Source organism: Balaenoptera acutorostrata, chromosome 13 (assembly GCF_949987535.1).
Source record: "Balaenoptera acutorostrata chromosome 13, mBalAcu1.1, whole genome shotgun sequence".
In the NCBI taxonomy this organism is placed as follows: Eukaryota; Metazoa; Chordata; class Mammalia; order Artiodactyla; family Balaenopteridae; genus Balaenoptera; species Balaenoptera acutorostrata.
Window position 1 is genome coordinate 78,430,090 of NC_080076.1, and position 140,598 is coordinate 78,570,687.

Sequence of the window (140,598 nt, forward strand, 5' to 3'; positions counted from 1 at the left end):
TAAAAGATGAGGATGCAGACTTGGAGAAGGGAAGTGACGTGCCTGAAATCTCAAGTCTTGGGCCCTTCAGAACTAGGACGGGGCCCCAGGTCTGCAGACTCTCCCATGGGACACAGCTCTCCCTCCCCATCTCCTTGTGATGGCGCAGGGCCCAGCAGAACAAAGGTCACCACCCCCCACCACTGTGCGCCGGCCACTGGATCTTCCCAACCACTCTTGAGGCTGAGGCTTTTATGAGACCCATTTGGCAGATGAGCAATCAGAGGCTCAGGCTGGTGGAACTCAAACAGGGCCACTCTGTAGGAAGGGGCAACTCTTGTCTCTTCCCTAGAATGATTCTGGTCCCTCGTTCTGCTTTTCAGGAGTTAAGGGTAGGTGTGAAGCTAAGGTGACTGAACAGAGAATGGGGGGGGGGTCATGCAGATGGTCCCCCACTGGAGCTTCGGCTGATCCAGTAAAGGCAGGACCCACCTTTGCAGGGGCAGCCTGAAAGGCAGTCTCCCTCAGCATCTTTGCACTGGGAGTTTCCCACAATCCTCAGCTTCAAGATGGCAGCCGCAGGCTCATCTGTGACTTCTGCCCTCCCCTGCAGGACCAGGGTCTGGCCAGCTGGTCGGCCCTGGCCCACAGCGGGTCCTCCTTTAGTGGGCAGAGATGTCTGCCTCCCTTCTTTTGGGGTTTTGTGCCTGATTCAGGCAGGACAGTGGAAGCTGGAGACTCCTGTTCTGGGCAGGTTTCCCTGAACTGAATGCTGTTTTAGGCCCTGTCCCACTGGGAACAATTCTGGGGCCAAGGGGCTGATGATTTCCCATCCCTTTCCTGCTGTCCTCTCTCCTGGGTTTTTAAAGTACGTGCTGTCCCTCCTGCCTGGAAATCAGCACGTAGGCCTGTCGCTGGGATGGGTTTTCCCTGAATTTCACAGCACCTGCTCTTGGTCAAGGTGGGTGGGGGACTGCAGTCCCACGTGGATCTGTGTGGTATCCCGAAGGGTTAGGTTGGTTCTCAAACTTCACTTTGAACTTGGGGATCCACTAGTGTCCCAGGGGCTGCTATAGGTAATGCAGGGATGTTCTTGAGTGGCTACGGGGGGCTCCCTTCAGGACCTCCAGGCAGCCCCGGCAGTTCCTCTTCTGTCTGGTTTATCGGCTGGCTTCAGTAATGTGCTGTCCTTGGAAGAGAGGGTTTGTGTTTGAGAGGGTTTGCTTGATGTTGACCAGAGATGGGTGTCCAGTGTCAGTTTACACACCCCCACGAATGGGGGGCTCACTACTCCGCTCCCAGTGGTTCTGTGATAAAAATCATTCTGTTATCAGGAAGGACTTCCGATCAGAATGAGGTTGGACTCTTCGGCCTCCCCTGGAGGCCCGCATCCCATCCCAAACCCCTCGTGTTCAGCACAGCTCCCCCTCGCCTTCTCCCTGCCATGCAGGGATGCCCCCTCCCGGCACACAAGCCCAGCAGGAGTTGGGATCCTGGCCTCCAAGTGGGAGCCCAGGGTTCCCAGGGGTGGGGGTGGGGTGGAGGATGGAACGGTGCTCAGTGCTGAGAGCTGGGGGCGACAGCAGGCACGGTGGGGTGGAAGGGAGGGAGGGAGGAAGACAGCCATGATGGAGAAACTCGAAGGAGCTTCATTTCAATAAATAATGCTTTTCTTCTTCAATGAAAGTTTGCACATTAGAAAAGTGAGTAAGGATGGACTTTGGGCTTTCTGCGAGGAGAGACAAGATGGTTCTTCCACCCTGGGCTGTGGCCCTGTCCACCTTCCCAGGGAGAAAGCCTGGGTCGGGGACATCTCATCTTGAGGAGGCCCCGCTGCTGTCCCTCCTGCCCACCCTGCTCTGGGTACCAGGTCTATTCCATGTGGGCGGTTGCCACCCTAGCAGGGGTGGATAAGAGCGGGGGGCGGGGAGGGACCACAGAGCAGTCACACAGATACCAAAGAGTTCAGTTCACAGCCTTGCCGGCTGCTTCCCTTCCGGGCCCTCCACACAGTGTTCGCGTGAGAATGAGGTTACCGGCTGGCCCGGGCCACAGGCTCCCAACAGACACAAGAATAATATTTAACAACAAGTCACTGGATGAAACTCCAGCCCTTCCAGGGGTCTCCCGGGTAGGGGGAGGCGTCCTCACTGGGGCAGCCCGCTCTTCATGCCCAGCTGTTTCTTGAGCGCCGGCAGCTGGGCCAGGCTGATGTTGCTGCCCCCACAAACGATGACCACGAGGGAGGACAGTGGGGTGCAGAGCTTCCCCTCTCCTTGCAGCTTCTGAACCACGTTGCTGTAGATGGCAGCCAGGGCTGCCCCACAGGCGGGCTCCACCAGGATCTTCTCGTCATCTGCCGGGGGGGGGTGGGATGGTGAGGGTAGAGCCAGAGTTCCGCAGGGTGCAAGGGAACAGTTGGGCCACTGGTAAAGCATGAGCCAATCAGCTCTCAGCCCTGGGCACAGACTCTGGTCCTGGACCAACCCCACCCCGCCATCATTACCCTACATTGAACTTCCAAGGTCTGAGCCAGGGCTGAGTTTCATTGTCAGTGCTAACACTGATAAAATGATTGTAATTTCCTGAGCACCGTGTGGAGGATTCTGAGGAATCATCTGAGCAAGAGTGCCAGGGTTGATTAGCCAAACTAACTGTGAGTGTAGGAGAATTAAGTGGCAGCTTAAGTGTGTGTGTGTGTTTGTTATCCCTGTCCCAGGATGAACCCAGTAAGAGTCCAACTTAGTTACAGACCCACCTCTGAATCCAACACTGAGGCCCATAATTTCCTTTTCTTACACTGGCTACCAGGAAACTCAGAGCCAACATTTTAGATACTCCGTTATTTTTCCTTGCTGTTATGTTATCAGACTTACTTCTTCATTTGTCCCTTTGGTCTTTCTATTTTTACCACCACATTGCATTAACTTCCATTAATGGGAAATTCCAGGGAGGGACGGGAGACAGAACTGTGAATGGGATCCCTTGGCATGCCAAGTGGACAGCCACTTAGGTCCTGAATCAGCAGGTTGGGTCTTGAAAGGACTTGGCACATACCCACAAACTTCTCAACAGCGGCCACAGCCTCCTGGTCCGAGACAACTTCAGAGAAAATGGGGTGTTCCTGAAACACCTTCATAGCCTGTGCTGTCACAGTGGTCACACCCAGGGCTTTGGCAACACTGGAGAGGCAAGGATGGAGAAGGGGGGGAAGAGATAGGAGAGAGGAGGGAGGCAGACCACGTGACTACCTTCTGGCCAATGAGAGGTAAATGGAAATATCGTGTCTTTAAAGGGAGGGGGCATAGCTTCTGCCCTGACTTCTTCCTGCTAGATGGAGTATGGGTGTGATAGCTGGCACTTAAGCAGCTATTTTGGGCCATAAGTCTACATGATAAGGATTATGGAGAACAAACTCAAGGATCCTGGGCCCCTGGCTTCGTGGAGTTGCCCCTGGACTGCCTACCTCCAGATTTTTTTTTATATATGAGAGGAAATAAAGTTCAATTTTGTTTAAGCCATTGTTATTTTGGGCTCCTGTATAATGTGGCCAAACCTAATCCTAATCAAACACCATCTGTCAAAGGTTTGGGGCTGGGATAAGAACTCCTTGGGAGCAGGAGCTGTGTTTATTCACCACTGTCTCCCCAGGATCAGCCAGTGTCTTGCACATATTAGGGGCTCAGTAAATGGTTGGTAAATTAGTGAGGTGTTTAAAACCCTGCCACAGAGGACACCAATTAATGATTAATATTAGACTTTTCATGCAAGGAAGTGTGATGTTCATGGTACAGAGTCACACAGACTTGGGTTTGGTCCCAGCCATACCACTCACTGGCTGTGTGACTCTGGGCAAGTGACCAAAGCCTCAGTTTCTTCACCTATAAAATGGGACTGGCATCGGGATCTGCCTCACAGCCAGCACCGAGGGGGGAGCTCCCCAACGCTCACGGAACATAGTGGCAGCACCCCTGCCTACTTACCTGGTAATCTGGGGCAGGGTGACAAGCTTGCCGGCCTTGGTGGAAGCGTGGAAGCTGTTGGCTCCGATGGTCTCCATGGTGATGATGGGCACGTCCCCCCAGCCCACCTCCACCAGCCCCTGGGCCACTCCGCACAGCAGGCCTCCACCCCCCACCGCCAGCACGATGGCCCCCGGCTTTGTGCTCATCGTCTCCTTCAGCTCCTTCACGATAGAAGAGTGGCCTTCCCTGGAGGAGGTGGGGAGGTGGGGCAGGTCAGGGCTGGGCTTCCTGGAGACCCCAGGCAGTCCTGAAGATGCCACTTACCCTCTGTATTTGCCCTCATCCCAGGAGGCTGATAGGCCTCGGGGCTAGTCCCCTCGTCCCCGACTCCACACTGATTTCCAGCTGCCAGCATCTGCATCTCTACCTGAGGGCTTTCTCTGGCCACTGGAGCACTATGACTGTGGCAGCTGGCGGTGCCAGGAGATGAAACGCCCTGGGAGCAGCCCCCAACCAACTATGGGGATTAACAATTACGGGAGCTGATGCACAGACGCCCCAGCATCAGCTTCTGCAGGTGCGGTAACTCTGGTTCATGTTCCACGCTGGCTTCCAGGGGCCCCCGAGGGATTAAGCTCCAGCTGCCCACAGTGGTCACTGGCCCATCAGTGCTCTTTATTGGCTTCCCTCCTCACTCCTCTAATGAGTCACCTCCCAAGTCAACTGCTTTCCCTGAAATCTTTGTCTCGGGGTCTGATTCCGGGGGACCCAATCACACACACCTGTGTATCTGAGCCCATGTGTTCGATCATGGTCAAGGAGAATGGGCATTGGTGCACGTGTGTGTGGGCACCAGCTGCCATGCCTGTGTGTGTGCTTCTATATGATGATGTGCACACACGTGTACACCGCTGTGTGTGATGGTGTGCTTCATGGCAGGTGTCTACTCAGTGGCGTAGCGGGGTGGTCACTACCCACCCCGGGTGACCCTGGGCTCCACGTACCAGATGAGGGGGTCGTCAAAGGGAGGGACGTAGATCCAGCCTGAGTTGTTTTTTGGCAGGGCCTTGGCCACCCTGACAGCCTCATCCAATGTCTGCAAGATCACAGAGGAGGCGGGAGGGGTGAGGGGCTGGGGGACCTGGCCCTGCTACCAGGTGCCCTCCGTGGCCCCTGCCCCAGGTTGGCACTCACCTCACCCACCACCTTGACCATGGCGCCCTCATTCTTGAGCCGCTGGATGGTGAGGGCAGGCGTGGTGCTGGGCACGACGATCGTGGCGGGGATGCCCAGCTTCCTGGCCGCATAGGCAGCTGCCATGCCTGCGTTGCCTGCTGCCAGGGGTCGGGGGCGGATAGTGTTAGTGGGACTCCCTGACCTCCAGGCTCTGAACCCTCCCTGGGTGACCGCTGGCCTCCAGCTGGAATTCTAAATTGGGACTTCTGCAGATGTTTGCAACGGCTCATTGCTGGGGAAACCAGGGCCCAGAGAGGTGGAGCCCCTGGCCCCAGGACACACAGCGGAGGACAGGAGGAGGCATGCAGGCCACTTACCCGAGGAACAGACAAAATGTTCACAGCCTCGCTCAGCCCACTGTAGAGACAAAGAGGGAGGGGATCAGGCCGTACATCTTCCCTCCCCAAAGAGACTGGCTCAGGGAAGGGTGAAGGAGAGGCAGGCCACTGATGGCTCTGGGATCAGTCCACAAGGGGACCCTCTGGACTGGCACCCTTTAACCAGAGGAGGCGTTAACGGTGGGTGCTCAGGCATTGCGGGGAGGTTGCAGGGCCTAGCCTGTAGCTCCTAGGATCTCACACCGCACTGGGCCTGGCCTGTCCAGAAGGAGGACCTGCCGCGCTCTCCCGGATGATGCAGAGCCCGTGCTGTACCGTCTTGCAGAGGTGTCCGATGCCCCGGATCTTGAAGGAGCCGGAGGGCTGGGCACTGTCCATCTTGAGATAGACGGTGGTGCCAGCCACTTTGGACAGGGTCATGCTGTCACGGACGGGGGTCTTCACGTGCAGGGGTTCGCCTGACATCATTGCTGGGAGAAAGGAAGGAAACCCAGAGGGTCAGGGGAGCTGGCCCTGGTGGCAGCTGCTGCCATTCAGTAGGCAGTGTGGCTGGGAGGGACCCTGTCCCTAACTTCCCAGGAGGCCAAGGACAAGGCCCAGATTATAGCAACCTGGAGACCTGAGTTCAAATCTCAACTCGGCCACCTACTTGACATGGGACAAGGAATCTCCCTTCAGCCTCAGCTGTCTCATCTGTAAAATGGGCATAAGGGTCATCTGCCCCCCACCACCTTGCTCACCCCAAGACACACATACGCTATGCTGGGAAGCTACGAACATCAGAAATAACATCCAGGGAATTCCCTGGCGGTCCAGGGGTTAGTACTCCTCGCTCTCACTGTCGAGGGCCTGAGTTCGATCCCTGGTCGGGGAACTAAGATCCCACAAGCTGCATGGTGCGGCGAAAAAAAAAAAAAAAAAAAAAAGAAATAATATCCAGACTTTGTAGCTTTTGAAGAGCACGAGGTGGAAATAGATTTGCAGGTGCTGATTCAGAATGAGCCACAAGATGGCTAAGTGGCTGAAACAGGGGCGGGATATCAGGTCTAGTCTGTGCAAAAAATGCAGGGACACACGCACACACACACAATCCACATGCTCCCGTGTGCACAGAACATCTCAGGAAACACACAAGAAACCAGTCAGGGTGGGGGCCTCTGAGGAGAACTGGCACTCAGCATCCCCTTATGTACAATTTGAATGTTTTGCCATGTGCGTATATATTACTTATTTAAATATGCATTTAAAAAAATTTTTATTTTAAAAATTATTTATTTATTTATCTTTGGCTGCATTGGGTCTTCGTTGCTGCATGCGGGCTTTCTCTAGTTGCGGCGAGCCAGGGCTACTCTTCATTGTGGTGCGCGGGGCTTCTTATTATGGTGGCTTCTCTTGTTGCGGAGCACGGGCTCTAGGGCACGTGGGCTTCAGTAGTTGTGGCACGTGGGCTCAGTAGTTGTGGCTCACGGGCTCTAGAGCGCATGTTCAGTAGTTGTGGCGCACGGGCTTAGTTGCTCCGCGGCACGTGGGATCTTCACAGACCAGGGATCGAACCTATGTCCCCTGCATTGGCAGGTGGATTCTTAACCACTGCGCCACCAGGGAAGTCCAAAATATGCATTTTATAAAAACTAACCTTCGGAAAGCCCTGTACCCAGTTAGGGGAAGCTTTTTATTATTGTTATTTTTTATAATAATTACTATATTATTTAATAATCACTTCTAAAGTGATTACCATGTGCCAGGCACTGTCATCAGTTTTACAGATATTATCTCACTTAACCCTTTTAACAGTCCTAGGAGGTGTCATTATTCTCCAGTTCTCCTGGTGAGGAAACGGACTCTGTTTTTCAGGTTGACCACGTGTACCTCTTATGATGCGACATTGACGCTTTTCTAGATGGGAGGCGGGGTAGGGTCTATGCTTCCTCCTCTTGAACTGGGTCGGGGGCGGGAGGGGCGCTGTGGCTGTAGTGGAAGTGACACTATGTGACCTCCAAGCAGTGATGTGCTGGTGAATATTTAACTATGGCCCCTCCAAAGGAAAAGAAAGTCCTGATTTCTAGTGTGTGGCTCTAGCCCAGCGTGGCTCTCAAGGCTGGTCCATGTAAGGTGACCCAGCTTCCACCTGGCTGGTAAGCTCCCTGTCCTAACCCAGACGCCATGATGGGCGCAAGCCCAGGCCGCACGCGGAGGCCACAGGTAGGTGCCCTGCCCGACAGTTCCAGCTGAGATTCCAGCTGATGGCCAGACATGGGGTCTGACTTAGGGATGACTCTAGCCCAGCTACCGTCATCACACTGCAGCCCCCAAGTGAGACCCAAGTGGGAAGTACCTGGCTGAGTCCAATCAAGCCCCAGAGTCATGACAGGTAAAGAATGTCTACTGTTGTTTTCAGTCACTCACCTTGGGGCAGTTTGTCACACAGCGATAGAGACTGGAGTATTGACTTGCCCAAGGTCACACAACTAAGGAGTAGGGGAGGCAGGATTTTTATTTTTTATTTTTGGCCGTGCCGCGTGGCTCGTGGGATCTTAGTTCCCCAACCAGGGAATGAACCTGTGCCTACGGCTGTGAAAGCGTGGAATCCTAACCACTGGACTGCCAGAGAATTCCCAAGTCGGGGAGACAGGATTTGAACCAGGCAGTCTAGGCCCAGGGCCAGGCTCTCTCCAGGACACATGGGTGTGGCTCAGGCTCCCCTGTCTGCACGGATTCTGGGTGACTGAGAAACTAAGGTGGCCCAGAGTCTGACCACACCCCCGCATACACATGCAGGCTTTCCATCCTGCCTCTCCTGCTGAGTCACAGGGGAAACTGATTCTCCCCAACTTGATCGGAGCCAGAATTGATCAGCGGGTGGTTGAACAGCCTATCTGCTCCTCCCCTCCCCCCCCCCCCACCCCAGAAGGCCAGGCAAGGGTGGCTACCCTCGCCCATCCCCCCACTACATTTCCAGTGACTCTACTGGTCCAGCCCCTGGACCTGGCTACTCCTGGCCCAGGCATCCCCCCTCCCGGAATGGTCCAGATATGCCTGGCTTGGAAGAAAAGTGGGAGATGGCGTTCCTGACCGCCCCAGCAGCCTTAGCACCCCCCAAATATGGGCCTCCCATGTCTGTCTGAATTAACTGACATTCAGGGCCTGGGTTGGGGGGGTCCAAACACACACCACCTCTCCCCTAGATCTGCTGAATAAAAGTCAGAGACAGGAGGCACTCCAAAACAGGGGCATCCCCACATCTGCTTGAATTAACTTTTAGCTCCTGGAGGTTATTCCTCAAACAATGGCACTCCTGTTCTGGCTGACTGGACCTTAAGGTCTTATGCAGGTCTTATGCAGGGAGCCAAGTCCTGGCCTCAGGGAGCCCTCCTGGTTGGGGCGGGGGGAGGCACCCACCCCTTTCAGGTGGATTTGGAACACCCCCCCCAACCCGTCTCCCATTGTGCCATCGGATGCCCTCAGGTGAGGGGGCAGGGTCCCTCCAGCACAGTGCCCTGTGGAAAGGGGGCATCTGTAAACTGCACTGCGCAGCCATTCCCACCTGCTAAGGAAGGTAAGACTTCAAAAAAGGAGGCTGAGCCAGGCGTGGAGGAGGGAGAGAGCGCGGGAAGCTGCAGTCTGCCTACCTGTCACCCGGCAGTCAGAAGTTACAGTCTCACGTGACTCACAGTAAGAGCTCAATAAAAATGAACTATTATTATACACGGACTGAACACTTTAAGTGCACTATCTCATTTCACCCTCACAACAACCTTAAGAGGAAGGTTCTGTTATTATTACCCCCACTTTACAGATGAGGAAACTGAGGCCCAGAGCTGGCAGTGAACCCAGACAGTCTGGTTTCAAAGCATGGGGTTTTATGCTCAACTGACTCTACCTCCCCCTCTTCCCCTGGGAAAACCCAGGCTGGCCGCAGGCACTCCAGTCGCAGGGATGGAGCTGAGGATGGATGGGGCCGCTTACCGGGCAAAGGCGATGAGCTGGCGGCTGGACAAAGCGTGCGAGCAAGGGAGGGATAGATTGGAGATGGTCTTGATGGGTAGACGGCCCACGGACAGATGAACTGCCGAACAGGTAGAGAGTGTCTTCAGAATTGTCCCGGCGCTAACGGGTCCGGGCTTTATCCCCCCGGGCGCCTCCGGGCAGCCAATGGGGCCCCAGGACAGGCCACACCCCCGCCAGGCCCCGCCCCCTGGCCCAAGGCCGGGGGCTTCCAGGAGGGGAACCGGCAGCTAGCTGCGCCTCTCTGGCAGCTGCTTCTGTCATTTTTCCAGTCCCGCTAGCCACCTCCCCTTCCCCACCCACAACCTCACTTGCAAATGAGGACAAACACCTACTTCCCTAGGGCTTTTAGGAGGCTGCTGGAGGAGGGTGTGCGATAACGCACTTAAAGTCACTAGCGCGTGCTTGGCACTTAGTAGGCACCCAAGAAACAAACAGTGGAGGAAGTGGATACTATAATTATCCCCATCTTGCAGAAAGGGAAACTGAGGCACACAGTAAGAGGGATGAGCTGGCACTTGAACGCAGCAGTCTGACTCCCAAAACTGCAATCTAAACACAGTTTTTAAAATTGCCGTCCCCTGTCATCCTTTACGACTCCTTTGTCCTAAAGGGGCAGACAGCTTTATGGGTAAGACCCAGGAGGGTCAGGGTTCAAATCCTGGCTCTGCCCTTTACTAGCTGCGTGGCCCTAGGCAAGTCACTTTGCCTCCTGGGGGCTCTGTTTGCTCATCTGTAAAATGGGGATGATAATGGTACCTCCCTCCTAGGATTAGATGACATGATAACGTATGTATGTATGGAACTGAGTGTGAGTGTTCAGTAAGTGCTGGCAGCCATCACCATCATCCTCACCATCATCTTCATCATCACAGAAGTGGAAGGTCTTGCCTCCCTGCCCCATGCCAAGCTTCGGATCTGTCGCTGGCTGTCTGCAGGGGTCTGTATCCCCCACAGAGGTGGTGCGCATGCGCGTGCGCGCGCGCGCGCGCGCGCGCACACACACACACACACCCAGTCGGCTTTCTCCCTGGCCCCTTCAACAAAGGTTTCTTGTCCAACTGGCCAGGACGAGAATATCGATGAGACAGAGGGCAGAGAGGGCACAAACAGCCCACACAACCATCCCCCTCCATGCGACAAGCTGTCCCCTCTTGCTGGCCCCCTCTGACTTTCCAGAGGCCATCCCGAGCCCCCCTTCCTAGTGGGACATCCACAGGTGTGTGTTGGGGATCCAGGGTGGCAGAGCTGAAGGGATGTGGGCATCGGGAAGCTCACGCATAGCCGCAGCCTCCCGGTGTGCATCTGAGTGTATACAGCTGGCGCTCACTTTGCCCGAGTATCTGCTTGTGCCTGATTCCATGTCAAGTGTTTCCTATGTGGGTTTTCACTTAACCCTCAGATAACTAGGTGAGTGGGCATTTTGAATCTCACGTCACCAGTAAGGGAACAGGCTCAGAGATGAAGTAAAACTGCCCAAGGTCACCCAGGAGGCAGGGATGAAATGAGTCGACTGAAATAAAACCTCACAAGGTGAGAGCTGTGAGTTTCAGTTTTATTTGGGAACTTACTGAGGACAGTAGCCCTGGGGGAGGGGGGGAGACGTCCTCCCAGATCGCTCTAAGGAGCTGCTCCAAAGAGGTGGGGAGTGGGGAGGTCAGTACATATAAGATTTGGTGAAGGGGGTACATGCAATCCAGCAAACATCTCGGTACAACGTTGCTGCTAGTCGCCAGGAGCAGACATCTCCGTTAATGATTTTAGTGCTTTTCTAGGTATGAGAAGATACAAGAAATTGGGTTCCTAAAAATTTTTCCTGAAAATATCCAACTGTCTGAAGGCCTGTTCTGCCAGTTTTCCCAGAGCACAGAGTGCCTCGTTCCTGATCGCAGCCCTGAACCCCTTTTGGGCAGGGTGTGTTGAAGGTCAGAGATTGCAGCGGCTAGCGACTTCATTCTTGTAGAACCAGGTGACGAGTGACATTTTTTAGTCGTCAAATGCAAAGTCAGGAATTCTGAGTCCTTCGTGGATACAAGGCTGATGGAGGGGCTGGAGGTGGGGGTCAGGGAGGGCATCTGGCCCAGCCTGGTCACAGTCAGAAGTCCCAGATTTAGGCTTTTGATGCTACCTCCACATGAGGAAGGCAGCTATTTTAAGTGCTAGATTAAGCTCCATTCCAGTGGAGCAGCACCCTGACTTGGTGGTGGGAAGCTGCAAGTGGTGGAAACAAGACGATTAATTCTTTCTTTTGACCTCTATGTATTCCATTTATTTTGACAAGAATGGATCACGGCTGTGATTTGAAAAACACCAGATTAAGAAAATCAATCATATAAGAACCAACAAGAGAGAAAAAGACAAAATATATATCGTTTTTGATATCCTGTCTGGGCATTTAAAAAAAAAAGTAACTTTACTGGGACTTCCCATGCTTCCAATGCAGGGGGCATGAGTTCCATCCCTGGTCGGGGAACTAAGATTCCGCATACCATACTGCACAGTGCAGCCAAAAATAAAAATAAAAATAAAAAGTAACTTTATTGAGATATAATTCACAAGGCGTACAATTCACCCATTTACAGAGTATCAGGTTTAGAACATTTTCATCATCGCACAAAGAAACCCCCTACCCAATAACAATCACTGCTCCTTTTCCCCCCTCCCTCCAGCCCCTGGCAACCACCAATCTACTTTCTGTCTTTATGGATTCTTCTATTCTGGACATTTCATATAAATGGATCATATACTATGTGGCCTTTTGTGTCTGGCTTCTTTCACTGAGTATTCTGTCTTCAGGGTTCAACCACATTGTAGCATGTGTCAGTGCTTCGTTCCTTTTTATTGTTATTTATTATTTATTTATTTATTTTAATTTTTTTTTTTAAAAATTCAAGACCCATTTATTCTCTAGTTCTGCCCACGTAGAGACACCCTCCTTGAAAAGGCGTTGAATCCTTCCGTTCACTTTAACACCTTGTGCTGAAAACACGTGTTCCGAGGTTTCAACTATGAGATCCACATTCTTAAAGCACTAATTCTTAAACCTCATCTAGATTTCTCCCCTTGGATGGGGGGAGATGACCCAAACACAGCGAAGAACAGCTCAGGACTGTGGGCTCTGCTCGCCCAGAAGACCTTGTAGCTTCCCTGACCACCCGGCTGGAGCCAGGATTAGGGCCCTGAGACGAGGGGCGCCTGCTGGGCTGCCGCCATCGCCCCCAACTCCTGTCCTCTTCACTAGGCTGGCTGTCACCTCTAGTTTCCCTGGAGTTCGGGGATTCCAGACGGTCTCCGCTCACACTTCTGTGTCACGCCTGCTGCCTCAGCACTGCTGAGACACACCAAGGGGGAACAGCACACAGAACTGCTTTTCAACACACCAGCGTTCCACGCCAAAGTTAAGCCTGCAGGTTCTTTTTCATCAGAGGACATTCGCAAGGCCATGACTTTCCCCGGTTCCCCACTGTCCTTGCCAGCAGACTGGACATGCGTGGCCGCCCGCCGTGCTGAGTCGGGCACAGACCCCTGGCTCCCCTCCGGCGCGCTCTCCTGGAGAACTGCGGGCGGTGCCCTGGGCGCATCAGCAGGATGTGTCCTGAGTCCTAGAATGACAAGAGCCACACCTGCAGGTCTGTTCCACTGACTAGCCGCACAGGACCGAGCTGGGCCCATGGACCTTGGTCTGGACTGTGTCGGCTGGTCATTCTTGCCTAGGTTCACAGGCCAACAGCCCGTGTCCTTCCTTTCCTGTTCATCACCGCACCAGCGGCTCTCTCCTACCTGCTGCCGTCACACGCCTGGCAACCTCGTGTTCCGCGGCCAGCCAAGAACTGAGACCCCAGCAGGCCCCTAGTTCCCAGCAGGCAAACTCCCCATTAAACTACCGCTGCCTAGCGGTGTTCTCGAGGCTTCAGAGCCGGGAGAGTGCGGAGAGCAGAGCAAGCCGCGGCGCCCCCAGCCCCACACTCGCGATCCTCCGCGGAGGCACCGGAACCTCGCCGCACCCCCCACCCCCAACACAAGCGACCTCTGCGCCCGGCTGTCCCGCGGACCCGGGCGCACCTCCGACCACCGTGACCCAGGACGGAGGCGCGGGGCGCGGGGCGCGGGGCTCGGCCGGCGGCGGGCGCTGGCGTGGGCGTGGACCTGGGTTCCCGCCCCGCCGCCCGGAAAGCTTCGTTCCTTTTTATGTCTTTATAATATTCCATTGTATGGATAGACGACATTTTTGTTATCCATTCAACAGTTGATGGACATTTGCAGTCTGGGCATATCTTCATTTTTAAAAAATGTAAAAAAATATGTACATGTGTGGGTATATGTGTGGTTCTGTGTCCCATCACATGGATGGAAACCCGAGACCCTAACAGGGCAGGGGGCTCACCCATGGTCACCCTGGAGAGCAAATGGAGCAGAACCAGGTAGAGTGGCGGTGTGATGGGGACATTGTGACCAGTCAGCTGCTGGAGGGTCTTAGAGGGAGGCCGGCCGCTGTCATTGTACAGACCTCAGCCAGATCAGTTCATGCCCATGACTCTAGCATCCAAGGCGTGTCCGTTTCCAGATAGCAAGTGAGTCAGTTTCCTGACAGGACCAAGTTCAAATCCAACTTTTGCCATGAACTTGCTTTAACTGATAGTAGTATCCACCCCTTAGATTTGTTGTGAGGATTTAATGACTAAATTGATGTAAAGTTGTAAGGACAGTGCCCAGCATATAGCGGGCTCTTAATAGGTGATGGCTATTTTCTTTTTCTGGTACTCAAGGGGGCATTTTCATCCCTAGCTCTATGTAATAGGGAACCAGGGCTTTCCTTTCCCATCTAATCCTCCCTTGAAAGGTCTTGAGAAACAGGGGAGGAAACTGAAAGTCCCCTTCCCCCATTTCACAGATGGGCAAACTGAGGCCTGGATCTGTCCAAGGTAGGGAGATGAGGGCAGAGCCGGTAGTCCCAGGAGGAGGGTGGGAGTCTGGCTGTGGAATCTTGGGCAAGTTGCCTCTCTCACCTCTGCCTGCTGGCTCTGTTGCATCACACCCAGATCAGTGTTTCCTTGGTTGTGGGAAGTGGGGATGATGACGACTGTCTTCACGACCCCGAGGAGGAACAGACAGCTCTCAGTTCTGTTTGCCCTCCCTGGTAGGTGCAGCCAAGCCCCAGAGTCTCCTGATTAGTTCAGGTCTCTGGCTCCTGAGTCCATCAGACTTGGGCTGAAACCGACATCCATCTGTGTGACCTTGGGGTGGTCACCTAACTTCCCTAAGCCTCAGTTTCCTGCCCCAAGAAATGGAAATGATGGTACCTCCTGGGTATTGCAAGACAGAGATAGTGGCAGCCCAGTGTCAGGCACGGGGTAAGGGCTGAAAGAACAGTAGCTGCTATTATGATTATCTTTGGTAGTGTTATTATTGTCCAGGACTTTCCCACCCCTCTGGTCCCCTTTTCCTGAGTCCTCCCTCCAAGCCTGGCTCCTCATTCATGTTTATTCCCCATCAAGTCTGGGTTGGAGCCTCTTTGAGGTTCTGCAGCCTGGCAGCCCCTGGAGACTCGCCCCAGGGGACCATGAGCAGCCTGAGGGCAGGTCTGTACTAACTTGTTCCCCGCTGGACTTCCCACTCTCCCCTCCATTCACTCAACATCCTATACTGCACGGGACTGCACCCTCCACTCCCCAACAAAGAATCATCTGGCCCCAAATGTCAGGAGTGCTGAGGTTGAAAAATTCTGTTTAAGAGTAATATGGAATGAGACTCTATCCTCCCTTGTTCTATCTTCTCTACTGCTATTAATATGACCAAGTGAATTAATTAACCTCATGTGGGTGAAATGTGCTTTATCTTAAAAACTGTTGTTCTGGGACTTCCCTGGCAGTCCAGTGGTTAGGACTCTGTGCTTCCATGGCCGGGGGCCCGGGTTCGATCCCTGGTCCGGGAACAAAACTGTGGTTCTATGTCCAAATGCTACTCAATCAACCCCCAGAGAAGTTAAAAGATTTTTTTTCTTGGTGCGATTAATACAATCCAATCACGCCTCCCTTGTTTTGGATTTAATGCATTTAACCTCTGTGGCCCTGGCTGTACTACTGGACAGCTAGCCCTCTTTATTTTCCTTCACCTGGCTTCAACCCATCATTCAGTTTGGCCAAGACCTTTCGGAACCCTCCTCGGGCCATTTGACGGTGCTGTCTGTGGTGGTGCTGCCCGGCTTTGCGTCATCCCCAAACATGGCAAACAGCCTGTTGGTGGGCCCTGTGGCTAAAACTGGCCACAGCGGGGCTTTCCCCTTGGGATTATCATCACCCGTCAATCAACGTGTGAGGAAGTTGACTGGGTCCAAATGGCCTAATGAGGGATTTTGTCCAAAGTTGACCAGAAAACCAAGATATTCGCAGCGGGTTTCAGTCTTAGAACACAAACCCCATGTGCAACAAATGAAGACTTTTAAATTTTCCTCTAACTCGGCTTAATTTTTGTTTCAAGCAGATAAATAATTGGAGGCAATGAGGGGTTTTCCCTTCCCCCCTCCCCACCAGGGGTGGCAGTGACATTCCAGGGCTGAGTCAACACAAGGTGGGGTGGGGATGCTGTCTGGTCCTCACTTGTCTGACCCCCGCCCCAGCTTGCTGGGGGGCCCTTCCTCATTCCCAGCCACGTGAATCCTTGTCCCATAGTCTGGGGGCCACGGGCAACCATTCCAGAGAAAGGTTGGAGACTCAAGGTATCTTCACTCCCCTCCCTGTTTTGGCCACTGCCTTAAACTTTCTCTTATCTCCATTCCCTGAGGCAAAGTGCATGCCCCCTCTTCCAGCAGTGGAGTGTGGAGTAGACGCCTATCAACTGTAAATCTGCAGGAAAGTTTGAGTAAGTTGTTAAACTTTGGTAGCTTGAAACTATCCGCTGGGGGACTATTGATACCATGAAAATCAACAAATGTTACAAATGAGGACTCCTTCCTTCTTTCCTTCCTTCCTTCTTTCTTTTTCTCTCTCTCTGTCTCTCTCTGATCTGTCTCTTTGTCTCTCAATGTCTCTCTTTCTTTGCCTCTGTCTCTCTGTGTCTGTCTCTGTCTCTCTGTTACTCTCTGTCTCTCACTGTCTGTCTCCTCCCCAGGGGAGGGAAGTGAGGGGGAGGGAGTGATAAGTTAATATTCTCAAAATATTAGTCCTCCATCATACATGACTCTGCTATGCATTTCCCCTGATAATGCAGAAACATAACTATGGCAAAAGGGAAAAAATTGTTATTGCTGATCCCAGACTGGCTCCTGTTCATTGCCCCCTCTTTATTTATTTATTTTTTTAAATTTTTATTTAAAAAATTTTTTTTAAAAAATTTATTTATTTATTTATGGCTGTGTTGGGTCTTCGTTTCTGTGCGAGGGCTTTCTCTAGTTGCGGCAAGTGGGGGCCACTCTTCATCGCGGTGCGCGGGCCTCTCACTGTCGCAGCCTCTCTTGTTGCGGAGCACAGGCTCCAGACGCGCAGGCTCAGTAGTTGTGGCTCACAGGGCCTAGTTGCTCCGCGGCATGTGGGATCCTCCCAGACCAGGGCTGGAACCCGTGTCCCCTGCATTGGCAGGCAGACCCTCAACCACTGTGCCACCAGGGAAGCCCCTGCCCCCTCTTTATTTAATGGTTGTAGTCAATTTCTTTTCCAGCTTTTTCTCTGTCATCGGCTAGCTTCTCAACATCTGCATCCAAGCAGTGGGCCTGTTTCTCCCTCCATTTTAAAACATAGGACTTTAGTCAGTTAAGCTCGCTTAATGAGAATGAATGAGAATGAAAAAAAAAAAAAAAAGCACCTCTTTATTTAAGCACCCTCTGAGGAGAACCTTTCTGCAAAGCAAAGAATCCTCTTGTAAGAAATATTGTTATTTTCCGCTACTTTTGCAGGTTTGGGTATAGGGACTTAAAAAAAAAACTTTTTATTTTAGAATAGTTTTAGATTTACAGAAATGGAAATCTAAAACTGCGTAGATAGTATAGAGTGTTCCTATATACCCCACACCCAGTTTCCCCTATTATTATTATTATTTTTTTAAACATCTTTATTGAAGTATAATTGCCTTACAATGGTGTGTTAGCTTCTGCTTTATAACAAAGTGAATCAGTTATACATATACAATATGTTCCCATTTCTCTTCCCTCTTGCATCTCCCTCCCTCTCACCCTCCCCATCCCACCCCTCTAGGTGGTCACAAAGCACCGAGCTGATCTCCCTGTGCTATGCGGCTGCTTCCCACTAGTTATCTATTTTACATTTGGTAGTGTATATATGTCCATGACACTCTCTTACCCTGTCACATCTCACCCCACCCCCTCCCCATATCCTCAAGTCCATTCTCTAGTAGGTCTGTGTCTTTATTCCCGTCTTGCCACTAGGTTCTTCATGGCCTTTTTTTTTTTTCCCTTAGATTCCGTATATATGTGTTAGCATACTGTATTTGTTTTTCTCTTTCTGACTTACTTCACTCTGTATGACAGACTCTAGGTCCATCCACCTCACTACAAATAACTCAATTTCGTTTCTTTTTATGGCTGAGTAATATTCCATTGTATATATGTGCCACATCTTCTTTATCCATTCATCTGTCGATGGACATTTAGGTTGCTTCCATGTCCTGGCTATTGTAAATAGAGCTGCAATGAACATTTTGGTACATGACTCTTTTTGACCTATGGTTTTCTCAGGGTATATGCCCAGTAGTGGGATTGCTGGGTCGTATGGTAGTTCTATTTGTAGTTTTTTAAGGAACCTCCATACTGTTCTCCATAGTGGCTGTATCAATTTACATTCCCACCAACAGTGCAAGAGTGTTCCCTTTCCTCCACACCCTCTCCAGCATTTATTGTTTCTAGATTTTCCCCCTATTATTAATTTACATTAACACGGTACATTTGTCACAATTATTGAACCACTATCGATACATTATTATTCACTGAAATCCATACTTTACTGAGTTCCTTAGTTTCTCCCTGACGTCATTTTTCGGTTCCAGGATCCCATCCAGGACGGCACGTTACATTGACCCATCCCGTCTCCTTAATTTCTTCTTGGCTGTGACAGTTTCTCAGACTTGCCTTGTTTTTGATGACCTTGACAGATTTGAACAGAACTGTCGTGGATTTTATGTTTTTTCTCATGAGTGGAAGGACGGGGGTTATAGGATTTGGGGAGGAAGACCATGGAGGCGATGTCTCATCCCATCCCATTAAGACCAGGCCAACTACCAACATGACTCATCACTGTGGGATGCTGACCTTGATCACCTGGCCCAGGTGCTGGTTGTCAGGTGTCCCCACTGTAACGTTCCTCTTTCTTCCAGGTGTGGAGTTTTGTTGAGTTGCGTCCGTCTGTATGGCGCACAGATCCCATATTTACTAGGGGGACTTCCTGTCCTTGTTTTGTGATTGCCCTTCCGTCTGCATGTCACTTGGATCTGTCTGTCTCAGTGGGGGAATCATTACACAAAGCCGAAGGACAGACTAACACGCTTCCCCCTCCCCTGGTGACAATACGCCTCTCATGTTGGGTCCACACTGCCTCCTAGACAGATTCTCTAGCTCATGCTGCCCAGTATGGTAGCCCCTGGCCACCTCTGGTTACTTACATTAAAGTAAAATTTTTATTGAAGTATAGTTGATTTACAATATTGTGTTAATTTCTGCTGTACAGCAAAGTGATTCAGTTATACATATATATACATTCTTTTTCATATTCTTTTCCATTATGGTTTATCACAGGATATTGAATATAGTTCCCTGTGCTATACAGTAGGACCTTGTTGTTTATCCATCCTAAGGTTATTTACATTTAGATTAATCAAAAATTAAACAAAAGTTACAATTCAGTTCCTCAGTTGCACAATCACGATTCAAGAGCTCGGTAGGCATGGGTGGTGAGTGGCTACCATATTGCACAGCGAAGATTACGGACCATTTTCATTGTCATGTTTCCATGATGGCCCCCGCCTCCTTGCCCCACTCTGCCCTCATCCCCACCTCTCCCATTTCCCCAGGACAAATGATGTTATCAGTATTGTTTTCCATGAACCTACAGGTATTGATGTAATCATAGACTGGTGTATCAGGAACTTTTGGTTATTGTTGTCTTTTTAAAAGCAACATTGTTTGTTTAAAAAAAAAGTCATTACACCCTTGTTTGTTGAAAGCATCCTAAGAAGTTGTTTGGAAGATCTGGGATTTTTGAAGAATGCACTAATCATTCCATCTCTAGACTGCTGTTCTAATCTACAGATCCTGGACTTGAGCTGCAGCATCTAGATTTCCGGTCTCCAGCCACCCTGCTCACTTCAGACTGGCCCCCACTGCCAATCCTAATTGGCAAGAGCCAATTCCTTAATATCTACCCTGCTGCTACTGTCTGTCTTGAATTCAGTGCGTTTTATATACTGACCGACTCCTCGGTCTCAGGTCTGAAGTCACAGGGAGCTTCTATCAGTAACCGAGGACCACTCAGTTCAGTCCTGGGTTTTTCCTCCAATCACATGGCTTGTCCCTTTACTTGTGCTATTAAATGTATAAAAGTATATCGAGTTGTACCACCTCCTAGATTCCCTAATTGTTTAATATATTGTGCAATATTTAATACACTGCACCCTTAAAGCTGTCTATCCATTTATCTTTATTTCAAAAATCTGAACATAGGGCCAGAACTGTTCCCCTTTTTCCTCTGGGCCCCATTTTCCCCATCCACAGTAAGGATGGCTTAGATGGCCCTGACAGATTCTTTCAGCTCCGATATCATGGCTGTGAATTTGTAAGTCTCTTGGGACAAGAACATCCATGTTGGATGTGGGATCCCTCAGTGATTGGTCCCTTGGGCTACTTGCTGGGCACGTCACTTAACCTTTCTGTGCCTCAGCTTCTCCCTTAATAACTGACTCCTTTCCTTTTCAGGGCAAGAGGAGAGAGGGGGAGTCCCTCTGCACAGGGTTTCAAACTCAAAGAACTCCAGGAGCCAGGCAGGAGCCTTCTGGGTGTTAGGGATGCAATAGAGAAAGATGGGGACAGTGGCAAATAGAACTATCCCCCACGGGATAGTTCTACAGAGGACAGAGTGAATCAGCTCCAGCCAGCAAAAACGTGGCCCCCTAGTTTGAGACCCTCTCTGCTCTAGAATGATTTATCATCTTGGCAAGGGTCTGAGACATTAGCTAAGATGTATGGGGTGTTAGAAGATCCAGGGCAAATCCCAGCTGGGTTACTCACTAGCTAGACTGGCTGCTTGACTGCATGAACTCCAGTTCTTTTACCTGTTAATGGAACTGAACCTCTGTGGCTTGGAAAGTGTATGACGCAGAGTCCAGGGTTAAACCTGCAAATTCAGAGGGCCAATTACCTGTGTCCAAGACTCCATCCCTCCTCTTTACGCAGTTCCCTTGCCCTGGGAACAAGAAGGCCAGCTTGGGGTGAGGATGGTGAAATGAAGCTTAATGAATAATCCGGGAGACTGGCCAGGGTGTTTGGCAGCCTGAGGTGTCAGGGACACGGGCTGGCTAACAAATGTGGATCTGGGAGGGAATGGGTCAGTGACTTGGACCCCTCTCCAGCCTCATCTGCTCTCTGATGCGGTCACTCTGGCTTCCCCACTCCATCCTCTTCCAGGTCAGGAGCTCTGGGTCTAAGCCCTGGCTCTTCCCCTGCTGTGTGACCTCAGGAAAATGACTTGGCCTTTCTGAACCAAATCTGATTCCACAATGTGGAGTTCATTACAATACTTACCTCCCCCAGGGTGTTGTAAGCGTCCTGTGATAGAACTATGTCATGTTCCCAAACTTCAGACATTCATGTGCTGCCTTTGCAATTTTTGCCACACTGTTGTGTCACATCTTTTATAATACTGATAAAGCAACACTAGCAGCGACAGCAGCAAACACAGAGTACTTCCTACTGTTCTAAATAGTTTACATCTGTTAACTTTTTTTTGTTTTTTTGTTTTTTGGCCGCACTGTGCAACATGGGGGATGGTTCTCTGACCAGGGATCGAACCCGCGCCCCATGCATTGGGAGCGCAGAGTCTTAACCACTGGACCGCCAGGGAAGTCCCCATCTGTTAACTCTTTTGATCCTCACTTCAACTCCACTAGGGAAGCAGTATTTTTTTTTTTCTACCCGCCAAATGGAAATTCAGTATTATAATCAAAACTTCAAAGTCTTCCTCCCATACTGCTTTAATGTAAGGAAAAATAGCTTTTAATTTAATTTAATTTTTGGACAGGAAAGTAGTATTTATTGGTGGGCATGAGTAAGGAGAGGACAGCGCCGAGGCTCTCATGAATGCAGGACCTGCCATTTGTCCAGGGGGCCACGATTAGGGATGTATTCGACCCCACAGCCATCCGGGATGAACCACTTTTCTGCCATCATGTTTTCAAATTCATCTGCTTAAACTTAGTAAATCCCCACTTCTTGGAGATGTGAATCTTCTGGAGGCCAGGGAACTTGAACTCAGCCCGTGTAGGGCCTCAATCACATGCTCCTTGTTCTGCAGCTCGGTGCGGATGAACATTACGACTTGGCCAATGTGGACGCTGGCCACTGTGCCCCGGGCCTTTCTAAAGGCACCGCACATACCTGTCTGGAGCCTAGATTGGGGACTGCATGCCAGACATGAATGTCCACCGGAAAGGGCTGTCTCCAAGGCCCCTTAGGGCAACCCATACAGGCAATAGGCTGCATACACTACTGGGGAAATAGTATTTTATCCCCATATTACACTTGAGGAACCAAGGCACAGAGAGGTTAAATAACTTACCCAAGCCACAGCCAGTAAGTGCAAAGCTGGTATTTGTACTAGAGCCTGGCTTCAGGGTCTATGTTCTAATTGTTACTGCCTCTTCATGCCAGAAACTTACTGCTACTATTTAATATTGAAAAAAGAAAAAAAACTCCATTTTTAAACTTTAATACCTGCCTTAGCTTCTTCCTAAGCAATAACATCCATAAAATTATGTATATTATTTTATATGCACACACAGACGATATAAATACCCAACTGTTAAAAAACCTTTGGGAATCTCTCATCAACACAAAAGGGCTGGCATACAGTAGGCATGCAATAAATGCAGCCGTCATGCTTCTTGTCCAAATCTGAACTGTATGCTAAGGCCCCACTCCTCCAGGAAGCCCTCCTTGATCACACCCCACCCTCAGCTGCCCTATGGGGACCTTCTGCTCTCTGTTCTCCTAGGGGGTGTTAGCGTTGTCACTGAATTAGTGACTTCCTCTCCCCTCCAGGCTGGGGGCCACCTCAGGGCATGAACTGGGTTTTATCACCTCTGTGTCCCCAATGCCCAGACCAGGACAGGACACCTGACAAGGATGGTGTTTGTTTAATGTGAGGATGGGGATGAAACTGCTAAAGTCCTCATCAAGGATCATGACCAAGCAGTTCCACTTGACCCCAAGTGGCCAGGAGTTAATCATCAAACCCGGGGAGGTCACACGCAGGTCAAGAAGGGCACAGACCATCTGGGCTGCCAGGTGCTTCCTGGACCTCACTTCCCATTTGATATATAGGGAAACTGAGGCCCCCCAAATGGATGTGACCAGCTCAGATTCACCCAGTGAGATGCTGATAGAGACAAGACATGAATGTGATCACGTCATTCCCCTGCCTAGAGCCTTCCATGGCTGCCTAGTGCCCCTGGGTGAGGTCCAGACTCTGGACTGGCACCGGCATCCTGTGGACTCTGGTCCTTGCCCACCTCCCCAGCCCCAAACCCACCTGCTGTCCCATCCTTGCCTTTTCTGTTCGAGTCCTCTTGCACATGTCTCTGTTCCTGGAACACCCCATGTTTTTCAGTTTCAGACCTTTGCTTTCCCTGTTCCCGATTCCTGGCTCCTCTCAGTCTCCTCCTCCAGGAAGTCTTCCCAGCCCTCAAGGGTCAGGTGAGGTACCTGCTCTGGGCACCTGCAGCCCTGCCCCACATCTTTCTCCCAACATCTGACAGCATTGATCAGAGCTGCTCTTCAGTGGTATCTTGGGGCTTCTTGAGGGCAGGGGACATGCTGTCTTGTTTGAGGCTAAAGGTCCCAGGACTTGACACATAGTTGGTGTCCAATAAATATTCTTTGAATGAATGAATCGGTTGTCAGAGTCATTCATTTGAACAATAAATAATTGTTTGGGTCCCAATGTTGGGTATAAAATATCAGAGATGAGGAGGAGCTTCAGAAGAAAACATGCCTTTCTCATGTGACAGATAATAATTGTTTCTGTATCCTTGTTTTCTTGTCTCAGACCTAAGTTGACCTTGACAGTGGTCCAGGGGAAGTGACTTGGCATTCGGGACAAGCACTGGACTTGGAGGTGTCTGTGTCACAACAAAGGTGGTCCAGGGTGAGAGTTAAAGGGTGCCCCTCGCTGGCTGGGTGGCCTTGGCCGAGTGAGTCCCCCTCTCTGGGCCTCAGTTTCTTCATCTGTGAAATGGGACCAGGTAATCACATGTCTCGGACAGCAAACCGGGAGGCAGTGAAGGTTGATCTTGTCCCCTTTCTCCTCCAGTGGGGAGCTGTCCCTTTAACACAGGAGGAGGGGTCAAGGCCACAGGAAGCTGCAGGAAGCTGGCAGAGCCAGTGCCCAGGCAGGCTGGTGGGCAGCGGGCTGGGGCTGAGCTGGTCTGGGGACTGTTGAGAAGGAAGGTAAGGGGTTCTGGGGCCCAAATAGAGCCCTGGGGCTCTGTGTACATTTGTGAATGTGAGTAGAGGCTAGTCTGGAAAGTTCTGGGGCCAAGTCCCAGCTGAGTGGACAGAAAGTGGGAGGGTGAGACGGTCCGAAGTCCTCCCAGGAACATGGGTTCAGCTCAGGGTGCTTGTGGCCCGTCTGCCTTGGAGTAGAAGGCTAGGGGTCTGGGACCCTGAGGATCGGGGAGCACATCCTGATCCCAGGGGGGTGGGGCTGACATTCTGCCAACCAAAGGGTGGCTGAGGGTTCCCAGCCCTGGCACCAGAGATTTGACTGTTGAGCGTCACCCAGGTGGCCTCTGGGGAAAAGCGTGAGAGACAAGGGAGGTGGAAAAGGTAGTCAGTTGGTCTTTACCCCAATTCATAGATGTAGCAGGTGTCCTCCTGGGCATCTGGGCTTGATAAGGCTGTTGGCAACTTGGGGTTCATTCATTTGACTGATGCCTGCTGTCCTCTTCTGGGCAGTCGGTATAACCAAGAGGGCTGGGGGAGCCTGGGGACTGAGGCAGGAGCATTTAGCTCCTAAGGACAACTGGCAGTTAAGTGCTAAATGCTCACACCTTTAATGATAATAATGCTAATATAAAAGAGAAAGTAAAGCATGGTGGGTAAGAACACAGATGCCAAAGTGCACTGTCTGAGTTTGAATCCTGGCCATGCCATTTCTAGCTGTGTGACCTTGGACAAGTTAATTAACCTCTCTGGGCCTCAGTTTCATTGTCTATAAAGTGCAGTTAATAATTGAACCTATCTCAGGGTCGTTGTAATGATTATATGAGATAAAATATAAGGTGGTTGGTATAGTGCCTGGCTCAAAGTAAGTCCCATATAATTATTAGCTATTATTATATGTGAAGCAGAGTTGATGACTTTACTTTATGGTCTCACTTAATCATCACAATGATCCTGTGATGCACAAGCTCTTCTCCCAGTTTGTTGTGTGGCTGGTTCCTTTTCATTTTTCAGGTCTCAGTTTTAATGGTCACCTCCTCCAAAAGGCCTTTCCTGACCTGACCCAAAGTAGGTCCCCTGTTCTTCTCTTCAAGACTCCATATATGCCTGTTTCCCTTTTAGCAGTTTTCACCATTTCTGATTATTTTGTGTGTCTATTCAGTTATTTATTGAATGTCGATCCCCTTCTGAGATTATAAGTCACCTCCAGGAGTAGATGCCTGTCTGGTTCACCATGGTATTCCCAGTTCCTAGGTCAGGGCCTACACCTTGGAAGCATTCTAGAGTAACAATGAGCCTACCAGCACTGTTAGAAGACCCCAATGAGATAACGCCTCCAAAAGACTCAGTCAATTTCTGGTAAATGGATTCAACAAAGGATAGCTATTAGTATTATTATTGATCTGCACCAAAACCTGTGAGTTGGGATGTTATTACTCCCATTTTACAGAAGGGGAAATAAGCACACAGAGGTTGAGACACTTGTCTGGGTCACACAGCCAAGAAGTCATAGCTAGTTTCTAACTTTGGCCTCTGGTTGACCCCAAAGCTCACATTCTTGGGCTCTGGGGCTGAGGTGAGGCCCAGGACTGGGTATGCAGGGTTTGGGTGACCTGTGGGCTACCCTCCCCCAATGCCATGCCCTGCTTAAGAATTGTCCTGGATGGAACTGGGTGGAGGTGGTTCAGGCTTTGCCATACCTGGGGAACCCCAGGGCCATCCCAGCAAAGCCCCAGAGTCAAATCCAGGGACAGGAGACCTGGAAACCTCTGAAGTGGGGAGCCCAGCTCTTGACTAAGCAAGGGTGGACGAGAAGCTTGGGCTTGTGGTGGGCGGGGGAGGGCGCAGCGCTCCTCCTAGTGGCAAATAATGGAACTGCAGCCCCACTATTGGACGGCCCAATGCTTTTCTGCTCCAGAAAAAAAAAGGGGGGTGGTGGGGTGGAGGGGGGTGGGGGGGGGGGTGGGAGGGCACAGCGCTTGCTCCTTAAAAAAAATCCTTCTAATTTTCTCCCTTCTAATTTCCTCCCTCTCTGCTTCTCGCCATTACACACTGGTTCATTCACTCACTCACTCATCCGCACTTTGGCTTAAAACCTCCCAGCGGCTTCCCATAGCAAGTAGAATTAGAATAATATCCCAACTCTTCATCGTGGGCTGGAACGCCCTCCCCTACATCCCTGACCACCTCTCCTTGCTCGCCTCCTACTCTCACCTCCGCCAGTCCCTTCTCTCAGCACCAGGAGCGCTCTAAGTTCATTTCCCTCGAGGCGGTGGTTCTACCTGCTGTTTCCTCTGCAGAATGCTTTCCCCTTGCTTCTCTTCTTGTCATTCATCTCAAAGTTCCCCCTTTGAGAACTTGCAGGTCAAAAAAAAAGTAAGTTACCTCTCAACCTGCCAAAAATGCACAGCTCCAATCTGCCTCCCAATTCAAACTGTTAAAAACCCTAAACCATCACCAACAGCAAGACGGGCGGTTTATTACATTTAATGAGACGATTGGAAATTTGAACACTTAGCAGATATTTGATGATATTAAGAAATCATTTAAATATTTTTAGACGTGATAATGGCATTGTGATTGCATTTTAAAAAATAAACATCAGTGAGGTATAATTTCCATAAAATAAAATTAGCTTACTCAAGGTTAGAATTTGAAGAGTTTGGACAAATGTATACTGTTCTGAAACTGTGGCTACAATGTTTAAAAAGAGTTCTTTGCTTGTAGAGCTACATGCTGAAATATTTACAGAAGAAATAATATGGGAGGAAATTTATAATAATAATAAAGGAGGAAAAAATAATAATACAGGAAGGAGGATTAGGCGTAGATATGGAGAAAACAAGGCAGGCCATGCGTTGATGATTGTTGAAACTAAGTGATGGCTACACGGGAGCTTCGTCAGACAGTTCTTGACACTTTTGCTGTGTTTAAATTTTCCATAATACAAGTTTAAAAAAAAGTTTCTTTCCTGGGAGACGTCTTTGCTGACCACCCTTGCTAAAATAATACCCTCCCCTCTAGGTCACTCCTGTTTGAAATTCTGTGATTCTGTCTCCCCAGCTAGACCGTGAGCTCCGGCAAAGCAGGGGCTGCCTCTGACGTGTCCCCTCCTGGGTCCCAAAACCTGGAACTGCCTGGCACATAGTAGGTGCTCAGTAATGTCTTTTGAATAAATGAATGAATAATGAATGATGAATGAATGAATTCTCCCACTCTCATTCATTTATCACCACTATTGGCCACGTTCTCCATCCCCAGCGCCACAGTTACAGAAGAAAAGGGCCCTTAGTCCAAACGTCCTTGTCCAGCTGGTGAAACTGAGGCCCAGAGAGGCCCAGACACTTCCCTGGAGCCTCACAGCTTGGCAGCCATAGGGCACTAAGGGAGCCAAGCGGAGGAGCTTCTCCCTCTCCCCGTCCCCTGTTCTGGTTACAGGGACTCTTGGCTGGAGCTGCCGGGGCTAGGACGTTTGTGCCCTCCTGCAGGCCCTCTAGGTGGTTGCTGGGATGGAGGGCCCTCTGGCGGAGTGTGCCAAGGGTGAGCACTTCCACATCGTCACACCTCTGCTGGAGAGCTGGGCACTGTCCCAGGTGGTGGGCATGCCTGTCTTCCTCAAGTATGAGAATGTGCAGCCGACTGGCTCCTTCAAGATCCGTGGCATTGGACATTTCTGCCAGGAGGTGAGGGTGTGTGGGCAGGAGGGGAGAGTGAGGTTGTACAGATGGAAGGGAACAGCTGTGGGCAGGACGAGGGGTGGGGAGAGTTGCAGTGGGAGGGTCTGACTCCACCCACACAGGCCTCCATGACACCTGCTTGGGTCAGCCCCCACCCACATACCTTGTCTTCCCAGGTGGCCAAAAAGGGATGCAGACACCTGGTGTGCTCCTCAGGTGAGCCCACCTCTTTCTACTTCATGAGGGTCCTCAGGGCTGGGTTGGGGGAGGAGGAGCCGGCTGGAGCAGCAGTAGATGTCCAGGGCTTGGCCTCTTTTTTTTTTTTTTTAATAAATTTATTTATTTATTTGTTTGTTTTATTATGGCTGCACGTGGGCTTTCTCTAGTTGCGGCAAGCGGGGGCTACTCTTTGTTGTGGTGCGCGGGCTTCTCATTGCGGTGGCTTCTCTTTTCACAGAGCACGGGCTCTAGGCGCCCAGGCTCCCGTAGTTGTGGCACGTGGGCCTCAGTAGTTGCAGCACGTGGGCTCAGTAGTTGAGGCTCGCGGGCTCTAGAGCACAGTCTCAGTAGTTGTGGCGCACGGGCTTAGCTGCTCCGTGGCATGTGGGATCTTCCCGGACCAGGGCTCGAACCCATGTCCCCTGCATTGGCAGGCGGATTCTTAACCACTGCGCCACCAGGGAAGTCCTTGGCCTCTTCTTAAAGGTTCAGTCTCATCAAGGTCATGGCCAGATGGCTGCTTTGTATGTCCTTTCCCAGCCCCCTTCCCATCATTCAAGCCTCCTGGTAGTAAGTGATAAAAACCCAATCATACGGGTTTAAGTTACAGGCTCCAAGAATTGAAGAATTCTTGGGATAATTGGCTTTCAGGCACAGCTGGATCCAGGAGCTCTCCTCTGTACCTCTCCTTTTCTTGGCTTGTCTTTCCTCTGTACTTTTACTCTCATATAGACCACATGGTAACAAGGTGGCCATCAGGAGTTTTAGGCTTGCCTCCTACCACCCTACCAACCCTGGTGAAAAGGGAGTACCCCTTCCCAATGACCTCATCAATCCATGAATTGGTCTTTTTGGCCCAGCTTGTCCCATGTACTCATCCCTGAACCAATCATGGTTCAGGTGATTGCGTTCTCTGATTGGCTCCACATAGATCACGTGTCCACCTCTGGGGCCAATGGTGGGGCATATAAGTGTGGGGAAGGAGTGACTCCCGAAGGGGAATGGAGGGGGTGGGAGAACAGTGTGTCAACAGGCTAATGCAAATGCCCACAGCACCCCCTTCTCCTGCCTCCACAGGGGGTAACGCGGGCATCGCTGCTGCTTACGCTGCTCGGAAGCTGGGCATCCCAGCCACCATTGTGCTCCCCGAGGGCACCTCTCCGCAGGTGGTGAGGAGGCTGCAGGGGGAGGGGGCCGAAGTTCAGCTGACTGGAAAGGTAAAGACCTCAAGACGGGGAAACCAGCTGAAGGGGGCCGTTCCCCCTTTACTCCCACCTCACTCCCAAGAGATCCTGTTTCCTTTTCCTTTCTGTGAACTATGCCTGGGACCCAGTCATCCCTGAGGGTGGCTGAGCTGAGGGGTGAGTGAGATGTGTTGTATATTAAGGGCTGGGATCTGTCAACTTGCCTCTCCCCGCCTTGAGAAGACTTTTCCTGTGTGAACCCAAGAGAAGCAGGAAGCTGGTGGTTACCAGGAGTGTATCTGTCTCCCTGCGTCCTCACTAACACTTGGTACTATCCACTTTAAATTTTTGCCATTCAATAAGACAAAAAGTGTAAAGAAAGATGATGACAGCATCATCCCCCATTCTGAGGCCACCCGAAATGAAAGGATATTCATCTGATAAGGATATCATTGGTTCACTTTGTTACCCAAGAAACAGAGACCCAAACATGTCATCCTTCTCCCCTCCTGGGAAGAAGAAGAAAAAAAAATCCATCCATCCATCCATCCATCCATCCATCATCCCTGGAAAACAGGCTTTTAAAAACCATCAAAGTTAAAACTAAAAGCCATATCATGGTACCCAAAAGCTGGTCTCCAAATACTTAGTGTATACAATTTCCTTCCTTCCTGCCTGCTTTTCTGTCTTCCTTTCTCCTTCCTTCCTTCATATATTCATCCATTCATTCATTCATTCAACATCCTTCCGTCCATCACACTTTCTCCCTCCCTCTGCCTTCTTTCCCACCCCTCCATCCATCCATCATCCATCCAACAGATATTCATTGAACACATACTATGTGCCTACTCTATGTTAGGCAGTGCTAAGAATACAGAGGTAATAAGACGTGGTCTCTACTCTTACAAAGCTCCAAGTATTGTTGGGGAGACTCGCAGGTAACCAGATGATGAGAATAGAACATGATGGGTCCTGCCTGGATTGTAGAAAGCACATGGCATCCATTTGTCCACTTGGAAGCCTCTGCCTTTGTCCCAGGAGGCTGCTGGGTCCACACCAGCTCTGGTCTCACCGTCAGGGGTCTCCTCAGCCCACTGGTCCCTGGAGCCATCCAGGAGACCTCAGGCTCTGCTCCAACCTGCATAGCCGTCTGACTCCCATCTTCTGAGGGCCTCGGTTTCTCTTTAGGTCTGGGACGAGGCCAATCTGAGGGCGCAAGAGTTGGCCAAGAAGGACGGCTGGGTGAACATCCACCCGTTTGACCACCCCCTGATATGGTAATGCTGGTGCCCCTCTCCCCATGGAACTCAGCACTGAGAGACCCTCACTGAGTCAGGGTCCTCCCACTGGACAGAGGGGAAACTGAGGCCCAAAGAGGAGAAGAGGCTTGGAAGCCAGGCACATGGAGGTCCAGACCCCACCTCTGCCGCTTGTGATTTGTGTGACTCTGCAAAGCATCTCACCACCCATGCCTCAGTTTCCACGTGTGTAAAATGGAAATGCTAATAATAAATCCCCTTGACTGAGTGTGTACTTTGGGACACATTTAATCCATTTAGTCTTCCCCAAAGCCCTAGAGATGGTTTTTCTAATGCCCATTTTACAGGTGAGGAAACTGAGGCACAGAGAGGTCAAGCTACTTGCTGAAGATCACACAGCTAGTAAGTGGCGGAGACCTTGGGTCCCAGGCCCAGGACTCGAGTTGGGCTGGTTCCAAGTGTTACTCTGGTCTCCTCTTAACCAGACACAAGAACGCTGCCTCTTTCCAGCGCTGTGGAATGGATTAAATGGATTGAGCATGTGCCTGGGAGGTTGATGAAAGGGGGAAAGAATGAGTGAATGAATAAACTGAGTGGATGAAAGCTGAGTGAACTGTGGCAGGGTCTCCCCTCCACGTGCCGTGGGTGGGGAGGTGGATGGCGACGCGGGGAGTTTGTGTGGATGTGAGCCTGTGGGGCTGGGGCCTCCCTCACCCCTGCTCCTCTCTTCTGCTCCCTCATCCTGCAGGGAAGGCCACGGGAGCCTGGTGCGGGAGTTGAAGGCAGTGCTGGGGACCCCACCGGGTGCCCTGGTGCTGGCAGTGGGGGGCGGAGGCCTCCTGGCTGGGGTGTCGGCTGGTCTGGCAGAGGTGGGCTGGCAGCATGTGCCCATAATTGCCATGGAGACGCAAGGGGCACACAGTTTCAATGCGGCCATCAAGGCAGGCAGGCTGGTGACACTGCCGGACATCACCAGGTAGGCATAGGCTGGGGGCATTTGTGGGGTGCTAGGCTGCCCTCGGACCTCCCAGTCCCACTTAGTGGAAGTGGGGCACTCAAGGGGGGGTCACCTTTTTTCTTTTAATTAAAAAAAGATTTTTTTTTTTGCCACACCATGGCATGTGGGATCTTAGTTCCCCGACCAGGGATCGAACCCATGACCCCTGCAGTGGAAGCACAGAGTCTTAACCACTGGACCACCAGGGAAGTCCCCTCAAGGGGGTCTCCTTAATCCTGCATGGCTGATCTATAGGACTTTTCATTCCCCGCTTAAACCCATCAGTGTGTTCCCCAAGCTCTCAGGCTCAAATCAGACTCCTCCCCATTCCACTTCCGCCACTGGCCTGTCTTCCTGTCCCTTGAATGGGTCATGCTCTTTCCTCCCTCCGCGCCTTTGCACGGGCTGTGTCCTCTGCCCAGAAGTCCTAGGGTTCCCTCTTCTTCTTTTGGCTGTTTTCTCTCCCCTCAGAGAGATTCTCCCCTCAACCCTGTCATCGGAGGTTCCCCTCCCAAGTTCTCCCTCATAGTGTCTGCCTACAGTGGGTATTTATTTACTTGTTCTTGTGTTTCCTTACTCACTGCTGTCTCCCCTCCCAGACTTGGTTCTTGGTAACAGCAATAACAATAATCGCAACCAACACTCCTGTAGAACTCACTATCTGTCAGGCTCTATTCTAAGCACTTGAAATGTTTTAACTCATTCTCTACGACAACGTCGTGAGCCAGCTATTGTTAGTATCCCAGTTTTTCAGATGAGGAAACTGAGGCTCAGGGAGGTGAAGTGACTTTTCCAAGGTCACACAGCTAGTTTAGAGCCAAGGTTTGAAACCAGGCAGCCTGGCACCGAGTCCGTACTCTGGGCTACTTAGGGCTCAGAGCCAGTTCTTATGAGCTCAGCAAAGCCTCTCCCAGGCCTGAAACACTGCCCAGCTCAGGAAAATACCAGCAGGTAGGTGATCCCAAGCACGGAGGTAAAGAGCATGGACTCTGGAGCCAGACTACCTGAATTTGAACCCACATTCTGCTATTGACTAGCTGTGTGGCCTTGAGCAAGTTACTCAACCTCTGTGAACTTCAGTTGCCTGACCTATAAAATGGAACTCATAAATTTCTAACTCCAAGGGAAAGCATAAGGATTAAAACAGAAAATCCAGGGACTTCCCTGGCGGTCCAGTGGTTACAACTCCGTGCTGCCACTGCAGGGGGAGCAGGTTCGATCCCTGGTTGGGGAACTAAGATCCCACATGCTGCATGGTGCAGCCAAACAAACAACAAACAAACAAACAAACAAACAAAACCCCTGTCAGAAAATCCAAGCATCCAGCACCTTGTAAACATTCAATGAATATTAGCTATAGTATAGACATAGTAAATGTTTATTAATGAATAAAATGAAAAAAAGATCATTTTCTAGGCTTGGCTTTCTGGGGTCTGTGCAAGAACAACACAATCATGGCTGTAGAGTCAGAGGGGGTGATGTGCATTCATCAGCCATTCTTGGCACACACAATTTTTGAGTGCTTCCTCTGAGCCAGGCGCTGCTTGAGACTCTTGAAATGCTGGGCCCCCGGCCCATTGCAGGATGGGCGGGGGGCCCGGGGCTGGGGAGGGCTGGCGCTGTGCGGGGAGGAGACTTGATTCCCCAGCTCCTCTCAGCACCCCTGCCCTCCCTGCCCCACCTGCCCGCTCCTGCAGTGTAGCCAAGTGCCTGGGTGCCAGGACGGTGGCTGCACAGGCCCTGGCGTGTACGAAGGAGTTCAAGGTCTTCTCTGAGGTGGTGGAGGATTCTGAGGCCGTGAGCGCCGTGCAGCGGTTCCTGGGTGAGTAAGCACTGCCCCCCACCCGGGCTCAGAAACTGGCAAAGTCCCTGGATCCCCTGGAGAGAGTGTGCTCCCTCTTGTCTGTATCCTCAGTGCCTATCGCAGGGCAGGGTATACAGTAATCATATAGTAAGTGCACGTTGAGTGGATGGAAAGGGTGGGGGTGAAGAAGGGGTTGTCCTGCTGTCTCTAGCCTCCGGACTTCTGTACCCACTCTTCTTCCCTCTGGCTGCCCATCCTGGCCCTCCTCCCTATTGGTTTCATATAACTAAGGGCTACTCAGCTATCATGACACCTCCTCCAGGAAGCCTCCTCTGATCTCTCACCCCCACCCCACCTGGGTTGAAGACTTCCTATGCACCAATCCCAACAGTCTCATAACTGCCAGATTCTTATCCAACTACATCACTAGACTGTGAACTCTATGAGGGCGGGGGCTGGTGTGTCTCGTTCATTGTTGTGTCCCCAGGGCCTTCCTAGCACTGGGCCTGGCAGGGAGGGGGCGCTCAATAAATATTTGTTGAGTGAATGGATGAATGTATGAGTGAGTGAAAAGGTGGATAATGAATAGGTGGATGGGTGGGTGGATAGACGGATGGATTGATGGGTAGTGGATTGACAAATGACGTGGATGAAATGGATGGAAGGATGGGTGGACACATTGATTAATGGACACATTGATGGATGGACAGACAGACAGTCAAATGATGGATAGGGGCTGAATGGATGGATGGATGAATGGATGGATGGATGGACGGATAAAACAATGATTGATAGATACACTGATAGATGGACAGACAGTCTAATGATGGATAGAGGGAGGGCTGGATGGATGGCTAGATGAAAGGCAGACGGATGGAGGGATAATGGTCAGATTGATGGATGGAGAGAGAGGCAGACAAATGATGGACTGTGAGATGGATGCCTGGATGGCTGGCTTCATGGAATCGCAGTGCCCAGAGCCTGCTGAGCCCTAACTGGTTTTTCCTCCCTTTCCTCCCCTCCACCCCCGTTCCCCTACTCTGGGCAGATGATGAGCGAACGTTGGTGGAGCCTGCCTGTGGGGCAGCCTTAGCTGCCATCTACTCAGGCCTCCTGGGGAGGCTCCAGGCTGAGGGCCGCCTGCACCCTTCCCCGGCCTCAGTTGTGGTCATCGTGTGTGGAGGCAACAACATTGACAGTGGAGAGCTACAGGCTCTGAAAGCCCAGCTGGGCCAGGGCTGAGGGCTCCTGGTTTAGGAGGGCCGGCTGGGCCCCAGTGATCCCCAAGAGGCTCCTGGACACCCCTGAAGGGGGTTGCTGGCTGAGGGGCCTCTGTGCTCATGGATGGCAGTGGCAGCTGCCCTGTGCTGCTACGCTGGCTGCCTCCTTCAGGAAGCCCTCCTGAACTGCTCCCTTTGGCTTCCCTGCAGCTCTGGCCAATAAACCCTTTCTGAGTTGGGCCTGTAACTCCAGCAGGTCCATTTTTTCCACCTCCATGAACTCAGAGAAGGCACACAGCAACCTGATGCCAGCACTCTGATGAAGCGACTCTTTTCACATCACACGGCTTGTGCAACAAAGCCAAGAATTCAGAACTCCCGTTCCTAAGGGAATCTGGCCATGCTGAGCTCCTAACTGGGCTTCCCTTACCTGGCGGACCTGTTCAGGAAGGGGAGGGGGACATTCTGTCACTTCTCAGGCCTGGGCTGGTAGGACAATATTGCCAGTCTTTATCAAGTGCTTGTCATGTGCCAGAAATGCTTCTAAGAACTTTCTATTCATTGTCCTCTTTAACGTTCACAAAGGCACTATGAAGTAGAAACCATTATTATCATCCCTGTTCTACAGATGGGGACACTGAGGCATGGAAAGGTGACATAACTCGCTCGAGGTCACACAGGTTGGAATGTAGCCCAGCCAGTTTCAAACCCTGTGATTTTCGACATGACTCTGTATTTCTTGGACCTCCGCCTTCTTTGTGTGGTGGGACATTGGAGAAGGAGGTAGGGCCTCCAGGTCGGTCTGGACACACCTGTGGGTCACAAGGAGGGTGGACACTGGTCCTGAAACTGGGCACCTGCAGCCCCTGAGAAGGATCTCTTCGGAAACCGAGAGAAAATTAGAATCCTTTGTGGCCACCAGGGGGCAGCAAATTGTCTCCAATGGGGAAGCCCGGCTCCAGGCAGGTGAGACCTGCCCCAGGGTCTTCCTTGACTCTACCCAGCCGGGGGGAGCTGAGGTCCCAGAGGCGAATGGGCCCACACAGTCTTGGCATGGGGGGAGCCCTATCCAACCCCTTCCAGCGCTGCAGGAAACAAAGCTCAGAGAGGGTGGGGGCCACCCTGTGTCACAGCCCATGGCAGAACCCAGCTCCCGGCTCCCGCTGAGGGGCTGCCTCATGAGGGCTGTGTGACCTTGGGCAAGTGCCTTCCCCTCTCTGGGCCTCAGGCTGCCCCTCTGTGCTGGAGGAGGCCCACTTGCTGCTTCCCACCTCCTTTCCTTTGGCCAAACTGTTCCCTCCACCAAGGGTCTCCTCCTTTTCTCAGGCTGAGGATTTGAGAGCAGTCGTCGCCTCCCTCTGCTTCTCCCGCTGCTTCGGTTTCATCCTCCCTTTGACGGTAGACATCGACCTCGATTGCCAAGGTTGTCCCTCCAGAAGCCTCCAGGACCCAGCCCTATGTCCTTGCGGGTTCCTAGAATAGACACTGAGCGCTCCAGAGCGGGACACAGCCAGGCTTGAGCCTGAACTTTGTTCCTACTCACTACCTCAGTGACCTTGAGTAAATGATGCTCTGGTTCAGTACCTCAGTGTTCTAACCAGTAAAATGGGTTGTTTGCAGATTACTACTAGGACCCGGCATAGGTATAGTCCTTCAATAATTGCTAGTTCTTACCATCTCCTGCGTGTTCCTCCTGCAACAAGGAGGGGTGTGGAGGAACTAGTAGTTATTCTTGTGTTGAGCACCTACTGTGTGCTTCGGGTCTTAGCAGTCATTTCATTTAATCCTGCAATAACCTATGTGGTAGATACTATTATAATGTTCATTTTTGCAAATGAGGAAACCGAGGCACAGAGCAGTCAAGCACTTACTCCGAGTCACACAGCTGAACTGGAACGCTACTATGTAAACACCTGGGCTTGTGCCTCTAACCACGACTGCTCTCCTACCTCCTTTCCTTTGCTTAAGCCATGCCCCCTGCATGCCATGCCCTCTATGCTTCTAAATCCTACACATTCTTCGAAGCCCAGTGTAAGGGCAGCCTCCTCCCTGAAGCCCCTGGGATTGCTTCAGCCAGAGACCATCTCCCCAACCCCGCACTCCTCCAGGTGAGCGGCAGAGCCCGTCTCCACTCCAGGTGCTCTGTCTCCCACTCCGGCTCCTGTCCTTGGCTGCACTCTTGGGAGACTTGTCAGCTGCCGTTTGCTCCTCTCCTGGTCTCGGCAAGCTTGAGATAAGAACCCGAGGGGCCTGTTGACTCTGTCCAGATAGCACACGTCAGTTACCTTGGAGGAGCCCTTCCTGGTTGACACCCAAGGAATGCCAAGGGCAGGGCGGAGGCACAGGGCGAGAGCAGGACGTGGACGGTTGAAGCTGAGGTGATGGTTGTTATGACCTGATGTAGCAGGCTGGGCACTGGAGCTGAGAAACTATTGCCATTCTGCCTTTGCCCTCCTGGACCACTCAGTGGGGGAAGTGGGGAGCCTACAAGGAGGGTCCTGGGAGCAGGAGATTTTCTATATTGGTCCAGGGCTCTGTGGAGAGCACTGAACACTGGGTCACCAGGTGTGTGTACCTGCCTGAGATACACCCAGCTTCCCCATCCCAGCTGGGGCCCCTCTCCTGGGAGGGGGGCCCTTTGGTTCCCTGTGAATTCTATCGGCCGAGGTTCCCTCTGTCTTCTCATCAGGGGGACTCTAAAACCCCTGCCTCCAGAGGCTGCCTCCATCTAGTCCTTCACTCCAGCCTTAAGCCAAGGTGATGGTTGAAATCCAGTTGGCAAAGGAGGTGTTTTTGCCCCAGAGCTGGCCCCAGGCATGGCAGGGGCATGGGAAGGCGGACCAGGGTCATGCTGCTGCTGCCCCCCTTTCTCCAGCCTGGGCAAGAGCCCAGTACAAAGCGGGTACGTGCTCCAGTACCTGCAGAGAAGGGTCTGACCCTCAGTTGTGGACACGATGGCTCAGACTGGCTTTATATCTCAAGTCATCTGTGCATGGCTGTGTGCTTTTGTACTTGTAGACATGCATGTATGTTTGTGTCCATGTGTGGGAGAGTGCATGCACTCATGTATTTATGAGGCAACACTTGCAATTCATTGAAGGATTTCCCTCAAACTATGTAGAGCTTCACATTTTTGCACTTGGCACTTATAATCCAGTCACTAGCCAGGCATCAAACTTAGATGTATACGATGAAGCAGGTTGGGTGCTAGACATTAGGGAGTGGTGGGGATTGGAGCAAACTGGAAAGCTCATATTCTGCCTAAAGGAGGTGGCCACTGCTCAAGTTTACCCAGTAGCAGGTCCAGCAGAACAGATCTCCCAATTTCTTAGTGTTAGCTCAAATTCAAAGCAATTTAGGAAAAGCCATGTGGTCTGTTTGCCTGCATATTTATAAAAAGGTCCTGCAGGAAAGGAGGAGGAACATGTGACCCCAACCTCAGCCAATCCAAGCACTGTATTTTGTCTGGCCATGGTGACTGGTTCAAGGGCAGGCCCAGGAGCCAAACTGTCCAATCAGAGCAGCTCTCAGGATGTGAGCTGGGGATTGTTTGGCAAATTCTGGAGACATGTTTGATTGCCACAACTGGGTTGGGGGAGCGTGCCCCCGGCACTTAGTGGATGAGGTCCAGGGAAGCTGCCCGACACCCTACAATGCACAGCATGGCCCCCACGGCAAGGAGTAACTGGACCTTAGAGTAGTAGAGCCGAGGTTGGGAAACCCTGTGTTAGGCAAATCTCATCTCTTCTGGGCCTTGTTTTTGCGAGGGGGCAGGTGTCTCTGGATTATTTCTATTTGTGTATTCCTGGGAGATGGCATGCTGTTTTAATTGTTATCACTTTATCAAGCAACTACTCAGTGCCTGGGAGGATTCCCTGTCTTACACATGAAGAAAGGGATGCTGAGAGAGAGGTAGAGCCCAGGCCCACTCAGGAGTCAAGGACCCTAATTACCATAACAGCCAGAGTAGCCAGGGGTTCCACAGTGGAGGAAAGGAGGCAGGTGGGACCACGGCCCGCCCCCTGAAGGACCTGGTTCGCTGAGCTGTGATGACGGGCAGGTAGTGAACCCAATGAGGCAACGCATCTCACCAAGTCCCTAAACCCACTGGACTGCTTCTTTAAAAAAAAAATTTATTTGTTTATTTATTTATTTGGCAAGCCGGGGCTTAGCTGTGGCTTGCCAGCTCCTTAGTTGTGGCAGGCGGGCTCCTTAATTGTGGCATGTGAACTCTTAGTTGCGGCATGTGGGATCTACTTCCCTGACCAGGGATTGAACCCGGGCCCCCTGCATTGGGAGCGTGGAGTCTTAACCACTGTGCCACCAGGGAAGTCCCTGGACTGCTTTGAAGAAGAAACTTCTGGAAAATTTAAATGATCCCACCAACACCTCACCAGGATAGTGGCTGAATTTACGGAATCCATTTATGGAAGCTCTTTATATGAAGTTGGGGTTATTGATCCTAGTTTATAGCAGAAGAAACAGGTTTAGAGAAGCAGTGCCAGGAGCCTCCAGTCACACAGCGGGTTGATCTGTTTCTTAAGTGTCTTAATCTTTTGGTTAGTTGAGATAGGATGGTTAAAGAAAGCTTCTTTGAAAAGGTGACACTTGAGCTGAGGACTGAAGGAAATGAAGGAGTATGTGGGCGTGTATGGGGGAAGAGTAGAGGGAACAGCATGTGCAAAGGTCCTGAGGTGGGAACCTGTGAGGAGGCCACTGTGACTGCAGAGGGAAAGGCAAGGGAGAGAAAGTAGATGATGGTGGAAGATGGACAGAGAGGCAAGGAGTGTGCATGGGTGGAGGGAAGGGGCACCAGATCACGAAGAGCCTTGCAGGCTGTGGTCAGTACTTTGGTTTTTACTCTGAGGATGATGGAGAGCCCTAGGAGAGTGGAGCATGAGACCATATCCCTGCCTCCCGTCTCCCTCCGCTCTGTCCCCAGCCTTGATCTTCATCTCCTGTCCTAAGAAACCTTTGCACACGATTGGCGCTCACCCCACCACTGACTCGAATCTCCTGGATCAGGTGGGTGCAGCCATGCCCCCCAGCTGCTGAGAGTATTGGCTGCTGACGGCTCACAGCTTCCCCCTTCTCCAGAGAACAGCCAGTGGGAGCCACTGTGTTTAGAGATGCAGCCTCTCTTGCAACCTCAGGGTGGGGGCAGCTCTGTGGTCCCATCCACAGAGCAGAGCTCCCCATGGGATCAGGCTGAGACCCGCCTCTGCCTGAGCCCTCCCCTCCTCCTGTTCACCTCCCATCCCCTTCTACTCGCGATAAATCACGTGCCAAGTACCCCCATCTCAGGCTCTGCTGGTGGAAAACCCAACCTAAATGGACCCTCTCCCCCTGTCCCCATCCCACTGGCTTCTCCCTTCCCCAGTGTTTGTGCTTTTAAAGTCCACCAAAAATGTCACGTGCAGGTTTCTTGCCTGGTTTCCAAACTCCCTGATAAATTCCACTGGCTGGGCAACCCCAGGAGAGGTTTTCTGGAGAAAGGAACCCCATAAATCACCCTGCTGCCATTCCGGCGTGGGCAATATCTTATGTAAAAAGGTGTTTCCTGGGAGCGCCACGGGCAGGAGAATCCTATTACAAGCCGCCCCATTAATTATAAAGAGTCAAGTCGACCCTTTGCTGTGATTTTTTATCTTAAGTCCGAAAACTGATTACCTTCACCAATCCTTCCCCTTCCAAAAAAACCCTAAAGAATAAAATAAATGTTTGAAGAATAAATACCAAAGTTTCTCCTTTTAGGGGAGAAGCAGCACAGAGACAGAGAGGGAGAGAGAGAGAGGGAGAGAGAAAGTGGTGGGAAAGGGTCTTTTTTCTTCCTTTTAAGGTAAAAGTTATTGAGCACCCAGCCTGTGCAGGGCATATTCAATTTTCCGGATTCATCCACCCCAGGAAGTGGGTGCTGTAATTCGTCCCATGTTACAGATGAGGGAAACTGAGGCTTGCCTGAAGTTACATGCTAGCCCTTTCTTCTGAGGTGGTAAGGTGGGCAGAGAATGGGCCAGGCTGGGTATTTGAAGACTTGGGTCCAAAGCCTACCTCCGCTTCTTACTAGCTAGGACCCTGAGCAGATGAATTAACCTCTCTGAGCCTCAAAATTCTTCTCCTGCAAAATGAGGAATAAAAGCAGCCCGGGAAGGCTTCCAGAGAGAAGACATGCGACAGCAAACACAGAGGGCAGAAGCTGGGCATGTCCCTTGCCTGGGTGACTAACAGCCTCCCCACTGGCCTTCCTGCCACCAGTTTTGAGGCTGCCCTCACTCCCATCCCCAATCTATTTCGCACTCAGCAGCCAGAATAGTTTTTTTTGTTTGTTTTTTGGGGTTTTTTTCAGCCGCACCGTGCAGCATGCGGGATCTTATTTCCCCGACCAGGGATCAAACACATGCCCCCTGCGGTGGAAGCTCAGAGTCCTAACCACTGGACCACCAGAATAGTCTTAAACAAGCCCAAGGCAGAGCGTCACCCCTTCTGCTGAAACCCTCCCGTGCCCCTGGCTGCATTTCAGATAAAGGTCTGATCCCTCACCTAGGCCCACAGGGCCCCGTGTCATCTGGCTTTTGCGGACCTTTGGGGTCTCAGCCCCTCCTTCTTTCCTCCAGCCCCAGATTCCCTGAATTGCAGCCACACCAGCGGTTTTCTCTTTCTAGAACTCACCAAGCTTGATCCTGTCTCAGGGCCATTATCAGCGCTGTTCCCTTTGCCTGCCACACCCTTCCAGAGCTCAGCAAAGTTGGCAACTTCTCATTCAGGACTCGGCTCAAGTGTCACCTCCTCAGAGAGGCCCTCCTGACCCACTGCCTGCCACTCAGGGCCAGGACTAGGGTGAGGCGAGCAAGGTACTCTCTTTGGGAGGAAAATGTAAGGGGTGCCACAAAACTCGAAATCAATTTAAAAAAAAAAAAAGAAAAAAACCTCAGAAATTAAGAAAAAGATTGTAATAAAACAACTTTAAAATGAAAATTAATGCAACAGAAATTCATGGTGAAAAACATAGGGGCATTTTACATAAAGATAGGATCCCACCTTGCACTTGGATGTCTCATCTCCCCTGAATGGCAGATCTGTCAGATCCTGTCTTTATTTAAAATGTTGCCGTTTTGTTCATTAAGGATTATTTTGCATTAATTTTGAGTTTTCAAAAATATTATATAGAAGTACTATTTATCTTGACTCCTAAGTTTTTGGTGTGCACCCCCTTTAAATTTTGCACCCAACATGAGTACCCCACTTGCCTCACCCTAGCCCAGCCTGGCTGACTGCCTGTTTTAACACCCAGTTATTCCCAATCTCACCACCTTCTTTTCTTACCACTATTTGGAATGACCAATTATTTTCTCCCTTGGTTACTGTCTGTCTCCCCCACTAAAATATCAGCTCAGTGAGGGCTGGGATCAAGTCTGTCCTATTCACATCTGTACCCCAGAGCCCAGAAGAGTGCCCAGTGCATACTATTTCAACAAATATTTGCTGAATGACCTAGTGAATGAATGAATGAATGAAGAGCAGATTCAGGAAGGCAGGTAGAGGTCTGGACAACTTGAATGCAGGGTCTTCATTCCACCTCCCATCCCCATTTTTCAGACGAGGAGGCTGAGGTCCAGAGAGGGTGAGTAACCTAATCATAGTCACACAGCACAACCACATCAAAGCTGGTCCAAAACTGAAAATCCCATGGGACTGTGAGTTCATCAGCGAGAAGTCTCCAGTGACCTGGAGTGGCCTCTAGGGACCAGCTCTCTCTGAGTGCACACATTCCTGAAATATCATCCCCAGACCCATCTTGCCACCTAGGGTTGTGCCAGATCCATGCATCATCTTTACTATTACCTAATTCACACGTTTCTTGAAACCTTAAATGCTGTTTAGAAAGAGAACAGTTATCACCACTCTAAATGGAGAAACAGTATCACTTCCCAGAATTAGATACATGTAGTAATATATAAAAGGATAAACAAAACGATGCCATTACATCCTAGCTAGCTTCTGTCCTGCCGAGACTCCAAGCCTGCCTGCATAAGCCAGGGTTAGCAAGCTAGCACCAGAGACTCTCCCTAAAACAATCAGAAGGGCTGACAAAGAACTGAAAAGACAGTGACTTGTTCATGAGGCATCAGGCACCTGTGAAAAATGCCTGGTTCCTCCCGTGGGTCTGTGTCCCACACTGTTGGTTAAATAATAGCGTGGCAGCATCGCACAATGATACTGATTTTGATCTCAGGGACCCGTAAAGGCATGTGAGGCAAACTCTTCCTCCAGCAATTTCTGCCATTGAGAAGCAGCAACAGCCCGAGCGCCTGCAGCAGGTATGAGCAGAGGTTCCCAAGCTCTCCGTTAGGTACCAGGTACCTCCCTTCCCCCCCAATCCCTGGCAACCACCAATCTGCTTTCTGTCTCTATGGACTTACCTGTTCTGGACATTTCATACAAATGGAATCAGACAATATATGGTCCTTTTGCAACTGGCTTCTTTCACTTAGCATCATGTTTTCAAGGTTCATCCACGTCTTAACCTGTACCAGTACTTCATTCCTTTTTATGGCTGAATAATATTCCATGTAGGGACATGCCGCATTTTCTCTTTTCATCCATTGGTGGTGCATTTCTTTTTAAAGAGATTGCCAGGGAATTCCCTGGCAGTCTAGTGGTTAGGACTCCATGCTCTCACTGCCGAGGGCCCAGGTTCAATCCTTGGTCAGGGAACTAAGATCCCATATCCCACAAGCCACGCAGTGTGGCCAAAAAATAAAAAGAAACAGATTGCCAGATTATTCTTCATTAGACCTTGATCTCTTACTATTCTTATCTTTACAAGACCTATAATTTTCCATTAGATAACATTGGTATCTTGAAGTATGTTGTGGAAAGTAATAAATTGCATCTCTGTCCAAATAGGCTGTGAAGTTAGTCCTGGTTTTAGAAAACGTTTTAAGCATTTCTTCAAAGAAGAAAATGGGATAATGATAACAGTAGCTACAGCATCCGATACACAGCCATTTTTATTATTCCTGTATTATTATTATTTCATTCAGTGATAATTAGTCAATGGTCTGCTCTGTGCCAAGCACTGTGTTTAGACCATAACATATGAAGACTTATTTAACCCTTGCAATGACTCTTTTTTTTTTTTTTTAATATTTGCTTATATGGCTGTGCTGGGTCTTAGTTGCGGCATGTGGGATCTTAGTTGCAGCATGTGAACTCTTAGTTGTGGCATGTGGGATCTAGTTCCCTGACCAGGGATCGAACCCAGGCCCCCTGCATTCAGAGCACGGAGCTTTAGCCACTGGACCACCAGGGAAGTGCCAACCCTTGTGATGACTCTTGAAGTTAGATCTTATTGTGCCCTTTTTATAGATGGCAAAGCTGAGGCTCAGAGAGGTAGAGTGCCCGAAATCAAGTCACATACATTTCCTGGTCTCAAGTTGCTCACAGCCTGGGGATCAGGACACAGACACAGTGTGGGTCGAGGTGTTATAATGGAAGAAGCAGTGGACACAGTGCTACGGGTGCCTAGGTGGGTGACACTGGTTTGGCCAGCTGCTTCACCTTCACTTGGTATGACCGTGGAAGCGGGGTCTCTGCTGCTTCTGAGCAAGGAGAATTTACACCATAAGGTTTTCCTCCAGTGAAAACGGGATTATTGAGAACCTGCGTGTGTTTCTAAGCTAATGCTTCGAAAAACCGAATGTGCACCCTCATCTCCTGGGGCTTGTGCACTCTTTGGCTCTGAAGTTCTGGGGTGGGGCCTGAGATTCCGCATTTCGCTGCTCTTGATCCACGGACCATACTTTGAGTATCAAGGGGCTGGAAGATTTGAATTCAGATCCCAACTTTTGCTGTAAACTTTCTCTGGGAACTTAGGCTAGTCTTTTGCCATCTCTGAGCCTCAGTTTCTTTCCCTGGTCAATGGGGGCATTGCCCTCCATCTGGAACATTTTCTGAGGCATAAAAAAATGAGTAGTATTATCACTTTCTGCGTGCTTGCCTGAAAGCATGGACACCTGCTGGGGTGAGAGGTTTCCCCCCAGACCCCCTGGAGCCCATCAGCAGGTGCTGGGGGTGGTCCTGAGCCCCGGCACAAAGTGCAGAAAGAGGAGGCCAGAGGCGGCAAGGCCCCAGAGAAGCAGTGGGAGAGGTTTCCGTTTATCACAGAAATGGCCCATTTGCACTGATCGGTTGCCCAGGTGTTAATAACGCTAATGGCATAGGAAGGGTAAACTCGGTCACTTGGTTGAACAGAAGAAATATGCAGAGAAGTGCTCGGGTTTCCATAAATCAGCCGGATGCAGCACTATGAGGGAGACAGGACTTAAAATTCCGGTCAGGAGATGGGTATTCTCATAATCCGAGCTAGAGAGGTAATTTATTCTGTTTATATCTTTTTACTGCACGACAAGGCTTGGGAGCAGGAGCCCTCCACAGCCATTCTGCATTTTAAATATTAGTCCTAAGCACAGTGGGTCAGATCTCACGCTCGGGGCTCCGTGGGGTGTTCATTTCAGGGCAGGAGGACAGAGATGGGGGCGGGGCAGAGCATGCACGCCGGGGGCTGGAATACATGTGGCTTCACTGTCCAGCGCTGGCCAGAATTACAGCCTCGGGGCAGCAAGGGAGAGGCGATGTCCCCCCTTTTCCCAGAGCTGGAATGCGCAGTCAGGGGCTGGCTAACCTCCTTACCTGCACAGCTCGCAGTATTTTTTGTCCTCTCGGAGATCTTTTATTTTTAAATGATAATAAATACAGGCGATGAGGAGATAGAGGAGATGAACAGATACATTAACGTAGGAGGAAAGGGACGAGGACGGGGGAGAGAGAAAGAAACAAGGACAAACGTGGAGAAGCTGGAAGTCCTCTGTCTTTTGACCTTGGCAATTTTCACTGAGCCCTTTGCCCTTCTGACTGGCTTTGTTTAACCCCGGAAGGGCTTTAAACAAAATCCAGTGAGGTTGCTACCAGTAAGAATTAGCATTCATTAGAGTCTTTCTTGAAGCTCTTTTTACGGCAGCTGGAGCACATTCATTTCATTTCATTCATTCGTTCATTCATTCATTCATTCATTCATGTAGTTGTTAGACACAGAATGAGGTCTTACCTGTGCCGAGCAACGTCCTGGGTCCAGGGACAATGTGGGCTCTGGAAGCAGAAGGTCTTGATTCAAAACTACTCCATGTCTGTGTGACCCCAGGCGGCTCATGAGTCTCAGTCTCCTCATCTGTAAAATGGGGATAACAACGCTCATCCTGAAGGGGCGTTATGAGGATCATATTAGACTCTGGACAAGACTGTTTCAGGCAGAGATCCTGCAAGTTTGGGAGACTTCAGAAGCAACGGAGGAGCTTGACAAATGTGAAGCATCTTGGGCACCACGCCAGAGAGCAATTCCAGCCATGAGCCAGGGGGCCCAGGGATATGTATTTTTAGCAAGCTTCATCTTCTGATCACACTTTGAGAAAACGGTTGTGGGTGTGTAGGGACAAATGTCCGTTTCCAACTCTCTTCCTTCTCCACCCAGCCTTCCTTAGGAACTGCCTCCCTAATTAAGTGCACCTAAGACCCTGACAGTGACACCTGCAGGGTCACTGCTGCAGGGTGGAGTGGGGGTGGGATTTCTCCTCCCAGAGCCCCTGGGCCCAGCAGGCACTAGGGGAGCTGAAATGAGCTCACAGGAGTGGGGGTGGATTTGAGCTGATTTTGACAAGCGTCCCCTTCTCTCTCCCCTTGTCATCATCCAAGGAAGCTGGTGTGTGTGTGTGTGTGTGTGTGTGTGTGTGTGTGTGTTTGGCAGAGGATGGGGATGAGGATTGAATCCAAGACCTATATTTCCTAAACCTTGGCCACGGGTTAAATTGCATCTCTCCAATGTGGATGAAATGCCATTGTGAGCCCATTTCATGGTGGAGCAAACTGAGGCTCAAAAAGGTGATGCAGTGACCAGCCAGATAGTCTCCCAGACCCCAGGGCCCTTGTTCTGTTCTTCCCTCATCCCACTCCTAGGTGACCTCTGCTCCCAAACCTCCTAACTAACAAACACTCAGAGGAAGAGCCCCTGGGGAATTAGTCTCAAGTCCAGAACGTGACGCCAGAGATCACATCCCTCCTGGACTCTGGTTTCCGAAGCCACCCTCTGAGATCTTGATGGGGCCACCCCCGGGTTATTCAAGGATCCCCTGACACAAAAGTGGGCCTCTCCCACGCCTGGTGCTCCCAGAGTTGTGAGCATGCCAAGGGCAAGTCTATGCTCTGTGTCTATGTGTGCACGATCTCTAGTCTCAAAAAGAAAAAAAAAAAAAAAAAAAAGACTGGAAGGAAATGCATCAACTACTTTGCTTGAGATTCTGGGTGACTGCTTTTTCTTCCTTTCGTTTATCTGAAATTTCTAGATTTTCCACAATGAGCAAGTAGCATTTGTCTGATAAAGATAAATGTGCTATAAGGAAAGAAAAGAAAAAGCCAGGTCACCTCGACTTAATTCTTGTAATGTCCACATAAAAGAAGGACAGATGAGGAGAACTCTTAGCATGTGCCCATTGGTGGTTCGCTACCCACCAGCTCCCTGTCTCCCTCCTTTTCCTGCCGCTGCTAAAATGGGCACGCTCCCCCCACCCTAAGCTTGGGGGAAAAGGCATCCAAACGCGGGACCCTCTTCCATCTATTCTTCTCTCCTCATCTGCTTTTCTCATCTTACACTGTTAGAGCAGAAAGGAAATGAGACATAGGAAGCGCTCCTCCAGTCCCCACTTTTGAAAGTAGGGAAACTGAGGCAGAGAGAGGGAGGGACGTGTCTTTAGGGAGTGGCCTCAGGCCCATTAAGTCTCCTGGAGGACTCCCTTCCATCATGCTGGTTTACGGAAGGGCACAAGCAGGCACTGCATAAAAATTGCAGGACAAACAGCCTTGTTCTCCCTGGGGGCACTTTCTGTCCTAATAAAGCCTTGCAGGTAACTAGCACTGGGCCTACCAGCCTGCTTTTGTTTGTTTGGTTTTGTTTCTGCCACCTGGAATTACACGGGGGTGTAATTAGGAGTGAAGCTAGAATTCTTCTGGGGACGAACAAATCACACATCCATTCAGTCATCAAATACTTTGAAGGCCTACTATGTGCCAGGCTGGCGTGTGTTAGATCGGGGTATTACGTAAAGCAGGGGGAGATCCTATTGGTGCATAGTAGCAGTCCAAAAAAAAAGAAAAGAAAAAACATGACAGGCACCTTCCTTACCTGGTAATTGCCAAAATACCCCCCTGCCACCCCTCTAGATGAGGAGAGGTCTTTGCACCCATCAAGTCTGTTTTGTGTCAGAAACAAGACCCAGAATAGTTCCATTCACTCTGAGTGACTGAAGACAGGGGCACAACAAACAAACAAACAAAACAAGGAAAGAAAGAAAGAAAACCACACAGCACGGAGGGAAAAAGAATTTTTTTATTAATCTTTCATTTTAAAAAAGTTGATTTTTTGTGGTTTTTTTTGTGGGTTTTTTGTGTGTTTTTTTAGGTAAACCTCTTTCTGCGTCCCCTCCCTCACTCTGACCACCCTCCTCTTAAAAATATAAAATGTCCAACCCCAGATAACTAGTGTACAATAAATAAACAGTAAACACAAAAACATACTTTATTTGTTTCTTCTTTATACAAAATAAGGAAACTAGAAGCGTTCAACTTCCAAAAAAGTATAATACTGTACATCCTGACCGCCCAGCCTCCAGGACCCGGGCACGGAGGGTGGTCTGTGGGCCAGAGCCCAAGAAATCTTGGCGCCTTGCCCAGGGGGAGCGCAGGGTGGGCGAGTGTTTGAGTCTGGCCTGGACCCCCGGGCTCAGAATAAATGTCAAAGGAAGGAAGAGGTGGGGGTCTGGACCCGGGCCGCCAATGTCCGGACCGCCCCCCGCCCCTTCCTAGAGAAGCTGACCGTGATCCACAAGATTGGCCACCAGGGGGCGCCAACGCGCAGGTGGATCTGTCTTCCTCCCAGTGACACCCCCATCCAAGCGTGTTTCTCACTCTCTCTCTCCATCTTTTCCCTCTCTCTGGCTGGCGCTCTCTCCATCTTCTCTCTAACTCATTTTGCTCCCTTTCCTCTCTTCGATCTCTCTTTTTCTTATCTTTTTTTTTTAAAGACGGGAAAGCAGAGTGAGAAATAAGATTACAAAATGGCACTCGGATTGCAAGGAGGGGAAAAAAAAATTGTCTCTGTCCCTTGGCTTCAGCCCTCTCTTGGTCCAAAGAGGTGCGGGGTGGTGGTGGGGGGTCGGGGGAAGTCTAGAGCGTGCTTGAAATCTCTTGACCCTCCGGAGTATTCACTTTGGTCCCAAGAAATTGCTCGCGGCTGCCGGGGAGCGCTGGCGGAGGGCGGGGGGTTCCCGGAGAGTCCGAGGGGTGGATGCAGATGCGGGGGTCGGTACCCCTCCGCGCCCAGCCGAGAAGCAGCTGCCGGTTGAGTTCGGACTCGAGAGAGAGCCCCCGAGGGCGCCCCGCGCCGCGGCCGCGTCGGGCGCTTTGGTTTCGGGAGGCTGCGTCCCGGTCGCGGGGGGTTGGGGTGGGGTGGGGACGGCCGGGCGGGGCCCCAGGGCCGAGCGCGGGGGGCGTGGGGCGGCCCGGCCCGACGACCTTACCACACGGCGGCCTCGTTGAGCTCGGGGTTGGGGTGCGACAGGGGTCCGCTGTAGCCGCTGGTGCCGCTCATGGGGAAGGGTGGGCTGGGGCCGCCGCTGAACACCTCGCCGGGCATGGGGTGCAGCGCGCCCGGCAGGCCCGGCTCGGGGCTCGGCGTGTCTGGGTGCGAGATCATGTCGGTGAACCTGGGGTTGTCGGCGGCGTGCGGGCCGGCGAGCGGCGGCTCCAGCGCGCCCAGCGGCGTCGAGCCGGGCCCCGAGGCGGCCAGGAAGCTCGAGTCGGCCGGGGACTGCGCCTGCGACGGCGGGCCGTGCGCGAAGAAGTCGTAGTTGCCTCCGGGCGCGTAGTAATCGCCCTGGTAGTCTGCGGAGGGGACGGGGCGGGAGAGGGGAGAGTGAGAGATGCGAGGTCGCCGAGGGACTCGAGGGACCCGGCGGAAGAGACCCGGGGGAGGGAACCCGGAGAGGCGAAGGCCAGAGACGTGGGACGTGGTGGGGGCCACCGGGACAGGACGTTAACGGGGGACCGCGCGACACTGACTCGAGGTTAGAGAAAGACCCGTGGAGAGGCCTGCGGAGACCAAGGGAGGCCAGAGGGGCGGAGGACCAGCCCCGGAGCTCGTGCTGGGCAGAGAGACAACCGGAAGTACGGAAAGGCTACACTCAGGGGCCGGGAGAGGCTCAGAGACGATGAGGAACACGCAGAGAGGTTCCTTGACAAAGAGAGACGGAGGGGAGACAGCGGTGGCGGGAGGCGCAACAGACAGTGACGATTCCTGACAGTGTCTTAGAGTTGGTGAGAGATACACAGAGAGCGAGAGAGAGTCACGGCGACTGCCAGATAAGGAGACAGGGAGAGATCGGCAGAGGACAGGGTGAAGGGGAGCGGAGAGGGGATGCAGCAGGGAGCCCCCAGACTCAGAGTCGGAGTCAAGGCAAGAAAAGAGCCTCAGTCACCGAACCCACGGCTGAGACGGAGACCCGGCTTTATTCGACTAAGGCAGAGACAGTCTAGGGACGCAAAGAAAAAGATGAGACGGCCGTGTGGTTAGAGACACGGGAAAAACACGACAAGAGACCCAGGAACGAGACGTAAGGTCGGGAGAGACAGAGGCGCCCAGAGATGCGCGAGATGAGTCAGACAGACGGCCAGAGACGCCGGGGTTGAGAGGCCGGGCAGAGGAGTAGGGCGGGGATGCAGGGGCGGCGGACGGAGGCCAGGACGCGAAGCGACTGAGATCGGTCCGCGACCCCGCCGGGGAGAAGCGCGGCCGGAGCGCCGAGGGGCTGGCGAGTTGGGCCCCGGCCGCGGAACCCTGGACTCGGAGCGCGCAAGGCGGCCTCAGCGCCCGCTCCTTCGCCCCCTGCGCCCCGCCTACCCGGCGCGGCCCTGTGCCCCGCGTCCGTCCCCGTGAATGTGGGACTCCGACCGTTTGTCCCGGCCTCACCTGGCCTGGAACGGAGAAAGTTGAGGCCCAGAGACTTGGGAGAGGGGGAGGAGGATGAGAACGCTCGCCGGGCCGCGTCTAGAGTTCCGTGTGCCTGCGGTCCTCCAGGCTGACCCCGGGCGGGTTTGCCAGGACCCCAAGGTTTTGGAGTATTTGGGGACATTGAGCGCTTTTGATAAACTGATGATAGCTATGGGCTCTCTCTCCAGAAAAATGCACAAAGGCGAATTTTGCCCACAAATTCAGGGAGCATAGGTGCTCCAGATGACACGCTCGCCCATTCTCAACAAAGTGTTTCTGCATCAACCGTGTGACCTCCTCCTAGAGCCCCCTTTCCTAAAGTCCTTCCGCACAGCCTCTTCCCCTCCCCCCGGGTGGGCCCCGAAGGAGTGGGGTGTGGGAACCCAGGAAAGGAACACCGTGTAGCCCGCACTCGTGACAATAACCCGCTTTGTACGGCGGGAAAACCGGCGCGCCCGGAAGCCGGGGTCTCCTCTGCAAACCCACGCCTCCTGCTTAGTGTTGGGGGTCTGTCACCCGGGCGAGTTCTGGACGCCCCCTGCCGCCCCCTTCCCTCTCCAAACCCCGCCTGACATCAGTCCAAATGGGGAGTGTCTGGAGGCGGGCTTGGAGACGGTTTAGGCGACAGCTAAAACGGTCGCCAATTACTTTTTAAAAACCACTCATTCCATTCTCCCCGTAAGTGAAGAGAAAGGTTGGAAGCGGCGAATTTGGGGCCCCTAAGGGACGGGGATGGGGGACGGCCACGGCGCGTAGCGAGCCGGCTAGCCAGGGAGGGCCTCGGCCCCCGCGCGGAGCGCGCCGCCTCCGCCCATATGGCGGCCGGGCCTGAGGTAATTGGAACAAACGCCGTCTGAAAAGGGCACAAAAGCCGCAGCTGGGGCTTTGTCCGCGCTCCCACGGGGAGCCGCCGGCCCCGTCGCCCGGTCCTTTTCTCGCCCGCTGCCGGCCGCCGACGCCGGGATCTCCCAGCACGGATTAGGCGGGGCTGCCTCCCTGGGACTGGGGGGTCCCCACCCCCCCGATTCCGGGGAAAGAGGGGCCCGCGTGTCCAGGCGGTCACCCCATCTAGCAGACACACGGGTAGAGGAGGCGGTGGGATTGGTGAGAGGCACACTGGTCCTGGGGGAAACCTTGGTTAATTACCCAGGCGGGGAAAAATTCCGGACTGGTACTGCCCCGCCAGCCTCCCTGCGCCGGGCAGAGATTTTGCGCTCAAGGAGCCAAAGATAGGTGAAGAGAGTTGGTGAGTAGAGGCCCCAGGACAAGTCCACCATCCCGGCTGCCTCTGGTGTCTGTAGCCCCCCAACCTGGGCCCTGCCATCTCAGTCTCTCCCGGAAAAGCACATCACCACATTTCATCCACAATTTCTGGGGCCCCTGGCCAGGCCAGAAGATCTAATCTCCCAGGCCTGCGGATGTACCAAAGCTGGTTATAGGGTTCTCTTATTTTCCCTTCTGGGTCTGCCTGGGCACCTGGCTCCTGGCCCTCCACATTGCCACCTCTCCCCAAACTGGGCTACTAGCCTCTGCTCCTCCTCCCCCAGGCTGGGTGGCACTGAGCACAGATTCCCCTCAGGCAGAGGCATTCCTGGGGGCTCCCCAAGTCCAGAGGCTCGGGAACAGAAGGGGAAGGTGCCTTCCTAGAGTCCACAAGTCTGAAATGTGTAGGACGGTGTCAGTGCAGTAGTGCCCCAAAACAACTGGGTCTCAAAAAAACCAAAAACCAAAAAACCAACAACAACAAAAAACAAAAAGGAGAGGTGAGGGAGTCAGAAGAGGTCATCCAGGAAGGAGAGCGAAGTAAGTTAACATAGTGGGGTGAAGGGAGGAGAGAGGAGGGAAGGAGGAAGGGAAGGGGTGACCAAGAGGAGAGTTCACCCAGGCCTGAGCCTGGTAACACCAACCATGAAATTCCTATGTGCAAAGTGGGCTCCTCGCCCTCTGCAGCCCCCAGGACAGAGAGTGCATAACTGGGTTGGCTCAATCCTTGCCCACCCCAGCCCTGATGAACCCTGGTGTGCTTGAAGCCGGAGGGTGGGCGGGAGTCCTAGTCCAGAGCAACTGCCAGCCTCTGGGCTAACCGGGCCAGATGCTGTGTACACAGTCCCCGAAGCCCAACAGGCGATGCAGACTTGGAAGATAGCAAGGGGGAAACCCCAGATGAATCCTGACCCCTCCATCCCTACTGCCGGTGTTGCCCTCCAGTGCCTGCTTTCCTGCTGGTGCCAAATACACCAGGCCGTGGGCCAGAGCGGCAAAGGCTGTGTGTCAGGCTGGGATGGGATGCATGCAGAAGTGCCTGACTTGGTATGATGCGTGAGAGTGCCAGTATATCTAGGGGGTGGGGTATACCTGTGTTGGTTGCGGGTGATCATGTGTCCAGATGCGTGTCCCCGAGGTCTCTGAACTCATGTGGTCCTGCATGGGTGTGTCCCTGCTTTTCTCATGTGTTTATCTGTTGGTACCATTGCATGGTTGAGTGAACCCATGTGTCTGATTTTCTGTCCAGGAAGTATCTGTGGGTGAGTGTACCTGTGTTGATGCGTGTCTCTTAAGGTGTGCTCATGATTGTGTACGTCTTGCATGGGTAGAAGGGAGGGAGGGGTCCCGGGGCAGCCTGAGATCACGGCTATCCGGCCCTGCACCGTCCACCAGCATTGACCTAGGAGTGGGGCACCGCGTCCAAGGAGGTTGCTTACCTCCATAGTAGGTGTACGGAGTGGACCCCAACATCTCAGACTCGTCCAAGCGGCCTCCCAACGGGCGCATGCGCCTCGGACTCCGGAAGAAGGCGTGTCTCCGGGCGCCCAGGGCGCTCAGCTGTTTCATCCGGCGTTCTTTGGACCGTCGGTTCTGGAACCACACCTGCGACAGAGGAAGGGGTTGTGAACTCTGTTCCGGGTCCCCTTCTCTCCCTGCCCGGGCCACCCCCGCTGGGTCCTAGCGCCTCCTTCGCACCAAGAATGCCCTGAGCCGGGGCCGGGCCGGATTAGACCAAAGGGGTGGAGAGGGGCCTCGGCGAACCAGCCAAGGGTAAAGGATTTCGCGGACCCGTGGGGCGACTCATAAAGACTTGGGCTTCCTGGTCCTCGGCCCATCCGCGGCCTGACGGCTTTATAAAGGCCTGCCGCCCGGCACGCCTCTGGTCTCGGCCCCGCGACTCCCCAGCCGGGCTCTGGCCGTTTGTCTGTCTGCCCGCGCGTCGGGCGCAGGGAAGGAGCACGTGAAGAACATCGCCTCTTTCTCTGCTCAGAGGATGGGAGGTCAGGAAAGGTCCTGTACTCCAGCGAGGCTTAAAACCTTCCCTGAAAGGGGCGGGGGTGGGATTCAGAGACGTGAAGTGACCCGCCCAAGATGACACGGCCGGAAGACAGCAGGGCTAGGCTGAATCTTTTGGCTAGGAGTTTGACCAGCTGGCCCCGATCTCCGGCGCACCGTCTGCCCCTAGACCGGACTCGGCGCGCTCTTAGCCAAGGAGGCTGGGTGGGAGGCTCCGCCGAGCTTCGCAGCTCGCGGACGCAGCGGGGCTGGGGAGGGTGACCCGACCAGCCCCGACCCGGGCCGCACCTGGATGACGCGCATGTTGAGGCCGGTCTCCTGCGCCAGCTGCTCGCGGATGTGGCGCGTGGGCTTGGGTGTGGCGGCGAAGGCGGCCTTGAGCGTCTCCAGCTGCTTGGCTTTGATGGTGGTGCGCGGGCCGCGCCGCTTCGTGCCCGAGTTCTGCTCCTCGTTCTCGTTGTTGGCCGTCTCCTTGTCCGACGACGTCGAGTTGTCCGTCTCCTTGGGATCGTCCTGGAGTGGGTCCTGGAGGTCCGGGGACAAACTGCGGTCCGTACAGGATGACACTGCGAGAGGACGGAGCGGGAAGGGGGCAGGGCGTCAGCGGCGGCCCGAGACCTCTCCAGTCGGGTAGCCGGTTCCTGCAGGCTCAGGCCACCACCAACCCCGGCGGGTTCCCTCCCAAACCCGGCGACAGCCCCTCCCCCAGGGGCCCGGCGCCCGCCCACTCCCTCCAGGAGGGGCTGGGCCTTTGGAAGCGCCCTTCTCAAGCCCTCGCAGCACTTTTCAGCTAGTGCTTGGGAAAGGGGGAGTCGCGCTCTCTGGAGAGCCCGGCCTTCTAGGAGAGGGGACGGGAGGAGGGTACAGATGCCCTCCGGGCCTGGGATCTTCCTCTCCCTTCTCTCCTTCCTCGAGACCTCAATTAGTGTCCTCCCAGTGCGTCTAGAAATTACCAGGAGCTGAAAAGACTCGGAAAGGGGAAATTGTGCGGTTCCAAACTGGGGGAGGAGGGCAGCTTGGAAAAGGCTCCTGAATTGGAGGCGGGCGGGGAAGAGCTGGCAGTGTAGGCAACCTGGAAGGCTGGCTCCAAACGCTGACTCTCTTTCCCAGCCCGCGCACCTCCCCGTGCCTTGACCTGCCCGGTGCGAGTGGAGAGCTCTGAGCCGTGCACCGCAGGCACGCAGGGGGCAAAGGAGGGAGCGCAGGCAGGCCTTGGCTGGAGGGCGCTGGGGCCTGGCCTGGGGAGGGGCAGGGGGCCTCCTACCTGAGTTGAGGCTACCCTCCTTGAGGCTGGACGAGCTCAGGTAGTCGTCCTTGCACACGAACTTGTTCTCGTCGATGACGTAGAGCTCCTCGCCCGTGGACAGCTGCTTGTTGCAGACCATGCAGGTGAAGCAGTTGAGGTGGAAGACTTTGCTGCGGGCCTTGCGCACCAGGTCACTGGGCGAGATGCCTTGCGCACAGCCTGCACACTTAGTGCCGAAGCGCCTGCAGACACAACACGGCCTGTCACCCGGGGCCAGCCCAGTGTCCCATCCTCCTGAGGCCCTGACCTCTTCCCACCTTGCCCTAGCTTCTGAAAAGCCTCCGTTTCCACATCTGTCAATTGAGATCCCAATCCCGTCCTCCCTGGCCAGAATGCAAGACGTGAGACAAATATCCAGGTCTGTTCTTGGGACTGGGACTGTCACGCCTCGGTCAGGTTTATTTGGACTCTGCTGGGCTTCCAGCAATGGGCGCAGCCTTCAGCCCAGCGGAAGGCCCAGAGCACCTCAAGTCGCGCCCCGCCCCCACCCCACATCCCTACCGGCTCGGCCTGGGCTGCTCCTGGCAAACTCTGCTCTGGAGGTCGTGAAGCATTTTAAACCAGGCAGGCCGGCTTTGGACCACTTCTCGGCTTTGCCTCCTGGATCCTTAACAGTCTGCTGGGGTCCAGGTAGGGCCAATGAGCCTGGCTGTCGGGTCCTAGCAATGGAGCTGGCGGGAGCCGCTCTTCTGAGCTGAACCTTAGCAGGAAGGAGGGAACTTTCTGCTGATCCTCAGCACCACCAGCACTGGACACTTTCCAGCCCCTGCTCTGGGCCCCGCCTGAGCAAGTCAGGGGCCTGCGGACTCTGAAGGGCAGGGACTGAATCTCCAGGTCCCCAAATCTCAGGCCCTGGCAGGCAGTGGGAAAATGTGACCAGAAGGCAATCCAAAACCTGCATAGCCAGAACACGGGCTCTCTCCAATGCCACCTTTTCTGTGTTCCTGGTCTAAATCCTTTTCTTTCTTCCTTGAGGGCTGGGAGAAGGCTGGCCTCCCCCGTAATGGATGGTGCAGACCGGCACTGGGAGGGGTGAGGTGCCGGTGGAGGGGGAGGGCGAGGGCCCAGGACTCTGGCGCCCCACGTCTGCTTGTACCCACGTCTCTAAACAGGGCGAATTTGGGTGACGTTGATGTAGTGAGGGCATTAGAAGCCATAAGTCACTTTTGGCCTTATCCGGCAGCATAATTGGCCATATGCACCTTATCAAAAATCATTAGGTGCTTTGCAAGCACCACCACATTAGGGGCCTTGGGCCTCTGGGGCCGAGGAGTTTACACGTGTAGAGGCGCGTCTGACATTTTCTCCTATTCAAGTTCCCTAGTGCCAGGTACTGGGTCCGGCGAGCAGCCTTTCTCCAGGGCGTTAATCACGCCCTCCCCCCTTCCCTCCACGCAGTTGGCACTCACAAAGCCGGGGGAAGCAGGCAGGGCTGAGCTGCCAAAAACCCCACAGCCTTCCAGGCCGACCTTCGGCATTTCTCAGCTGGGAAAGTGAGGCTCAGAGAAGTGATGTGCTGTGACCTGCCTGAGGGCTCCCGTGGGCAGCAAGGCTGGACTCTGGAGGTCCTGATTCCAGCTTCCATTTCATTTGTACTTTCAACAGAGGAGAAAATGTTTAAGGAGTTGATGGAGGGAGTGAGGAGAAGATTCCCTGCCCCATCACCAGGGGAGGCCTTTCTGGCTGAGCCCCCTCAGGAGCTGGGAAGTTTCTGTTTGTCCAGAAGCACTCTGGGGGTCCCACCTGCCTGGAGCCCAGCTTCTGGACTCCGCACTCTGCCTGCCCCTAACTTCGCAAAAATCCTTAGCCTCTCCGAGCCTGGCTGGAAGCTTCCACCCTTGGGGTGGCCTCAGCTAGCAAGAGGCAGAGACGAAGGGGCAGCAAGTTTGTCAGGCTTCCTCCCCCTGGCCCACCACCGATCCAAGCCGGCCTGGAAAAGCCAAGCTACAAGCAGCCAAGCAGTGTTCTCGTCACTCTGCCTGGGTTCAGGCCCTTGCTGGACCGAGGACAGGAGGGGAGCGGTGGGCTCCCCGGCTCCCCATTGAATCTGGTGGGCCTGGGAGGCTGGGATGGGTTTCGTGGTGTCCCCTTCCCCGGCGCCCCAGCGGAGCGCCTGCAGGGCGGGCGCTCGGGCAGCAGGGCGGCGCGGCTTCTTACCTGAAGAAGTCATTTTTGCAGTAGAGCTTGCCCTCGCGCGAGAAGCACTTCTCCGAGAGGTTGGTCTTACACTCGCAGCACTGAACGCATTTGACGTGCCACGCGCGGTCCAGCACGTTCAGCAGAAAGCGGTCGAGGATGGGCCGCTCGCAGCCAGCACAGTGCACCATCATCGCCCCGCGCCCCGGCGGCTCGGGCCGCCTTGCCCTCCCTTTGGGCCCCCGGCCCTCGGGCCCCCTGGCCCCGCCGCTGCTCTCCGCCTCTTCTCTTGGCCGCCGCCGGGCGAGTCCGGTCCGAACCAAGACTCAGCCGGTCAAGTCCTTGGGTGATTGCGGGCCTGGCGCTGGGCTGCCCTGGGCAGGGTGGGGAGTAGTGGTGTTCACAGCCTCATGGCCCGGGCCGCGCGCCCCAGTGTATCTTGGGTGGCCGCTGGCTTCGCCTCTGCCGAGCGGCTTTCCCCGGTGGCGGAGGCGCCGGCACTTTCCCCCACTTTCAAGCGGTCCCGATCCTCATCTTTGTCTGGCCGCCGCCTAATTCGCGCATCCTTATTCAGATTTGGTGACGTGGCGAGGCACGTAGGGGGCCCGGCGGCCAATGGGTACGCGGTGGCCATGGCAACCTCTTAAATTTATAGCATATCTAAATTGGCTACAGCGTTGCGGTCCGGACAGAGCAAAAAAAACAAGGCATCAGTATTGTTGAGTATTAGCTTGTACCTGGTTCGGAGGCTAAGTAAGTATTTACCTTCCAGTTTGGGGCTGGGGGCTGGGGGCCGCGCGATCTGAAAACTGCGTCTCTCTTCTCTCTCTTCACACATATTTGGGGGGCTGGGGTTCGAAGGCCTAGTGGGAGGGGGACCTCTGCCCCCTTCACAGTCCACGGAACTTGCAGAAGTTACCCGAGGCCGGGATCGCGCTCTACGTCTGCCTCCTCTTCCCCAGCCCAGCCCGTCGTTTTGGACTCCCCCATCCGCGCGCCCCTGGGGTCAGCGTCCTGGAGCTGCGGCCGCGAGGTTCTCGGGACTCCCGGAGGCGGCACCGGCTTCCTTTGTCATATGCGGGGGTTGGGGCCCAGCCCGGCCTTTCTCAGGGGGAGAGAGAGAGAGAGAGAGAGAGAGAGAGAGAGACCGAGCAAGCCCAGACCCAGGTTCGCGGGGGATGTCCTCTGGCCCGGTCTCAGACCGCGGAGTTGTTTCCAGCCAGAGCGCGCTGGCCACGGGGCTCGGGGGAGACGTGGGGAGGGGGAGATCCAGGATGCACCGGTCTTCCCGAAGCCAGCTCTGAAGTGGTGTTCACCGCACCTCCGCTTTCCTCGCTGCACCTTCCAGATCCCGGGTCAGCCAGTCGGGGCGCCGCGGTGAGTGGGTAGCGCGGCCGAGGCGGGCACGCTGGAGATTGCGCGGGGCGGTGTTCGCACACGCTGGGCGTCCGGGCGGAGTGTGCAAGTTCGAGCCATCATAAGAGGCAGGAAGTGCCATTCCACGGGGCTCGGAGGGTGTGTGGGGCTTTCGCAGGTGTGTGTGGAGGGGGACTGCGACTCTGGTGGGGGGAGGGAGGGGCCATGCCTCCTTTCCCAAGGCGCCAACCCAGCGACTGACCGGGGTGCTCTAAGTTAGGGAGGCCCGGCAGGCAAAGTGAGATTTTCCCTTCCCGTTCCAGGAAAGAGGGCTAATGGGGTCTGTAGGGCCTGGGCCCGCAGGCTGGGAGCCAGAGGAGCATCTGTGTGCGCTGAGGCTTGGCTGTGGATGTATGTTTGGGTGCATTTGCTGAGTTTGTTATTATACATTTGCCGTTTGAGAATCTTGTTTTTGCCTCTCTTTAGAGTTACTCATGAATCAATCATGTGAATACATTTTGGCACGTGTGTTTTTTGTGTGTTTATATCTGTGCATAGTTCTGCTAATATTTGTGTGTATTAGTCTGTGTGCTCCTGTTTTTGTTGGTCAGTGTGTGTATATATATATATATATATATATACATACGTATCTGAAGTCACATGAATGTGATGGTGTTTGCCTGTGTGAGTGTGCATCTGTGTAAGATTATTTGTATAGGTGTGTGGTAACATTGATGTGAAAGTGGACTTTGAAACATCTGAATCGCGTGCAGGTGAGTGTGCATGTATGTGACTGAGCTGGGCTGGCTGTGTTTGTGAGTGCAGAATTTTTTGGATCTGTGTTTGTGGGCCAGTCATCATGTGTGTGTGTCTGCGTGTATGTATTTCTGCAGATAGCAGTCTTTTTGTTTATGTGACTCCTGTAGTGTTTATTTTTTGGGGGGAGGTGTATGTTTGTGTGTGCACTTCTGGTGTGCTTGCCTTTGTGGATTTGAATGGGAGCAGGATTTGTGAATGCCTGTATTGGGGCAGTTGGTGGAGGCACAGAGATATTCACTTTCCCCCCTGGATCCTGTCCAGACCTCCAGCTTCCCCCCCACAGTCCACAGTTTCTATGTGAAGTGATCTGGCTTCCGACAGGGAATTGACAGGTGCTGGTCACTGGGTGGGGCACTGACCCAGAAGCTGGGCTTCTGAAAAGAAGCCCCCAAACTGGGCAGCTTCTGCTGTTACTCCATCCTCCAACTTGCTGAGCAAGGGACAGGTGTGGCTGGACGGAGCTCGGCTCAGCCAGGAACAAGCAGGCCGGATCTTGCCTGGTCTCCCAGGCCTGGCTGGGAGAACTCCAGGAGCCCCAAATGAAATTGTAGTTTCTGGCAGTGCCTGGCCCTGCCCTCCTGGGGTATGAAGGGTCCTTGAGCTCAGACAGGGCAGGGACAGAGAAGCAAGAACCTGAGAGGAGAGAGACACCCAGGCTCCAAGTGGAGGCGAATTGCGCTGCCTACTTGGTCTTTGTCTCACTGGGGTTTCTTCCTCTCTCCTGAGTTCTCTTCACTTCATTTCCTTTCTGTCTCTCTTTCTTTCTTATGTTCAGCCTCTGTTCTTTTTCTCTTTCCCTTTCCCTCTGTTGCCCCATCACTTTCTTTTTCGGTTTCTCTGTTTTTATTTCTCTGCCTCTGCCTCTCTGCTGGGCATCCAAATCCAGCATCTGGCTCAAAGGCTGCGATGAAAGATTCTCATTGTGTTCCATGCGGATTTTGGGGGGTGTGTGGGGAACTACTCTACAGTCATTAAAAACCACCATCTAGATGGGAGCCTTCTCCCTTGCCCTGGACTAGGTGCGCTGAGCCTAGCCGCCACCTCCTCCCCCAAGTGGGTACCTGAAGAGCCGGGTCTGCTGTGTCTTTCTAGCCCCAGCTCTGCCCACGACGCTGGCTGCTGGGTGCCTGTGTGCCAGGCTCCGTCTAGGACAAATCCACCCACCCTCACCTCCTGGATGTGCTTAAATGCCAGTGCACAGCCAGGCCCCAGCAGCTGCGGTGCCAGGCCGGGGAGGTAGGAGGAATGTGGGCAGTCTCAGAGAACAGCTCTGGCCCCTCCAGCCCCCCGAGCCTGGATGCGGGCGAGTCACCCGGGGCTGGATGCCCGGTGGCAGGAGATGAGGGCTCTGCTTCCAGAAGCCCCGGCCTGGCCTTCTCCCTCTAGTAGCTGAGTTTACCCATCCTGTCTAGGTCACAGCCCCTTGGAATCGCCCTGGGAGCCTCAGCACAGCCCACCCTCAGTCCAGAACCCCCTCGCTCCAGCCCAGTCGCAGGGGATCCTGCTTGGCCCTTGTCAGCCCTCCACCTTCCAGGGCGCACAGCCTCCGAAAAACGCCAGCAGACCAACTATTAAACGAATTATCCCGCCCTAACAGCGCTAACAGATGGCGACCAGGCAGCGAAATCCCCTCCTATATGTAACTAATAAACCGCTTGTGTCTTAACAGGGTAATGCATGGAGACGCAATGTCACTTATACAAGATGTTGATGGAATTTACTATATAAAAATCTTCCTCCTAGAGTAAAGAGTATCAACATTACAACTCGACAGACGGCAGCGGGATAAGTAAAACAGACAAAAGACAAACAAGATAATAATCTGTTTCCAATCACTTAAGCCCTGTAGAGTTAGTAATATGCGGTTTGCATATTCCCCCTTGAGTTCGGTAATTAATTACCGGCGCAGAGGCACACAGCCGCTCGGGGTGGGAGTTTCGAGGCGCGCTGAGCTGGGGATTGGGGCGGGGTGCGCCTTTCCCGACTTCTGCAGCCTGGGACACGGGGCAGCGGCCGCAATGGGGACTCTTCTGGGCGTTTGCAGCCGACCTTCCCGCAGGTCGTAGAACACCTCCCTGCTTCTCACCGGAAACTCTCCAGCCTGGGGAGATTCTGCAGCCGAGCAGAAACGGGGGCTTTTCTGGCGGCCAGAGTATCTCCCTTCGCCCCATCTGAAGACAGCCCCTCCCTTTGAACGGACTGGAGTGGCCTGCTTTCTCGGGGAGCGCGCGCGTTGGGGGGACCCGGGAAGCGCGCCCCTCGTCCTCGTCTCCCCGTTGTCTCTTGGGCGACTCAGCCCATCCTCTCCCGACTTCCATCATTACCGCCCCCCACCCAACACGCACACTCCCCCCCACCCCCGCCCTTGCTGGAGCCAGCGCGGCTTTAACATTAAACAAACGCAGCGAGCGCCTCAGAGCTGCGCTCTCGGCCGGGTCTGCGCGGCGGCGGCGTTACAAATTGTAAATTTAAATTGCTCGCCGGATTCATTACCTCCCCTCTTTGATTTCAGCCAGCCGTGAAAAATTATACTGGTGTACCACTGAGAAACTGTTTTGCCGCAAAGAGCCCGCGCCTAATCACTGGCTTTCTCCCTCCGACAAAAGTGTAATTATTTTGTTTGGGGTGTAAATATAGGCCGCGCTGCGCACACATACTCAGCGTCCCGCCGCGCCGCCGCGAGGAACCGGCCCCCGAGTAGGAGCGGGCGTGGAGGCTGGGCCCTACCGCCCGGAGGCCGGAGAAGAGCGGCTGGCTTGGCGCTCCGGAGAGACCCAGAGAGCCGAACCGGCAGGTGCAGTCCACGGTCCCTGCCCTCGGGAGTTCGGGTTTGCCCGATGATCCCCGGACCGTGTGCGCCCAGGCTGGCCTGCGTGGACGTCCACCGGGTGCGTTGCGTGGATCAGGGCGAGGGCTTAGGCCTAGGCATCCGGGCAAGGGATGCAGAAGGGGTTAGTGGGGGAATGGGAGTGAGGTGGCAGTGGATGAGCTTTCTGGGATACCCGCGGGGCCGGCCAGCTGGGGGCAGCCCCGAGTCCAGGCTGGGAGAGTGTGCGGGCCTGGGCGTCCCCAAGAGGGCAGGACATAGGCTGAACCCTGGAAGGCAGGGGCGACGAGGCCAGTGTGTCCCCTCGCACTCTGCTGTGGACTGCTTGGTTTCCAGAACATCTCTGCGGGGCGCAGGGCCTTCCTGTCAGTTGAATCGTGCGCGGCTTAATTAACGGTCTCGTTAACTGGGCTGGCCCGACCTGGAACGTTTAATCAAAAAGGCAGGGAATCCCTCCCCTCCCTCCCTCCCTCCCTTCCTTCCTTCCTCCCTCCCTTCCTCCCTCCCTTCCTCCCTCTTCTTTCCTTCATCTATTTATTCATCCATCAACAATGGCAAAGCTTCTCCCCTCCTTAAACACCCCCTCCCAGCGCTGGGGAGCGAGGCTCTGAGTCCCCAGTCCAATATCTGGGGCGGGACTTTAAGGGGCCTGAGGGGCGTGAGCGGTGGCAGGAGTTGGGCAACACTGTTGTGTTCAGTGGCTTTGGGACAGGCACTGGGGCCAGAAGGCCGTGGTCAGCTTTATGGGGCAGGCTGGTGGAAGTCTGCTGAGGAGCCCTACAAGCCACCAGGGGCAGGCCTGGCCGGTATTTCTGGGTGGGAGCAGGTTGGAGGCCAGCGGCTTCTCGCACTTGGCCGTTCGGGGAGATCCAGCTCCAAAGTGAATGGGTGTGTGTGTGAGCGCTGGCCAGCTTAGAGACCTGGCTGGTTGGGGCCAGGGTAGGGTGGAGCATGGTGTCCCCTCTCTCCTTCCAGCAAGACAACCCCTCCTGGAATGCCTCTCTCAGAGGCCCCACCCATCAGGCTGCCCTGCCAGCTCCCGCAGGCTACATCGCTCTCTTTGGCGCTGCAACCCAGGGCCCAACCTAGGCAGCAGTCGCAGGGAGAGTGCAGACTGGAGCTGATCGCTGGGGGCCCGAGGGGGGCCTGGGGAGGACAGAAGGAAAGGTGCGAGCCAGTCCTCCAACTTGTGGGGGGCAACGCTGACTCTTTGTTCAGAGAGGGAAAGCCCCATACTTTGTGCAGAGCTGGAGGCTGCCCCGACAACTGCCCGGTGAGGCGCCAATCCTAGGTGGCCAGACTAGCCGAGGGTTTGAGCTGAGAGCCGCTGGCATCTTCTGCATTCTCGCCATGGCGGTTTAGCCTGGAGGGCCGCCCCAGCCCGTTGATGTCCAAGAGCAGGCAGCGCTGGGGCGCGTGGGGTTGTGGTCATGGCCTCTCTGACCCCGTTGAGGTAACCGACGGTGGAGGCCATCACCGGAGCTCCGGGAGCTGTTTTTAAGTAGATGCTTGCAACTCTGCTGCATCTCTGGAGCCCAAATAGGGAGCGCTAACCTCCAAATTCCGCATCCTGCACACTTTCTAATTATGCTCCCTCGACTAGCTAGCTAGTCTGAGTTGGAGTCTGTATCTCGCTTCCCCTTTCTTTTATCTTGGTCTTTTTCGTGGTCTCGATAGCATTTCTCTTTCTCTCTCTCTCTCCCTTTCCGGCTCTGGCACTCTACCTCCTTCTCCTCCTCCTCCTTTCCCCATTCTCTCCCACCTCCTCTCCCCGCCCCTCCATATCCCACCTCCTTTTTGTTAGCCTAATATGGGTTCCTTTAGAAATCGCCCAACTTTGGCAGCCCGCGCGCACTGTGTTTGTGCGTGTGTGTGTGTGTGTGTGTGTGCGCGTGAGTGTGTGTATTTCTCGGCTGCTAATGATTGTGTGTTGATAGAGCAACGCAGTGGCCTCATTAGCCTTTGTTTAGAAGGTGTTAAAAGGGAAATCTGCATCGGAAAGCCGCGGTTTACACCGCAGCCTGGCTGAACAACGCGCTGGAGCCGGCTGGGGGGTGGTGGGGCTGCCCACCGCCCTTGGACCCCGGGAGGGGGGAAGGGCCCAGGGAAGGCGACCCCCAGCACCTTCCTCCCAAGACGAATATGTTTACCCTGCTGCGCGCCCCTCTGTTCCTCGGGGACCACAGCGGGGATCGCGCTTTCTCTAAAACTCCTTTGAGCTGCCCAACAGTGCGCGGTGGCCTTTCTCCTCCGTTTCTTGGGGGAAGAGGAGGGGAAGGGCAGAATGCCGTTCCGAAAAAAAAAAATTCCAGGGATTTTTTGAGGCGGGGGGCGGTGAGAGGTCTTATTTTGGAGGTGAATACCAATCAGTCCGCGGCGGCTGGAGCTGGGCTCCGGGTCTTTGGCTGGTTGGTTTGTGGCAATATCCCTGCGGCCTGGACGCAGGTGTGGAGGCCCCAGGCATTAGAAAGTCTGCAAGAGTTCTCTTTCTTTCCTCCCAACAAATTGGCAGACGGACTGAGGAAGAGTCTTCCTCGCGTGATTAGGCTCATTCCTAAACTTCCCCTGTGTACCCCTACCCTAGGGCTCCTTTAGGGAACGAATTCCGTGAAGAGTACATCGTAGCTTGGCTGGCCAACTTCTCTGAAGGTTGGCGGAAGCGCATAACTTTATTGACCATGGGCTGGAGTGTGTGTGTGTGTGTGTGTGTGTGTGTGTGTTTATGTATGTGGATGTAGGATTTGGAGAATGACCCTCACACTCGCGGCATTTCCCACTCCCTCGGGGGAGCAAGGTTTCAGGCAGAGGAGAACGTGAGAAAAAATTCTTTTTATTCTGGATTCTACGAAGGGGCCCAGAAAAAAAAAATACATTTTGAGCCGCGTCTGTGGGTGAAGCTTGTTGAACTCGGAGAAAGACGCCTTTCCTGGCAAAAGGGAGAAAAAACTCTGCGGCATTCCAGCGGCGGGATGTACAGTCTCCAATCAGAGCATAATTCATTCCTTTTTGCTGGGCCTCGGTTGCATCGGAATCAACCCTTTCTCATCTTTCTGCCTTCCCTCTCTGAGTTTCGGTTTTCCCTCCCTTGGATTTGATGCTGCGGGTCTTGGGGTCTGGGTGGTCTTGCGTGTTCGCAGCCCCGTATACCCACGGCAAAGCGTTAGATGTCGCTTTTTTCCCCCTCTTTGGTCGAAGGCTATGCTAGGCGTTGTCTGGGGACAAATTGTGGGCGGCTAGGGCCTGGGGCAGTGACAGTGAAACGAATTCCAAACCTAATCTGAACTCGCCACGTGAACTTCCCTGGCCCCCAACGCTGTGTAGACAGAAGCAAGGTTCTGCGTGAAACCAAGTTAAAATCGACCGCCGTAATGCAGTGGGATGGGATCAGGGCCGAGTTCGGACGATGCGGGGAGAGGACGAGAAAACCTCTACCTGTCCGCTCTGGTCTTTCTCTCTTTTTTCCCGAAGCAGGTTTGGCGGAGAAGGCAGCGGGTGCGCCCCCGGTCGCAGCCTGGCTACGCGCGGGCGCGGGAGTTTGGACCAAGACAAAGACGGGAGCTGTCCGCGGTGCTGAACCTGACGCGCCGCCGCGAGGGCAAATGGGCTCCTGTAACCTGCCCTCTCCTCCTTTACGCCCTCGTTCTAGCTCTCCTTCACTCTGTGATTCTTGCCCTCTCCTGCGTTTATTTCCCCCTTTTGTCTTTCCTTAGAACTTGCGTCCTGTACACAGGTGTGTGTGTGTGTGTGTGTGTGTGTGTGTGTGTGTATAATCAAAGAACAAAACAATTGATTAAAAACGGTGTCTTCTCCTTTCTTCCCAAATAAATGATGAAAGAAAGGTTTATTTAAAATGTGCTCTAAAACAGATATAAACAGCTATCCCGACCCCCAAAGAAGTGGAAATTCATGCTTAAAACAATAGAACTAAGCATATACAAATATCATGAATCTGTCCTTTGATTTATTCTGAAGAAGAGGTAAGGGGTTTAGAATATTTAATTCCAGGAATATCATATCCTTGGCATCTTAACTTCTTGAGTGGGAAAATATAAGAGCTGGGAGGATTGGTGGTCAAATATGAAGGTGGACAGGCTAAGGAGCTTGCCTGTGAGTCAATAGATGGCTTATGAGGGTGAAAGCGATGGACATTAAGTTGCCTTAACCCTTTGAGGAAAAGATGAGTTCTGTAAGGATAACAATCTTCTGGATTATTAACAGGGAAATGATTCCCTTTGAAAGTTTGGGTACAAAAGTGTTAATCTGGTTCTTCATTTTCTAAATGTGCGCGGCGTTATCTAGCCTTCTGGCATGGTGTATAACCAAGCATTGATTCCTCTGCTCAAATTTGTATGCAGCGCTTGTCTAAAGAAGTTTGTGCAGGGGAGAAAAAAATTACATACTCCCTCGAAGGGGGGCACACCCATTTTAGCGCACACAGAAGTGTACACAATCCCTCTGGCATCTCATAGATACACTGCCTCCCAGAGAGCCCAGATGCCCTGGGGCCACCTGTTCATTTGGTCTTCTCAGCACCCTCCAAGCCTCCCCACCAGCTAAGCCCAGTTGTCACCTAAGCTCAGTTGTTAGTATCACCAATACCTATGGAGAGGGGTCCTTGAGAATTCAATGGAATAGATTCATTCCGTTCCCCACCTGGACATTCTAGAGATAATTTGCCCATAAAGGCAGAGGAACTAGAATTCTCAAACGAGAGTGATTTGTAATAAGAGGTTGCATTTTGGGGTTGAGGTAATGGCACCCCAGTTCTTCCACACCCTGACTGTTATCTTCTCACCAAAACACTCAGAGATCTTTTATTAAGGCCAAAGCAGTCATCCCTTTGGATCATATACCTTTCAACCTCTTGGAATGCAGAACCTCATTGTGCCAGGAGAGAAACCCTGCCCTTGGGTGGGTGAAGGAGAAATAAAAAAAAAAAAAAGCCACTTATTGAATGACCATTATGTACATCTGATTCCTTGATCTTCATTGCAACTCTGAAAAGTGATAGATATTTATCATGGCTTCATTTTACAGATGATGAAATAGAGGCTCAGAGATGTTCATTAAGTTGCTTATGGTTACACAGTGAAGACCTGTGATTTTAACCCAGGTCTCATTGGTTATGGGGCCTGTGCTTGCTCTAGGGGGTCACACTGACAGTTATACGGGGGATATTCCAGTCGTTACTCTGCTAAATTTCTTTAGTACAATCCCTTTGGATTTCCAGGCCATTATGGCCCATGGTCTGGATTTGGAAGTTGGTTTAAACCCTAAATGTGAACGCAAGAAATTAGAATGAAGAGGAAACAGGACTCTCCCTTCATGTGGGTTGGGTGGGTGTTTCACAAAATAAGAATAGTTTTCTGTGAAAAGCGTCCTGGACCATCTCCTAAACCCACACCTAAGAGTCATTCTTGATTCCCCCTTTCTCTCCTGCCTCGTATCCAATCCAACAGCAAGTTCAGTTAACTCTGCCTCCAAATACATTCCAACCCATCTACTTCTCATCTTCTTCCCTGTTATCACCCTAGTCTAAGCCACCATCATCTCATCTATTTTATAGCAGTAGCCTCCTGACTGGCCTCCCTGTTTCTTCTATCCTTGCCCTCCTCTGCAATCCATTCTCTACTCTATAACTAAAGTTATGTTTTAAAATCATAAGTCAGATCTTGTCATTCTCCTGCTTTTAACTCTCCAACGACTCTCCAGTGCACTTAGAATAAAATTCATATTCCTCACCGCAATCTGCAGGGGCCTTTGTGATTGGCTCCTGTCCACCTTGTGTAACACCACCCCTCCCCTTCAGTGCCCCGCCTTGTTTAGCCTCACACACACCGAGTTTTTCTCACCTAAAGACCTCTGCACTTGGTTTGTCCTTTTGCCTTCAGATCCTTACAAGATTGGCTCCTTTTTGTCACTGAGGTCTCAGCTCAAATGTCAACTTCTCAAAGAAGTCTTTCCTGACCATCTTATCTAAAAGCACCCCATCCCCAGTGACTCTTTAGTCCACCACTCTGTCTGTTTTCTTTGTAGCCCTCATCAATACCCAGAATTATCCTATTTATATGTTTAGGTGCATATTGTCTATCTTCCTTAATAAAATATCAGTTCCATGAGGGCAGAGACTGTGTTTGTCTTGTTCACTGTTGAATCCCCAGCGCCCAGCTCAGTAACTGGAACATAGCTGTTCAATACGTATTTGTTGACTGAATGAATAATGAAGGAGTACACAGACGACGAGAGAGCTACAGAAATGAATGGAGATGGATGGGCAAAGCTGAGAAGGGACTGAACTTTATTTGCCTATCTTCTGGGCTCTGCAAATGGAACTGCTGGCTGGCTGGGTTCCCAGTTTGGAAAAAGGAAGTAAGAAAAGTTTGCCCAAGGACCCCAAGGGGGTGTAGTCTTTGCAGACTAGATATCAAGTCAGGATGGAGAAATGGATCTTTGACCTTGGAGAGTGATTTTTATTTGTTCTTGTTGGGTCTGAAACCTTCACTTGGTTACAAACAAAAGGGTGTTAATGGAAAAACACAGTAAACCAAGAATTTGTCTAAGTTACAAAATCTTTTTCTTTCTTTCTTTTTTAAAAAAGTCTAACCAGTCCTACTTGCAGGGAAAGTAATACAGTGTTGTGTTATCAGTTCAGAATCTGGAGCCCAATTCCCCAGGGTTAGAATCTGGCTCCACCGCTTACAGGCTGTGTGATATAGGGCAAGTCATTTAGCCTCTCTGTTTCTCAGTTTCCTCATCTGTGGAATAAGGATAAAAGAGTATACCTGTCTCAGAGAGTGGCCATGGGGGATCGTTTTAGTCTGTTTTACTTGTGTCAGAGCTTGGTATAGGAGAGGAAAAGGGGAGCAGAGCATGTTTGGGGATGTGGGTTTGGGGAGGTGATGGGGCAAAGAGACTGAGTTACAAAGGGAAAAAGATGAGACTCACCTTCAAAAATCTCATTTTCTTCTTCAAGAGCTCTTCTCTTGTCTGTCAAGGTAGAAGAGGGTCTGAAATTAGAGGGCTTGGCTGAGTCCTAACTCCAATGTTGAGCAGCTCAGTCATGGCAGGTAGGAACTCTCAGCTTCTCTAAGCCTCAGTCTCCTCATCTGTAAAGTGGGGCAATAATTGCGCCTGCCTCATAGGGTTTCCTGGAGCATTTGGGGAGATGTTTGGGAAACTGGAAAGCAGTAGACGGCTGCTATTACTGGGCCTTATTCGGGCAGGGGGAGCTAATTTCTTTATTCTTTACAAAGTGTCTCCTTGAGCTGGTAAAAGTGAGTGAATCCATTTTGTTGGTCCCTGGGATAGATAGAGTAGGAGGTGAGGGTTATCTTCTTGGAGAAAGGGGTAAATAATTATGTGCTTGGAGTCATTAAAGGGCCTTCCAATATCCAATCCCAGGGCTGGAGCTGGCCCTGCTTCAGACGGAGCTGGTTCCCAGAGGCATTACCTGGACCACTATGGTCACTGTCACCCTTCAGGGGGAACCATCCTTTACATGATGGAAGTGCTCTACAAGATATGTCTCCATCCCATGACGGCCAATGTCACTAGATGTTAATCGCACTACTGGAATGTGACTTTAAGGTAATTCTCCTGGCCAATAATCCTTTATGTTAAGTTAACGATCACTCCCTAATCTGTAAGCATTAAAAAGTCATTGAACCTTTTTAGGTGCCTGGTATTTTGCTATGCAGTGAGATGATTCATAGAAAACACAGCATCTTTTGGCATTCTCAGAACAGTGCTAGGACCGAGGGGCTGTTATTAGCCCCATTTTACAGATGAAGAAAGGAAGAGAGGGGAGTCACACAGCTAGTAAGTGTCAGGGCCTGCCCAGATTTGTTCCTGGATCTGATGACTGACCATGATGTAAATGTACCTTTCCTTTTTTTTTTTTGTAATAGTTTTAAACGGAAACTGTCACAATATAATATGGACTGTCTGTAAAAGCCTTCTGTAGAGGGATGCAAAAATATTAGTTGTGAATAGAGCAGAAATACTTAAAATGGGGCCCAACCCTGAAGGCCATACTTCTTTCATTGTGGCTCTCCTGTTGGTGTACCTCACAGACACATAGTTGAAAAGATCACATAATGATGGCACTAAAGTGGGACGGTGTCTCCCTTTCTCAGAGTACCTTCCAAGGCAGTTTTCCTTCTTCTTCTTGGGTTCTTCTCTCTTTGGCTGACTGCATACACCTCCCATTTTTCACTCAGCATTCTCGTGTTGCCCATCCTTACTGGAGACCCCGGGAGCTGGTAAGCTTGGTGGGGGGCCGGGGTTGAGGCTGAGCCATATTCATCCCGTCTCTCCCTTACCCACTCCTTCTCATGGTTGTCTTATATCAGAAGGTTTCGATAAAGGTGTTCTGAATGAGTGAATGAATAGCCAGATGACCCTATAGCATTTTGTCCCCTAACATTTGTAACGACCTCGCATCATAATTCATCTGCTGATACATATAGATCAGGGTTTATCCACCTTGGCACTCTGTACATTTGGGGCTGGGTAATTCTTCATTGGGTGGGGGACTGTCCTGTGCATAAGAAGATGCTTAGTGGTATCCCCAGCCTCTACCCACCAGATGCCACTAGTGCTTCCCCCTGCAAGTTATGACAACCAAAGGTGTCTTTAGATATGTCCTCTGGGGTACAAAAATCACCCCTGCTTTGAGAACCTCTGATCTCAAACCAGATCTGCCAGACTTCCTCAAGCCCCAGGATTCCAGAACCTACCCTTTTTCTCCTTGAACAAAACACAGTGATACTGAGCCTCTACTATGGACCAGACCTGTCCTGGGTCTGGGTGGTGGTGTTTATAAAGGTAAATTTGATGTATGCAAAGAGCCTTCCTTCATTCGCTCATTTGATAAACATGTGTTGGACTCATACCGTGCCAGAGGCTGCAGTTACCATGTGAACGAGTACCCCTTTCCCCTGGCTCCTAAACTTCTCTCAACCTAGCAGGGGAGACCTGCCATCAACTTGAATTTCCATACGATGTCTACATGTGACTATGGACACATAGGAAGAGTAAGAGCTCTGCTGCCTGTTCGTTTGTTTGTTTGTTCATTCATTCATTCATTCATTTCCCACAAAGTGTATCAAACTGGGTGCTTTGGGCTTAGTTACTTAATCTCTCTGAGGTTCACTTTTCTTATTTGCAAACCAGGAAAAATAATAATGATAAAAGAAATGAATAAGTTCATGAAGTTGTTGTGAGGATTGGATGAGATGATAAATGTAACGTGTTTAGCACAGTGCCTGGCGCAAGGCAAGTGCCCAAAGAAATATTAAGTAATAAGAAGAACAGTACAGATTTGTTGAATAATTGTTTGGAATGAATGCATGAGAGTGCCTTGCCTACGAAAAGCAATCAATAAATACTTACAGAATAGAATCATGCCCCCTTTTAAGAAGAATAAGGAGTGATCTCTCATAGTAAAAGAGGAGGGTGTAAGGTCTCTTACCTGGACCAGATTCCTGGGGCTACTAGATGCGATCTATTAGGGATCAAGTTCCCCTGTCCCCCCCCCCTTTTTTTTTCCCTAAAGCCAGCAGGTATCTCTGCTCTCCCTTTCTTTTCTCTCTTTCTACCCATTACTGTTAACCTGGGTGTCTGTTTCTCCTTCCTCTTCTGGGAAGCCCCCTTTACATCAGTGGTTCTCAATCGGGGGTGATTTTGTCTCCCAAGGGACATTTGGCAATATCTGGAGACATGTTTGGCTGACCCAACTGGATGGAATTTGCTAGTAGTGGGCGGAGGCCAGGGTTGCTGCTACACATCCTACAATGCCCAGGGCAGTCTCCTCCAACCCCAGAATTATTCGGCTGAAAGTCTCAATAGTGTGGAGGTGGAGAAACTCTGCCTTACATTCTGAGGCTGGCAGGAAGCCCCCATTCCTCTGCCAAGGGTTACGGCCCTGATGCCCCAATCCCTGCACTAAAGGCCCCCACTGGGGGAGGGGTGTCATGCTCAGCCAGGCTCCGCCCACTCCCTCCTGAGCCAGTGGGGAGCCCCCCGCTGGTCAAGGTCTCAGGGCCAGTGCATGGGCTTCTCTGGAGGCTTCTCCTGGTAAGCAAGTGTTTATGGAAACTTCTCAGAGCCTCTTTGCCTTTCTCCTTCCCTCCAGGAGGCTTTGACATTTTTGAGGTCTCATGAAACCAGACCTGAGAAGGCTTTGTTTTTAAAGATGCTGTTGGGTCCCTCTCTGGAGGGAGCTGATCCAGCGATTGCACATGGCTCCCAGCCACACTATGTCCCTGTGGAATCTTGCAGGAGAGGTCAGGGCAGAGGTGACCAGGTGGTCTGGGAACAGATGCCTGTGAGTTTTAAGGGGCACCAGAAGTCTTGTGGTCTAAAAGATCTCCCAGGGACCTGGGTTCGATCCCTGGTAGGGGAACTAAGATCCCACAAGCTGTGGGTGGGGGGCGGGGGGGCGGCCAAAAATAAATAAATAAATAAATAAATAAATAAATAAAAACCTCTGGAGTTCCTTAGCGGTCCAGTGGTTAGGACCCAGTGCTTTCACTGCCAGGGGCCCGGGTTGGATCCCTGGTCGGGGAGCTAAGATCCCACAAGCCACACAGCACAGAAAAAGGAAAAAACAACCCCCCCCAAAAAAACAACCCCCCCCCAAAAAACAACCAACCAACCAAACAAAAAATCCCAAAACCGAAAACCAAACAAACAAAAAAACTGTAAAAGATCTCCCAGCCTTGTCTGTTTCAGTGCAAGGCATTCCCACCATTATCATTATTCCTCCAGGGCCTTTTGAGAAATAAACAGTGGCAACAACTTATCTGGAGATGGCATGTGCTGGGAACTGTGCAAAGCACTTCATGTGTGTCTTCAGGGTAGGTGCTATTATTCCACCCATTTCGCAGATGGGGAAACTGAGGCACAGAGAGGTTAAGCAACTTCTCCAGGATTTTATGACCTGTAACTTGCAAAGCCAAGATTGACTGTCAAGATGTCTGAGGCTAACTCACCAAGACACTTTTCCAACAGAGATGCTTTTATTTGATTAATCTCATGCTGCCTGACTCTGCCACTCCTTTGCTGTGTGAGCTTGTGGGAATCATTCTACCTCTCCGGGCACGACTCTGTGAGGTGGAGCCGGTGAATCAACCACCCCGAACCCACATGGACTTGACTGGGGTGTTTTTATTTGAATTGATCATTCTCCACTGTAGACAGTGGCAGCCCTTTCTGGGCTCTGATCTCAACAACGTTTGAAGAAGAGAGAGTAGAAAATTGGCAGTGTCCTGCCCCTCTTGGTGATGGCAGTGATTCTTTTCATGTGAATTCTGACCGCTTAAATTTCAAGCCCTTCCTTCTATTGTTACTACAGTTTTATAGACATCCAAGGCCTGGAGCAGACAGCTGCCTTGGTATTTCCCACATGGTGGCAAAGAGGGCAGGGATAGAAACCCAGATTTCCAAAGGGAAATTCAGGGTTGTGGGCATTATTCAGTCAGTGGTTTGTTTCTCCCCTCCTCCAACAATTTCTCCTCTTGCACCTCATCGAAGGATCAAAATGAATCAGCAGACATTTACTGAGCTTCCTCCGAGGTCGAGGCACTTTGTGAGGGGCTGGGGAGCAGGAAGATGAATCAGACCCAGCTCTTGCCCCAGGAGTTCAGTGAAGAAGGTTAAATATGAAACCAGGAAAAGATACAAAGTGCCCCGGGAAGGAAGAGTTTGCGGTGACCAGGCTCATCGGTGTAGATAAATAGAGTGATTGCTGACTGTACATGTTCCCTGAAGAAATTGAGAAACGAGGGAGAATAGGAATTTCAGTTTCTGCTCCAATGAAGAAGCGCCCTGCCCTTTCCTAGTTGTGAGACTGTGGGCAAGTCTCTTTACCCTTCTACACTCTTCATGGCTTTTCTAATCTGAGGCCCTCAAGGATCCTCAGAGGCAAACTTTGGAGAGTGTAGGCAGAGGGAAGATTGGCCAGTGTTGAGGACAAGCCACACAGCATCTGGAGGCCTGATTCTGCCTTTGGATTTGCTACGTGGCCTTGGGAAAGTTACTGAACCTCTCTGTTGCACCCCTCAGTCTTTGAATTGGGAGTCGTGTGTCCCCAGCCTTATTTGCATAGACTGGAGCTTCCTGGAGAACTATGTTGGAGCTGTCTGCAGTGTGATGATTAATATTTGGCAGACACAGAGTTCTGTTTCCTTCTGAGAGCAAATTGATTATGGACAGGGGGAGGCTCACCAGAAACCCACTCTTTCCCAGGAATGGGGAGCCCGGGTGGAGGTCATGGGGAGGGCTTGGTGCAGTTGGCCCATGGGAATTTATTGTTGTCCTCCATCATTGCTGTCACCTAGGGCTTGTCCCCGGGAGAGATGGAAGCCTCACCAACAAATATATAGTTCTCCTCTGAGCCTTGGTTTATGAGTACAAGTCTGGAGAGAGAACTCAGCAATGAGTCAATCAACAAGCATCTGTTAGGAGAAAATGATGTGTCAGGCAATGAGTGCCGTTTGTCGTGGATGTAAAGATCTTCAAGGATCTCGTAGCTTCTTCCAGGATCTCATAACTTAAGGAGAGGACTCCAAGATCTGCATGGGGCTCCCAAATGTCAGCCCTGTCTACTCAACTATCCTCAAACTCCCTCCCTGCCATGCCTGCTGCCTCTCTGGGCACTGCATCCGTCCAGCTCCCTGAGCCAGAAATCATGCTGGCACTTTCTCTCTCACTCCCCTTCTAATCTCTCCCAGATCCTGCTTATTCTCTTTCTTTCACGTCTCTCTCCTACTCACGGCCAGACCTTAGTTCAGGCCAGAACCTTCTCTTTCCGGGACACGCTGCCCCCATCCCATCTCCTCCAATTCATTCTCCACGTCCCAGCCAGAGCAATTTTGTTGTAGAACAAAATTGACGAGGTTACTCCCGTGCTTAAAACCTTCCAGGTGGGGCTTCCCTGGTGGTGCAGTGGTTAAGAATCCGCCTGCCAATGCAGGGGACACGGGTTCGAGCCCTGGTCCGGGAAGATCCCACATGCCGCGGAGCATCTAAGCCCGTGTGCCACAACTACTGAAGCCCGCGTGTCTAGAGCCCCTGCTCCACAACAAGAGAAGCCACCGCAATGAGAAGCCCATGCACCGCAATGAAGAGTAGCCCGCGCTCTCCGCAACTAGAGAAAGCCCGTGCACAGCAACGAAGACACAATGCAGCCTAAAATAAATAAATAAAATAAATAAATTACAAAACAAAAACAAAAAAACCTTCCAGGTGCTCCCTCATTGCTGCCAGGACAAAACCCAAATGCTCTGGTTGGTTTCCAAGCCCCTGGCGCCCTGTCTGCCTCACCTCTTCCCTCCTCCCTCCCTACATTCCACCTGTCCTGAGCTTTGACTGGATTTGCCAGCATGCTCTCTCCCTTCTGAGCCTTTTATTTTGACTGCTCTTCCTTCCCCACTGACACCTGCCTATCTCACCTTTCTCATCCTCCTGGACGTGTTTCTTTCCAGGAATCTTTATACTCCCACAACCCCCTTGTCTGTTTCCCCACAGGGCTCTGAGCTCACTGTGGGCTGGGGATTGTCCATAGCATTCAGCCCAGTGTGTGGCTCATAGTAGGTGCTCAGTTAATAGTTACTGAATGAATGAATGCCAAAGTGCCAACAATCAGTGATCAGGCATTGTTGGGAGGTGGGGAATCTGAAGATTTTGTGGGGAATTGGGTTTTTTTTTGTTTAGCTTTCTTTAAATCAATGTGTAATGAACTGCACATGTTTAAAATGTACAATTTGATGAGTTTTGACGTATGTATACACCACTGAAGCCATCACCACAACCAAGGTAGTGAACATATCCAACATTCTGAAAGTCACCTCACGTCCCCTGGTAATCCGTTCTTCCTCCTCTTCCCCTCCTCCCTATCCCTAGGTAACCACGGATCTGCTTTCTGTCACTACTGATAAGTTTGCGTTAAAATTTTTTTTATATAAATGGAATCATACAGTATGCATTCTTTTGTATCTGGATCCTTTCATTCGGCATAAAGGGGGAGTTGTGCTATGAAGGATGGAGGTATGACTTAGAGAGGAAGCAGAGAGAAGAGACTAGTGTGAAGAAAAATTCAAAGGTAGAAAAATGCAAGGTACCTAGACTGGGCTGGATCAAGGGTCACTCACTCATTCCTTCATCCAATATTTGTTGAGCTCCAACTATGTACTAAACACTGTCCTAAGTGCAGAGCTAGAATGTGTGTGTGTGGGGGTCTTCTTGCTCCTCTGGATTCATTCTCCATCCTTCTCCACCTGCTCTGTGTTCCAGGAGGCTGACCCGTGGAGACACGGCATCCCTGGGCTCTCTTCCCTCTGACTTCAGGTTGGGCTTGGCCAGGGGGATCCCTGGCAGGAGGTCAGAGGGAGGCTGGGCAGCTATTCCTCTGGCCTCCTCTCTGAAGCCACAGCTCCCGAGAGCGACTGTCTCTACTGCCTGACAAGCCAACACTCCAGTTGTTTCTCTGGCATGTTGACAAAAGCTGATTTTCACCTCTTGAAATCTTGGTAAAAAAAGCTCTAGAAAATGGTCTGGGGGTAGGGATGGGTTGTTTTCCAGAGTCCTCACCCCTTAGCACCCTGGGAGTCTCCTTGGATGACACTAGACTTGTGGCCTCCCAGGGAGAACTTGATGTAACTTCCAAACCTAACTCACTCCAAGACCTTCCCACAGAGGTTTCTGGGAACTGAGGTCCTACTCTCACCCGCATGAACAATTTCCAAATGGTCAGAAAGACATTTCTGAATTTGCACCCAGCCCTGTTTTGATTAACACGCTCTTCCTAACAACACAGCTAGGACTTGGTGCTGAAAATTCCTGAATTGGAAGCAACAGTCCCTTACTCTGTCTTTTACAGAACCAAACATTTGATTGGTCGAGCTGACCTGAGGTTTGTCATAAAGACGGTCTGTGACCCCCTGAGTGGACTTCACAGACAAGGACACACATTTTCTTTTCTTCTTTGGAACCAGACTAGCATCTTGAAGAAAAATCCTTTCATCCCTGCATTTTCTGTGACTTTCACTTCTCATGACTTATTATCCTTCTAGACCATAAAGAAATGTGTTTTCAGTTTTAGGGGTGGTGTGATGTGGGAGGAGAGAGATCGCCCATAAATGCCTGTTAGTTTGAATAGGGTTGTTTCTTGAATACTTTTCTCCCTGATTATGGAAGGAATCCAAGTTCATGGTGGAACATTTTGGAGATGAAGCCAGATGTCAAAGAATAATAAATGGGAAGTGTCTAATCCAGAACAGGCTTACTTCAACTAAATCCTAGTCCTCCCTCAGGAGAAGGGAAACTTAGAAATGGGACTTGTTGAAGAGTCTTGGGAGGTGAAGGTTTTTGAGGGGCTATGGTTTGATGGAGGAATTGGGTCTGTTCAGAGGGGACTTGAGGGTTGGATAAGGGCCGGTGGGTGGAAGTAATGGGGAGGCAGATTTAGTATCCACAGAAGGTCAATCCTGCCAACTGTTAGGTCTGTTGAAAGAAGAAATGAGTCTCTCCATCATGGAGGGTGTGCAAGAAAAGGTTGACAGGATATAGAGGGGATTCCAACAGTGACCAAACCAGACTGCTGGCTCCCAAACACCCACAGACTGGACGCATCAGAATCACGGGGGCATTTGCTGAAAACCCAGACTCATTCATTCATGTATGCAATTGATGTTTATTGAGCACCTACTATGTGCCAGGGACTGGGCTTGGCAGTGAGGCCACTATAGTGACAGGACAGAAGAGATCCTGGCTCCCACGTAGCTCCCATTCTAGTTGGGGACGCAGGCCATAAGACATAAATAAGGTACCTTCTTTGTGTTGTGATCAGTGCTCCAAAGTTAACCAACTCAGGTCATTGATGGAGAGCAACAGGGGCGGCAGACCCGCTTTATATTTAGGCTTCAGGTGTTAACATTTAAGCTGAGACAAATGAGCCAGCCTTGGGAAGATCCAGGGAGAGCATTCCTGACAGAAGAGACGAGCGCTGAGGTAGGGGCTGGATAAGAGGTTGTTAGCAGGGGATGGTGTGGGCACGGGCCAGATGGCGTGGCGTCCTTCGAGGAGTCTGGATTTTATCTACCTGCAGTGGAGTCATCAGAAACCCCCTGGAGGTGGTGGGGCTGGAGAACCCTCTTTTTCAATCTGTTTTCCTGGTGATTTTTTTTTTTTCCTGGTGATTTTGATATGCACTCAGTTTACTCTTGTCTCCAGACAAGAGGACCTTTGAGGCATCTCCTTATGCCAACTGTCTTTCTCTTCCTCACTACCCCTGCCCCCAAGGTACCCAGCATCTCTGGAAGGAGCTACAGGGAATCTGGAGTAATGTCCTTGTTTCTTCTCAACCCCCACCCCCTGCTTTCTCTGTTCTTCCAGAGAAGACTTTTAAAATAGGGAATGAGCCATGAAATCGGAAATGAATAGGACTTGGGGCGACCTACTGTGTCCAGCTCCTTCTGGCCGGGAGTTCTAGGAAGAACTTTCTAGAACTTTCCTGCAAACCAGAGATGGGCAAAGTGGTACTCTTCTTGGGAGAGGGTCTGGACAGGCGGGTGGCAGGACCAGCTGGTGCAAAATGGAAATGAGGGACCCCTTGCTCAACAATTATTAAGAATTTCATGATGGCGACAGCAGAGCATCAAATCAAGTGCGGGGCCCTGCGGGACTTCACAGGTTGCCCGCCCATGAAGCCCATCTGGGAGGGAGGAGATAAAAGGAGGAGGAAATGAGAAAAGAAGAAGAAAGTGGGTGAGAGGTGAGGGAAAGAGGAGCAGGGAGCAAAAGGGAGAAGGAAGGAGGGAATCCGGGGCTGGTGATCCGTGGCCTGGCACAGTGACCCCTGCTCACTAGTGTTTATGGAGGACTTTCTGCTACCAGGCAGCGGACAAACCTTTACTTACCTTATGCCAAGGAATCCTCCTGACAACCCCTGAAGTAGGTGTTATTATGATTCCCACTCAACAGATGAAACAAGTGAGGCCCAGAGAGGTAAGGTCATGAACCCAAGGTCACACGCTGGGAGGGGCAGACCTGGAATCTGAACACAGGTTCCCAGAACTGGAACCCACATTCTCAGCCACTGCTCTACTCCTGAAGTCCCCGAGGCCAGAAGTTTCTGGCACAGGGATGGGTGTGGGGGGCAAAGACCTGGGTTTGAGCCCTGGTTCTAATAAGGTTGCTGAGACTGGTCACTACAGTCTCTCGCTTGGACAAAGGCAGTAGCCTTCACACTGCCATCTTTGCCCCTTTCATTCTCTACCCAAAAGTGTTTTTTATTTATTTATTTTGGCTGCTCCGCGTGGCCTGCGGGATTTTAGTTCCCCAACCAGGGATAGAACCCTAACCCCCTGCAGCAGAAGCGTGGAGTCTTAACCATTGGACTGCCATGGAAGTCCCCAAAAGTGTTTTTTTAAAAAATTGCTATTATTATTAAAACTTGCCATTTTAACCATTTTTCAGGGTACAATTCAGTGTCATTGATGTTATGCCATCATCACGAGTATCTGTTTTCAATACTTCATCACTCCAAATGCGAAGTCTGTTCCCTTTAAGCAATGACTTCCCCCGCCCCCGCCCTCCCCCAGCTCCTGGTAACCTCTGTTCTCCTCTTTGTCTCTATGGATTTGACTATTGTAGATACTTCGTGTAAGTGGGATCATACAACATCTGTCCTTTGTGTCTGGCTTCTTTCACTTAGCGTCATGTTTCTGAGGTTCATCCAGGTTGTAGCCTGTGTCAGTGCTTCACCCCCTTTTTTTTTTTTTTTTAAAGGACTTGATCATTTTTTTTTTTAAATTTATTTATTTTATGGTTGTGTTGGGTCTTCGTTTCTGTGCGAGGGCTCTCTCTAGTTGCGGCAAGCGGGGGCCACTCTTCATCGCAGTGCGCGGGCCTCTCACTATCGCGGCCTCTCTTGCTGCGGAGCACAGGCTCCAGACGCGCAGGCTCAGTAGTTGGGGCTCACGGGCCCAGTTGCTCTGCGGCATGTGGGATTTTCCCAGACCAGGGCTCGAACCCGTGTCCCCTGCATTGGCAGGCAGATTCTCAACCACTGCGCCACCAGGGAAGCCCGCTTCACCCCTTTTTATGGCTCCATGTTATTCCATTGTCTGGCCCGACTACATCTGTTTATTCATTTGTTGACGGACACTTAGGTTGTTGCCACCTTTTGGTGACTGTGAATAGGGCTGCAATGAACATTTACGTTCAAGTATCTGTTTGAATCCCTGCTTTCAGTTCTTTTGAACATATACCCAGGAGGTGGTGATGTTTCTAGTGTAAGTCAGATCCTATCACTTCCCTTCTGGGAGCTGTCGGTGATGGCGGCTCCCATCACACTTGAATAAAATCCAAGCTGCCTATGTGACCGGCCTCCTCCCTGCCCACTGCCCTCATTCCCCATCCCTCTCCTCCCACCCCTTCTGCTTCTGCCATTCCCATCTTCATGCTGCCCATCACACTCCTGCACATTTCTGGCTCTGGGCCTTTGCACTGGCTGTTACCTCTGCTTTTTTTTTTTTTTAATTTTTGGCGGCGTTGGGTCTTCATTGCTGTGTGCGGAATTTCTCTAGTTGTGGCCAGCGGAGGCTACTCTTCGTTGAGGTGCGCGGGCTTCTCATTGCGGTGGCTTCTCTTGTTGCAGTGCGAGGGCGCTAGGGCGCGTGGGCTTCAGTAGTTGTGGCTCATGGGCTCTAGAGCGCAGGCTCAGTAGTTGTGGCGCACATGCTTAGTTGCTCAGCGGCATGTGGGATCTCCCTGGACCAGGGGTGGAATCCGTGTACGCTGCATTGGCAGGCAGATTCTTAACCACTGAGCCACCAGGGAAGTCCCTCCCTCTGCTTTTAAATCCACTAGCCCCAGGGACTTCCCAGTGGCTAAGACTCCGCGCTCCCAATGCAGGGGGCCCGGGTTCGACCCTGTGTCAGGGAACTAGATCTCATATGCTGCAACAAAGAGTTTGCATGCCCCAACTAAAGATTCTGCATGCCGCAAGGAAGATCCTGAGTGCCGCAACTAAGACCCGGTGCTGCCAAAAAAAAAAAAAAAAAAAAAAAAATCCACTAACCCTAGATACTCACGGGGCTCAGCCCTGCTTCAGTTAGACCTTGGCTCAAATGTCACCTTTCCAGAGAGGTCCTCCCTGATCCTTGTCTAGAGCAGCTCCCACCCCTTCCTATCACACCTCATCCCCTTGCCCTGCGCTCTTTACAGCACCTGCTACTCCTTACAAGTCCACACCCCTATCTCACCTACTACAGTGTCGGTTCCAGGTCCATCTCTGTATCTCCAGACCTAGCCTGGTATCCGGCACGAGGGACCCACTCATTGGATATTAGGATGCACCGTTTGAATTTGCTGATATTTGACTACTGTTGACCTTGCAAAAACGGCAATTCCAAGTGGGTCCATCTAATCTTGAATGAATGAATGAATGAACAAATGCATTTCTCCTCTCCGAGCCTCCACCTTCTCATCTGTAAAGTGGGGGCAGTAATCCCTGAGATGGGGGGGGACAGGATTTGAGTCCAGCCCCCCCAGGAGTGGCTGTGGCTATACCCCTCTATGCGGAAGGGGCCGGCGTCCATGGGAGGCCCTGCGGCTGGAGATACAGGCATGATGAATGGATCGTGGAATAGGTCCTAGGAGCGGACCGAAAGGATGGGAATGACACTGTTTAGCTGAGGAATGACCTCCTGACACGCTTCAAATAAATGCAGGCTTGTTATAGAGATGGGGAGGCAGCTGCTTCTGTGGCTGCTGCCTCTGATTCTGGCATGAGAGAATAGAAGGGACTGGAATTGCGTGCGCGTGCGCGTGCGCGTGCAGGCATGTGCATGGGAGAGTGTTCCTGTGTGCGTCAATCTGTGTGTCCATGTGTATCTATGTCTCTGTGTGTCTGTCTTCTTTGTGTGTCTGTGTGTCTTTGCGTGTGTGCATGAGTACTTGTCTGTATTGTGTGTGTCTGAGCATGTCTGTCTATGTGTCTGTCTTTCTGTGTTTCTGTATGTCTTTGTGTGTGTGTGTATAAATGTGTCTATCTTTATGTGTGTCTATCTGTGTGTGTCTTTGCGTGTGTGTGTCTGTCTCTGTGTGAGTGTGCAGGTGAGGGTGAGAACTTCCTGGATGCCTGAAGGAAGCTTCTCTGCATCCCCTGAACTGTTTACTTTCCAATTTAATTAAAAATGCATTGGCTGACCATCTACTATGTTCCAGGCACCGTGTTGCCGGGAGTGACCTGAGAGTAAAACCAAAACCAAAACATCTGGTTAGCAAAGAGCGTGCCCCTTGGAGTCTGACCAGCAACAGTGAGTTGTGAACACAACAGTTAGTAATCAACCACTAACTGGGTGTCTCAAGTACTTTATGTGGATGTTTTAAAATCGTGTTTCTACTCCTACGAAGTGGAACTATCAACATTCCTGCTTTGCATATGGGGAAAATGAGGCACAGAGAGGGGAATTTACTTGCCCAAGGTCACACAGCAAGTGAATGGTGAGATGCGGGGGGGAGGTGGTCAAACCCAAGGAGTTGGATTCTACAACTCACATTCTTTTTTATTTGCACTCAAGATCTTAACTGATTGACAGTAAGAGCAACCATTGGGGAGAATTTATTTTTCCTGGTTTGGAAGGACAGTTAAAAACAATCCCCCCACCACCCGCCTGTCCCCAGAACTAGGCAATAAAGTTACACACAGTTGCCCCAAGGGCTTCACAGGAGCCCACCGCTCACAGGCAGGAGTGAGGGGACCCACGGGGCTGGGGGATCTGGGGGAAAGGTCCCCATTTACTCCTTCCAGGCAGCGGAGGAGCGCCAGGCAGGAGACGTCAGCGGGCCAGTCCCGAGCCAGTGCTTAGGCCAGGTGGAGGCGGGAGGGAATTTCAGCTCACAGGACAGGGTCTCTTATAGAGTTGTCCAAAGACGACCCGTAACCATGTCGCCACGGATACAAGCTAAAGATGCAGATTCCTGGGCCCACCCCAGACCTACAGCAGCAGAGTCTCAGGGGGATGGGGAAGGAATCTGTATTTTCACAAAGGTGTCAGGTGAGTCTTACATTCACTTATATGTCAGAACCACAAACATTTGGGGTGTGGGGAGAATCTGAGGGAGGTTAGGTAGCGCCAGATCATAGATGGCCTTGAATGCTATATGACATTTGGACTTTGTCCTGAGGGCCACAGGGAGCCATCAAAGGTGTTTGAGTAGGGGAGGGTCTGGTTTATTTCTCTGGTGGCACAGTGAAGGACGGTTGGAAAGAAATAAGGCAGCAGGCACGGAGAACTGATATAGGACATGGGTGCAACAATTCATGTGAGAAGTAATAGCACCTGAACTTGGACAGGGAAGTCTGGGGAGGGGGCAGAAGTTTATTAAGCAGATTATCTATGGAGCTGGAGAAGTTGTGGAAGGTCTTGTATGGAGGTCAGGGATTTGGGGGGGTGCAAATGCCGTGATCATCCAATATTGGGCTCTCTTCCAGTTTAGATCCACCTATTGAATGTCACCAAACCAGAGAAGGCTTCCTGGAGGAGGTGATCCTACCCCCAGGCCTCAGTGAGGGGTGAATGCAGAGAGAAAAGAAAAAGGATTTAAGGAGAAATGGTCCAGTGTTCAAAGCTACTCCCTCCTGAGGGGCTTCCTGCATCCCAGGCATTGAGAACTTCTCCACCAAGTGTTTCAGAGACCCCTCCTGTGTGTGTGTCTTCCATCAAGACTGGAGAAAGTTGATTAGTGTGGGCAGCAGCCAGGACTAGTGTTTCTAATTAACACGCAGGCAGGGAGAATGCCTCTTCTTCCAGAGTCTGTATTCAGCTGATTGAATATCAGGGCTGGGGCTAAACTATGAATCGTGTGTCAAAAATAAAGCCGGCACTCTTTCTCTCGTTAAAGGAACAGCGTCCCTGTTTCCAGTTGTCTGCCGGGTTGAGGAATCTGATGGTGTGAGGCTTTGATCCCTGGAGCTGGGTGAGGGGACTAGGGGCTCCGGGCAGGGATGAGAAAGAAGGGGCACTTAGGGGGTGGGGGGCACCAGACTTGGCTTGGGAAATGCCAGAGGAATGTGGAAGAGAACCCCAGGTGGGTTTTGGGAGCTACTGGTTCAGGAGGAGAAGGAAGAGAAACGGGCCATAAAAAGAGAAAGGCGGCTCGCCGTGGCAGGGGAGAGAGAGAGAGGGGCGAGCAAACACGGGTTCATTAATCTGTAGTTCGTCTGCCTTTTCTGTTAGGAGGATGAACTTGATGAGTTAATTAAGTCGCAGTCTGTAAAACCAGTTTATTTGCATAGCAAACTCCTGGGCCAGTGTGCTGTGAGTTGAGTGTGTAGGAGCAGACAATTCGGGGGAAATTACAGCCTCATTAATATGCTAATCTGGTTGCAGGCCTGGAACGGAGTTTTGGGTTGGTGGTGCTCCGGGGTGGTGGGGGTTTGGTTGCTTAGCAACCCTTTTCTCCAGGTAACCCTTCTCTGGCTTGCCCTTGATATCCCCCAAAGGATTGCAATGTGGAAGAGGAGGTAAGCGGGGAAAGCATTCTGTTGTCACAGAACAGTGAGCAAAATAAAAGGCAAACACACACACACACATTCACACACACATCCACATTATGCCGGTGTCTTTACAAACAGGCTTGGGGAGGGGGCAGGGAAGGCTGTGTGGGTGTAACAGACAGACAGCAACTTGCAAATGCAGTGTGTGGTCTGTGGAAATAAACACAGGGGTAACACCTCCCTACACACACACACACACACACACACACACACACATACACATACACATTTTTGTGTGCACACAAACACAATTGTTAAATGTGTTTTGTTTAACAAATAAACTCACATAATGAGATTCTCAGTTTATGTAATAATACGTGTTCTATGTAATACCCTCCCATCATACACATATGTACACATGCATGCACACACACATGCAGCCATATCCTGTGTGCAGAATCTTTACCAATAACACAATAGATACAAATGCACTAAACACAGTGTAATATTCAGATTATGCAAGTGGTAAATAATAATCGACTGTAAAATGCACACACACACACACACACACACACACTTCACAGAACTTGTATAAATAGGCCCTGGTAAAAATGACAGGTAGGTGTGTGCCTATGTGGATGTATGGAAATGTACATGTGCCAAGTATGATGTCTATGCAAATAGACATTGAGCATAATGTACATGGGCATATACACCATGTATGACTGGGTATACCAAGAGTCACTAGGTACACACACACACGCACAGAGACATGACACAGAGTCCCAGCCCTTTTTTCTCTCCCTTGTCACTTCTAATCTGAACAAAACCTGCTTTAAAAAAATTTTTTTTTAAATTTATTTATTTTATTTTTGGCTACATTGGGTCTTCGTTGCTGTGCATGGGCTTTCTCTAGTTGTGGTGAGCAGGGGCTACTCTTCATTGCCGTGCATGGGCTTCTCATTGTGGTGTCTTCTCTTGTTGCAGTTGCAGAGCACAGGCTATGGGCACACGGGCTTCAGTAGTTGCGGCACGTAGGCTCAGTAGTTGTGGTTCTCGGCCTCTAGAGCGCAGGCTCAGTAGTTGTGGCGCACAAGCTTGGTTGCTCCGCGGCATGTGGGATCTTCCCCGACCAGGGCTCGAACCCATGTCCCCTGCATTGGCAGGTGGATTCTTAACCACTGCGCCACCAGGGAAGCCCCAAAGCCTGCTTTTATATTGTACACCATTGCATCTCTGAATCCCAGGCTCAGTGACTACCCTTATCCCTGGTTTCCCCCTTCCCTTGTCCCTTCCTCCTCCACCCAGCTGCAACATTATCTTCTTTGGCTCATGTGTATCTGATAGGTAGCATGCAAGATATCCAGGCTTCCCCAGGAAGAGCAAAATATGGGATCAAGGGTGTTAATGCCTCATCCTGCCATAAGGAAAAAAGTACCATGCCCAGATGGTTTTACAGGTGAGTTCTACAAATATTAAGAAGCAGATGCTTCTTGTATTATATGAGTTGTTCCAGAAAAAAAAAAAAGAAAAAAGGAAAGCTGCCCAGTTCACAACCTTGACAGTAAGTCTGGATAAGTATACTAGAAAAGAATCAACAGTAATCTGAGAAACACACTAAACCTAAATGGTATGGAGTGTATTTCTATCTCATTGGTAAAAACCAGAAAGTTGAGAACATCAACAGCTGGTGAGCATGTGGGAGAACGAAATCCCTGATGCATGCTGGTGGGCAGTTTGAGGAGTAGTTTGCCAGTATTTTATGATGTTTAATGTTTGCATACATCATACTGCAGAAATCCAATTCTTGGGTATTAACCCCAGAGCACCAGTCACGCAGATATATAAGAACACCTGCGTGAGGCTGTTCATTGCAGCATTGTTAGTGCTGGCAAACAGGCAAGCTGACCGTCCTTCACTAGGTGAATGGACAGAGGAAATGAGGTGCAGGAAGGTGTGGATGATTCTGCAGCAGCCAGAAAAGCAAAGCAGAGCTACACATTAGCAACATGATGGCCATAGAATATTTTATATGAAAAAGTAAGAAACAGAGTAATATGTGTAAAGCCCTATCACTTATATAAATTAAAAAAATACCAAAGTCTCTCAACAGCTGAATGGATTAATACACTGTGGTACATTCATACAGTGGAGTACTACTCAGCAAGGAAAAGGAAATGAACTGCTGATTCAGGCCACAACACGGATGAATCTCAAAAGCATTATGCTAAATGAAGGAGGCCAGACACAAAAGACTACATGCAGTAGGATGGGTCCATTTATATGAAAGTTGAGCACAGTCAAACCTAATCTACAGAGGCAGAAAGAAAGCTGGGGGCAGGGGTGGTAGAGTTGACTCCAAAGAGGTACAAGTGAACTTTTTCTCGATGATGAAGTGTTCTATGTCTTGATTATGGAGGTTACACGAGTATATACATTTATTAAAATTCATCAAACTAGATAATCAAAACAAGTACCTGAATTTATTGAATGTAAATTAGTCCCACCAAAGTTTATTTAAAACAATATTTTATTGTAAATAATAAAATAAAAAGTAATACTTTAGAATTTTAATGACTATATATATATTTGTATGTATATCTTGGTGTCTCTATCTCTCTATGTGTCTATGTATGTATGTATGTATCTATCTATTGGACATACATAAGAGTAGGTGCCTGCAGTAGGGAGGAAAAAGAAATTGTGAATGGGGAATTGGGGTAGATTGGATCATTATTCTCGATCCTCACTCCCTTCTGTTATGGAATTATAATTCTCCACCTTGCTATCTTCAATGTGGTAGAGAGAACTTCTCTGCCCCTTGACTTTGAATTTGGTCATGTGACTTCACCAATGAAATGTTAAAAGATGTGACGCAAACAATGGTTTTAAATGCACATTTGGGTTTGCCCTCTTCTCTTGCACTTCTATGATCTGCCATGATAAACTCACGCTCTAGGCAGCTGCTGCCAACTCAGTCTGGGACCCATGGAGCAGACCTGTGCCCATCAGGAAGCCTGGAGCCAACCTGACCCAGCTGGGCTCAGCCTGGATCAGCCAAACCACTGGATCAGTCAACCTGCAGCCCCCCATGTATGAAAAAAAAATTGTAAATTTGTTGTTGTAAGCCTCTGGGATTATGAGGTTGTTTGTTATGCAGCAGTATTGCTGTAGTAGGTGACTAATACAAGAATAAAATAAAAAATAATAATAAAATAAAAAGCAAAGGAGAGCCTTGCATGAATAAATGGTGGTAACACACCCTATGAATTGAGAATGGTCAGCTTAATTGCAACACCTGAGGTTAAGAAGAATCCAACCCACCCATTCACAAACTCCCTATATATCTGCAGGGCACCTTCACTTCTTGGCAGAGCAACCAGGCCCAGAATCTGTCTTTCCTCATCCTAAACTGGGGAAGTCCTACCTCCCTTCCTACATGCTGGATTGCCTAGTCTTATAGTCTCCAGTGGTAGGGGAGGAATTTATTTACTTACGTCTGTCTGATCTCCCCCAGAAGGCTCTGCACAGCTCCTCAAAACCACTCTCCTTCACACCCTCAGGGCCTTTGCCCAGGCTGTTCCTCTTGCCTGATCTGCAGTTTCCGTGGCTGTATCCTATTTACCCTTAAGAATCAGATCAAATAGGCACCTAGGAAATGTTTGTTATAGTAGATTTCCCCACGTGCTGTACCCCGTGTAAAGTACTTCACAAATATCATCTCACTTTATCTTCCTAAGAACCTCATGAGATAGGTACTGTTGCTGTCCCCATTTTACAGATGGGAATCTGAGACGAGAGAGGTTAAGTAATTTGCCCTTGGTCACACAGCCAGCAGGCCATGGAAATCGATGAATCTGACCCCAAAGTCTCGGTTCAAAATTAAAGAATTTTGCTTCGAAATGTCTTTTAGGATTTTCCCCTTCCATTGGGTGTTTCTGTCCTAGCAAGATGGTGGCAGGAGTCAGGGAGACTGTTCCATGACGAAAGCCCTAATGTGCTTGAACCTGAGAACATCGCCTTGGGGAAGGGCTTTGTACCTTAAGAAATTATAAATATTTCATTTTCCCCTCTTCCCTCCCGCCTTGTCAGTCCCGAGATGGAGTTATCGACAGGAGCCTGGGTGATGGACAGATTGGCGGGGTTCTGTATTGATGAGTTCATAGATTGTTGGCTATTTTTTTCATTCTCTGAAAAAAAAGAAGTCTTGACAGCTGTTTTCCCTGTTGCGGTGGTGGGTGGGAGCAGCTGCCGTAGGTGGCGGACAGCAAGGCCTGGATCAGGGTGGTGCCCATCAGACAATCATGTCACCTCGACCTTCAACTTCTATCCCAAATCCCACCAGCTTCCACCGTCTCCACTGCTGCCCCTGGTCCCAGGCCCCACCATCTCTTGGCTGGTCATCGCAGCATTCTTCTCCCTGCCTCTCAGTCCATTCTACACCCAGCAGCCGGAGCTGTTTCAGAGCATAAGCCAGATCCTGTCACTCCTCTGTCCCAAGCCCTCAGATCACCACCATCACAGCTGAAGCCCAGAGTCCTTCCTGTGGCCTCCAGTATTCTCGTCCGCACCCCTTACCTCTGTTCTCTTCCTCACTCTGCTCGAGCCACAGCCTCCTTGCTGTTCCTCAAACTCCCCAAGGATGGTCCTGTCCTGGGGTGTTCACACCTGCTGTTCCCTTTTGCCTGGTTTGCTCTTCCTGCAGCTGCCCGCCTGACTCTCACCCTCACCTCCTTCAGGTCTCTGCTCAAATGACCCCCTGCCCAGCCTTCCCTGACTGCTTTGCATAAATACCCCTGTTCCTCATCCAGTTTTATGTTTCTTCATGGCACTTATAGCCCCCTGACATTATTCCTAAGTTATTTATTTGTTCATTGTTTCTCTCCCTAGAATGAAAGCTCCATGAGGGCAGGGACTTTGAATGACATGTTCATGGCTATATTTTTATTACCCGGAACAACGATGGCAGATTACAACCTGTGGACAAAGGCAGCTTGCAGCCTGTTTTTGTAGATAAAGTTTTATTGGAACACAGTCATGCCCATTCATCTCTATACTGTCTGTGGCTGCTTTTGCTCTACAGCTGCAGAGCTGAGTAGTTGTAACAGAGATGGTGGGGTGTGTGAAACCAAAATTAATTACTATCTGGCCCTTTACAGAAAAAGTTTGCTGATCCCTGACTTAGAACACAACCTGACACACAATAGGTGTTGAAGATTTATTTGCAGAACTAATGAATACAAGACAATCTTTTTAAGGTTAAGTAACTGGGCATTTATAGCCATGGACAATCCTTGCCTTGGGGAAATGAATCCCTCATATTATCTTCCTAAAGGACTTCCATGTCCTCCAGAACTTTCTTGGTTGCAAGTAACAGGAAATTCAACCTGATTAACTTGATCTAAATAAGGACATTTGTTAGCTCATGCACTGAGAAGTTGAAGGTAGACTCCTTCAGGCACAGTTGGATCCAGGGGCTCATCCTTCTAGGTTCAAGGTCAGAGAGAGGGAGAGTCTCTACTTTTCCTGGGAGTGTGATCTTGGATAAGTTGATTACCTTTCAGAACCTCAGTTTTTTCATCTGTAAAATGGGGAATAGTGTGTCTGCCTCATAAGGTAGCTGCAATGGTGAAGTGAGTCAAACCAATTATGGCAGGCTAAAGGAAAAAGATGTCCATGTTCTAATCCCTGCAAACCATTAACTGATACGGCCAAAGGGACTCTGCAGATGTGATTTAGTTAACAGTTTTGAGATGGAGAGATTATCCTGGGTTATATGTGTGGGCCCAATGGAATCACCAAGGTCCTTATAAGACGGAGGCAGAAGGATCAGAGTCAGAGAAGATGTGAGGATGGAAGCAGAGATCAGAGAGAGAGAGAGGAGAGAAGATGCGACACTGCTGACTTTCAAAAGGAGGAGGGGCTACAAGCCAAGGAAAGCAGGTGGCATCTAGAAGCTGGAAGAAGTAAGGAGCGGATTCTCCCCTAGAGCTTCCAGAATGAAACCCCTTCCCTGTCAACACCTTGATTTTATTCATGAGACCCGTGTCACTCCTCTGACCTACAGAATTATAAGATAATACATTTTGTGTTGCTTTAAGCCACGGGGCTGCGGTCCTTTATAGCAGCTCTAGGGAACTCATGCTCCAGGTAAAGCCCCTATCACAGTGTCTGGCACAGAGTAAGCCCTTGGTAGATGGGAGTTGCTATTGTTATTGGTCAAATGTTAGCATTCTCCCCACCTTTATCATTAAGGCTCCTGTTGGATCAGCCCAGCTGTTTCAGACAAAGCCCCCAGGGTAACTCCCAGTCCCTGAAACCCATCCCGGCAGATGCCAGGATTGGGGTGAGAGAGCCCCAAAGCCTCATCTAGGCGCCACAGCTGACCCAGATCTGCACGAGGTCTAAGAGCTGCCTCCTGACTCCCCAGCCGGCGAGATTTCCTTCCACCAAGCATCCCTGTCACCGCTCCCCCCTCCCTCCCACACTGTCTCCTTTAATCCCCTCCCCACTAAGCTATTTTTAAACCACTCCCCTTCCCACTCCCTATTGATCGTCAGCCTGTTACTCCCTGAAAGCACTTTGTGGCAGGGGCCCAATAAATGAGTCAGATCTTTTGTCACCATCTGTCCCTTTGCTCATTGAGGTCAGCAGCAGGAGCCCAGGCTGGAGAAGGTATAATCTCTGGGTCCTTCAAGCAAAAGCTTTCAGGGGTTCCACTTCCTGATGGTGGAATGCATTCCCCCTTCAGTGCGCAGGAACCATCCTTCTGGCATTACGGCTGAAGGCTGGCGCTAGAAATGGCCCGTGAAGTCCTGTGTCCTCATGCTGATGGGCTGGGGGCAGCGGGCAGCTTCTGCTCAGAGGGCAGGTGTCTGAGCCTCAGCAGAGGAGGAGGCTGCTGGCAGGGGCTGCCTGAAGGAGATGCAGTACATGTATTCATTTATTTAGAATTATAAATTTATTTATTTCACGTTTACTCGTATGGCATTTACTTTGTACCAGGCACTATATTTTAAGTGCTATCCAAGTATTAACTTATTTAATTTTCACAGCAACATTGTGGGGTCAGTGCAATTACAGTATTCTCTCCATTTTCAGATGGGGAAATGGAGGCACAGAAAGGTTAAGTAACTTTCCCAAGGTCACACAGCCAGTCAGGGGTGGAGCTGGAATTTGAACTCAGGCAGGATGTGTGTTTCACCACTACAATCTGTGCATCTCCATCAGTGGTAACAAAAGTTCTTCTTTTCTTCTTGAGGTGTGACTCTCATTTCTAGTTCTCCTCCTCTTCCCTACTTATGATTACCCTGCCTCGTCTGTCCTGGATGGGTTTCCATAAACCTCCAGTCTAGGGCCAGCTGCCCGGAACTTGCCTGGTGCTCCCCAACCTTCCCTATCATGGTCATTGTCATTTTACAACTTGCCACTGATGCGCTGATCTTCCCAATGACCCCGGGAAGCAGGTGCTGTGATCATAACCCCCATGTCTCAAATGGGGAAACCAAGGTTCAGAGTGGTGAGGCTATTGTTTGCGCAAGGTCATCCAGTTAGGAAGTGGCTGAACCAGGACTTGAATGCTGGCATTCCGGCTCTGAAGCCGGGATCTGGGCTATGGCGTCCCTCATACCCCAGGATGGCCACTGTGTTAGTTGCCTAGGGCTGCTGTAACAAAGTACCACAAACTGGGTGGCTTAGAAAAACAAAAATTTATTGTCCCACAGTTCTGGAAGCTGGCAGTCCAAAATCCAGGTGTTGGCAGGATTCTGTTCCCTCTGAAACCTGTAGAGGAGAATCTTCCTTCTCTATTCCAGCTTCTGGTGGTTGCCGGCAATGTCTGGCATTCCCCGGCTTGTAGATGCATCACTGAAGTCATCTGTGTTCACATGACATTCTTCTGCGTGGGTCTGTCTCTCTGTCCAAATTTCCAGTCATCCTGGATTAGGGGCCACCCTAATGACCTCATTTTAACTTGAATACCTCTGTAAAGATCCTATTTCCTGGGCTTCCCTGGTGGCGCAGTGGTTGAGAATCTGCCTGCCAATGCAGGGGACACAGGTTCGAGCCCTGATCTGGGAAGATCCCACATGCTGCGGAGCAACTAGGCCCGTGCGCCACAACTACTGAGCCTGCGCGGCTGGAGCCTGTGCTCCGCAACAAGAGAGGCCGCGACAGTGAGAGGCCCGCCCCCGCTCGCTGCAACTGGAGAAAGCCCTCACACAGAAACGAAGACCCAACACAGCCAAAAATAAATAAATAAATACATAAATAAAAATAAAGGAATTCCTTTAAAAAAAAAGAATGTGAAGATTTAAAATAATAAAAAAAAAAGATCCTGTTTCCTAATAAGGTCATAATCGGAGGTAAGGGTTAGGGCTTCAATATATCTTTTTTGGGGGGACATACTTCAACCTGTATCAGTGACATTCTCATGAGATGCTTTGGGGAGGGAGGAGGTTTGCTGAGCACCCTGTATCCCAGGATCTTTCCTTCCTAGGAAAGGGATCAGTGGAGTCCTAATAACTGGGTTTTTGTATCCTTTTGTCTGACAGCTTATTTTTCATTGTGCTGTGTGCTCTATGTTTTACATAGAGACTGTAAGCTCAATGAGGGCAGGGCTTGTGCCCCCTTCATGCCTAGCACAGTGCCTGGCATTCAGGAGGCCCTCATAAACACTTGAATGAAGGAAGGAATAAATGAATGAAGGGCCACCTCCTAACCCCAGCCAGCACAGGGTTCCAGTACTTCAGCCCTCCCAGGCCCGAAAGGTAAATTGACTGGTCAGGAGTCCTGAACCTGTAGCTGAGCTATTCACTTTTCAGCATTGTAGGGCCCCCTACCCAGCTGCTAGTTCAGCAATGCTGAAACTATTAAACGCCATTACGAATTGGATTTTAATCTCCTGTAAATAGACCTGCCATTCTAGTGTCATGAGAAGCAGTTAGGACCCCCTCTCTTCCTTCTTTCTTTCCTTCTTCCAGATACAGAGACTTTCTGATCTCCCCAACTGAGTTAGGGGTGGGGACTGATGCCCAAGGGAATTTACTAGTTCTGGCTGGGCACGTCCTCACCTACCCACTCACCCACCCACCCATCTAGTCACTGGGAAGGAGCCCAGGGCAGGGGCTAGAGGGTCTTGTGAGGGTGAGGGTCTAACGGAAGGAGCTGGAGACACCCTTTGCTATGAAGAGGAAGCTTCTAAATCCGGGGTTCTTAGGGATCCATGCCAGGGCTTTGGACGGGCACAATGTGCCCTGTAACACTCTGGGTGGTGTGCGGTGTGTAGATCTCTCCAGCACTGCTGTGACGGCCTCAGTCCAAGCCCCCATCATCTTGTCCCTTCCAACGGACCTCACCTTCCTCTCCTCCCCTCCAATCCCCTCCCCGCACAGCAGTCAGGAACAGTTCCCATGCACAGAAGCCAAATGTTGGCAGAGGGGGAAACGGAGGCAGAGAGTAATTCCATATGTTAGAACAGAGTCCGGAATGCTTGGAGGAGTCAGGATAAATGGTACCGTTTCCCTCTTCTAGTTCTCTTTTATCCAAGCTCCTCTCTCCAAAGGCTCCACCCCAGAAAGGGATTCCTTCCCCTGCTGATCAAGGAGGGGCAGGGGGTTCTGCGGGGCTGGGGCTGGGAAACAGCAGATCGGGACCTTGAATATTAGGGGCTCTAATGTAGGGGAGTAGGCAAGCCCCTTGGCCATGAATTCAGGAGGTTCAATCTCAACCTTCCCTCTGATTAGCTGGTGGCCTTGGTCTTTCCTCTCGCCGGGACTCAGTTTCCCCGTCTGCCAATAGGGAGGCTGATTACACGTCCTGGAAGGTGGAGGTGGGGGAGTTGCTGTTCAGTGCCCCCCTCCTTTCTCCCCACAGATATCCCTGCAAGGGCAAAGCAGGACCACTTTTTTTTTAAATTGCTATTTTATTTTATTTTTTTGGCTTGCAGGATCTTAGTTCCCAGACCAGGGATCGAACCCGTGCCCCCTGCAGTGGAAGCTTGGAGTCCTAACTACTGGACCACCAGGGAAGTCCCCAAAAGTGGACTTTTAGAACCTGAATCTTGGAACATGTGTGTTGAGGGCTCTTGCTCATTCACTTACATTATGTTTGTGAGATTCACCCATGTCCTGTGTAGTTGTGGATTGTTTTTTTTTCCCTCATTGTTGTGTAATATTCCATTGTATGAATGAGCCATATTTGATTTATCTATTCTATTGTTGTTTTTTTTTTATAAATTTATTTATTTTATTTACTTATTTTTGGCTGCGTTGGGTCTTCGTTGCTGTGCGCGGGCTTTCTCTAGTTGTGGTGAGTGGGGGCTACTCTTCTTTGCGGTGCGTGGCCTTCTCATTGCTGTGGCTTCTCTTGTTGCAGAGCACGGGCTCTAGGGTGCACGGGCTTCAGTAGTTGCAGCATGCAGGCTCAGTAGTTGTGGCTCGCAGACTCTAGAGCGCAGGCTCAGTAGTTGTGGCACATGAGCTTAGTTGCTCCGTGGCATGTGGGATCTTCCGGGACCAGGTCTCAAACCCGTGTCCCCTGCATTGGCAGGCGGATTCTTAACCACTGTGCCACCAGGGAAGCCCTCTATTCTATTGTTAATGGGTATTTGGGTAGTTTCTAGTGTTGGGCTATTTGTCTATCCTGGACCACCTTGTCTTCCTACCCACGTCACCTCACCCCATCCCCCTATCTTCCCCAGAGACAGAGCTTGGCCAATTTGCCAAGCAACAGTTATCATTGGCCAGAGCTGAGGAATGGTGCCCCCTTCAGGCGGGGCTGTGCTCTGCACTGGCTGTGGTCTCCTCCGCTACCTGCTGATTCACACCCTCCAACCAGTCTCACTTATCTACTGGCATCTGAGATGGCAAGGGGCCTCTGAACCCTGGTGGGGGCAGCCAGTTGGAGGGAGCCATCCCCCAAGTTCCATGCCCCTGGGTGTCACCTAGGGTGCCCAGCTCAGAGCCCAGCCCGAGGAAGGCAGGTGCCCGTGGGGTCCATGGAGTTGTCTCACACGGACCCTCCCCAAGGCCTATCACTTCCAACGTGGGTGCCCAGGGAGGAGGAAGGGAAGGGGGTGGGTGGGTTGAAACAACAGAAAAGTGTGTGTGTTGGTGGGGGGGAGAAAGCAGAGCTCTGTAATTATAGAGGAAGAGGCAGTGATAAAATGATAATGGGCGCGTTTTGACCCAGGCTAACCAGTTCCGGAGCTGTGAAGTAACTCTGAGATGCGTGATGGAGGGCAAGGGGCTGCTGCCCAGGGTGCAGCTGAAACAGCGCTTTCACAAACAAGACGTAAATTGGATGCAAACATCTAATTAACCTTCTCCCTCGGTTCCCTCTCCGCGGAGGGGGAGGCGGCCCTCCCAGCGCTCCCTGCTTTCCCTCAGGGGATGGATTTGGGGGAAGAGGAGGAGGGGAGGTGAGAGAGGGAGAGAGGAAGCCAAGCTTTTTTTTTTTTTTTTTTTAACCAGTTCCCCTCCCGGCTGAGCTAAGCCTCCAGCAGGGTTGGTTTTCTCAGTGGCCTCAGGCTTGATCTGAGATCTGCATTCCTGTTTAATCGGCCCCAGTAAGCTCATATTATTCAGTAGGGCCAGGTAGGTGGCCCTAGAATCAGGGAAGACGGAGAATTTGGTTTTTCTTTTTCGTCTTTGGTGGGGATGCGGTGCTGCAGAGCCTGCTTCCTGTGGGAATTCTCTAGGCTTTTGAGTCCTCAGAACACTGAGTATGGGAGTCATCTGATGTAGCAGCTGTAAGAGTGTGCATTTGGAGCTTCCCCAAACTCCCCCCTGATAGCTGTGTGACGCTGGGCACCGTAACTCATCTGTCTGCACTTCATTCATTCACTCAACAAATATTTACTGAGCTCCCACTGTGAGCCAGGCTTTGCTCTAGGTACTGGGAATACAGCGGTGAACAAAACAGATAAAAGACAAAAACCAAACCAAACCAAAAAAAATTGTCTTCCTGGGGCTTTGAAGCGTGTATGGGTGGTAGGCTGGAAGACAGGCAATAAAGGATGGGCTGGCATGTGTCTGAGAGCATGAACTGCCAGGGTTCCAACCTTAGTTCTTCCACTTACTAGCTGTGTGACCCTGCATACGTTCTTCAGTCTCTCTGTGATCAGTTTCATTTCTTTTTCTTTAATTTTAAAATATTAACATATAGGAATCTTGAAAAAATAGTGCAAAACTCCTGTATAACCTTAAGTGTTAACATTTTCCTGCTCGCTCTGTCTCTGTCTCTGTTTTTTTCTAAACCTTTTTGAGAGTGAGTTACAGACATGTAACTCACATACATACCTCTTTACCCCTAAGTGCTTCAATGTCGGTTTCCTAAAAACAAAGATATTCTCTTATATAACCACAGTACAACAGTCAAAATCAGGAAATAAACATTGATATAATACTATTATCTAATCAAGATCTTATTTAGAGCTCCCCACTTATCCTGATAACATCCTTCATAGCAAAAGAAATTCTGGGAGCACACATTGCATTCAGTGTCATATCTTTTCAGCTTCGTTTAATCTGGAATCAGTTCTTCTGTCTTTGGGTTTCAAGACATTGATGCTATTGAAACATCAGATGTAAGGTCCAGATGTAAGATCTGTAAGATGTCCCTCAATTTGAGTGTATCTGATGTTGCCTTATGATTTGATTCAGGTTGTGCACTTTGGCAGACATTCTATAAGGTGATGCTGTGTTCTTCTTGGTACGTTGTATCAGGAGGCACAAGATACTGCTTTGTTCCAGTACTGGTGATGTTAACTTTGATCACTTGCTTTGGGTGGTGTCTGCCAAGTTTTCCCACTGGAGACTTACTATTCTCCCTCTGTAATAAGAAAGAACATTGTGGAGAGATGCTTTAAGATGATGTAAATAGCTAGTTACTCTTCAGACTTTGGTTGATTGGTTTTAGCATTGTTTGGCGATTCTTGCCTGAATCAATTATTATGATGATATTTCCCAACTGTAAAGAAGAGAATTCCTTAATCATTTATTTACTTACTATGTCAGCATGGGCTCATGGACTCTTATTTTATTAAATGAGCAATAATCCTTTACTATTACTGTTTATTTGGATGCTCAAACGTCCTAGATTTGGCCAATGGGAGCCCTTCAAGCTGGCTCTTGTGCTCTTTGATTGGTCCCCCTCATTCTTTGAACACTTCCTTACTGTCTTGCACAGGCAGATATTTCAGACTCACTTTGTGCTTTCCCTGCCCCAGATCTGGAATTATTCATTTGTCCAAGGGGCCCTGGTTCCTTTTAGTGGGGAATGGTATGTAGACGCCATGGTCTGGGCTCCAGGTGTGCTCACTGCTACTGGGGTGCCACTGCATGTAGGCTCTTTCAGCACACCTAGCTGGGTGCCACAGTTTCTCCATCTGTTAAATACGGAACAATCATCCTTACCTCCTAGCTTGTATGAGAATTAAACGAGCCAGTGCCTGAAATGTGCTTAGAACCATGGCTGGCCCATGGATAAGTGTTAAATAAATAAGAAATACACACATTGTTTTAGATAGTGATAAGTGCTCCTGAGAAAAAGCAACTGTGGAAGTGTTCCAATATATTGATATATAGGATAATCAAGGAATGCCTCACTCAGAAGATGACATTTGAGTGCAGACCTGAGGAGGTGAAGGGAAGCAAGCAGAAGAAACAGCCAATGCAAAGGCCCTGAGACAGGGACATACCTGGCCTGAAAGTAGATGCCAGCTCCCCAGACTCCAGGAAAGCCAAATTTCTAAGTAGAGGCACCATTTTTTGAGAAGGGAGGGTAGTCTGTGGCGGGGTTTGAAACCTAGAACCTGGCATGGGAACCTCCAGGGACATAGTTATCATGGATCAAATGCGCACTCTGTGCCTCAGACTGGGCTAAACATTTCCCATGGATTATCTCAGTCCCATAACACCCTTAGGAGCTAAGCAATATTATTACCCCATTTTACAGTCGAGAAGTTTGAGGCTTAGGCTGAATGATTAACTTGGCCAGGATGCAGCTAGTAAGCAGGGACAGGGCAGAATTGGAAGCCAGTTTATCTGACTCCAGACTTTGCCAGAAGTGGCAAGGAGGTGTGAGCTGCTTTCCCATCTCTGCTCTGTTACTGCCTGGCTGTAAGACTACTGGTGATGTGGGCCTCAGTTTCCCCATTTCCCCAAACGGCAGTACCTCATGCCCTGGGTAGTGCCGGCTGGACTCAAATCAAACTAGAAGGCGAGGTGTGCAGGGCGGGGGCAGCTCCTTCCGAGACTCAGCGATGGGCTTCTCCGCATCGCTTCCCTGCGGCCGCCCCTCCCCCCACGGCCCTTCCGACGGCGCCCCCCTTCCTCTTTTTCACCCCATCTTCCCCAGGGGCAGCCAGCCAGCAAAAAGAGTCCCTCGGCAGCAATGATGAAGATGGATGTGTGATTGATTCAGCCCCCCTTCCCTCTGCCCTTCTGGTAGAAAATTAAAAGACCATTTGTTAAGGGGCGAAAGCCCTCAGGTGCATCCTGAGGCCGGACAATTTGTCTCTGTGAAAAGGATTCTATTATGAGAGAGGCTGGATGCAGGCGGAGGGCGGGCCGGAGGGGCGGCTGGGGAGGGGGGAGGCCCTGAGGAGTGAAGGGGCTCGGGCAGGGGTGGGGGGAGGCCCAGACAATGGGGGGGGTGGAAATAATAAATACATCGGAGCGTGCCAGCCGCGGGGCTCCTGGCTAGAGAAGCGTGGGGGGAGGGGCCTGCTCGGGGCTGGGCGGGCTCATGTGCTCGGGCCTCGGAAGCCAATTCCTTTTTCATGACCCTTGTCCGGTACCAGAAGGGTGTCACCCGGGAGCTCTGCCTCCCTCCATTAAGGAGGGTTTGTAAATGACCCTCTTTAAGGAGCGAGTTTCTCTTTATAGACCCCGGTGCAGAGAGGGGAAGGAGGAGGAGGGCCCTGAGTGAGCCCCCTCCGCCCTCTTGGGGGTCATTAAGTGATTAGAAAGAAGGGGCCAGTTCTCCAGCCGCCATTCAGATGAGGGGATGCATTTATCACGGGCGCTGTTATTTATTGTTTTTCTAAAAGGTCGCATTAGGCTCCCCCTGCTGTCTCCTGGCTCCCTTTGTGTGGTCACCTTCCTGTGGGGCTGCCTCCCTGAGGATCCCCAAGGCAAGGTTCCCCTACCACCCACCCTGAGCCCGCACCCCATCCTCTCTCTGTGTCGCTGTCCGCCCCACAACATGCCTGCCTCATGCCTCTCTCGATGGCCCACTGCCCTCCTGGAGGCCACTCGCTTCCCTCCGTCAGTCCCATGTGCAGGATAAGAGGCAACATCACGATGAGGACCTTGCCACACCAGCCTGGCCCCGGCCCCCTCTCTCGACACAGGATATCTGTCAACTTCTTCATCCTGTCCACCAGCATCGGAATTTCTTGAGGGCAGCAGCTACAGCGTGTTCATGGCTCTCTCTCAGATGCCCAGCACAGTGCCTGGCACAGAGTAGGCTCCCAGGGAAAGTGCGCTTGCAAGTGCCCCACGGGAGATCTCACTTGCCTCCTCTGGGAATCGGAAAACATTTGCCCCATTGGACAGATGGGAAAACTGAGGCTCAGGGTTGCTGCAGAGTTGTGTAGACTGTGGGGGCAGAGGTGGGACTTGAAGCTGGCTCTTGGCACTCATGAGAGAGAAAAAGACATTTGAAGGAAAGGAGGTCTGTCCAGCCCTCTGATTCTAGAAAGCTCTTTGCTTTTGGAAAAAGAAACCTGCAGCCAGCCAGGGCCAGAGGAACTAACTTCTCCATTTTCTCATCCGTGATCGTTGAAACATACTAACTTGAAAGTTTCCCTCCTCTGGTTAAAACCCAACTCCCCGCATGGCCCGCAGGATGGGCTGTCTGACGGCTGTGGCCCTACAGATCTTACTTCCTGTCACTCTCCCTTCTTTCTGTTCCTCCAAGTGGCAAGCTCTTTCAGTTCCTGGGCCTTTGCTCAGGCTGACCTCCTTGCCTGGAAAGCTCTCCTCACTCTTTGTCCAACCTGTGTTTCCCAACTTTACATATTAGAATCCCCTGGTCAAGTTTCTAAAGCTCACCAGCCCTTGAACCCCACACCAGACCAATTGAATCAGATTCTCTGGGGAGGCACCTGGGTGTGGGTCATTTTAAAATCACTGTAGGTGATTCTGAAGCCGTGGGAGGGTTGAGAAGCTCTGAGCCAGCCAGGAGAAGCCATGGGACTTCTCCCGTGTCCGATCTGCGCCCAAAGGCCAGCCCCCGCCTGCCAGGCAGGGTCAGGTCACCTTGCATTGTCTCCCGGCCTGTTCAGACTCCTCTCTTCATTTCTTTGTCATCACACTCTTATTTGCACGTGTATTTGATTTACACGTGCGTGCCTGCGGCGTTCGCCTGTGAAAGGGCGGGGACTCGTCTGTTCGATTAGCAGCTGTATCCTCAGTGCCCAGCACACCACGTAGTAGGTGCTCATCAAGGTTTTGGTGAATGAAGCAGTAAACCTTGAAAGAATGCGTGGCCTTGAAACAAGGCCTTGGAACAGAATCAAAAAGGGGCTTTTATGCGCTTCACTGATGCACCCTTTCGCTGCTCAGGGGCTGAGGCACGGGTGGGGTGATGAGATGCCCAAATACTGCCTCGCTTCGAAGTCTTTTGCAAGTGTCCCTCCTGACCTCCCCCTCCTCGTCTCCTTGCACCCCTCTGCTCCATGCAGGTCCCTTGCCTCCCCATCCCTCTGACCTGTTCCTGTCATCATTCGCACCCCCAGGCCTCTGTCCCCGCCACTCCCATCTCTGGGGTGCCCTCTCCAGTTCTCTCTGCCAGGGCGTGGGGCTGGGGGCCAACCCCCAGGGCCAAGAAAAGAACCTTCCATACAGTAGGCGTTCAATGCCTTTCTGCTGCATAAACAAATAGGAGTTGGATTCAAATCTTGAAGGAAAGAATGGGTGAGGTGTGTGCAGTGTGAAAAAGCATTTTCAATCTTGTCATGTAATTTTATAACGTTATTTTATATTTGGAAAGCAAAGGAGAAAAACCTAAGCAGCATAGTGGAAAAATGAAAATCACTGGCACTGGAGTCAGGCTGCATGGGTTCAAATCCCAGTTCTTCCATTTATGTGCTATGTTACTACAGGCAAGGAATCTCTCTGTGCCCCAGGTTTCTCATCATAAAACTGTGGTCTCTGCCTTACGGGGTTATTATGATTATACAATAGTACAGATATTATATATAATATTAAGTAATAGTACTTGTATACTATATACGATACCTTACAATTATTATATGATCATTGTTAAATGAATGAATCGGTATAAAGCCCTTGGAATGGTGCCTGGCACATATGAGTGCTTAATAACTATTATCTGCATTTTAAAAATTATTTGTAGTGTAAACTAATGCTCAGTGTCATCTTCGGAGCTTCCAGGGAGGACTCCTGCCTTTTATGACTCAGAGATCCTCACACCTGGGCGGGGCATCCTGGTGTGGGGGGAGATGGGGACTCGATCCTGATTCCTCCTTTAGTTTTATCAAAAGGGGTATGGCTGAAAGAAGGGCTTCATCACAGCCCCTCATTGAGAATCTGGACTCCATCACACCTCAGGCTGCTCGCCCGACCTCCTGGCCAGCTTGGGTGGGGGTGGGAGGAGGAGGGTGAACAAGGGGCTGATGAAGGGTCCACCTGCCCTCAGAGAAAATAGGAAGATTCAGGACCAAGGAGAGAGCTTTGCACAAAGTTAAATGTATTCAGTACAAAGCATCGTCTCTTATTCTGTCCTTCCTACTTTTTTTGGTGCCAGAATGTCCTTTCTATTATACAGTTATGATGATCAGAGCCAGTAGGGTTTGTTTTTTTGGGGGGGAACATTTTCAGTCTTGGTGAGATGAAAGGTTGACAATTTTATAATGATCGCCCATTTTTTGGGGGGCGGGAAGAATTTACTAATCTGTAAAATCCATGTGAATCAATGATAACATGACTCATTTATTCAACTTAGTCCATCACAACATCATAGTGATCTTATAAACACAGAAATCACATCATGTCGTTAACCTGCCTAAAGCTTTCCTATCTCCTTTAAACTAAAACCCAATTTGTGACCCTGATTGTGACCCTACATAATCTTGGCCTTTGTCTAACTCTCATCTTTCCCTGGCTCTGACTGCTCCACCCTCTGTTCTTCAAACGCACCAAGTACGTCCCTACTTCAGGGCCTTTGCACTTGCTGTTTGTCCTTCTGCCTGGGATGCTTCATGATTCCGCCTTTTACTTCATTCAGGTCTCAGCTTCAACAGCTCCTCATGGAGGCTTCTGCTAACTGCTCTGTAGAAAAGAGTCCATTTTCCTGATACGAGCTCCTGCTCCCATCACCCTGTTTCCTTCCAACAGTTAGAATTATCTGAAATCACCGAATGCATTTGTTGACTTGCTTACTGTCTGTATCCCACGAAAATGTCAGCTGCCTGTCTTGTTCACCATGTTTTGTTGGGTTTCTGAGTGCCCAGAGCTGATAGCACTGGGTTGGGGATGTAGTAGGTGCTCAAGACATTGTTTATTGATTGATTCCTGCCGGGAGACATGGTTGGAAATTCCCAGGTTGGCTTAACCAAGGGTGCCTCTTCTGAAACTACTCCAGACGGGAGGCAGAAAGGAACAGGGCGGTGTGTTCAACCCAAATGAACCCCTCCCCTCAATGCACTGTCAGACATAGATGGGCACTTCCTCAGTGCCAGCCTCTGGGCAGGCACCAGGGTATCCTTGTGAACAAGACAAGTGGCCAGTTGGAGCAGGATGGAGGGCTGGGCAGGCTGGTGTTAAAACTCCTTTGCTCTCAGATCCATTCCCCGCCCTCCCTCTGCTCGATTCTGTTCCACAGGGGAGTTGATGCCTCTGGGCTCCTGGTCAGCTGGGTTTGGCCAGTGGGAGGCACCGTCAGGGGATTGGAGGGCAGGAGGAAGGGAGAAGCCAGGCTATTTCTCTGTCTCTCTCTCTTCTCTGACAGCAGTTGCATCTCCTCTATGGCTCCAGCTCCTTCCGGAGAGCCTCCGGCTGTGGCTCTAGTTCCTTCTGAGGATCCCCACTGCCCGGGCTCTGATGCTACCACCCTCTTCTTCTGTCCTTCCTGATTAGGGTGGAGGCAACTTCCTGCTTCACTAATCTCCGGTGTCTCCTCACTGTCCCCCCTGGGCTCTCAACATCCTCATCACCGGAGTAACCGATTCCCTGTATCATCCCCTCTGCTGTGAACACTTCTGATGTCCTTGCTGGACCCTGACGGATACGCAAGGGGGCTATGGGAGTCCCAGGGAGGGGCATCTCCCATAGCTGGTGGGAACTTGAAGCAGCTTCACAGATGAACTTATACCTAAGTTGAGGGCTGCTGAACCTTTGCTGTCAAGGTTTCCTATTTGGATCTTTCCTGGGCTCGGTCCTGTCACAACACTTAGCGATCCCTTCTGTCAGCATTCCTCAACCTTGACACTGTGGATCCTTCTTTGTTTGGGGGGTGTCCTGTGCAGTGTGGGATGTTTAGCAGAATCTCTGGTCTCCACCCACTAGATATGCCAGCATCCCCCCTAGCTGTAACAACCTCAAATGTCTCCAGACATTGCCAAATGTCCCCTCCAGGCCAGGCTGCCCTGATTGAGACTCCCTTCCTGATGTCTACAAAAAACATCTAGCCCACTGTGTCTCAATCCTGGCTATGCCCAAGAGTCACCCAAAAAAGGGCAACTTTAAACATACTGATGGCCAAACCCCACCCCAAAGTGACTGAATCAGAATATCTGGAGAGGAACCCTGGGCGCTGGGGTGTCTTGAAATTTCCAAGGTGATTCTGATCCATGGTCAAGGTTGAGAGCCACTGGGCTCACCCAGCGAGATGCCACTTCTCCCTCGATCATTTCCTGATTCACAGAGAAGGAAACCGAGGCTCAGACAGCCCAAGCGTTGCCATGCAAGTCTCCCACCAGGTGACGGGAGCAGCACAAACCAGGTATTGCCGGAAGGCTTTTGTTAAACCAAATATCAAATCTAAAGAAAAAAATCCATGCCCTGTAAACAGACGCACGCATAAACTCACACCAAACAAAACAGCAACCTCTGCTTGGCAAGTGGTGCCAACCCTTTCTTAACACAGATGACGAAGACCCCCGGGGGTGTTTCCTTCCCCTCGGCAAGGTCTCCATTTCCCAAACCCATTTCATGCTCCGGAATAGCATCTGTGTCCTGCTTTCCCTCCTGGGACGATCGCAGAGTGCCAGTGGATGGGAGGCGTTGCCAGCCCACACATCTGTGATGGTGATGATGTGGGGATGGCCGCGGATCCCACCTCCTCAGGTCCCGTCATCAGCCCGCCAGACACCTCTGGGCGGGGAGTCACGCTCAGCCCTTCCTCCCAGGGGGCTGAAGGCAGGGCTTCTTAGTGGAGCTGGGTGTTTCCCAGCTGAGGTCAAATGTTATTGTTTCTTTACGTTCAGCATTTTCATTTTCTCAGGGCACAGAAGTTCTGTCCCGTGAACCTAAATCCGTTAATAGGGTTATTTTTGCTTCTTTCGATGGTTTCTCATCGCTCACTTCTTCTGAAAGTCTTCCTGAGCCATGTTAGGTCTTGCCAGCAAACTCTGGCCCCTGGGCCAGCCACCTGTGTTTGTAAATAAAGTTTTATTGGCACACAGCCACGCCCACTTGTTTACATACTGCATAGGACTGCTTTTGAGCTACAACAGTAGAGTTGAGTACTGTACTTGCAACAGAGACTGTATGGCCTGCAAAGCCTTAAATATTTATGATTTGTTCCTTTACAGGAAAGCTTTACAGACCCTGTTTTAAGATGGTGACTTGGGGTGCAGAGAGGATTTTCACCCAGGAATCCTGACTATTGGTCCCAATTCCACCAACTCACTGGGAAGCCTGGGCAAGTCATGCTAACTCTCCGAGCCTCAGTTTGCCTGTTTGTGAATGAAGATTATTTATTCTTCTTAGCTTCATCTCCAAATTGTATCCCAAATAAAACATTTCTCTCCATCCCTGCTGCCACTGCCCTGGTCTGGGCGATGGTTTTCCCTTACTTGTACTAGAGAATCAGCCCTCTCATTGGCCTCCTGGCTCCCACCCCTGGTCCCACACACACTGCCAGAGGGATCTTTGTAAATTATCAGTCAGATCACATCACTCCCAGCTCAGACCCTCCACATCCTACCTTCTTCCCATGGCTCCCAAGGCCTCGCTAGTTGACACCCTGCTGCCTCCCTACCCTTGTCTCCTCCCACGCCCCCTGGCTCACTATGTGCCAGCCATCCTGGTCCCCGAGCTGTCACTCAAACCCACGAGCTCACTCTTACCCCAGGGCCTTTGCTCTTGCTGTTCTCTCTACCTGGATGGCTCTTCCTTCATCCATATGACTTGTACCCTCCTTTCATACAGATCTCTGTTCACATGTTGCCTGCCTCCTTACAAAGACCTTTCCCAATCACCTTCTAAAGTACTTACATTATTTAGTTATTTGTTTATTTGTTTATTGCCTGTCTCCCCCAACTAGATTGTAAACTCCATGAGGGCAGGGACTATGTTTGTCTAGGAAGGTCATCATCAAATCCTCAGGTTGGAGAATGGTGCCTGAGTCTGTATGTTCTCAAGAAATACTTGTGGGGGGCTTCCCTGGTGGTGCAGTTGTTGAGAATCCGCCTGCCAATGCAGGGGACACGGGTTCGAGCCCTGGTCTGAGAAGATCCCACATTCCGCGGAGCAACTAAATCCCGTGCGCTACAACTACTGAGCCTGTGCTCTAGAGCCCGCGAGCCACAACTACTGAGCCCTCGTGCCACAACTACTGAGCCTGTGCCTAGAGCCCGTGCTCCACAACAAGAGAAGCCACCGCAGCAAGAAGCCTGCCCACCGCAACAAAGAGTAGCCCCCGCTCGTGGCAACTAGAGAAAGCCCACACACAGCAACAAAGACCCAACACAGCCAAAAATAAATAAATAAATAAACTTGAAAAAGAAATACTTGTGGGAATGAGTGAATGAATAAATGAATACTTATCTTGCAAAGGTTGTTTAGATAAAACATGTAAAATATTTAGCACCCTCCCTGGCACATAGCAGGTATTCACTGGACGGTAACTCTTATTATTAGTAATAGTTGTCAGAGAGTCAGAAATCTTGTCCAGCCCGCTGCTGCATCTCCTTGGTGGCCCCCTTCCCTCCCTTCTCCTCATTTACAGAATGAGCAGGCCCGGAGGATTTTTAGGGCCTCCTTTGCTTTCCTCTCTCTCTTCGGATCTCTGCTTCCCAGAGGCACTGCATGGAGGGTCCCTCAGCCCTGCTCCACTCCTTCCCTCTCCCTCCTCTCCCCGTCAGGTGTTTTGCTCATTTTGGGTCCTAATTGAGATGGCAAATTCCAGGGACAGGGCTTGCAGCCAGCTCTGCCAGCCTCCCCTGCCAGGGGCAGGAGGAAGAAAACAAAACCCCAGCAATGTGCAGAGCGAACTCCTTTCTAGCCGGTAGGAAGGGAGCCTCCCGCCTGGCCCACTTGGTCCACCGCACGGTGGTGGGGACCCAGGCTGGCTGGACGCACCAGTCTCCCGGCCAAGAAGCACCTGACATTCCTTTGCTGCCGCACGGCCACTGCACCAAGCAAAGGGGTCAGTATTCTGCTAAATGGAGACCAGGTGGTCTCTCAGACAATTAGAACCCCCTGAGCTGGCGGTGGGCATTGATGTGCAGGAGGGCCTGCTTCCCTTTCTCTCTTCCCTGCCTTTATTTGTTTGCTTTGGATTAGAAAGGCTTGTGCAAAACTGAGCCCTTGTTTCCACCTGGTTTCCACTCCCCACAGGCTGGGAAAGCCCTGGCATTTGCAGACGCCATCCCTTAGGAGCTGGAGGCGGCCCCTACACCTGAGCAGTTCATCCGTAAAATGGGGGACTAGCTTCCCTGGCGGTCCAGTGGCTAAGACTCCATGCTTCCAAAGCAGGGGGCACGGGTTCGGTCCCTGGTTGGGGAAGTTCTGCATGCCATGTGGCCAAAAAAAAAGGGGGACTCATTCATGCCTTACGCAGTAGTCATGAACACATTTTGTAAAGGTTACTTCCTATATGTGAGTATTTGCATCACGTATGTAACAAAGATCTGGGGGGTAGGACATTCTGCGGGGAAGGAACAGTAGATGCAGAGGTGAATACGTATCTGAAGTAGCAGCGCTCACGGGGTGTTTGAGGTTGGGGGATGTGGCCCAAACCCATGGATTTTATGGGACATTTAGGAAGAAACGAAGGATTAAAGAGGATGGAAACTTTCCTAAGAATCAAGGGGGATTTGCTTTGATGACTCACTTAGTAGGGTGTTGGCCTAGGAGCAGGACCTACAGAGAATTTGACACCCACTTCCTGCCTCCTCAGTCTAGTTGAGGAAGGCAGGGCTAACAGGACACAGAAATTTTAGAGTGAACCAGGTTCCTGCATTCCAGTTCCAGCCCTGCCACTAGGCAGCTGTGCAACCTCCAGCAAGTTACTTAACCTTTCTGAGCTTTCTTTTCTCATCTATAAATTGGTGATGGTAAGGCTGTTGTGAAGATTCACTCACAGGTAGCATTCGGAGGAGCTTAGTACAATGCATGGTACATCGTAAGCACCCAGTAAACTTTGATGTTATAACACAAATAACAATAACCATATGCCTCCCTTCTCATTTGCCAGCCTTTGAGTATTATTTTCAGATTGCAAAGCACTTTTCAAGTACATGCTCCCATTTAGAACACAAATGAGCTCACCTTATATTCCCCGGAATCCTACAGCCAGAACTGGGAGGCAATTTGATGTCACCTGATGGAGGTGACCTTGAATCAAGGCAGAGGATGGATTAGATTGGACGGGTAGGGGGCAGGGAGGGTATTCTAGGTGAGAGGAACCATGTGAGCAAGGACACAGTGGTGGGAAAGTCACACTGCATGTGACAGCAGGAGATAGGTCCATCTGGGGTGGACGGTCCTTGCTAGGGGAAACTTAAAATAAGTTCTGTGTTCTAATCCTGTGTGCTAGATTCTCCCCTCTCACGGTGTCCTTCCTAGACAACCCCTCAGCTATCAGCATCTCCTTGAATATATTTGAACCTCCTGGCAGCTAGCTTACTGCCCGGCATCCTTCTCTATCTCCCTCTTTCCTCCCTTCCTTCCTTCCTCCTTCCTTCCTTCCATTCATGTATCTATTCTTCTATACACCCATCATCTTCTTAAAAAATTAATCGTCCATCCAAATATCTATCCATCTATTCATGAATCCATCCATCAACCCATCCTCCTTCCTTCCTCTCTCCCTCCCATCCTTTTTTTCTTCTTTCCTTTCTTCCTCTTTCTTTCATAAATCCTCTACCAGTCTTTTGTAATCTCCCCTTCTTTCCTTTCCTCTATCCTTCAGCCTTTCCATTCATTTATCCATCCATCCATCCACCTATCCATCCATCCATCCAATCAATTCATTTCAGTCAGCCATTCATTTATTTATTCCTTCAACAAACATTCAACTATCTACATGCCAGGCTCAGAGGGAGAGCTCAAAGATGAGTTCAACAAGGCACATAGTAGGTGCTCAATAAAGATTTGTTACTGGATTTCCTATGAGAGTTTCACAGCCCCTGTTGAACCTTACCGATCTCAAGTAGATTTCCTGAGGGAATCCAGTGGTAAATGGCATGATTTCCCTCCAAGGTGCTTGGATGGAGGAGTGGGGAGATGACGGAGGTGAGAAAGAGAACATAGAAATCAGTGCTGGACCCCTCTCCATTTACCCTCCTGCCTCATGGCTTCCCTTCTCTCCCATAAATCCTGGAGCATCAGGTTACCAACTCTCATTTCCTCCTCGCGATCCTATTGGAGCCTTAACCAGTCAGTGGCCCCCAAAGCACCTTCTTCTTTCAACACGAACTGGTTAAAGGCGATGTGCAGGGTTCTTGATTTCAGTGGCCACTCATTCAATGGGTAGAAAAGGACAGCAGGAAACACCACATCCGTGGCTTTGTTTGATTTTAAAAAACCAAGATGGAAGCCTACAGGAAGTGGGGTTCTGCCTAACTCACACCCTAGTTAGTCCTTGGTCGACTATTCAGATCCCACCAACCTGTTTGGGAAAACCATTGCTTCTCAGCCTCAGCAGCAAGCTAGTCTCAGTCATCCCAAAACCCAGAGGTACCAACTGACCAGAAGTCAGAGCTGGAATATCCCCAGAATGGCATGGTCCACAGGGTGCGATGTGACCCCTGGGGGCTCCAGGAGAGGGTTTTTACTGCCGTGTGTGCAGGACACTACCTGACGCTGAATCTCATGGTGAGAAAGTGATTCCCTTTTCCATCCTTTCAATTCCATCGAGGTGGAAGTCTCAGCTAGGTACTGCTTTGTCTGTAACACCGCCCAGCACCAGCTAATCTCCATTTTTAACAAGAGAGAGTTGACCCAGACACGGATCCTTCAGCAGATAGCAGGAACTAGCTAGAATTTAATAATAATGTTTCCTTCTTGCGGTATTTATTTGTCCGGTGAGCTTCTGATTATGACATTTAAGCGGTTTCCCACTTAAGGTCAGGATAAAAAGTTTTCTTCTAAACTAAATTTAGGTAAAAACGGAATTAATTTAAATAAACATATGAAGTAAATGATGTTAGGAGTGCTACTCGTGTCTGACAAGAGTCACGCTTGGGGCATTTGGAAAGGATTCAAGCTTGAGAGATTCTCACTATATCATACGGTAAAGAGTAAAGACCTCATAAAGATAAAGAGTAAATGGCTAACACTTATATAGCACCCACTATGTGCTGGACATGTTTCTAAGGTTTTAGTTGGATCTTAGGACCAAGGACTTCTCAACAACCCTATGAGGTAAGTAAAACTATTAGCCCATTTCTCAGATGAGGAAACGGAGGCTCAGAGAGGTTAAGCAACTTGCTTCAAATCTCATAGCTAGCAAATGGCCAAGGCAAGGCTTGTGCCCAGGGAGTCTGGCTCTTAAGGACTGTGCCTGCCACCACTAGGCTCCAAAAGAGGAAGAGGTGACACCCAGAGATAATATATGTTCTACATATTCCCTGCCCCATGACCACACTTAGACTTTTTTTTTTTTATAAATTTATTTATTTTATTTTATTTTTTACTTTTGGCTGCATTGGGTCTTTGTTGCTGCACACGGGCTTTCTCTCTAGTTGCGGCCAGCGGGGGCTACTCTTCATTGCGGTGCACGGGCTTCTCATTGCGGTGGCTTCTCTTTGTTGTGGAGCACGGGCTCTAGGCGCGTGGGCTTCAGTAGTTGTGGCTCGCAGGCTCTAGAGTGCAGGCTCAGTAGTTGTGGCGCACGGGCTTAGTTGCTCCGCAGCACGTGGGATCTTCCTGGACCAGGGCTCGAACCCGTGTCCCTGCATTGGCAGGCGGATTCTTAACCACTGCGCCACCAGGGAAGTCCTAGACTGTTTTTCTAATTGGTTTGATCCAGAGTCTTAGCAATTCAGGAAGTAGAATAGCCAGTGGAGCTGTTATCTCCTGGTCTGAGTTGGGCCCAGTGAGAATCCCATTTCCTCCCCCAGTGGGTTTTGTGCGTCCACTGATCTGCTCTCCCGGGCCTTCCATTCTGCCTTGGCTCTTCCCTTTTGCTAACCCCTAGGCTGGGCAACCTTTCCCCGTGGCCCCCTAACCCTGTAAACCCTGCTCTCCAGCCGGCCTGCCCTCCTCCCAGGCTTCCCAGGAGCCGGGTGCCCGGGACGGTGGGCCAGGCCCGTGACACTCTGCTGCCTGCCCGCACTTGGGCCCGGCCTCTTTGTCTCTCTACCCTTGGGACAAATGTCTCATTCCCCAGGGTGTCAAGGGGAAAATTAATCACCGGAGGGAGATCAGTCAGCCTGCTGACTTGGCAGGGGAAAGACAAAGAGAAATAGGGTGCCTCACGGATTGGTTGGGTCCCCCATTAAGGGGTGGAAAAATGCTTGCTTTGCGATTACAAATGGGCAACATTCGTGCCGGCGACTCCCGTTCCCGTCACCTCAGGAAATCGCTGCTAATGCGGTTCTGGCTGGAGAAGGCGGCTGTCTCCTCTCCCGGTCGCTCGAGGGCCGCCCTCCTCCAGGTCAAACCCCAGCCCCTCCGCCTGCCTTCAGACCCGGCGCCTGTCTTCTCTCCCCAGCTGGGCATCCCACCCCGTCACTCAGAAGTCAGGGTCTGGTCACTTTGGCGTCATACCAATGGCACCTTTAAAAAAACCCACAAACCAGTGGTTCCCAGTGGGGAGAAGGCTGGGGGGAGGGACAAGATAGCGGTAGAGGATGAAGAGGCACAAACTACTCTGTATAAAATAAATAGGCTACAAGGATATATTGTACAGTACAGGGAATATAGCCAATATTTTATAATAACGATAAATGGAACATAACCTTTAAACATTGTGAATCACTATGTTTACGTCTGTAACTTATATAATATTGTACAGCAACTATACTTCAATAAAAAAGTAAAAATTATAAAAAAATTTTTTTGGCTGCATCACCCGGACTGTGGGATCTTAGTTCCTCACCCAGGGATGGAACCCTTGCCCCCTGCAATGGAAGTGCAGAGTCTCAACCACTGGACTGCCAGGGGAGTCCCAGAATTTTAAAAATGTAAGAAGAGAAAGGATCTAAAAAAATTAAAAAGAGAAAGAATCTATAAAAAATTGAGCTCTAATTCACATATCATAAATTGCACAAGTATTAAAAAATTGTGAATCACTATGTTGTACACCTGGAACTTATATAATATTGTATAACTGTACAATATACCACATTAAAAAAAAAAAAACCCTAGAGACTTCCCTGGTGGCGCAGTGGTTGAGAATCTGCCTGCCAATGCAGGGGACATGGGTTCGACCCCTGGTCCGGGAAGATCCCACATGCCGCGGAGCAACTAAGCCCGTGCGCCACAACTACTGAGCCTGTGCTCTAGAGCCATGAGCCACAACTCCTGAAGCCCGTGCGCCTGGAGTCCGTGCTCCACAAGAGAAGCCACCGCAATGAGAAGCCCGTGCACTGCAACGAAGAGTAGCCCCTGGTCACCGCAACTAGAGAAAGCCCGTGCCCGGCAACGAATACCCAACGCAGCCCCCCCCAAAATAAATAGTAATAATAAGAAGAAATAAAACAAACAAAAAAACCCTAAACGACTCTTGAACCGTCGTATGGGAAGTGTCATAGCGTAGGGGTTCTGGGCACAGATTGGAGTTGGGTTAAGGGGAGCCTATGTGACCTCAGGCAAGTTGGTTAATCTTCCTGCATCTCAGGGTCCTCTTTTATGTAGTGGGGTCAGTAATAGTCCCTACTGTGCCAGTCTTGGGCTTCAGATCCCATCACTCATCTCCCTGACCACCCGCTTCCATGTTATCCCCACGGGCAGCCCAGCGCAGGCTCTTCTGTGTCAGCTGGGTCCAGCCCATGGGAGTAGAGCGGAAGGGAGAAGCCAGGTTATTTCTCCCTCTCTCTTCCTGCCTTGGGAGCTTCTCTGCTAGCAGCTGCCTTTCCCGTTGGGCCCCCAGCTGTGGGTCCAGCTTCTGTCAGGAGCCTCTTGGCCGCTGGGCTCTGGAAACATCCCTTCATTCCCTCTGTCCCTCCAGCCTAAGTGGAGGCCAAGCACTGGCTGGTAATCAATTTCTTGCCTTAACTTCCCTCTGGGTTTATACTTAAAGTGGTGTCTGTTTTCCTAGTCAGATCCTGACTGATACACTATCTCATAGGGCTGTTATGGGGTCGGATGAGTTAGCGTGTGGAAAATGAGTAGAGCACTTTGAAAAGTGCCTGGCACAGAATAGGTGCCACACAGGTGCTTGTTAAGTAAAAGTAAAAGCGGCTAATTTTGAGTGCTTACACCCTGACAGGCATTTTGCCTGTGTTGTATTATTTCATTTAATTATCACAAGGTAGACATTTTGATTATCCCCAATTTGCAGGTAAGCAAATTGAGGTCTCAGAGAGGCTCAGGGACGGGCCAGGTCACACAGCTTGTCTGTAGTAGAGCCCATGGGCTGTGTGCCCTTTGACGAGCCGCTGCACGTCTGTGGCTCTCAGTTGCCTCAGCCCCCGTTGGGTTGGCTAATCCCTGCCCCCTCTGCTTAAGAGGGTTGTGGTGACAATGAGATGAGATGACAGATTCTAGGGACTGTTATTGTAAGTTCAACCCATACACCACAGAACAGCCATGAGTTAGGTACAGTTATCCCATTTTACAGACTGGCACACTGAGGCTCAGAACAGCTAAGCACTTTTGCAAGGTTGGACGTCTAGGCGCCATTGTGTGCCTGTAGGTTAATGTCATCGCCTTTGTCAGTCCTTTCTTCCTTGCCTTTCTCTCTGTCTCGCTCTTTCTTTCTCAGGAGTGACAAGTCACCGGCAGACATCTGTGCTCTCAGGGGTCTCATGTTCTGTGTTCTCTTTTCCTTCACTTCTCAATCCAGCTCTTGAGAAGCATTTATAAGGATAGAAAGGATCAATCTAGCAAAAAATGGTATAAAGCCTCTAGCCACCTGTGGCTGTTTACTTTTACATTAATTAAAATTAAACAAAATTTAAAGTCCGGTTCCTTAGTTGCCCTAGACACCTCGAGGGCTCAGTGGCCGCCCTTTTGGACAGCACAGATCTAGAGCATTTTCATCATCACAGAGGTCATCGGCAAGGCCGGTCTAGAGCAGAGTTTCTCAACTTTGGCACTATGGACATTTCAGGTTGGATAATTCCTTGTCGTGGGGGCAGCATCTGGCCTCTGCACACTGGATGCCTGTAGCGTCCCCCTCCAGCACTGGCGACCAAAAATGTCTCCTGACATTGTCAGATGTCCCCTGGGAGGGTCAACGTTGCCCCTGGTTGGGAACTACTGGTCTTTACTGATTAAAAAAAAAAAATTCTTGTTGAGGTCTATCCCGATGGGGCTTTTTCTGTAAACCTACATCGTTGGAAACGCCTCATAGATTAACTGTGTGGTTTCCTTTACTCATAGAACTACCTGTTAGATCTGTGGGAAAGAACTACAAGACAGAGCTGCCAAGTAAACTATGAAAAACCTAACAAACTTTTTATCTTAGGTATTGGCATATCCCAATGATCTGTACTGTTCTAGGGTGTGATGGCTTAGGAGTGAATATGATTTGAACCTAATACATTTTTAGAGGGTGTCAAATTCAGAACCAGGCAGATCCATCGCCTGACCCTAAACATGGTCCTAAAGTAAATCGCTTGAGGAAATTGGATCCCAAAGATTACAGGTGGGGAATTTTGAAGTGTGTCCATATTTCATTGGAGATCAAAGAAGCCTAACTAAAAGAATTGTGGGCTGACTCACACGATAACTTCTTTTTGAAAGGGCTACTTTATCTTGAAGATTATGAGTTTGGAGGAAGTAAGGTGATTGATTGGCAGTGGAAAGAATCAGAACATGTGAAATTCCTTAAAAATTTATTGACTTAAATAACTTTGTGTTACACATAATTAAAAAAAACCCTTTACACTTTGTGCAGAAAAAAAAAAAAAAATTCTTTTCTGACTCAGAACTAAGGGAAATGGGCATATGAATGCAGCCAGAAGGTGTGAGGTTTTAACACAGAGAACTTCCTTGTTGAGATGGTGGTGACAACGTGGATCTGGGAGTCAGCGAGACCTTTATTCAGAGCCCTACTCGCCACCTTCTTGCTGGGTTACTTTATAGGCAGGTCGGTTTACCTCTGAGCCTCAGTGTTCTCAGCTATAAAATGGAAGTAATTATAACAGCGCCTGCTTCACAAGGCTGTGGTGAAAATGAAATCAGATGATGCATTTGAAGTGTTTGGAACACAGTAGGCACCCAGGAAGCGTAGCTTCCCCCTTTTTGGGGGGCGAGGGCTTCTCCTGCAGACAGGAAATCCAGAACCACTGCTCCCAGGAGGCAGGGGATGGGAGAGAGTGCCTGCAGTGAGGTTCCCCTGAGCCTGAAACCAGACACACTCTATCCCTGATCTCCAGGGGGACACTCTGGGGACCCTGCCCTCAGATTGGGTCCAGCTGGGGTGGGGGCAGGTGATGGGGGCCACTGCTGTAGGGATGCAAGGAAGGCGGGAGGCCAGGGGGGGCCCATCCATCCAGAAACATCCATCAATGCAGAGGAAGGGGGCAGGCAGCTCCATCCAGGAGGGGTTTGCGAGCCCAGGAGTGAGGAAAATTGATGCCTGCAGGAGACAAAGAGAGCGGGGAGAGCGGCCCCCCCAAGGCCAGCTCCTTCCACAGGTGATAAGATTGATGGGCAGGCGAAGGAGTTCAGCCTGAGTGATAGATAATTTCAAATCGGCGGTAAACACGACTGTGGGGACTCCTGGCTTTTCTAACAAGTGTGACACCGGTGTGGAGGGGAGATGAGGTGACTGATTAGGAAACAAGACAGCCAGAGACCCTTCCGAGAGGCAGCTGGGCTTGGCAGTGCTGCCTTAGGAAGGAGGCACATGGGAATGAAGCCCGGGGTAGACAGAGCTGTGAGCGGAGACTTGCGGCTCAGGCGTCTCAGCCTCTGTGTGTTCTTTTTATTATTCACTCAACAGATATTTACTGAGCCCTTACTGTGTGCTATGTGCTGGGCTGGGTGCAGCGGGTACAGCTGGGAGCAAGACAGACACTGTCCCTCTCCTCGCGGGGCATCGAGTCTTGTGGGGGAGACACTCAGTAAACAATGAAATGAATGAACAAGTCAGTTTTTTGATTGTTATGGTTTCTCTGAAGGATATAAAGCAGAAGATGGGAAAGAATGTCTGAGGGGCTACTTGAGATCAGGGGACTAAAGGACAGCCCCTCTGAGGAGATGACATGGGGCTGAGAGCTAAATGATGAGGAGAAGTCTGTCATCCAAAGAGCAGAAATTTGAGGACAAGCATCCTGGGGGGCCCCGAGGTATGTAATCTTCCTTCCTCCCTCCCTCCTATGCTTTACTTCTTCTCTTGCTCTCCATCCCTCCCTCCCTCCTTCTCTATCTACCCCAGCCCATCCTTATTCAGCGTGGTTTTTGGGTTTGCCACATCAAAGCAAACCTTACAAAAACCTTACAGATTTATTTTATAGTCTCCATTTTACAGACAGCAAAACTGAGTCTTAGAGGTGTTCAGAATTGTTTGCTCAAGGATGCACAGGGAGGAGCTGTGGGTTAAATCAGGTAGTCTGACTCCAGAGCCCAGCGAGGAGAGGAAGCAGCCCTCCAAAACTGGGGGCAGTGGTATCTAAAGGGCTTCAGCCCTGAAGCCTCTTGCTGCTCCTGGAGAAGGAGGGGAAGATCTAGCTGGTGGTGGGCCGTGCCAGGCAATCTGTCCATTACAGGGTCATCAAGGGGACACCAGGGAACCCAGTGGGTCCAATCATTCCCATTTCACAGATGGAGAATTTGAGGCTCTTAGAAGTTAAGTCCCTTGCCTGGGTCACATGGTAGGATTTTTGGAAGAGGCTAGTTTTGAAGTGGCAGAGCTGGGATTCAAACCCAGGTTTCTAACTTGATCCAATTGCTTTTCCATCATGTCATAGATCCTAGCACAAGGGCAACTCTTCTGAACTGACTAATGAATATTTACTGAACATGGAGAAGCAAAGCTCCTTGTCATCTGGAGAGAAAAGCAAATCCCATCCTAGGCCTTACAAATAACTCTGATGATAATAATAATAACAGCCACCATCCAGTGGTACCTACTTAGATCCAGGAGATTTACTCTCCATGAGGTTGTCATGACAACCCAATGAGGCAGGTATTATTATGCCTAATTTACAGATGAGGACAATGAGACCCAGAGAGGTTAAGTAATTTGCATAAGTTCACAGAGTGAGTCTGTGGCAGGGCTTCAATTAGAGTCTGAGGACTCCAAAGCCCATACCCTTTCCTGGACCACTGTATCAGTCAGCTGATGCTGCATAACAGAGTCCCCTAAAGTGCAATGGCTTCATAACAGTCACTTACTATATTTCACTTCCCTGAGGGTTGGCTGAGTTTAGCTCATCCCAGCTGGGCTTGCTCATGTTGCTAAGGGTTGGTTAACTTAAAGGGTCAACACTAGGTTGGGTTTGGCTGGGACACCTTAGCTAGAGCAGCCATGCCCACAGGTCTCTCAACTTCTTCCTTGGACCGGTGGGCATGTCCTCCTCATGGTGATGACTGGCTTACAAGAAAGCATGTGGAAACATGCAAGTCTACTTAAGGTTCATGCTTAGACCTGGCAAAACATCACTTCTGCTGCCTTCTGTTAACCACCACGAGTCACATGGCTGAGCCCAGGTTCAGGGGACAAAGATATAGACTCCTTCTTAGAAAGAGAAACTGTAAAGTCCAATGACAAAAGTGTGGATATAGGGCAGTATGAAGAATTAGGGCCAATGAAGTAATCAGCCACAACCGCCCACAAACCTACAATCTGGATGCGAAGAGAATATTGATAGTAGCAAATAAGAGCACTTCAGAGGAGACCTCAAAAAGATGAGCGTCACCTTGTTTGATTCTTAAAGGTACAGGAGCTTAGAAGAGGTGGTCTCAGGGATTTTTGGAAGAGGCCAGTTTTAGGTCTCAAGAGATGGGAAAGAGAAAGGAGAAAGGAAATGCGTTCAATTCAAGTGGAAGCAGGGCAGTGAAATGAGCAGGCAACCTCCCAGAGAGCAGGAGCCGTCTTACCCTCATGAAGTTTTTCACGTAGTGCTGTGCCCGGCATACACTAGGTGCTTAGTAAGGAGGGATGAGCACCCGAGGAGAGTGGAGGGTGAGCGGGGGGGTCATGAAGGGGTGTGGGCTTCCTCCTCCCTGGGAACCTTTGGGAACTTAGCTGACTCTTTCTGGGTGGCTTAGGAAAGTCTGGGCCAGAGGCGGGGGAAGGAACCACATGAACTGGCAGTGTGTGTGTGTGTGTGTGTGTGTGTGTGTGTGTATGCATGTGTGTGTCTGTATGCATGTGTGTGTGTGTATGCACGTGCGTGTGTGTGCGTTCTTGTCTGTCTCCTCCCATTAGCTTGTTAGCTCCAGAAGGGCAGGGATTTCTGACAATTTGTTCATTGCTGTATCCCCAGTGCCTAGAACAGTGCCTGGCACATAGTAGATGCTCAATAAATATTTGCTGAATGAATGAACGAATGAATGAATGAGTGAATTAAATTCTCACACACCTCACCAGGTAGGTATTATTATTATCCCCATTTTGCAGATGAGGAAATTGAGGCTCAGAGATTTCAGTGACTGAGCAAGTTCCATGGCTAGTAAAAGTCAGTATGTCTGACGTCAAACCCCAAGGTTTTCCCCTTTACTCCAAATGGTCTCTAATTTCACAAGCAGCACATTAACTGGGCCAGCAAGCAAAAGGCAAGAGAAAAATATTCCCCTATAATCCCACACCCTGATTACTTTCTGAGAGTTCAGATCGGGTCTTGTCCACAGGCAGAGCTCCTGTGCATGCTTATTTTGTGGTGGGATCTACTCTGAGAGGTCATCAGCTACTTTTTCCAGGAAGACAGTTTGGGGCCCAGAGATTGGGCTATGTCGTTGGCTGGGTTCTTTCTCCTCACACTGTTTGCCCCAAGAAATCTTGAGTTGTGTCTACCCAGGTCCCTCTTCAGGAGTATCTGGCAGGCAATAGATTGAGTTCTTTAAATCAAGCCCTTTGCCAGGTGCCAGGGGGCTTGGCTACGTCATGAGACAGAATGCCCAGAAAACCAAAGCAGCCCAGACCCCAGACATTCGACAAATGTTTTTTATCCAGATTCCACAGGTGACTCATGGAAGTGTATATCTCGGGGCACAGATTTTGCACGCAGAGCTGGTGTCAGCAGATGACTGGGGATGAGAATTGTCCCATTTTATGCCTTAAAATATCCTCTGTGGAGGAGTCGTCTCATTAGCACATAACATAATGAACTACTCTGGGCCTCAGTGGCCTTCTCTGTATAATGGGAATAAGAGCACCCATGTCATAGGGTCATTGAAGGGGTTGCCTGGGCTGTACTCGGGGGGGCGTAGAACACGGCCTGGCACGTGCAAGCCCACAGGCCATGGGAGTGCTCACTATCCCTCTGTCCTGGGCACTGAGCTGTGCGCTTCTTATGTAATGTTCAGCCACGTGCTGTCCGTCTGCAGACAACATTCAGTCACAGTGGTTCGGTTCATAACTACACACACTGGGGGCTCACCTAGTACCAGGCATGCGGGGCTAAGTTCTGCACGTGGATTAACTCATTTAATCCTTCCAACAACCCGGTGAGGTGGGTGGCTATTGTTCCCATTTCACAAATGAAGAAACTGAGGCACAGAAAGTTTTGATTCCTTGCCTAAGGCTGTGCTTAGTGCACGTGCCCCTGGCTTTCCCTCTACACTGTTGTACTCATCCTAGGGACATAGACCACAGAGGGGACCGACTGGGCCCTTTGTGCCCTTCTGGGGCCTGGGAAGAGGAGGCTCAGAGAGAGAGGAGAGAGCCCACCAGCCCATGCTGGCCCAGCTTCCCTTCTCAGGCTCCAGTCCTCTGCCCTTCTTGTGTCCTTGACCCCGCGCGGCGAGGGGTCACCGTCTCACCTGTATGACTCCCGCAGAAAGCCGGAGACGGCTCCCAATGCATCACCGGGTGGCAGTCACGCCAGAGCCAGCGTGTCATTTCCATCCATCTTTCTCCAACCGCTCTCTGTCAGGAAGCAAGGGAGGCCGGGGTTGGCGGGGAGAGGAAGAGGGGAAGATGGATGGGGTGGGGGTGGAGAGGGAGGAGGAGGATGGCAGAGAGGAAAAGGGGAGAAAAGAGGAGAGAGAAGGAAGACAGGGCCCCAGGGAGAGAGAAGCTGATGAAGAAAGGAGGTGAGATAGTAATGAGGAAGGGGGGCAGAGGGGTGTGATGATGGAGGAAGGGGTGAGAGAGAAGGTAGAGGTGCCCCAGTGCCCCAAAGAGGACCAGGAGAGCGGAGCAGGGGTGAGGACGGGACAGGGGAGAAAGAAGACCAGGAAGGATGCAAGGGGACTTAAAGGCTGTCAGGGGAGAATTCCATCAGGGAAGACAGGCAGGAGGGAGCTTGAGGGAGGAGCTGAGAGGCAGGAGGCAAGGAGGCTGAGAGCCGCCAGCTCCTTAATTTTTTTGTTTTCTTGATCACCGCTGGTCCCACCTCTACTAGATGGCCCCCTGCAAATGCTAGATCAAGGCGGTGGTGGGAGGGAAGTGCTCGTGTGAGGTGGGGGAGCAGGAGGCTCCCAGCAGATGCCCCCCCAGGATTGGGCCATCCTTGTGTGTCCTTGGGCTGTGCCTTCACCTGTCTGAGCCTCACTCCCTCATGCACAAGGCAGGCATAATAACAAGCCTCCCAAGGCCAGGATGAGGCACAGAGAGACAGTGCATGCGACGTGGGCCTGAAGAACCACCTCAGTTATTGTAAGTGGTATGCCCCTTGTGGTCAGGCAATCATTCCTCGGAAAGTTTCCCAGCCCTTTGAAAGCACAAATGGCCTTCGTCTCCATGCAGCAGTCTTGGGAAATCATCCCAGATGGAAAGCTTTGGAATAAAAATTAAATTACTCTCCACTCCCCTTCCAGGTCTCAGAAATCCTAGGAGCCGGTGGGACAAGTGATGGAGCCTCTTTCTGGAGCAGGGATGTCCCAGGAGGGTATTTTGTAGTAGGAAGAACACTGGATTAGGAGCACATTTGGAGAATTATAGATAACACTGCATGAACATCTTCGTACATCCGTCTTTTGACTTCCAAGGAATTGTTTCTCTTAGAATAAATTTGCAAGGAAGGGTTTAATGCACTGAGCAGGGTGCTGGTTATTCCCTGTTGACCCATTCATTCTCCATCTTCCTCTGCCCTGCTCTGTACCCTGTGAAGCTGAATATACTTCCCGGGCTCTCTTGTTTTTTGGGCTTACATAGGGCTCGGCCAATGGAAGGCTCCAGCAGAAGACTGGAAGTGGGAGGAGAGAAAGGTTGGGGTATTTCTTCCTGGCTCCCTCCCGGCTTCTACACTGTCTTGGACCATTGTTGTCCCTCCAGACTACAACTACTATGGTCCCTCCTCAAACCCTCAATGTGCTTTCCTAGCACTGTTTCCTCCCCCTTCAGCACTAGGGCTGGGGGACAGCTCCCCACTGTTTCTAGCCTCTGGGTCCCTCAACTTTTCTGGTGGGTTCTCTCAATTCTCCTTACATCTCCATAAGCAGTCTTTTCATTAAAATCTTTTAATTTGAACCATCTTGGAATGCTTGCACCATTTACCAGCAACACTGCAAGCATTGGCTGTTGAGGTTTTGAAAAGTAGTGTAGGGGTTGTAAATGGCATTTCAAAGTTTTAATTTGCCCTTCTTTGATGATTAGTAAGGCTGCACAGTGGTTCTCAGCCGGGGACAATTTTGGACCCAGGGGATGGTTGAATGTCTGGAGACATTTTTGGTTGTCACCAAAATGAGGAGGCTACTGGAAGCTAGTGGGTAGAGCCCAGAGATGCTGTTAGACATCCTACAATTCACAGGCTAGCCTTCCCAACAAAAAATTAGCTGGCCCCAGATGTCCCAAGATTGAGAAACCATTGCCCACAGACCACATGCCAGGTCATTTGTTTATTCTTCGCTGGGATCATCTGTTTATGTCCTTCAGCCAGTGGCCTGGGAGTTGGCAAATCCAGACCCCGGGCCTGGCTTGGTCATTCACTTGTTTTATGATCCTGACTGACATTCCTCATCAGCTCTGTAAGGCCTTCTCTCCTTGTTCTCTGCCCCCGTTGAGTTTTGGTGATGACCAAATGGGGAAACAGGCAGGAAAGGGTTTGGGAAAGTGTAAAGTCCCCTACAAATCAACCAAACCTATGGTTTCTGAGCACCTACTATGTGCTGAGGGTTCAGATCAGGAATTCACTGTCCTGGAAAAGTGTTAATGGATACACATGTAATCCAAGAGGGGCCACCGCACATACAAGTCTCCAGAGGGTGGAGATACTGGTGGCTGGAAAGGCTTGGGGACTTCCCGATTCAAATTTTCCTTACAAATGGGAGAAGGGTCTTGAAATAGTTTATTTTCCCTACTGGCTAGGACACAGGAAGGACGTTTGTGGCTCGAGCCCCTTAAGCCAGCACTGACTCTTGGAGTTTTTCTAGCGTCGAGGGAGGAGAGAGTGAAGTTGGGGTGGGATCATCAACAGCAGGGCCTGCAGATAATAATAATAACAACAACAACAACACACTTTCATGAGCACATACCATGTGCCAGGTGCGTAATCCTCACCACATGCCCCAGAGAGTAACAGTGCTGCTTATTAACCCCGTTTACATCTGAGGAAACTTATCTGTAGAAAGAGCAATGACTTGCTCAAGGTCACATAACTTATGAGTGTCTGAGCAAAGGATTCAAAGTGGCCCCATCCAGGACAGGAATAAAGACGCAGACGTAGAGAATGGACTTGAGGACATGGGGAGGGGGAAGGGGAAGCTGGGACGAAGTGAGAGAGTGGTATCGACATATATACGCTACCAAATGTAAAATAGATAGCTAGTGGGAAGCAGCGCATAGCACAGGGAGATCAGCTCGGTGCTTTGTGACCACCTAGAGGGGTGGGATAGGGAGGGTGGGAGGGAGATGCAAGAGGGAGGAGATATGGGGATATATGTATATGTATAGCTGATTCACTTTGTTATACAGCAGCAACTAACACACCATTGTAAAGCAATTATACTCCAATAAAGATGTTAAAAAACAGCAACAAAGTGGTCCCATCTGACTCCAGCCCCAACACTGCTGACCACTGAACATACTTCCCATGTCTCTTTCCTTCTGGGGTACCTTTTGGTGGGGTTGATAAAGAGAGCTTTGTCCACGAAGCTCTCTTCTTTTGCAAAAATATATACTCAGTCTTGCCATTGCTGCTAAAGGCTGGGAGCTCCCATCTTATTCCCCACTTTTCTCGCCACGGCTTAGCACACTGTATTTCAGGTCTCAGGGTACCAGGCTCTCTTCCCCATTCAAGGGCGATGGACCCTATTCTCTAGGTCAGTGTCCTCAGCGTAGAACAAAGCCAGGTCCAAACACCATGGATATCCACCTGCGTTGTGCACAGACACACACGTAGTTGGTGTTAGAGAAATATTTGTTCAAGGAATGAATGGAAGACACCTGCTTCTTCCCTGGGGGGATGGGGGCGTTTTGTCTGACGTTTGAACACAGGTTTGTTGACATGATGGCATCATCTCACGCTGTGAGGATGGACATCCTGCATTGGTCCCCAGTTTTGGTCCAAGCTCTTTGCTCCTTGCATTTCACTCCCTCCTTCCCAGCCCCATCCTGGACTACGCTCCCTCTCTCCACCTGCCACGCTGCTACTAGCCTGCCTCAGTTCCCTCCCAGGTGAGCAGTGCAGTTGCTAGTGATGGGAGGAGAGGGGAAAAGGATGGAGTTGGGTCTTTCCTGGTGGCTCAACTGGGTCATAGGGAGGGATCTCACACCTCTCCCTTCCCCAGCTCCTGCTGGGCTGAGAAGAGGCCTGGAAGAGAAGCAAACTGAGATGATGAGAATATCAACAGAAGCCAGATCCATATGGACTCAGCTCAACCTTTTGCTGAAATGTTGAAGGTTGGCAGAGAGAGACAGACAGACAGAGACAGAGAGACAGAGAGGGAGAGAGAGAGAGAGAGAAATGGGAGAGAGCAAAGGAGATAATCCACTGTGGATTTCTGTCTACACTAGAGAAGAGCTAGTGTATAAAGGCACTGAAACACACACACACACGCCCATTTAATCTCTTCTGCTAGACTGTAAGCTCCAGATACTCTATATAGACATCTGAGTTTGTGTCTTTTATGGGGGCAGCAATAGAGAACATTTGCAACCAAAATGGCCCCAGAATATGTGGCATGCGTGGTTGCTTTTCAAACAGACCACAAACATATTGTCCCCTGTAGACAATAATTTCTTGTGGCCTCCCCACCCATGACCACCATCTATTCCCTCCCCATTACCACCCATACAAGGGGAAAAAGATCAGATCAGAAGCTCAGCTGATTTATGTACAACATTTCCCCACCCACAGATACACAGGCATATATCCAGTATCCCCTGCATATACTCACGCACACATACACATTCATATAAACAGAATACACACTCAGGCACAGACACAACTCCCCCTGGAAACATACACCCAAATACTTGTAAACAGAGTTGTGATACACAAAGACAATAGACTATATGTACGTATATATACACACACAAGCCACACACACGAGGCACATTCACACACATGCTACAAGTAATCCTCACATGACTAATCACTCCTTCGTGTATGTGTGTGCGTGCGTGTGTATATCCCAGCATCCCCCTGGCAGGCACACGCCAACCAGCCACCACTTGAATTAGCACCAAAGGATTATGGGACCCTGGGCCATTAATCTAGGTGACAAACAGGACTCAGAAGGCATATTTGCACCCCGAAATTGAAAAGATTAGGCCATATTTGTCAAGGATTGGTAGGGCTTTATCGCCTCCACGGCAGATGCTGTTAAATATTCATGAGCTGCATAAGTGGGAGAAACCCTAGCTAGACCTGACGACTTTCAGCTGTAGAGGGAGAGGAGGGGGGAGATTTATCTGAACTCGGCAAGGGATGAAAGGTATGAGATCACGTACCCTGGCTTGCGGGGCACAACACGCCCCAGCCGCCGTTGGGGAGGGGTGGGGGGGGGAGGGGACCGGGCGGGCGGGGCCCACGGGGCTGCTTTGTGAGGCTGGGGGCTGGGCCGGGCCTGGCAGAGGTGATGGGAGGGGGACCGGGAGGTTGTCGTCTGGGCTCTTATCTCGCCGTGTTGTGGGGAGCTGTTCACTCGCCTGCTGCCCCGCAATGGATGGGGAGCTTCCCCCCGGGGACCCCCTTGACTTCTGCAGCTCCTGACCTCCCTCGTCCTCAGGGTCCATCCATTGCCCCCCACACGGCCAGCTGGCATTTAACGGGGGGACAAATGTCTCCTTAGCCTGGATGTGCTCCTTGGCGGAAGGAGAGGCGGAAGGGTCTCACTGCTGGATCTTGGGGCTGGTTCTGGGCTTGTTCTAGAAGCCAGTCTGGGCATAAAAACACCTACAGGGATTAAGAGTCAGGCGGACCCCGGCCCACATCCTGGGTCCATCTCTTTTTAGCTGTGGGAGCTTGAACATGTCACTTAATACTCCCATGTTTCCGTTTGTTATCTGGAACGTGGATTTAATAACCAGAGTACCTACCGCCCTGGGTTGTTGGAGGATTAAATCAAGCTATTGGTGTGGTGCTGGCATACAGTAAGTGCTCACAAAACGGAGGGAGATGGTGATTTACGGAGGGCTCATTCATGCCAATCGCCATGCCCAGTTGGTCCAATCTCAACAGAAAACCCAGATATTGGGCAAAAATTAGGTAGTAAAGCTATGCTGCCCAATAAGGGAAATAACTAGCCACGTGTGGTTGTTTAAAGTTAAATTAATTAAAATTAAAACAATGTAGTCCCTCTGTTGCACTAGCCATGTGCTGAGTGCCCAAGAGCTCCATGTGGCTACCATTTTGGATAGCCCAGGTAAAGAGCACTTCCGTCACTGCGGAAAGTTGGATTGGACAGAGCTGTGTGTGATCTTCCTCCAGCTCATAAGGGTTGAGATTCCAGTCACCTGCTTGGCCCAGTTTTGCTGGGCTGGATTTGAACCTTGGAGGATAAATATGTCAAATACTTTTGGCACCCCTGGGTAAAACAAAGGAAATCAGTTTCTTTCTGGCAGGACTCAACAGAGCCTTTACTATGTCTTGGCTATTGAGAATAGCATATATAACATTTTCCATGTGACTCCCATATAAGGAACCAGCTCGCCTCCCCCTTGGGGAGCAAACAAGGGTTACTTGTTTTGCTCCCTCCTGCGGCTGCAGTGGCCCAAATAAAGCCTTGCCTGAATTTCTTGTCTGGACTCTAGTCAATTTCTGTTGATTGTGGGGGGGGGGGGGGCCAAGAACCCTGGTCAATATCCAAACCAAGACAGGCACATGCCACACTCTTTCACCATCAGGAAGCCAAGTCCTTTACATCTGTTCAGACCCTTCAACATTTCCTTGCTGCCCATCAGGTCAAGTACAAACACGTTGGGCTGACCTGCGAGGGTCTCTGAACACCTATCTAGCCACGTTACCCACATCCCCATGCTCTGGCTGGATTGGTCCCTGCCCCTGAAGAGTGTCCTTCTCCCTCAGATTATTGCCCACATCTCCTTTTCTGCCAAGCTGCTCTCCATGGTCAAGTCCCCCCTCAAAGGTGGTTCAGAGTTCCCACACATTCTTCCCGGGATAGTAGATATTGATAAATACCCAATACATGCACATCCGACCCTCCAAGAGGTGCAGGGTAGGGAATGTGGAGGCCCGAGGTTGAGCTGGAGGTGGGGCCTCGGGGATTTATTGGGGATTACGATTTTGCCCAGAGAAGAAATTGCTGAGGTTTAACAATGAGGCCATTTCACTCTGGGTGTTATGGGGGGTGCTGAGCCAGCAAAGCTTTCTGCTGAGAGCCTGAGGAAGTAGAGTAGGATCAGAGCACGGAGTGTTTCCCCAAAGCAAAGGTTTTGAATGAGGGAGACACCCTGGAACCTCTTCTCCCAGATGCTTTGAGCAACAGGATAGGCTATGTGTAAGCTTGATGCATGATGTTTTCAGGGTCATCATTCCTAGAAGTTTGGGGACCACGGTGATCTTTGAGGGTGAATCTGAACATGCCAATCCCATATCAACGACCAGAAATGACTCGATGGATGAAACAGGGAAGAAATAACCTCAGTCAAGCATCTGGGTGCTGGTCAGCGTGAGGCCAAACCTTCGGGTCCCAGGAACATCTGGATTTAGGACTGGGGTTTGGTCAGTCCCTTGGTGGAGGCAGGCAGTGAATGGAGAGCAATAGGAGGAAAAAGAAAAGAGAGGGAGGGAATGAATCAACTTTTGTTGAGTATCTACTGCACAGAATCGTGGAATGTTTGAGAGCATTGGATCTGGAGCGGGGCTGCCTGGGTTTGAATCCGGGTTCTGCATCCTTCTAGCTGCCTGATCTAAGCAAGTTGCCTTACTTTTCTGCACCTCAGTTTCCTCACCTGTAAAATGAAGATAATAGTAGTACCTTCTCTATAAGGTTCTTGCAAAGATTAAATGAGTTAATCTGTCTGAAAACACCTAGAACAATGCCTGGCACAGTTCTCTGTATGTTTATTATTATTATTTTTTGAGCATTTAATATACATGATTATTCTCATTTAATCCTCTAATTTAATCCCCTAGGGGTAGACCAAGTGATCCAATTTTACGGATGAAAACACTGAGGCTCGCAGAGTTTTAAAAAACTTTCCCGAGGTTGCACAGTGGGTAATTCGGTGGACTGGCATTTAAACAGAGTGCAAAACCCTTGTTCTTTCCACTTCTTGGTTTGAGGCTTGAGGGTACAGGAAAGGGAAGCTGGTGAGAATATTAACAGAGGTCAGATCCACATGGTCTCAGCCCAAGATTTTGGTGAAATATTGAAGGTTTGCCAAAAGACAGATAGGCAAAGCAGATCTTTCTACACTGTAGATCTGTCTACACTAGAGCAGAACCAGTGAATAAAGGCACTGAAACACAGACACAGAGATGCATGCATGCACATACTCATGCATGCGCCCATTTGATCTCCTCTGCTAGACTGAAAGCTCCAGATACCCTACATAAGACCTCTGATTGTGTATCTCTTACGGTGGCCGCAATGGAGAATATTTGAAACCAAAATGGCCCCAGAATATGTGGCATGTGTGGTTGGTTTTCAAACAGACCACAAATGTATTTCCAGAGGAGTTGTCCCCTGTAGACAATATTTTCTGTACTCCCCATCTGTGACCACCATCTTTTCCCTCCCCATCACCACCTATACAAGGGGAAAAATCAGATTAGATATTTAACTGGTTTATGCCCCTCAATAAATACATGTAGGAGGGAGGGAAGTGGGGATGCAGAAGAGGAAAAGGATGGATAAGACAGAAGACCGCCTCTCGCCCCCAGCCATGGCCTCGTCAGCTCTCCTTCATGCAGGAACACCAGCTGCTGGCCCCTCTGACTCCAGGCCTGCCCCCACCCTGAGGTTCGTGGCGAGGAGAAGCAGCGTGCCAAGGGGAAGGCAATAAGTGTGGCAGAGATGCGTATTCTTCTCCTCGGTGACACAGCTAGCTCTCTCACCGGCAAAATGTCCCTTGATCTATTTCCCCTGGTAGTGATTTCAACAACAACAATAACAGAAATCCATCATTTCCTTAGTGAGGAATGGAGGGCAGTGGGGTTTGTTTTTCTTCTGGTGTGGACAGAAAGCTCTTTATTCTTTCCTTGTTTGGGAAGACTTCACGCCAGAGGAGCCCAGCCCGGGTCTCGAGAGGGGACAGGGATGAAAGATGGTGAGAACGGTTGAGTCCTGGCTGAGCCTCTGACCTTGGGCAAGGCACCGCCTCAGTTTGCGCCTCTCAAAAATGGGGAGAACCAGCCAGCAAGGTGAGAGGCAGGCAGACAGGACAAGGCAGCCTTGGGAGTTGAAGACAGGGGGCCATCTGCTACCACTGATGAAAATAATATTGAGCTTATGCATACGCAGTTGCCCTAGCGTAGTGCTTGGACATAATGATTACAGATTTCATGTTCTGAGCACTTGCCCTGTGAAAGGTGTTTTTACGTTCAAGATCTTTTGGATCTTCCAGTTGACTCTGCAGAGTAGATTCCACTCACATCCATTTCCCCCGTAATAAAATGGAGGTTCAGAGAGGTTAGGTAACTTGTCCAAGATCACACAGCACCCAAATGGTGGTGTCAGGATCTAAATGCAGGTCTCTTTGAATCTAGACTTTACGCCTTTATCCACTCATCTCATGGTTCTCAAAGTGTATTTCCTGGACTGGCAGCATCAGCATCACCTGAAAACCTTTAAAAATGCAAATTCTCAAGTCCCACCCCAGACCTACTGAATCCTAAACTCCAAGGATGGGGTCCAGCACTCTGTTTCAGCAACCATCCCCACTGCAGGTCATCCGGGTGCACGCCCAAGTTTGGGGGCTCCCACACGAGGCTTGCCCGGAAGTGGTGAAACGCCTCTGTTGCTGGTGTCACTAATATTATCCTCATGTTGCCATCCAGCTAAAGAAAGCTCACGGCCAACAAGGAAAGTACAACTGGGCGTCCTTGCTATCAGCTGGCTCACATTTCTAGTCCCTCCAAAGGAAAGGCAGGAAGGGCTCAAGGTCTGGTCTGGACTCCACCACTTGCTAACTAGGTGTCTCAGGAAAGGTTCCCTGGAAAGAGAGCCTGGGCTGGAGATGGGCGTGCGGGTGGTTTTTTGGGGAGTGCTCTCGGGATTAGCACCTGTGAGGAAGTGAGGGAAGCAGGGTGGGCAGAGGGAGAAGTTGGCCTGTGATTTGGTTGCAACAGTGGCCCCAGCCCGTCTCAGGGGAGCTCTGGAGCTGGGCTGATGTCTCGGAGGTGCCCCAGATAGAGGCAAAGGGGGCTTGGCCTTTGTACTCCCTGCGTCAACCAGTCATTGGATATGAGCTGCCCTGGGAGGAGCAGAACCTTGAGTGAGTCGGCTGCCTTCAGCCCCTGGCAGGTCCTGGGGGGGGGGGCTTGCAGCTGGGAACCATTAGAAGCCACCACTGCCAACATCTGGGGAATGAGTGTCGGTCTGGGGCCTGGGTGGCACACTATAACATCCACTACACTGGGTGTATGACTTCTCCAGAGCCTCTTTATCTGTAGAATGGGAATAATGACACATTTCTTCTCATCCGACCGCCCAGAGTATTTTGATCAGATGACGTGATGATGATATGCTAATAGTGGCTATTGTTATTGACATGTGTGCTACCTACCAGGTGGTCCTTAAGGGCTTCCCATGTATTCACACCTTGGCCTCATGCCAAGATGGGAGCCACAGTGATTCCTATCTTGCAGAGGAGAAATGGAGGCTCCAATGAAACCATTTGCCTGGGGCCTCTCAGCTACGAAGGGGTGCAGCTGGGCTTCAGAGCTCACCTCCTTAACCATGGCACTACCTACCCCACCCCAGTGTAGCTGACTTGTGTTCATAGGATAGCGCTATGTGGGTGTGAGAGGTAGGATTCCCCACCTCCCTTTGGGAGTGAATGAATAATTCTGGGAATGATCTGTGTATGGGTGCATGCACACATGTACACTGTGCTTTCTGATTATCCTGGGTCCCAGTCTTGAGGAAAATCAGGGACCCTCCCACCCCAGTGTTAATAATGGGGAAACCAAGGCATTGATTCAGAGACTCCAGCCAGGAAAAGAAGCCTGCACATCAATTCCCAGCCTAAGGCCATCTCTCTGGGCTCCAAGACTGCAGGAGGCTGCATGGTAGGGCTGGAAAAGTCCATCCTGGAGCCAGGAGACCCGATCTGTAGGCAACAGTCTGAATGTGGACACGTGACCAGGACTCACTTGCAGACTTGGGCTGGGGGCACCCAGGCTGGCCACCATGACCAAGCATGCGCAACTCTTTAAGTTTCTATCCACTGCCCTCTGGGGGTTGGACCTTCTGATCAGCATTTGCCCCCCAGCCAGCCTTTGGGTGGGGAATGTAAAGGTAGAAATTCCCTTTGTCCAAATGCAACCCCATGTAACTAAGCAAAAGGAAATCAGTGGGGCTGCTGGCCAGGAGAAATTTAAGAATCAGGAACCCCCTAAACCAGGAGTTAGACGATGAATGCCCTCAGGCCAAATTCAGCCCACAGTCTGTCTTTGTAAATAAAGTTTTATTGGAACACAGCAATGCCCATTTGTGTGCATCCTTCCCCTTACAATGCCAGAGTCAAGGACTTGCAACAGAGACTATGCCTGCAAAGCCAAAAATATCGACTATCTGGCCCGGCAGAAAGTTTGCCAATCCCAGATCTAGACAGAAAGCTCCACAAGGGCAGGGACTACGGCTGCGGCTCAAGGTAGGCTGGGAGGGGGAGCGGGCTAGAAGTCCCGGGCGGCTGAGGAGCAAGCCTTGCGCTTTCGCACAGGTAGAGGCCCTCCTGCTCAATGCCTTCTCCCTGCCTCCTCCCCAGCAGCTATCTTGCTCACGGCTGTCTTCTCGGGGTGCAGCACAGTGACTGACCCTGCAAAAATGAAATCAGAGGGCTTCCCTGGTGGTGCAGTGGTTGAGAGTCCGCCTGCCAATGCAGGGGACATGGGTTCGAGCCCTGGTCTGGGAGGATCCCACATGCCGCGGAGCAACTAGGCCTGTGAGCCACAACTACTGAGCCTGCGCGTCTGGAGCCTGTGCTCCGCAACAAGAGAGGTCGCGATAGTGAGAGGCCCGCGCACCTCAATGAAGAGTGACACCCGCTTGCCGCAACTAGAGAAAGCCCTCGCACAGAAACGAAGACCAACACAGCCAAAAATAAATAAATAAATAAATTTATTAAAAAAAAAAAAAAAGATGACTCAGAAATATTTAGCGAATGAATGCATGGTGATTCTCCGACTCACTCTTTTTCTTTTCCGTTGCGCCCTGCTGCATGTAGGATCTTTGTTCCCCGACCAGGGATGGAACCCGCGTCCCCTGCATTGGAAGCTCGGAGTCTGAACCACTGGACCGCCAGGGAAGTACCCTTGACTCACTCTTTGCCCTCCGGCGAGTCTCACCCTCTCCTGGTCTCAGTTTTCACATCTATAGAATGGCCACAATCAAGGTCAGTTTTTCAGGTCCCACGACTATGCATCTTCGGAGGCTCAGGGTTCCATTCAGGAACAGTGAGGAGCCGGAGGCTCGGGCGCCCGCTGCCAGGAGAGAAAGGAGAGCAGAAAAATGAGGTACCAAGGAGGCCGCGGAGTCAGGTGGGACGGCGGGCGGTGGCGGAGGGGAGAAGACAAAGGGGAAGGATCCCGAGCAGGGAGGCAGATGGGAAGGAGTGGCCCCCGGGTGGGATGGCGGGGAGGCCGGCGGCCACAATCACAGGCCCAGCAGTAGAGCGTGATGCCACAAGCAGGACGCCAGCTTCGGCGGAGAATGAGACTGGGGAACTAATGAGCTCCGGAGGTGCAAAGGACGCCTTCGTGCTAATTCCTCCTGCCTGGGAGCAGCCGGAGAAGGGAGAGAGGGCCGGGGCCCGGGCTGGGCAGCTGGGTCCCCACTCAGGGGCTTGGCCAGCTGGTCAGCTGCCAGCTGGGGCTTCACGCCAGGCCTGAGGATGCCCCAGCCAGCCTGCCCGCCCACGCGTCCACCTTGTGCCCGGCTGCCTCTGGCCTCAAGCAGGGAAAGGAGGGGTCCTCCTATGGCTTGGTCCCCGGAGCAAATGTTGAGACAGTTGTGTGCTCACCTGAATGGAGAATCAGCTCAGTGACTTCTGCGGGCTGGGGCTTAGACAATGGACAGCAGCTTTGAGGTGTAAAAAATAGCTCTTCACCACTGCTGCCGACGACAACCGCCGCAATGATAATAATAATGGTGATGGCGATAACAGCGGCGTCCTGTTATCGGCACCTCCTGCAGTCTCACAGTGGCCCTGGGAGGTGTCCAGGGGTTATATATCGAAGTTTTTCATCCTTGGCACACTGACATTTTTGTCCAAATAATTCTTTGCTGTGAGGGGCTGTCCGGTGCCTTGGAGGATGTTTAATTGCCAAATGTCCCCTGGGGGGCAGAGGGGAAATTGCCCCTGGTTGGGAACCACTGATTCTCTCCAATTTTACAGATGTGGAAACTGAGGCTCAAGAAGGTGACTGCTGTGTACCTTATAGGACTGGGTATCAGATGTCAGTCTTCAATATTTCTCCCCACCCTCTCCCACTCCCTCAACCAGTTATGAGGATTTGTTACTTGTTTATTTTTTGGATATGGAGTTCCAGATCTTCTATGCATATATTTACAAAATTAGGATCAAACTGATGATACCATTATGTAACTTGCTTTTCTCATTTAACAACCTAGCACATATATGGTGGAGTGAGAAAAGCAAGTTGCTGATCTGTGTACAGAGCCTGACACCCTTTGTGTAAACACACACACATACACGCACACACTCATACATGTGGGTGTTTTGTATCTGTCCAGAAAGATACACACAAAATTGTAGTCCGTGATTTCCTCTGAGATTGGAGCGATGGGAGTGGGAATAGGGGAATATAAGTGTATATTATATATACATATCTGAGCTGTTTGAATTTTTACATCGACCACATAACATATTTCTTTTTCATTTTAAAAGCTAATAAAATGACATGACTATCCCTCTTTGATTGTTAATAGACACCTAGAACATGAATTTTTAAATACCGCAAGATGTTCCATGGCATGTATGTGCTGTCATGGGTCTAACGCTTTCCTCTGGTTGAATGTGAAGGCTGTTTCCATACCTCCCGATTGTACAGAATGTTGCACTGAGTATCTGAAGCTTGTGTTTAAGAATGAAAGCCTGGGGGGTGGGGCAGATTCCTAGGGTTTTGCATTGGCTCAGCCCTTAAGACGCAAGCACCGCATCACCTCATTTAATCCCGACAGCAGCACCGCGGATGGATATGATTCTTGTTCCCATTGCACAAATGAGGAACCTGAGATGCCAAGAGGCCCGGTGACTTGCTCAAGGTCCCACAGGTTAGCAAGGGTTAGAGAGGTGTTAAAGAAATATTGTTTACACACTAAGACTTTCTCCCTCAAGGGAATCAAGGGATTGAAAGAAAATATAAGAGATGATAACTCTCTCTGTGTTTGATTTTCGAAGTTAACATGCACACGAATCGCCAGGGGATCTGGCTGGAAACGAGCCGGGGGTGGGGGTGGGTTGGGGGAAGGCGGCTGTGGGTTTAACGCGGTCGCACAAGGGGTGCTTGTGATGGGTGTTCTAGGTCTTGACTATGGTGGTGACAGAATTGCACAGAACTAAATATGCAGGAGAATGAGTGAAAACGAAAAGTGGGAAAGTAAAACTGGTGAAATCTGAATAAGGTGTGTGGATCAATTTCCTGGCTGTGATTTTTACTACGGTTATGAAAGATGTTACCATTGGGGGAAGCTGGGTGACGGGTGCACAGGATCTTTCTGTACTGCTTGTACAACTGCATGTGAATCTACACATATCTCAAAATTTTACGTTTTTTTAAAGCCCAGATTCTGATTCAGGAGGCGCGGGGTAAATTGGGAGACTCTGCACTTCTAAGAAACTCTCAAGGGGTGCTGCTGGCCATGACTAAGCCAAGTTCTAGAACTAAGCCCTTCAATATGGCGGCCACTAGTCATAGGTGACTATTAAGCAGTTGAAATGTGGCCAATCTGAATTGATATGCACTATAAATGTAAAACACATACTGGGTTTCAAAGACCTAGAGTGGAAAAGAGAATGTAAAATGTTTTATCAGTGATTTAAAACATTTATTATATGTTGACATAGTATTTTGGATATGTTGGGTTAAATAAACTAGATGAATACATTTAATTTCACTTGTTCCCTTTTGCTTTAAAAAATGAGGCTCTTAGAAAATTTAAAATCATATTTGTGGCTTGCATTATATTTCTACTGGACAGCTCTGGGCTACAGCGTAGGAGGAAAATGGCATCCAAGAAGTCCCAGAGAACTAGGAGGCAATTGGTTCCTCAGTCAGTCAACAAAGAGTTTCTGAACATATACTGTGAGTTAGAGGTGAGCCAAGAAGCCATAGACCCTGACCTCAAGGAGCTGGCACTTTAGGATGGAACAGGGTGATTATGGGAGGTCCTGAAAGCCAGGGAGAGGGGATTTCAAGGAGGACGCGAAGGGCAGTAATGGAGTCAGAAGCTGTGGTGATATTACAGCTGCCTTCTCGACCTGGCTACAGGCTGATATGCTCACAGGATGAATCTAATCTTTTTCTCTGACCCAGGCATTGGGCTAAGTGTTGTCTGTGTGCTGACTCACTGAATAATTGCCTGGACAACCTCACGAGGTAGGTACTGGCATTAGCCCCATCTTACAGCTGCAAGAGAGAGGCTCAGAGAGGTGAAGTGACCTTCCTGAGTTTGCACAGCCAGAGAGGAGCCAAAGGTGGATTTGAACCCACCTCTGCCTGACTCTGGGTCTTGTGTGCTTAACTGCGATGAGAAACCACTTTTCCTTGCTGGAGAAATGCAACTGCATTGTTGCATGAAAATCCACTGGTGCAGGACTCTCTCCCATGCCAGTTCTCCAAAGGGTGGAAGTGGGTTGCCCGATTCCTGCTCCTCTCCCCACAACTTTGGTTGACACCCTCCCTGGCTGGTGTCACTGGAAGATTGTATTGTCCTCCACCTCTGCGTTGCCAGCCCCATCCCATCCCCGCACACCAGCCGGCTGTGGATATGGGTCAGCTCTTGGAGTGGGGGCAGGGCTGCCAGCACCTGGGGACTTGCCCCTGTGGCCAGAGCAAAGTCGGAGCTTAAGTTGCCTCCACCTCCCTCCCCCTTCTTCCCACTACCCTCCTGGCTGCCCGCAGTGGTCCCCACCCCACCCCCTCGGCTTCAGTGCAATTTAATGTCTCACCGAGCTGTCCCTATTTGACAAACAGGTGATTTTGCTAATAAGGAATAAATGAGATCCACAGAATAAGAGCGGGTGTGCAGCAGCTGGCGTGAGGGCAAGATGTGCCGAGTTTATTAGAATAATATCTGGTCGCATGCTCGGTGCTCGGGGTCCAGGCTGGAGGAGCGCCTCGCTTTCCTTTCTGACGCCTCCTGCTCCTCCCTGGCGGTCTTGTCCCTGTCCCCTCCCAGCTTCTGGAAGGTGCCTATTCCCAATCCAGGCTGGCAGGGCTGGTGCAGACCCTGGCCCTGGTGCCCGCTCCTTCCTGTGGGGGGCAGGGATGGGGGCAGCCAGAAAGCTCTTAATTGGAAGACGTTGGGGCTGATGGATGATCGGAGTGGGGTGGGCGAGTGTGCGCGTGAGTGTGTGTGTGAGCGTGAGAGCATGTGCATGTGTGTGAGTGTGTGGAGGGGATCTGAGTGGGAGAGGCGTGTCTCAGAAAAGAGAGCAGAAGAGAGTGGGGGAAAGAGCTGGAACTGGATGAGGAGTGTGGGCATGAGAGGGGGAGAGAAGGGAGAGGTGGGGACCGGGGGATCGGAGGGAGAAAGAGAGAAAATAGAAACACAACAGGAAGACAGAGTGAGAGACACATACACACAGAAAGAGAGAAGACACGTTGACTGCACAGCGCTAGCCCAAAAGGTTGGCCCAGGGAGGGCGAGAGGGATGCAGAGCGATCCAGGGAGAGAGCGAGAGAGACATTTAGAATCACAGAGATGGACACACGTAGAAAGATGGAGACTAAGAATCCAGCAGCTCTGCTCAGGGCAGGGAGACAGGGAGGAGGAGGAAGGAGTGGAGCCAGTGGAGAAAGGAAACAAGGGGGACAGGGCGGAGGTTTGGGGTATGAAGAAGGAGGAAGGAAGGTGAGCCGGTGGCCAAAGAGTGGAGGAGAAGGAGGTCAGGGGCTCGGCAACTTGGGGTTCCAGGGTGGCTCTGCCCTTGACCTGGGCTGGGCGTCCTCCCTCTCTGGCCTCAGTTTCCCCCACCTGCAGGATGAGAGGTTGAATCGAATGCCTTGTACCAGTACCTCTTGTGCTACTGGCTGGATGAGAAAGGGGAAGAGGTGGTTTGGGTGGGGAGAGGCGAGGTCACAAAACGGGTGTGACATTTCCTAGTCTAAGGCTGGGACTGGAAAGAAAATGTGACCCCAACTTCACAGTTGCAATCTGGCCATGGCTCTCCACGCACCGGAATGGAAATGAGGGCAAAGTCTGCAACAGAGGAAACAGAGAGGAGACAAGAAGGTGGGTTCAGGATGAAAGGGGGAACCGGGAGCTTGAACTGGCCTGTGTCTGGGAGCCCAAGGGACAAGTCCTGCCCTTCCCATCTCTGTCTTGGCTTCCGCTGTTCCCTCTGCCGGGGACCTCCTCCTCCCTTCCTTCCTGGGCCACCTGGACTCACCCTCAAGGTCCAGCCCCAATACACCTCCTCTCTGAAGCTGTCCACCACCTCCCATCCCTCGTTCCTCTGAGCCTTGGGAGCAGTCAGAGGAAAATAAGAGAGTGGGGGAAATCCTGGAAGGCTTCCCAGAGGAGGGGAGTCCGTTTCAAATGAGACCTTGACTCCCAGACTTCAGTCAGGTATGCCTTTTGGAGTCTGTACCCCACCTGCCCATGACCACGTTTACTTAACATTGTGCTTGAAACCAGCGTACCCTTTGTACTTAAACAAATGGATTTAGAAAAAAAATCTGTGCATAATACAGTGGGGAGTGGAAATCCAGAGCCCCTTGGTGGGCTCGTTAACATGTTTTCTCATAGCAATTTCTCTTCCTGTGTGACTCAAGGGCATTAAAACACGTGGGTCTGGGCACTACCTATAATGGTCTGGACACAGGAAAAGAGGGATAGGAGTCCTGGTGGCCCCAAATGGGAGGCCGGGCCAAGGCAAGAGGTGGGAGAGTGTGTGGGGTTAGAGAGGCAGCGGTGGGGCAGGACAAGCAGATCCAAGGGGGCCTTTACTGCCATAGGAGAACAGTGGGCTCCCTTTGGGAGGCAATAGGGAGCCAGAGCAGGTTAGGATGGGCAGGTTGAAGCATGTCCAGGGAGGCTCCAGTTACCAGGAGCCACGAAGTTGAGCCGGGGGTGTCTCACATGGGCCCCGTCACTGTTCCTGGCCTGCCCTGTATACCTGTCAGTGCTCTGTACCCACTGCCACCACTGTCACCATTCTCCCTCTCTCTGTTTCTCCGTTTCGGTCACTCCCTGTGCCCCTTTCAATGCCATTCTATCCGTCTTTTTATTTTATTTTTTAAAAAACTTTTTAAATTAATTTTTTTATTGGAGTATAGTTGATTTACAATGTTGTGTTAGTTTCTGCTGTGCAGCAAAGTGATTCAGCCATATGTATACATATATCCACTCTCTTCTAGACTCTACTCCCACATAGGTCATTACAGAGCACCGAGTAGAGTTCCCTGTGCTATACAGTACGTTCCTATTAGTTATCTATTTTATATATAGTAGTGTGTATATGTCAATCCGAACCTCCCAGTTTATCCCCCCCTTTCCCCCTTGGTAACCATAAGTTTGTTTTCTACGTCTGTGACTCAATTTCTGCTTTGTAAATAGGTTCATTTGTACCATTTAAAAAAAATAAATTATTTATTTAATTTATTTATTATTTCTGGCTGCGTTGGGTCTTCGTCGGTGCGCGTGGGCTTTCTCTAGTTGCGGCGAGCAGGAGCTACTCTTCGTTGTGGTACGTGGGCTTCTCATTGAGGTGGCTTCTCTTGTTGCGGAGCACGGGCTCTAGGAGTGTGGGCTTCAGTAGTTGCAGCATGTGGGCTCAGTAGTTGTGGCTCGCGGGCTCTAGAGCACAGGCTGAGTAGTTGTGGCACACGGACTTAGTTGCTCTGCGGCATGTGGGATCTTCCGGGACCAGGGATCGAACCTGTGTCCCCTGCATTGGCAGGCAGATTCTTAACGACTGTGCCACCAGGGAAGTCACTGTACCATTTTTTTAGATTCCACATATAAGTGATAACATATAATATTTGTCTTTCTCTGTCTGACTTACTTCACTCAGTATGACAATCTCTAGGTCCATCCATGTTGCTGCTAATGGCATTATTTCATTCTTTTTTATGGCTGAGTAATATTCCATGATATATATATGTACCACATCTTCTTTATCCATTCCTCCGTCGATGGACATTTAGGTTGCTTCCATGTCTTGGCTATTGTAAATAGTGCTGCAATGAACATTGGGGTGCATGTATCCTTTCGAATTATGGTTTTCTCTGGATATATGCCCAGGAGTGGGAATGCTGGATCATACGGTAGCTCTATTTTTAGTTTTTTAAGGACTCTCCATACTGTTCTCCCTAGTGGCTGTATCAATTTACATTCCCACCAATAGTGCAAGAGAGTCCCCTTTTCTCCACACCCTCTCCAGCATTTGTTGTTTGTAGATTTTTTGATGATGGCCATTCTGACCTGTGTGAGGTGATATCTCATTGTAGTTTTGTCTGTCTTTTTAAATCGCTGTTATTTTCCCTTTGGGTTCTAGCACCTGCATGGCCCCTGCCCCACCAGGCAGTCTGCCCCTTCCTCACTGGCCCAGCTCTCTCCCCCTCCCTGTCTCTTCTCTCTCTGTCTCCCCAACTCTGCTGTCTCTACCAAGCTCTCTCCCCAGTGTCTCTCTGCATCTGCCTGTCTCTGATTCTGTGTCTCTCTGTCTCTAACTCAATGCCTCTCAGGCTTCATATGTCTTCCTCTCTTTCTCTCCCTTCCCCCATAAGACGAACGTGTCCGACCCCACTCCGGGGCTGTCATCCTCCGGTACCCCCACCAGCACACTATCTCTCACACCTGCACACCCAGACCCCAACGCACACGCTCTACCCACAGCTCACGGGTCCCTACCTTGGCCGTCTCCCCTGAGGATCCGCCCCATCTTCCTTTGGGCATAATTAAGCTTCCCCTTGACCAGTTGCGAGCCCAGGGCAGAGCACACAGTAGGTCTTCAGGAGTCGTTTGAGGAGTCTTTGCTCTGGCTCTTTCCGGGTCCTGTGTGGATTTATCCCCAAGAAACACACCCTCCCCCGGGGCGGAGGAGGGAGAGGCAAACACACATACCCCTGGTCCACCACGGTCCCCCTCACACTTTCTTGACAGCTTTCCTGTCGTGGGCTGTCTTCCTTGCTATCCATCATTTCCTCCTTGCCGCTCCTTCCTCCAGTCCCACACCCCATCACTCTCGCTCAGGTGAGCTGAGGGCTGCCTCGCTCT

The 140,598-nt window shown here is 50.8% G+C and overlaps 3 protein-coding genes, 1 long non-coding RNA gene, 1 other non-coding gene and 1 pseudogene across 9 annotated transcripts; 3 read left to right on the plus strand and 3 right to left on the minus strand.

Moving 5' to 3' along the window:
- Positions 1-1,829: 1,829 nt before the first annotated feature.
- SDS (serine dehydratase) lies at positions 1,830-9,601 on the minus strand. 2 transcript variants are annotated; one of them, XM_028163625.2, is made up of 8 exons: positions 9,485-9,601; positions 5,834-5,988; positions 5,498-5,537; positions 5,139-5,275; positions 4,949-5,040; positions 3,963-4,190; positions 3,037-3,161; positions 1,830-2,335 (listed from the first exon to the last, which is right to left on the minus strand). In XM_028163625.2, the coding sequence occupies exons 2-8, from the start codon at positions 5,984-5,986 to the stop codon at positions 2,127-2,129; spliced, it is 984 nt and encodes a 327-aa protein (XP_028019426.2). In that variant the 5' UTR covers positions 5,987-5,988; positions 9,485-9,601; the 3' UTR covers positions 1,830-2,126. The 2 variants fall into 2 exon arrangements, with proteins under 2 accessions (XP_028019426.2, XP_007170934.2); XM_007170872.2 differs by having other exon boundaries at positions 5,139-5,278.
- A 12,569-nt stretch (positions 9,602-22,170) lies between these two features.
- On the minus strand, positions 22,171-22,297 carry LOC114236366 (small nucleolar RNA SNORA70; annotated as a pseudogene).
- A 1,815-nt stretch (positions 22,298-24,112) lies between these two features.
- Positions 24,113-35,381, plus strand: SDSL (serine dehydratase like). 4 transcript variants are annotated; one of them, XM_007170868.3, is made up of 9 exons: positions 24,114-24,185; positions 27,243-27,326; positions 27,668-27,862; positions 28,033-28,072; positions 29,153-29,244; positions 30,448-30,536; positions 31,267-31,494; positions 33,213-33,337; positions 34,368-35,381. In XM_007170868.3, the coding sequence occupies exons 3-9, from the start codon at positions 27,689-27,691 to the stop codon at positions 34,559-34,561; spliced, it is 942 nt and encodes a 313-aa protein (XP_007170930.1). In that variant the 5' UTR covers positions 24,114-24,185; positions 27,243-27,326; positions 27,668-27,688; the 3' UTR covers positions 34,562-35,381. The 4 variants fall into 4 exon arrangements, with proteins under 4 accessions (XP_007170929.1, XP_007170930.1, XP_007170928.1 ...); XM_007170866.2 differs by having other exon boundaries at positions 27,618-27,862; positions 29,153-29,292; positions 34,368-35,376; XM_007170865.2 differs by having other exon boundaries at positions 29,153-29,292; positions 34,368-35,375.
- A 13,778-nt stretch (positions 35,382-49,159) lies between these two features.
- LHX5 (LIM homeobox 5) lies at positions 49,160-57,550 on the minus strand. Its single transcript, XM_007171239.2, has 5 exons — positions 57,378-57,550; positions 55,179-55,402; positions 54,203-54,480; positions 53,335-53,500; positions 49,160-49,527 (listed from the first exon to the last, which is right to left on the minus strand). Exons 1-5 carry the CDS (start codon positions 57,548-57,550, stop codon positions 49,160-49,162), a joined length of 1,209 nt encoding a protein of 402 aa, XP_007171301.2.
- Positions 57,551-84,284: 26,734 nt separating this feature from the next.
- LOC102997930 (uncharacterized) lies at positions 84,285-88,000 on the plus strand. Its single transcript, XR_450067.2, has 4 exons — positions 84,285-84,345; positions 84,834-84,892; positions 86,213-86,324; positions 87,825-88,000. It is a non-coding gene; the product is annotated as an uncharacterized LOC102997930 (long non-coding RNA).
- Positions 88,001-114,741: 26,741 nt separating this feature from the next.
- On the plus strand, positions 114,742-114,872 carry LOC114236371 (small nucleolar RNA SNORA18). Its single transcript, XR_003622351.1, has one exon. It is a non-coding gene; the product is annotated as a small nucleolar RNA SNORA18 (small nucleolar RNA).
- Positions 114,873-140,598: the final 25,726 nt, after the last annotated feature.

Excerpts from the sequence above, each read along its gene's own strand:
- SDS (XM_007170872.2), bottom strand. The coding sequence starts at position 5,986 with ATGATGTCAGGCGAACCCCTGCACGTGAAGACCCCCGTCCGTGACAGC. Across the intron at positions 5,279-5,497 it reads ACATTTTGTCTGTTCCTCGG|CAGGCAACGCAGGCATGGCA; the intron begins GTAAGTGGCCTG and ends GACCCCTGGCAG. Across the intron at positions 2,336-3,036 it reads CGCTGTTGAGAAGTTTGTGG|ATGACGAGAAGATCCTGGTG; the intron begins GTATGTGCCAAG and ends CCCCCCCGGCAG.
- SDSL (XM_007170867.3), top strand. The coding sequence starts at position 27,689 with ATGGAGGGCCCTCTGGCGGAGTGTGCCAAGGGTGAGCACTTCCACATC. Across the intron at positions 29,293-30,447 it reads AAGTTCAGCTGACTGGAAAG|GTCTGGGACGAGGCCAATCT; the intron begins GTAAAGACCTCA and ends GTTTCTCTTTAG. Across the intron at positions 33,338-34,367 it reads CGCCGTGCAGCGGTTCCTGG|ATGATGAGCGAACGTTGGTG; the intron begins GTGAGTAAGCAC and ends TACTCTGGGCAG.
- LHX5 (XM_007171239.2), bottom strand. The coding sequence starts at position 57,550 with ATGATGGTGCACTGTGCTGGCTGCGAGCGGCCCATCCTCGACCGCTTT. Across the intron at positions 54,481-55,178 it reads GGAGGGTAGCCTCAACTCAG|TGTCATCCTGTACGGACCGC; the intron begins GTAGGAGGCCCC and ends GTCCTCTCGCAG. Across the intron at positions 49,528-53,334 it reads TCCGTACACCTACTATGGAG|ACTACCAGGGCGATTACTAC; the intron begins GTAAGCAACCTC and ends TCCCCTCCGCAG.